Genomic DNA, 104299 nt, shown 5'->3' on the forward strand with positions numbered 1-104299 from the left:
CTAGTTAAAAAAAATCGATATAACATGGCAACCGATACTTTAAAAAGTGACCAGAACCTTGTAATCCATAAAAGTCAAAGGACAATGACATATAGTATATGATGCAAATAAAATACCCGACCTAAACAGGTAGAAATTGATAGAAAACACGTAAATATCGCTCAAAAAAGTTCAATGATCTGATTTTTTTCATAAACCTGTCCTTCAAATATACGAAGTTTCTGTAAAAAGCTACTGATGTGTAATCAGTCCTCCTAATGTTTCTGTATATTGATATACTGGGTTTTGCTTTATAAATCATTCAAGTGTGTTCTACATCAATCTAATTAAAAACCTATCTCTCATCGCTCCCGTTTTCTGATATGTCGCGTGGGAGATCTAACGAAACCCGCTTTGAGATCACATGTGAGTGAACTAGAAGTTATGAATTTATAATGATATGTAAATGAGTTGACGACCTATCAATAAGTCAATCAAAAAAGTTTATGAATGCGTTTTGACTGACGAGTTCTTCGTAAATAAAATGAGTTACATCCCTTTACCTCATGATAAACTTTCAAAATCGTGGAAGACTCATTTTCATTGGTCGAAATATGACCTCAAAGCGGGTTTCGTTAGATCTCCTACGCGACATATCAGAAAATGGGAGCGATGAGAGATTGGTTTTTAATTAGATTGGTTCTACATCGCTGTAGTTCTCTCTGTGAAACAAATTTAATAAACTATATTTTGAAAGTTACATATAAATTGTATAATTTTGCAATATCCATATGCAGTTTCACATGTTCTATTGGCTTCCTAAATTGCAAGTCTTCATGAAAACCTGTGAGATAGCCATTTACGCAGTTGTAACATTCAATAACTTCATAAAATTAAGAAAAAAAGTGGAATAACTAAAAAAATGTAATCATATTAGTAATATGTTTATTGTATTTTATATGCAAATATTGGGACAATATTGATTCTTGGAAGCCGAATGGGTTAGGAATATATTGAATTGGTTCCACATTTAGAACACCAAATAACTCTGAATATACACGAATGTCTGGATAATAGTCTGTCTTCCTATATATATACTTTAATTTTAAAGGCCATGCTTCTCTAGTTTTTATTTCCCCCCGCTGTATTATGTATTCCTCGTATTTTATTTACTAGTATTAGCACCTTATTGTGATTTATTCTTTATTTTTTTACCAGTTTTGTTTATGCTTTATATTAATTTCTCTTCACTGTAAACCTATCTTAAACTTTGCTACTGAAATTAAGGCAATTCAAATGATTCCTCGTTTTAAATGTGGTTTGTCGTCATAAAAGTTTGGCCTCGCAGACTGTGGCCTGATGCTATCTTGTTTAATGTGTTTAACTTCACAAAAGTTTGGCCTCGCAGACTGTGAATGTGGCCTGATGCTATCTTGTTTAGTGTGTTAAGCTTCACAAACCTTTGGCCTCACATACTGTAGTCAAATGCCATCTTGTTTAATGTCTTAGGCTAACTGCTTCCCAAACGTTTGGCCACGCAGACTTTGGTCTGATATTTTCTTGTTAAATGTAAATAGACGAAGATTCATTAGTTGTCGATATCATTAAAATTTAAAAATCTAAAAAAAGATTGAAACTGTCATTGATTATCAGGTCCAATGCAGTACTTATATTTGGATTTAACTCAAATTAAGGTTTTAAACAAATACACTGTTTAACAAGAATGTGTCCCAAATACACGGATGCCCAACTCGCACTATCATTTTCTATGTTCAGTGGACCATGAAATTGGGGTCAAAACTTTAATTTGGAATTAAAATTAGAAAGATCATATCATAGGGAACAAGTGTACTAAGTTTCAAGTTGATTAGACTTCAACTTCTTAAAAAACTACCTTGACCAAAAACATTAACCTGAAGCGAACGGACGCACAGACGGACGCACGGACGAACGGAGGCACAGACCAGAAAACATAATGCCCCTCTACTATCGTAGGTGGGGCATAAAAATGGTGTGTTCTGGTCTTTGAAAATACATGTTTCAGCTACTTGCACTTCCATATTTCAATAAACGTATTGACAACAAATTGTTTTTCCTTAATTGTATTGTATATACCTTTAAATTTGTATTGGCAACCAACTTGTTGTACTGTCCATATGCAAATAGAGAAAATGATCTTTTTAAAATATCATTTTTTCTGAATAATCTTAAGATCACTGATCGAAAAAAAAAAACGAACTTTACTCCACCAGGTGTTTATATAAGTGCCTGACATTAGTTAAGAACCTCGTCCGTAGATTTTTTATGTTATTTAGAGTATTTACTTTCGATAGCAGATCTTTGGTCGTTCATGGCAAATTTCTTGGCACCTCTATTTAGACTTGTGACCATTGCGACCCTGACATATGATAGTGTAGAGACATATGTCTGTTGTTGAAGACTGTCAGTTTGAGCTGGGCATAAAGGTAATGGTGAAACAAATTACTATAGAGGTAATATGGATCAGTTGTTGGTTCTTGTGTTCATAATTTCAAACGTAAAGGGATATTGAAAGAATTGGTCTGAACTTGTTTTATCAAAAGAATGTTAGAAAATGGAATACCTATCCCGAAATACTCATTGGTTTTTCACATGGTTTTTTTTTCTTGTTATTTTTACACTAAATGCAGGTTATCGTTAAATGAATTGTACACTAAATTACACTGAGTTTATTATGCTTTTCAATACATATGACATAAGTTCCCCTCCTTAATTATTGAAAACCTTTAATCTGCATTGACAGTTATATCTTGGTGTAAATTAGATACACCAATTAAGGATAAAGACCTCAATGCGTATCTTATACATATAAAACAAATATTGCATGTTTGTGTAAATCAAGTACAAACAAACACGAAGATTCGTTTGAAGAATGTGTTAAGAGCTAGAGCTCGTACATTGAGATACAGTCCGTATAAACCTAGTTTTCCTTTGAATATACTCGTTGTAAAAGGTTATCAATACATCACTGTAGAAAGATCGTTGGATAATGTCTTTATCGGTACATACCAGAAGTAAATTATTGCAATTTAATTAAAATATAGGTATTAACGTTGATTTTAATTTTAATAGTTCAAAAACCTGTATTACTAACAATGGTCTACGTCCTGACTCGTACTTTGGCATCGCAATTGGTGAATCCAATGCTTTCAATTCAGACTGCTATTGATGTCTTAACACTTAATCCAGAGAACATAATTTTGGATGCACACCTTTACAAAGTTTCGAAAGCTCAATGCAACTTTTTCTCTTTTTTTCTTAATATAAATACAGTAATTAAAAAAAGATAAAAACTAAAAAAACGAGTGGAGTAATTTCGTCTAGTACCTGGTGCATGATTTATAATTTTAAAAAAACAACATCAAATTATTCACATATCTCTGGCATTTCAATAAAAACAATAGCAATTGAAGAACCCTTCACATATGTTGTAGAAAATTGCCTCAAGTTAAGATTAAACATACAGTTAATAAGTTAAGGATGAGTATATACATTGTTAATAAAGCAGAACAGTGACACCTTTGTTCAACACTTAAGTGTATGGCAAGCCGTTTTACTATTTATTCGAATTTCAAGATATCTCCTATAATGTATAAGATATCTTATATAATATATAAGATATCTCCTTTAATAAATAAGATATCTTATATAATTTCATTTTTATAAGATATCTCATATATTATATAAGATATCTTTAATGTTATAAGAGATATCTTTAATGACATATAAGATATCTTTAATGTTATATAAGATATCTCATAAAGTTTATATGATATCTTATATACTTTATAAGATATCTTCTAAAGTTTAAAAGACATCTTATAAAGTATATGAGATATCTTATAAACAATTTTTATATAAGATATCTTATATAATTTATAAGATATATAAATTATATAGTTTATAAGATATCTTATATAGTTTATAAGATATCTCATATAGTTTATAAGATATCTTATATAGTTTATGAGATATCGTATAAAGACAATTATATAAGATATCTGATAAACTATATAAGATATCTTATAAACTATATAAATTATCTTATAAACTATATAAGATATCTTATAAACTTTAGGAGATATCTAATAAACTTTGGGAGATATCTTATAAACTTTATGAGATATCTTATAAACTAAATAAGATATCTCCTATAATATATAAGATATCTCCTATAATATAGAAGATATCTTATATAATTTCATTTTTATGAGATATCTTATAATATATTATATAAGATATCTTTAATGTTATATAAGATATCTCCTAAAATTTATTTTAGATTTGAGATATCTTATATATTATATAAGATATCTCCTAAAATTTATAAGATATCTTATATACTTTATAAGATATCTTCTAAAGTTCATAAGATATCTTATAAAGTATATGATATATCTTATAAACAATTTTTATATAAGATATCTTATATAATTTAGAAGAAATCTTATATAGTTTATAAAATATCTTATATAGTTTATAAGATATCTCATATAGTTTATAAGATATCTTATATAGTTTATGAGATATCTTATAAAACAATTATATAAGATATCTGATAAATTATATGAGATATCTTATAAACTATATGAGATATCTTATAAACTATATGAAATATCTTATAAACTATATGAGATATCTTATAAACTATATAAGATATTTTATAAACTATATAAGATATCTTATTACTATACTATATATAAAAATATTAATTTTCGCGAACTATTTAGGTCACGGAAATTCCAAAATATGGCATCAGTAAGGAGAGTTGTGCAAATAATGTAAATACACAGAACCCCGTCCAAACTTTCTATAGTAAACTATATAAGATATCTTATAAAGTTTATGAGATATCTTGAAGTAAGAATAAATAGCAAAACGGCTTGCCATAAAAGTGGTCCATATTTAGTCCGTGTTTCCCAATGAATTGAAATAATAATGAACTGAAAAAGTATAAACCACAGAAAGGATAAAGGAGTGCACATAAGACAACAAAAACTAGAACTGAAACACGTACAAATCAAATCTAATGAAGAAAAAAAAAAGACATAATATGGACAACAATACTTTAATAAGTGAGCAGAACCTTGTAATCGATCAAAATCATAGGACAATGACATATTATATGATGCAAATAAAATACACGACCAAAACAGGTAGAAATCGATAGAAAACATGTAGATATCGCTCAAAAAAGTTCAATGATCTGATTTTCGAATTCCTTTTGTTCATAAACCTGTCCTTCAAATGTACGACTTTTCTTTAAAAAGGATGTGAAAACAGTGGTTCTAACGTTTCTGTGTATTAATATACTAGGTTTTGCTTTACAAATCATTCAAGTGTGTTCTACACCGTTGTAGTTCTCTCTGTGAAACCATGGAAACATATCTAATATACTATAAGTTGAAAGTTTCATATAAATTGTATAATTTTGCAATATCCATATGCAGTTTCACATGTTATATTGGCTTCCTGCATTGCAAATCTTCATGAAAACCTGTGAGATAGCCGGCATTTACACAGTTGTAACATTCAATAACATTCGAAAAAAAAGAGTGGAAGAACTTAGAAAAATATTAATCATACTCAGTCTGGTAATATATATATGTTTCTTGCATTTCATAGGCAAATATAGGGAAAATATTGATTCTTGGAAGCAGACTGGATCACGAATATATTAAATTAAAAACGTTGTATTTAACTTTTCCTCACTGTGTAATACACGATTTTTTTTTCACTCGATCAAAAATCGGTGGCGTTCAACATCTAACACCCCCCTGCATCCGCCACTTCAATATATCGGTTTTGATTTCCATAGAATTTAATATTGAAAATAGGACTAGAGAGCAAATGGCATTCATCCTCAACGCCCCCTTTCCCTCTATATCCGCCACTAATATATATACCAAAAAAAATGAGTGAATGGAGTGGCACCATGATTAACGACTGTTATTGCAATTTCGAATTATAAGAACACAAACCCATCAGATAAGTGAAATTAAACAAGAAAACTAAATAATATTTACTCAGGGGCATTAAGGCCCGGTATTGGCCACAAAACATAAAGTTTTTGATAACTATTTCACATTTCAAGTGCACATTAATTTTGGAATTGCCTATAACATGTTTAAAATCATGAAATTTAAATAAAAAAATACAGATTTAGATTTATGATTCATGTCATGACCTAGCTAACTCTGTATCTATGATAATGCTTACTTGTTAAACTATGAAATTTGTTTTTATTTTATGACCATCTTGTGCCTTTGTGTAGTAATGACAAATTTAAGGATAATGTATAATATATATATATATGGTAATTTTTCAATTGAACGGCTAATAATTATAATATTTGCTTATCGCATTCTCCATGAAATACAACAAAAAATAACAAAATAACAAAAAAAAATGTGTGATCCATGCCTGTGGATGTTTCAAGCTAATAATCATAGGTTGACACTAATGTTAACAAGGTTATTAAAGTGCAAAAGTCACATGCCATTATATAAGTCTCTTCAATATTTTTAAAATATCGGAAATATATTCCGTAATTGATTTAATATTAGTCACTTCCCGCCAAATTTGAGGATAGAGCAAAAGATGTTTACATGTCAATAACAGTAATTTACACATATAAGGACATAAAAAAGTCATCCAGATGTTATGTCCAGGTTCAAACACTGATTTTTCATCTTTTCAACATTTTCTAGGTAGTTGGCCGTACTGGTGTTCATGGTGTTGTCGTTAAAGTAAAAGAAGGCCGACATTCAGGCCTTCTTTTACTTCAGGGGTCCCAACAAATAAAGATGTATACTTAACTAACCTAACCCTAAAATCTAAACCTAACCAAAAACATCACCTTACCTTACCATAACCATGAATGAACCTTAACCAGGTTGGGAACAAACCCTCTTTATGGTGATTATACCTGTATAGAGGGATAATCCTTCTATAGAATAGAGGGGTAAAATTATCCCTCTATAGAGGGGTATTTTTGTCTAGACTGGATTTAAATCAAAATAGGGCAACATTCTCTACTTATGACAGTAACCTGGAACAGTTGATGCACCAATTGATGTACTTAATTTAATATGCACATGCCCAGTTTGATGCTTATCTGACTAAATATAAAATCTATTGTTCACCATGATTGAAAGCTATGATGATCAGGTAAATTCTACTCACTTATGCCTCACTGAACAGAATTTCTATTGTTAGATTTAACATGAAATTTAAAGGTCAACTATTCCTTTTGTTCTTGATCAGGTGTTCAGATATGTTTACAATAGATTGCAAGATTTGTCCATGTTGTCACTTTAGCAGAAAACTGGTTATCCCAATTTTAAGTAAAGTGCATATGTTGATGCATATAATGCTAGAGATTATAGCCAATATAACTAGAAAATGCCATTCTGCCCTAATTTGCTTTAAATCAAGTGCAAACAAAAATACCCCTCTAGAGAGGGATAATTTTATCCCTCTACAGAGGTATAATCACCATACAGGGGGTCTGTTCCCAACCTGTTAACTCTAAAGTATAGGGGTATCCGGTCGTTCTGGCCCCAAACCGATCCGGCCCCAGGTCAATCCAGCCCAAAGTCGATCTGGCCCAAGTCGATCCGGCCTACGTTGATCTGTCCCCAAGTCGATCCGGCCCCATAATAAAATATGAATAAACTATATTCACTATATGGAGGAATTTGTGACAAATTTGAACAGTAAAAACTTTGAAAGTCATGGCGATTTTTATTTTAGTTACTTCTCACACAGAGTAGCTAAATAAATATTTACAGTAATAAAAATTGACGTGAGCAGAAGATTTTAAAATTTTGAAATGTTCGTTACTTGTTTCTGTTTATTAAAGTTTACATGTTGTTTCATTGAATTTTCTATAATATACTCTCATTACTATCAAATTTTAACTTTTAGTAGCTATATTTCATTCTGAAATTGACAAGAAAATGTGTTTCTGTATTTTGTCACTACAGTAATGTACATTTCGTTTTGGTTAAAACACCAGGAAGACCTTAATTTCAGATATATATCAAGTTTCTATTATAATGTTGCACTTTATCATCGTTTTTCCAATATTTCTCAACACTTTCTCCTTCAGAATACAAAAAAGATTTTATTTATTTTTTTAACCATTTTTAGAAAATGTTCGTTACTTTCATAAGCCTGCAGACAATACATGGGTTTTACTAAACACCGACTTTTTTGAACTGATTAACTTTCATATTTTGTATACCATGTCAATTTGCAGGATGTCATATAACTTTGTCATCACAAAATATCCAGATTATTGACATATTCCGGAATTAAACGCAACCTTTTAAATAATTTTGCCAGGAGTTTTACTCTGTCAAAAGATATGCAATTTTGAATTAGTGAGAAAAGAGTGAAAAGTACAACAGTAGGTAATTGTTGCAACGGGAAAGTCATTTACGGCATATATTAAGCGATCACACCAATTATTCAAACGAGGATATTCGTAATATAAAAACACTTGAATATCTATTGGAGTACCTGCAGCGTAACGTACATTTTAAACTTGTTTTAGAACAGTATTTTAGCCTGTAGTTGGCGAATTGTGAAACTAAAACCCTTTGTCATTTGTTCAAATGCTTTTATATCGTGTAAATGCGCATTTTCACTCTCTAAAATATAATATCATCTACTATTAATATAACAATAAATTCATACACACTAACAAACACACTATCTCTGACACTCACATACTTATATATATATATATATACATATATAACTCTAAAATCATTTACACTGTCACTTTCTTAAAGGGGTCACACTTGCAGCACTACAATATCATATACAGCAACTGTCATACGCCGTACATATATAATATTTGCTCATCAAGAAAAAATGCACTATATGATCATTCTAAACATATATATAATCAGTCAGAGCTCTGACATAAACAAGTCAGAATAAAATGACTTCCATAGGTCAGATATAATTTGATGTAAGTGTTGTCTCCCTTCTTGCACTCAACAGAATATGACTTGTACAGGTCAGTTTATGTCAGACTTTAATTTATCATAAAATGACTTCCACAGGTCAGCTTTTGCATAAAATATTGTGACTTATTGCGAACCCTATCATAGTTTTCCATAGATTCACCTGCAAGTTACCTGTCCATTTAAACTTTTGTGAGTTCTATTGTCCCATTGAACAAATACAACAGGTATTGTTCTCTGTATAGTTTATTTGATGGGACCTTTAAATTTCTTCCAAGAGAAATCTATCACTCATTGATTAATTTACCTGAACAAAAAATTGAACTGTCAATGATAAAAATACATGTACAAATAATGAATAAGAACTCCTGCAAAACTGCATGTGGCATTGTATTTATTCAATATCAATATTAAATACATTTTTAATAGTTTCAATATAAACACCGATTCAAAAATTAAAAGTTGATTTCTGATCAAACTTTTGTATAATTAACCTTATAACCTTTAGGAGGGTAAGCTTGTCTAAGTGGGGATTAGTTTGTTCATACTTCAGTATTTATGATAGTAAAATGAATCTCAGCCAAGTGTGCATTGCTATTATTTAGTTAAGTTAGTTTGCAACATAAATTTCAAAGTCATTTTCAAGATTTCAAAATTATTCAAGATGCAAAATTAAAGCGCGTTATTCCATGTATAACTGCATCACATATTGCAGCTCTTGTATGGTCAAAAGTAAGATAACAGTGATTTTATAAAATAAGAGTACAAATAAATCATTGTACAAATGTTACTTTTTGGTCTTCCCTTACATAAAAACAACAAGAAAAAAATTATTAATCTATTCAGATACAATAGCTGAGAAATCAACATAAAAGGAATTAGTTGGGATGAATAACTATTTGTGAAAATAAGTTGGTTTACATAATTTGAAAAATAAACAAAAAACACACATTCATACACCTTGGGCATCTATTATATTGATTTCTGTCCTAATAAATACACTATTGACATCCTTTCATGAAAACATAACAAAACCTCAGTTTTGAATGAAGAATAAAAAAACAACAACCAGGGTATATTGAACAATTACAAGTGTATTTTCATTTATTTGGAAGATTTTTTTTTTTACTCAGGTAAATTAATCAATGGGTGATAGATTTCTCTTGGAAGAAATTTAAAGGTCCCATTGAATAAACTATACAGAGAACAATACCTGTTGTATTTGTTCAATGGGACAATAGAACTCACAAAAGTTTAAATGGACAGGTAACTTGCAGGTGAATCTATGGAAAACTATGATAGGGTTCGCAATAATATCTTCATATTCTAATAAGATTTATGTCCCTTTTTAATGCATTTTGACTTAGAGAGGTCATTTTTGTTCTGACTGTAAGCAGTCATTTCTACCACTTTGTTATCAATCTCCATAAAATTATATAGTGATTACTAGTTTCGAATCAAAGAGTTTAAAAAGTGGGGCTCATCATACCTTCTTCTTTCCAGAATCTTAACATAATATATTTATCTCATCAAATTCAATCATTTCCAAATACAAACAAAAACCAAAGCAGAAAAAATGGATCATACAATTTTCTGTCAATATCAAAAGATTTACAAAATACAATATTGGATACATTAACTAGTACCATGACAATACTTCAAATCTTCCAAGGAAAAAATAAGGGATCTATTCTCATCCACTTTTAGCTAAATTTATCAAGAGCAAAACATTTATTATTTTAATATTTCATTGAGGTAAATACTGTTGTGCAAACTGACTCAAACAAGTCACACTATGTTCTGACTACAAAGAGTCAGTCAAAACTAAACTTATTTCAACCTTTAAGTCTAGTACTGTCATATTGATTTAAAAATGTATGAGAAAGCCAGATATGGGACAGAGAAAATATTAAGGTCCCCTAAAGTCACAATGAGGACAAAAAAAAAAATATTTGGTATATTCAATATTTAAATGCATTTTCTTTTAAACAGGTCAAATCATGTTTTGTCTTAAAACAGGCAGCCCAAAACTAAATTTATTGAAATTTTTAGAGTGGGGCACTGACATATGATATTAAATGAAAGTATGGGAACGTCAGACATAAGAAATATATGTAAGATCCCCTAAAATAAATAACCATTTGACTTAATTGTTTCTAAACATTTATCAAATAAATTCACAAATGGCAGATTCAGAAGCAGGAAGTACACCTAGCTTTGATTGGAAAATTTGTTCTGCAATCTGACTTGAACAGGTCAAATCATGTTCAGACAAATTGACTTAAACAGGTCAAATGGGCATGTTCGGACAAATTGACTTAAACAGGTCAAATCATGTTCTGACTTAAAAGAGTCTGTCAAAAACTAAATGGCTTGCAAAGTTCTGTAAAAGTTGTGCATTATCATGATTGTGATGTGATTGTTAGAATGTATGGATACAAGTAGGAAAAAAAATCACAAAAAATTAAGTCACAATTATAAGAACTACTAGAACACACCCGTGATATCGCGGGTCCGTGACTGAATTAAAGTATATAACTATGCGCAAGCCTTATTTTAGTATTAGTACTGTCATCTGATAAATTAAAGTACAAAAACTGAAACTTTATATTCTGAGGTTGGCTGGGAATCTCTTTTTGAAAGAAGAAGAAGAAGAAAATTACAGATGTTTTATAACATTAACCAAAAGCATGCACCAGAATATCTATGTAATCTTGTACCTCCTTGTGTACAAAGTACAACCAACTACCCGTTGCGAAATGGTCAAGATATTATTGTTCCATTTTGTAGACTTTCCCTTACTACTGAATCGTTTATTCCCTCTACTATACGTGAATGGAATAAACTTGATCCAAAAATTCGCAGTGTCGACTCTATTTCTAAATTTAAGAAAGAATTAAAAAACGATAGTCTAGTATGTAAAATTGAAACGTTTTATTTGTACGGCCCAAGGAAATTAAATATTATCTTAACGCAATTGCGATGTTCCGCTTCATCCTTAAACAATGACCTATTTAGAGCTAACATTATAAATGATCCCTCTTGTCATTGTGGGTCCGATATTGAGGATGTCTACCATTACTTTTTCGTTTGCCCAAAATACACATTATGTAGGAAAAACTTATTCGATAACCTTAACTGGCTATCTGAAAACTTTGTTTTAGATACAAAACTATTAATTTGCGGACACTTGGAACTTTCGAACGAACAAAATATTCAAATTTTCAAACATGTTCAGAATTACGTAAAAAGGTCAAACAGATTTCTTATGCCTTGATAGAGCGTTATTATTGCTGACACAGGACGTCATCGTTGCCATCAATCCACAAGTCATCGTCACAGAAGTATACGATTTTTCAAACTTTCTTTTTCCTTTTTTACTTTGTCTCCTCTTTGTTCACCTATGAAAGCTAGTATTATATTGTATAAACTGTTTGTTTTATATGCATGTCCATTATATTATACTATTATTGTAACTTTATATTGTATTATGGAAAAGACTTCATAAGTATGATTTACTTGTGTCTAATCCATTTTGCTTTAATTCAGCAAATAAAATATGTTTAAACTATAAATTAAAGTCATGCCGATTATAAGATACACAATTTTCTCTGCTTTCAAATCTTTCTGTTTGAACCCGTCGAACTGGAACTTATCAATTATTGGTAATATTAATTATTTGGAAAACAAAAGGTCCTGGAATGGAGTATTTTTTATTATTTTTTATTCGCTGTTTTACGTCATGCCCGCTAACAAATGAAACTTATTTTTAGTCCAGATTTTTAGTATTGGTATTGTTATCTTAGAAAGTCTTACGGATTAAAATACTACAATAGGTAACAATTTGACAATTTAGTAGTGTCAACCCTGTGATTATGACCCGTGTATATAGTATATTAATACTGAATACACCGTTTGGTGGTGCGCCTGTCAGATGCGGAACGTACAGATAAGGTAATGGGTAACAGGTGATTTAACTGGACCCCTGCTGTTGTTTCAATCTTATCTGTGTCGAAGTATCAATCAGCGGGTGGCCAGTTAAACAGGTGATTATACTATTGGTATCGGTATTGGACTCGACCCGGAACTTCCTAATTATTGGCAATATTAATTACGTGGAAAACAAAAGGGCCTGGAGTGGTGTAATTTTTAATCTACACCTTTGTACTATATTAGTTGTATATAAAGTTGAATTCTTTGATTCGTCGTTTTTACGTGATGACGGCTGACAAATTGGACCTCGTAATTTTAGTATTATAGATATATATAAAAGATAATTTGGTATATTTTTGATATCTTAATATTTCATTGAGGTAAATCCTGTTGTGCAAACTGACTTGAACAAGTCACATTATGTTCTGACTTCAAGGAGTCAGTAAAAAACTATACTTTAATTAAGTATTGCAACTTTAAGTCTGGGATTGTCATATGCATTTAAGAATGTATAAGAAACTCAGATAAAAGACACCCAATAATAAAGTCACAAAAATGTGGACTATAAAAAAGTGTATTTGGTATACTATTATTTAATATTCAAATGTATTTTGTTAACAAATTTCTCCAAAATATTTCTGTATTTTCATGACTTTTTTTCTGTTAAATTAACATTTGGAACTTTCGGTTTTAAAAAACATTATTTTAAAAACCATTTGACTGAATTGTTTCTTTAAAAAAATTATGAATTAATTAACTCAACAGTAGCAGATTCAGATATGGAGGGGGCTTAAAGGAGGAAGACTTAGTTTTGATTGAACATTTTTTTTTCTGTCAACTGACTTTAACAGGTCAAATCGTGTTCTGACTTCAAAGAGTCAGTCCCAACTAAACTTATTTCAACTTTTAAGTCTAGTTTTTTTCATATTGATTTAAAAATGTACGGAAAAGCCAGATAAAAGACAGAGGAAATCAGGTCCCCATACGGCACAATAATGAGGACTATAAAAAAGTTTATTTTGCATATTCAATATATTTAAATGTATTTTGTTTTAAACCGGTCAAATTATGTTCTGACTTCAAAGAGTCAGTCAAAAACTTCAATTTAGCTAATTATTACAACTTTTTAGTCTATATAATATATTATTTTAAACCATTTGACTGAATTGTTTCTAATAAACCTATCAATTAATTAACTCAACAGTAGCAGATTCAGATAAAAGGGAAAAAGGGGGGGGGCTAAGATGAAGAAACATAGTTTGATTGGAATTTTTTTTCTGTAAACTGACTTTAACAGGTCAAATCATGTTATGACTTCAAAGAGTCTGTCAAAACTAAACTTATTTCAACTTTTAAGTCCAGGATTTTCATATTGATTTAAAATGTATGGAACATTTTTATTTAATATATTCAATATTCAAATGCATTTTGTTTTTGGTGGAAGAAGACGTCAAGTCTTCTGAAGACCTATGGGGCCAACTTTAAACTCACTGAGCCTCCGTTTGCCGCATTCGTTTCTGTGTATTACAATTTCATAACAACTTAAGATTCCTGACACCGATTTTTACACATGATTAAGCATCTGAATCATTTAATTTGTAAATTAGGATCGAAAAACAATCACTATCGTTAATATGACCTTTTTATTTATGTAAATTAATAGATTTCATCTCATCCACGTGAAATCAATGAACGTTATTTGTTTACTTGTAACCGGATGTTTTTACTGTAGATATTTGTAGTACGCATGCGTGGATTTGGTATCGGGACAACTCGCCCTGTTTACAAGTTCGCCCTTGAAGTTACGAATTTGCAATCTTGCAGACAAGAAGATTTTGTTTTTAATAAATAAAAAGGATCTATTTCTTATTAAATTGGTGTCTTTATTCATTGTTTTCCTTGTCATGTGAATTAGATGCCTTTCTACTTCAAATCGTTTGAATCTATTTATAAAATTATTCAAGACTCAGTTGACAAGAGCAGTACGTTACTGTTGGGAGAATTTGATTAAACTCTAAATGCTCATAGAATAAGAAATATAATTGAAACTGAATGTACCTCCTTCTGAATAATTTATTGCAATATAAATATAAATCCCTTTTGACAAGAGAAATCTGACTTTTGTCAGAAATATTTTTTTCACATGTGCAAAGGTAATCACGTGTGGCGGCCATATTGGTTTGTTTACAAATATGTGAAGAAGCCTGTAGAACCATGACCTAAACATAAATAGTCTCTGAAAGCGTAAACTTTATACAATACTATTTTATCAATCATGATTATTTTCATAAATTTAAATTTGATTATTTAAAGAAATAAAATTGTAACAATTACGATTTTAGATAAGAGATTCTACTCAGACATGGGGTGATCTATTTATAGCCAAATTAGTTTACCTGTGAAAATGTAAATAATTTGTTTACTAAACAAGTAAAGACAACCTATGGATGGATGATAATAATTTACATAAATATTTCAGGACATTTGATTGATTTTAATAAATATAGGATTTAAAAACTGCAAGTGGAAACAAATTTAATCATTAGCTACATAATCAGCTGATAATTTTTCTCGCAAACATCGTGGTGATGTAACTGATAAAAATCACTCCATCAATCCTCCAGCCCTTTCACATATTAAGCAATAGATCTACTTATTATTGTAGAATATTCATTGAATATACATTCATCATCTAATTGAATATATCGGGTAATCGGATATTTTTGGCTGAAATTTTGGGTATCCGATTGACCGGAGTCTACTGTACTACCATAAACATGATAATGATAGTAAATAGTATTTTTTTTTCACTAATTTATTGACATAATACTGGTTGTAACATATTTTATTTTTGTATTCAGGTTGGGACCCCCCCCCCCCCCCCCCCCCCCAATTTTGAGTGGTGTCCCTTAAATAAGGGATTGTTCCTAAAACAAGGGGTCATTTTACTGTTGAAAAAAAAGAAAGAACATTTTTAAGATTTTTATCAAACACTCAAAAGTGGGAAAATTCTTATATTTGGAACAACTTTTCTAAATGAGGGGTCAAGTTAATAAAGAAGATATAAGTTTAGAAACAACAGAAAATTCTTTTGACGTATTTTGACCATTTAGTACTTAATAGATGCATAGTTCTTGGGGAAAAGTTTCATCAAATAATATGAATAAAAATGTGCTCATTTTTTACAGTGGGTTGTAATGTTCTTCCAATAAGGTTACTCCTCATTTGGAGTGTTGATCCCAACCTATTAAAGGTCCATGTTTGTTTGCATAATTCAAAATTGGAAATTTCAACAAGCATCTAATATTAATATTCTTACGCAAGAAAATAAACACTGATATGCTAGCTTCATCTCTTCTACCGATTTAATAACTAGAATCATGCAAACAGACTTAAGAAAAAGGCATGTAAGTTCATCATACAAATATGACACTTTTTCTAGACAATCCAGATCGTGCAAAATACTTCGCTTAAAATTGTAACCTTAAAATTGTTGTTGTGCACTAAAAACCCCTATGGGAACTTTCAAAAGTTGGCGGGTATGTAACAAGCCTTACTATTTTTATGCTCCATTTATGGGCATTATGTTTTCTGGTCTGTCCGTTCGTCCTGCTTCTGGTTATAAAGTTTATGGTCGAGGTAGTTTTTGATGAAGTTGAAATCCAATCAACTTGAAACTTAGTGCACATGTGTTCCTTATGATATGATCTTCTTAATTTTACTGCCAATTTAAAGATTTTACCTAATTTTCACAGTCCACTGAACATAGAAAATGATTGTACGGATGGGAAATCCATGTACTTGTGACCTTTTCTTGTTTGAAGAAAAAAAAATACATCATAACGATAATGGATCAAAGCAGCCTTGGTAAGTGGGGCTGCTTTTGTGGTAATTCAGGTTACCTTTTATTCACCTTCTTCCACCTCAGAGCTATCAGCTCTTTGATTTAAAGATTTTCATCAAATTATCTAAAAAAAAAAAAAAATATTGTATTATTTCTGTATTTTCATGACTTTTCTTTTCTGTTAAGTTAACACATGGAACTTAATTGTGGTTGCAAAAAAAAAATATATTTTAATAACCATTTGACTGAATTGTTTCTAAAAAAAAATCAGTAATTAATTAACTCAACAGTAGCAGATTGATATTTAGTGGGGAGGGGGATTAGAGGAAGAACACCTAACTTTGATTGGACATTTTTTTCCTGTCAACTGACTTTAACAGGTCAAATAGTGTTCTGACTTCAAAAAGTCAGTCCCATCTAAACTTATTTCAACTTTTAAGTCTAGTTTCTTCGTATTGATTTAAAAATGTACGGAAAAGCCAAATAAAAGACAGTGGAAATAAGGTCCCCATACAGCGCAATAATTAATGAGGACTATAAAAAAGTTTATTTTGCATATTGATTATTCAATATTTAAATGTATTTTGTTTTAAACTGGTCAAATTATGTTCTGACTTCAAAGAGTCAGTCAAAAACTTCACTTTAACTTATTATTACAACTGTTAAGTCCGGCATTGTTATAAATATATGCATTTAAGAACGTATGGGAAAAATCAGATAAAAGACACCCAATAATAAAGTCACAATAATGAGAACTAATATTTTATATTCAAATATATTTTGTTTACAAATTTCATCAAATCATCTTTAAATTTTATTATATTTCTGTATTTTCATGACCTTTCTTTTCTGTTAAGTTAACACATGGAACTTTTGGTTGTAAAATATATTATTTTATACCATTTGACTGAATTGTTTTTAATAAACTTATCAATTAATTAACTCAACAGTAGCAGATTCAGATAAAAGGGGAAAAGGGGGGGGGGGGGGCTTAGAAGAAGAAGACCTAGTTTTGATTGGATTTAATTTTCTCTGTAAATTGACTTTAACAGGTCAAATCATGTTCTGACTTCAGAGAGTCAGTCAAAACTAAACTTATGTCGACTTTTAAGTCTAGGATTTTCATATTGATTTTAAAATGTATGACAAACCAGATAAAAGACTGATGAAATATGGTCCCCTCAAGTCACAATATTGAGGACTATAAAAAAAAATGTATTTGGTATATTTTATATTCAAATGTATTTTTTTTAACAAATTTCATCAAATTTATATCTTAAAAATTTATTTTATTTCTGTATTTTCATGACTTTTTTTTCTGTAAAGTTAACATATAGAACTTTTGGTTGTAAAAAATCATTATTCTAAAATCCATTTGACTGAATTGTTTCTAAAAAAAATTAATTATCCCAACAGTAGCAGATTCAGTTCTTCTCACTTCTGTAGAAACAAAGACTATCTATATTTCAAATAAAAGGTTAATGCTTTATGTGGCTAAGCATCTGGGGTAAGAATTATAGATGTGTAACTTCATAGGAAAACATATATGCCATATAATTAGGGATTGACCCTGTACATGTATGTCATTCAAATCTTCTTGAAATGACGAACAGGAATATTATATGGTTTAGGGGTGGTGATCCAGACCATTTCAAAAAGGGGGATGGGGATGACCCCCATGGACTTTCCCTTTATTTCATTTGATTTGTTGTATTGTCCCATATAATAATATATAGGCTTAAGGGGTGGGGATCTCAACCGTTTACATGTTTTCAAACATGAGGGGGTGGGGTGACCCCAAGGGACTTTATCTTTATTTCATTTGATTTGTCTTGTTGTCCCTTACACTAATATATATGGTTCAGGGGTGGGGATCTTGACCATTTACATGTTTTCACACTGTAGGGGTGAACAAACCCCCCCCCCCCCCCCCCCCCAAGGGACTTCCCCTATATTACATTGGGTTTGTTTTATTTTCCCATACAAGAATATATATAGTTTAGGGGTAGGGATCTCGACCGTTTACAAAATATAAGAACATTCGCAAATGGCAGGGGAGGGGGTAAACCCAGAGACTAGCCCGGTATATTTCATTCAAATCAATTTGACATTATAAAAAGGAATATATATGGCCGTTTACAGGTGGGGATCTCAACAATTTTCAAGATATAAGATCATTCTCAAATGACAAGGGGTGGGGCGACCCATAGAGACTAGCTTGGTATATTTCATTATACTTTACAGAGAGAAAAAATTGAGTTAAGGGGGCAGGGATCTCGACTGTTCAACATTGTCAAATGACAGGGGTAGGGTGATCACTGGAGCCTTACATTTCATTTGATTTGTTTTTAATATCATATTCCATGTTCATAATTGAAAAACCCGTTTTGTGAATCTCTTTATAATGTTCTCAAGTTAAAATCATTTTTAAAATAAAAATAAAAAAATATTTCGGTTCTTTTAGTTAAACCCTCCCTTCCCTTTTCCTTTATTAAAATTATTCCGATTTCATTTCATTTTCATTAATATCAATATTCAAAAGATCGTTTTTCTCATTGGGAGAAACGAAAAAACAAATATATTTATAAGCCGCAAACTCGGAAAGGTTAAAAAGTCAATTCATGATTGAGTTTAAAAATAGAAAAATCACGTGATGATGTTCAACTCGAAGCAATAATTTTACTTTTAAAATTGCACTGACTGGTTATTAATGTTAATACTGTTTAAGACAACACGAGTTGTCTCCCGAAAATAACAGTTCATTATCATAACAACATTTTCTGACCTGAACAAGTCAGAATTGTCAGACACCAGGTCATCTCAAAGGCCACGCGTCCATATTTACAGGTCACGAGCCTTCATGAAACAGCAACAAAATCACTTGCAAAGACCTTCTTCACACGCAAAAAATATTAAAATGGCCATGAAAATACGGAGGTAATATGTATTACCTTCTGAAAATGACCACATTGACCTAGATTTTCAATAAAAAAACGTAAATAATCACTATATTTTCAATAACTTCTCGTTCGAGAAACTCCCAAAACAACGACTCTCAAACACGTGATCTCTCGCAAAAAACCACGTGATCGTATGTGTCTTAGATCGGCGGCAAATTCAAAATATCTTCTGGTTTGACGGACTCGATGGAAAACTACGCAAAACAAAAATTGACCCGTACAGGTCAGAATGTCAAAACATTTTCTGACTTGAAGAAGTCATTTTATTCTGACTTGTTTATGTCAGAGCTCTGGCTGATAATATTTGCTCATCAAGAACAAAAGTGTGAGGATTCGGCAAATCAAACAACATTTCTCAAATTGAGAAATTTTAAGAACTTAAAACAAAAACAAAGTTTGTATGTATCATCTTGGGGATCGGCTTGTACCGTTGTGTATATATGTAACTATTTGTTATTACACAAGATGAAAGACTCGTTAGAATCACAGTCCACTGAAAGAAAATGCTGATTAATATTGATGTCTGATTTCTTAAATATATATGTTTTAATATATACCCAATAATCTTGAAAACTTGTAATAAAAACATCATATTCAACCTAGTTGTTTTATACTCATTTAAGAAAATATTTTTCAAAGGCCTTTTTTTATTTTTTTTTGCTGTATACCTTTTACATAATAAAAATCATAAACATTTATGAATTACAATTAATATATATCTTTATTTTTATTCCTCAGTTGTAAATATATTTTTTATTGGGGCCTGATCGACTTTACATATGGGCCGGATCGACGTGGGGCCGGATTGATGTGGGCCGGATCGACTTGGGCCGGATGGATGTGGGGCCGGATCAACCCGAAAGCAGTATAGGGACCCTTAAAGTAAAAGAAGGCCGACATGGCTGCGATGTTAAAGCCCACAGCTCTTATTTCTTATCTTTCCATTCATTGGTGAGGGGGGTTAGGACCTTTATCGGGACTCCTGGATTGGGTGTTTTTAAGCTCTTGATTTCGGCATTGACCCGTTCGGGATGTCTGGATTTAAATTTATTTAAATTCGGGACTTCAGGATTTTGTGTTTTTAAGCCCAGGATTTCGGGATGAGGACCCCTCCTACCCGCTCTATTTGTCCGTTGTGAGGTCGACTATCCATATATGATATTGAAATTTGACTTTAATATATGAACAGTCGACCTCCTGATGGATACATAAACAATGCCTTTAGTAAAGGCAGCCACTACCGTGAATGTCAAAGAAAGAAAAAAAAAGCAATGTACAGGTTGAGAACTATTCACACACACTTGTTTCTGTCAATTTGGGGTAAACTATCCACACCCATACGAAAAATCACTTACAATCACTTTGATTATTCTTTATTTGTACATTGTATCTCAATTTCTGATTAAAGTTGTAATATATTTACAGTGATCAGAATTTCCTTAAAATACTATTCAAATATATTATAATGCTTTTAACATGTATAATGTATTTGATAATTTCAGACTATATTCCATAGGATGGATATCATAAAGCAATTGTTCACCCATACCTGGACATTAGAGGAATGGTTAACACTGGTAGACATTTCTAATAACTTATTTCAAGATACAGATTCCCTACAGTAAGATCCTATATAAATATGTTTGTTGTGTTGTTACAATTGATGAAACTGTTGTGTGTTGTGTTTGTCATGTTTTGTTACAGTTGATGAAACTGTTGTGTGTTGTGTTTGTCCTGTTTTGTTACAGTTGATGAAACTGTTGTGTGTTGTGTTTGTCCTGTTTTGTTACAGTTGATGATACTATTGTGTCTGTCGTGTTTTGTTACAGTTGATGATACTGCTGTGTCTGTCGTGGTTTTTTACAGTTGATGATACTGCTGTGTCTGTCGTGGTTTGTTACAGTTTATGATACTGTTGTGTCTTTCGTGTTTTGTTACAGTTGATGATACTGTTGTGTGTCTGTTGTGTTTTGTTACAGTTGATGATACTGTTGTGTCTGTCGTGGTTTGTTACAGTTGATGATACTGTTGTGTCTGTTGTGGTTTGTTACAGTTGATGATACTGTTGTGTCTGTTGTGTTTTGTTACAGTTGATGATACTGTTGTGTCTGTCGTGGTTTGTTACAGTTGATGATACTGTTGTGTCTGTCGTGGTTTGTTACAGTTGATGATACTGTTGTGTCTGTCGTGGTTTGTTACAGTTGATGATACTGTTGTGTCTGTTGTGTTTTGTAACAGTTGATGATACTGTTGTGTCTGTCGTGGTTTGTTACAGTTGATGATACTGCTGTGTCTGTTGTGTTTTGTTACAGTTGATGATACTGTTGTCTGTCGTGGTTTGTTACAGTTGATGATACTGTTGTGTCTGTTGTGTTTTGTTACAGTTGATGATACTGCTGTGTCTGTCGTGGTTTGTTTCAGTTGATGATACTGTTGTGTCTGTCGTGGTTTGTTACAGTTGATGATACTGTTGTGTCTGTTGTGTTTTGTTACAGTTGATGATACTGTTGTGTCTGTCGTGGTTTGTTACAGTTGATGATACTGTTGTGTCTGTCGTGGTTTGTTACAGTTGATGATACTGTTGTGTCTGTCGTGGTTTGTTACAGTTGATGATACTGTTGTGTCTGTCGTGGTTTGTTACAGTTGATGATACTGTAGTGTCTGTCGTGGTTTGTTACAGTTGATGATACTGTTGTGTCTGTCGTGGTTTGTTACAGTTGATGATACTGTTGTGTCTGTCGTGGTTTGTTACAGTTGATGATACTGTTGTGTCTGTCGTGGTTTGTTACAGTTGATGATACTGTAGTGTCTTTCGTGTTTTGTTACAGTTGATGATACTGTTGTGTCTGTTGTGTTTTGTTACAGTTGATGATACTGTTGTGTCTGTCGTGGTTTGTTACAGTTGATGATACTGTTGTGTCTGTTTTGTTTTGTTACAGTTGATGATACTGTTGTGTCTGTCGTGGTTTGTTACAGTTGATGATACTGTTGTCTGTTGTGTTTTGTTACAGTTGATGATACTGTTGTGTCTGTCGTGGTTTGTTACAGTTGATGATACTGTTGTGGTTTGTTACAGTTGATGATACTGTAGTGTGTCTGTTGTGTTTTGTTACAGTTGATGATACTGTTGTGTCTGTTGTGGTTTGTTACAATTGATGATACTATTGTGTCTGTCGTGTTTTGTTACAGTTGATGATACTGCTGTGTCTGTCGTGGTTTGTTACAGTTGATGATACTGTTGTGTCTTTCATGATTTGTTACAGTTGATGATACTGTAGTGTGTCTGTTGTGTTTTGTTACAGTTGATGATACTGTTGTGTCAGTCGTGGTTTGTTACAGTTTATGATACTGTTGTGTCTTTCGTGGTTTGTTACAGTTGATGATACTGTAGTGTGTCTGTTGTGTTTTGTTACAGTTGATGATACTGTTGTGTCTGTCGTGGTTTGTTACAGTTGATGATACGGTTGTGTCTGTCGTGGTTTGTTACAGTTGATACTGTTGTGTCTGTTGTGTTTTGTTACAGTTGATGATACTGTTGTGTCTGTCGTGGTTTGTTACAGTTGATGATACTGTTGTGTCTGTCATGGTTTGTTACAGTTGATGATACTGTTGTGTCTGTTGTGTTTTGTTACAGTTGATGATACTGTTGTGTCTGTTGTGTTTTGTTACAGTTGATGATACTGCTGTGTCTGTCGTGGTTTGTTACAGTTGATGATACTGTTGTGTCTGTCGTGGTTTGTTACAGTTGATGATACTGTTGTGTCTGTTGTGTTTTGTTACAGTTGATGATTCTGTTGTGTCTGTCGTTGTTTGTTACAGTTGATGATACTGTTGTGTCTGTTGTGTTTTGTTACAGTTGATGATACTGTTGTCTCTGTCGTTGTTTGTTACAGTTGATGATACTGTTGTGTCTGTCATGGTTTGTTACAGTTGATGATACTGTTGTGTCTGTGGTGGTTTGTTACAGTTGATGATACTGCTGTGTGTCTGTCATGTTTTATTACAGTTGATGATACTGTTGTGTGTTGTGTTTGTCAGGGTTTGTTACAGTTGATACTGTTGTGTCTGTCATGGTTTGTTACAGTTGATGATACTGTTGTGTGCCGTGTTTGTCATGGTTTGTTACAGTTGATGATACTATTTTGTTGTGTTGTGATGTTACAAATCTTTCCTCTTCTTTTTAATATGTCTGGTATCTTGATGAAAGTTTCAAAAAACTTGTCATGAAATTTCTAGGCAATAATTCAATTATTAGACAATATTTCTGAAGTTGTGGACTGTAATTTTAAGTTTTGTCATGATGACGAACTTGGTCCCATTGAATAGTATTAAGTATGTATATAAATGTGCAAGATTTCGAAATTTTGTAGATAATAAGGACATACTAAGATGATGTGTATATGGACAGGAAATTACAATTCTATGATTTTTCTAGGAGTTTATATACATCTTTAAATTAAGAATTTTTGATGTAACATACTACTAAAACAGTATGTTAGCACAACAGATTTTCATGAAAAATGTTAATGAGAACATGATATGTAGATATGCATATCCACAAGAATTGTTTATCAGTTGACTTATGAGTAAGAGTTATGAGTCTTTCAACTTTGGAATCTGATGAGATAGTGTTTGTTAAGTGTCTCACAAAGTTTCTTTAGTTGAAAAACTTAAAGCTGAATTTTTGTATGAAATTTATAGTGCTCATAATATTTTTTACATTCGAAGCTTCTCTAGCACATAAGATTGTGTATATTATGGAAATAAATTCTTGTGTGTGACATTTGTGACTGATGCCAGTATGATTAAGAAGGGAAAGATAGGATTTGTTCTACATGTTCTAAGAGGCTGATTTCATGACTGTTGCGTAACATTTAAAACCCATTCGTTATATTATAGGTATAGAGATGTTTTGAAAACTACCATAGTAGCAGACCAGCAGGAAGAGTTGCCAACCTTTCATTCCTTCAGTCAAGTTTCTCAACAGAGGGAGCTTTTGTTGCATGTTATACAGGTATGCGAATAAATGTACATCTAACATGCAAAAGAAATTGTCTAAAAAGAATTATTTACATCTTCCAACCATAAAACAAATTACAGTTCCGTATACATGCTCAATTATTTGAAAAAGAATATTGCAATTATGTTTTGTAAATTTAGTTCACATGATATTTGAATTGGTAGCTTTATCATGAGATCTGCAAAATATCAAGTAGCTGGCATTACAATAAACAATTAAACAGATTAAATGATAGGTTTTAAAGATATTCAAATTTATGATTTATGATAATTTAGGGACAAAAATTCACATGACAAAAATAGAAATAAGGACTCTGTTGGTAACAAAATAAACAATATTTTGAACCAGATGACCTAATATATATATATATACAGTTTTTCCTTTCGAACTATACATATTAATTCTACCACTGCATTGACTGATTGGATATGTCTCCAGGCAATACAGTTAAATTTATATTATCAGATCTGAAACTCAAGGCTTTTCAAGCATTTTAACTATTTAAAATTTGAATGTCTCAGAGTGCAAAAGTATTGTTTTCCAGGAAATTCAGTGGTTAAAGCTATGTCTCTCATGTATTTTTAGGTAAACATTATCTTTCTTTTCCAATCATCTGCTTCAAATTCAAAGAAAGCAAAAAAATTTGACGTCATAAATTGATTTTGACCAATGAAGAAATAAAAAAAGAAACTTACATCTCATTGATTGGTGAAAAAGTGGTCACAAAAGGTCAGAGAAAGAATAAGTCGTATAATAATATTGAAGTTTTGAAATAAAAATTCTGTTTAAATTTTTTTGTTCAATTACAGAAATTAAAGAAGAGGAATGAAAAGAATGTATTAATTCTTGGATTTTCTGTGGTAAGTGTATACATAGAGGACAATTATAATGTCTACCATAAAAATGAAGCATTAGGCTCTGTGGCAATATTTATAAAGCCTTTATCTGTTTAGGGAATGTATCTCTTCAGTTGAGATCTAGTATCACTTCTATAATAGATATAATTAGATGTGGTATGAATGATAATGAGAAAACGCTCCCTCACAATATGTTAAATTAAACCGTTATAGATCAAAGTACAGTCTTCAACACAGGGCCTGCTCACACCGAAAAGCAAGCTTTAAAGGGCACGAAGACCCCTATTACAGTAGAAAAATCAATGAAAAAGAAATTAAAAAAAATATAATTTCCAATGCCATGAATGTACTAATGAACTCAAAACTTTTTTTTTTAAACTTTTTTATTTTCAAGCATTTGCACAGAAATTTGTTTTGTTCTTCCAGTTTCGTTTGTCATAAGACTTTGAGTAAAATAGGACCGTATTTCCGTTTCTTTTTATGCCCCACCTACAATAGTAGAGGGGCATTATGTTTTCTGGTCTGTGCATTCGTTCGTTCATCTGTTTGTTCGTCCGTTTGTCCGTCCGTTAGTCCCGCTTCAGGTTAGAGTTTTTGGTCAAGGTAGTTTTTGATGAAGTTGAAGTCCAATCAACTTAACTTAGTACACATGTTCCCCATGATATGATCTTTCTAGTTTTAATGCCAAATTAAAGTTTTGACCCCAATTTCACGGTCCACTGAACATAGAAAATGAAAGTGCGAAGTTCAGGTTAAAGTTTTGGTTAAAGTTTTTGGTCACAGTAGTTTTTGATGAAGTTGAAGTCCAATCAACTTGAAATTTAGTACACATGTTCCCTATGACATGATCTATTTAATTTTAATTCCAAATTAAAGTTTTGACCCCAATTTCACAGTCCACTGAACATGGAAAATGATAGTGCTAGTGGGGCATCCATGTACTATGGACACATTCTTGTTTAACATTAAAATATGTTAGAATTAAAAAAGTGATTGTGACTTCATCCCCTTTATCAAGTAACATCTGCCTCATATTAAACCACATCTTCAAATGACAACCACTGAACATACATATGTGCATATCTGATCATATTGATTTTCCTATAGAATCAGAGGCGGATTTAGGGGGGGGCCTGGGGTCCCGGTCCCCCCCCCCCTTTTTGGGAAAAAATTTGGTTGCTTATATAGGGAATCATTGACGCCTGACTGGAGCGGGCCCCTTCTTAGGTCAGTCAGTGGGCCCCCACTTATGTAAATTTCTGGATCCGCCACTGAGAATAATATAGAAACAGTCACCAAGTCATATTTATTTACTTAAAAAAGACTCAAATTTTTACAATAAAGCTCAGAAACAGCAACCCCTAGGACTGGATTGATTGGAATTCTTTGCCAGATATTAATCTTTTTACAACTTTGCATTGAAGAACACAGCTGTAAAGTTACCATCTGGTTATCAACAAATTTGAACATTTCAACAAGATATTTGTATTTGTTACCATAACAGATCGTAACATCTACTCATGACATCATGTAGTCTGATGATTGGTATTTTAACATGCAGTTATCTGCAATGAAAATATGTATCATATTTATAAAATCAGTTTTGTATTAAAGAAGTCTACTTGACAGCTGACAAGTATGGTAAAAAAGAAAATACTTTAATAATATACATATCACCAATTGGAATGACTTGTAGTGCAGAATGTTTTTTTCATCTAATTGTTAAGATGTCTTGTGCTCAGTTTACTGTAAACTTGTAAGTTTTGATACTAAAATTAGTTTACATCTTATGCTGTGGACTCATGGCCTGGTAATCAATTTTCATGAATATTGTTATAAAAAAGCCACAAATTTTAATGTAACACCAAAGAAATTCATTCTATACTTGTATGGAAACTGGACAAACCAAGAAATGAACATAATTTTAACCTAAAAAAAAATAATTCTGAAAGGTTTTTATCCACGAAAAGTGTGGATGCTATTTTTGTTATATATGAGTTTAACTTTCTTTTGTCTTATATATGAGTTGCTACATGTATTTTTCTTCATGAAATATTTTATTTTAGGCATCAGATGATATTGGAGCTCAGGTGTCACACATACATAACCTAGAATACAGGTATCCAAACAGCTGTTTTAACAGATTACAGTATCCAGTATGGAGTAAATTATTATCCCGGTAATTCTCAGATTTACTCATTTAAAGATATACATTGTTGACTGAAAAAGACTACTTTAAAAACAGAGTAAAAAGTTGGTAGCCAAAGGGAGGAGACACTTTTAAGGTTAACAAATGCTGTATATTATAGATGTTTTTTCAGCTGAAATCAAAACTGTATGAAAGAAAACATTGAATTTTGAAAAATATATATACACACTTTTTCCTGCCTCAAGTGGAAAAAATAGGGTGAATCATTGTATTAAGTTAGAAAAATCTTAAGCACAAATTTATAATTAAAAGAAAATGCATTAAAGCATGAATTATTTTACAGTATATGAATTGTAATTATACATTCTCAGTTTTCAATTCAGTAACCATGAAATTCAGTTATTCTGTGTGAGAAAATTGAAAAAACCCAAGGAATATGCTATATCAGAATCAGTATGAAGATAGTGTGTATTGTATTTACAGGATTGGTGATGTAGTCATGACATACTTGCTAGAGAATACATCTATGTTTCTGCTGGTACCCACTTCATGTTATGTGCAGTTAACTGGTAAGTATAAGTGCAGCAAGAAATTACAAATGAGCCTTATCAAAACAAGCTTAAGGTTAAAAAAAAACCTGTTTAGATATTGTATTATCAACCTGGTATGGTAAGAACATTTTTTAATTCAATTTTTCATCAGCATTAATAGTTTTATGCCTTGTTCACACGTACATTAAATTTGTATTGAATTGGAATCGAATGCAAATCAAATTCGCTAATCGCTTTCACACATTCTTCTTTTTTAATTGGAATTATCCAGTTTGCATTAGAAATTGTAACGCTTGTGTTAATACGAATTAAAAGTTAACTTCGTTTGGACAGTTAAGCTAATTTGACGTGCATTGCAATTCGAATTAGAATTGACGTTAGGACGTAAAACGTTTCAAATTAAACTAATTCGAATTAGTTAATGCGAATTAAACTCAAATTACATGTGAACTCAGCATTAGTTGGAAAATAATTTTTTGCATGAAAAAGACAATAAGTAATGTTAACAAATATATGTAGATTTAAAATTATCTCATGAGGTTCAGTCTTGATCTTTCTACATAACTTTTATCAATTTATAATATTAGGATTCTGTCAGTCTGTCCATCCATCATAGATTGTGTAAGCATTCTCACTTGTACAATTCATGCCAGATATATTATTTATATCACAAGATTTATATTAGATATGGCTTTGCAAAATCAGTTCCAAACAACTAATTTTAAAGAAGTTATGTCCTGGATGCATCTATTAGCATCTCTCAGACTTACAGGTCGAGATAAAGAGCGAAAAAACGTCAAAATTAACGCTTTTAGCACCTAAGGACCAACTTTAAGGCAAATTCCCACCCACCCTTCCCGGCCTCCTCATCCAGACAATACCACCCTGTGATCCCCTATCTTCGATTTATTGCAATCAGTATGCATCAGCATCAGGGTACAGCTGATTTGCATATCATTTGCATATTTTTGCAAATACTGGAAATTTAGACAATTTCTGAAAACAATTCAGCATGGTAAGGGTTAATACAAATGTACCAGACTAAAATATACCCTTTAGTTTTTTCTGCAATTAATGATCACAGTGTTGTGTCTTCCATTACTGCTTACTCCAAAGAAATGCTGCTCATATTTTTAGTGAATGAGCATGATTTACATGACGTTCATAAAATAAGGTAAATATCATATATGAAAGTTAAATGAATAATATATCTTTGCCTTTATCATAGTTTTAGTTTTTTTTTTATAGGAGTTCCTTTTTTCGAACTTTGGCCAATGCAACCTGGAAAATATATAAGTATTCCACAGAAGACAACCATGACAACACATACAAAGTCCTTTAAAAGAAAGAAGAAATGTAATCAAACCACTAGTTTTAAGAAACCAAGATACAATGAGAACCAAACATATATCAATAATGATACCATATCAACTACAAACAGTCAGGACCAGGCCAACAGTTGTACTAAGGGCAACATCAACAGAAAACCTGCAGCAATACCCAGTGAAGACCTGACCTGTAACAGTACTGTTAAGGCTTCAACTACAAATTGCCAAGCAAATATTAACAGTTGTTCTCAGGGCAATGACAGCAGTAAACCAGAGGCAACACTGGGGCAAAATCCAACCAATAACAGCACTGTTAATGCTACAACTGCAAACAGTGAGGACCTGGGACATTTTAACAGCTGTTATCAGGCAAATGTCAGTAAAAAACCTGAGGCAACACACAGTGAAGATCTGACCATTAACAGCACTGTTAATGCTACAACTGCAATCAGCCAGGACTGTGGAAATTTTAACAGTTATTCTCAGGCAAATGTCAGCAGGAAACCAGTAAACAAAGAGGATCAGGCGAATATCATTATGGATGCCCAAGCATATCATAAGAAATGTTTTATTAAAGCTACTGGTGAAAGTCCAAGCATTGAGGGCCTTACAATTGTCCAAGTACACAATGATAAAAAGACAATGGAAAAAAGTAACAACAAGGATCCTCTAAATACTACCAGTAAGGTTAATGAAGCTTTAAACAGTTGTACAAAACATAATGTTTATGAAGAAACCATTGCAAACATTGATGGTGAGTTGCCAAGGAGAAATAACAACAGTAATCCTCCAGAATATAATAATAATGAGAACTATACAAATACTGGAAGTGATATACAATCAAGTGTGAATGAAGAAACCAGGCCAAAGACAAACCATGATACGCAGACAGATGTCAACAATGGTACTAATCTCTCCAGTCAGATAACTGCAGAACTTAACAATGAAGACAATCGAATTGCAAGAAAAAAAGTTTCTTGGCAACCTAAGAAATATCCACTTGATATACAGGAAGATTACAATTTAAGACTAACAAATACATTGAATGCTGCATCTAACATCACAGCTCGAAGAGAAATCAGTTCTGAGAAAGGCACTGTCTGTGACAATGGAAATTTCAACATGCAGCTCAGGTCTAGAGAGATAACTGCTGAGAAAATTTGTGACAACATTCCAAATCAGACATCTACTGTCATTGTCCCTGGAAAGTTTCAAAATACAAGGCAAATGAACAATAAAGTGTCTAGGAATAATAAAAAGAAAAGAAGAAAGAGAAAGAAGTTAAAATATCAGGAATTTTCACCATATGAGTAAGATTTCAAATTTTATAAGGAATGACTGTAATATATTTTCTGTCCATCAGAAATTACCTAAAAAACTAATTTTTGTAGGTGAAAATTTTGTGGTTTTCTCTCTTAATTCAATTTCTTTGGGATAAATTTTCATGTATTCCAGAATGTGAAAGAAACATTTTGTAGTTTTTAAAATTTCATTTGGTATTAATTTAGCAGATATAGCTATTAAAGAAATAGTTGAAACTTTAAACCCTGGATTAATCTTTCTGTTTACAGTATTTTAATGTTTTGCTTTTGGTATGTTTTCTATCTAGTAGTTTATTATTGTGATCTTGTTACAGATATCACACTTATATCAATAGAATACAGACATTGTATGCCAGTAACCTGAGAGAAAAATTTACAGACAATTGTAAGTCACTGAAATGTTTGTAAGTCACTGAAATGTTAACCATATAAATGCAAGTTTGGCTTTGGTTAGATGGAACTGTTATACAAATTGTATTTTTAAATAGAAAGAATAAAAACTCAACAAATTAAAACAACTTTTAATCATTAAAGGTATATTTTTATCACATTGTAATGCCCTCTTAAGGAGGTTTGCTTCTCAGTTTCAAAATAACAAGCTTTTCATAGCACTAATATATATATATATATTAATGGGGGATTAATAAAGGAAGCAAAAGAGCAAAAAATATATAGGTCAATGAGCTTATTTTTAAGATGTTAGCAATTGAAATTTTTGGCTGGAAAATGTCCTTTTTCATAGCTTTATCATTGACAAGTTTAAGTTCTCAAAAACTACTAAAAAATAACAAAGATTTATAAGACTTTTACAGATGGCTTATAATATACATGTTAAAGATTTATAAAAAGAAAAATGGGAGTCAATGGGCATAATATTTTAAAGCATTCAAATGGATAAAACCAGAGGATTCCCAAAATTTGACAAAAATTCCGAAACATGACAATCGAACATCTTTAAGTCTTTACGCTTTCTTTGTTTGAAATGTCAGAACAGGAGAATAACAAAATATCACTTACTAAAAGAATTTCTTGCAGACATTTTGAACTCAATTCCACCAACAGAGGATGGTAGTCTTACACTGTACAGACACATACTAGAACACAAACAGACCATTAAAGCACCAAAAGTCACAATCGCATGGAGGTTTCCAGAACACTCTGTGAATTCTATTGGTAATGAGTCTTCCTGCTGTGCTAGTAGCACACACAACACCACTGAGCTAGTTGCAGACGACAATAATGATATTGATGACCACTCCAGTTTTTTTCGAAATACTTATTCTTACGACAAAGTGCTTACAAAATTTATTGAAAAAGAAACTACTGAAAATTCAAAGTCATCATCTCAAAATGATCCAGATAAAACCGTTGCTGAAATTTGTGATGCATATCAGCAGAAAAAGTCACAAAATACTATTGCTGATGCAGAAATTAAGAATTCAGTTTCTGGAAATTTAATTTCAATTAATTTGCAAAAATCAAATTCCATAGAATTAAATGTGATCAGAACTAACACTGGATTACCAATTGACAACAATTCTATTGCTAGTGGCAATAGAAGAGAAAGTTCTGAATGGTTTGAGGCAAACAAGATCATTCCGGAACATGAAGACACCCAAGGCATTGAAACAAGTGTTATTGATGATACTTTATCTAACTCACAAGGTTTTAACACTTACAGCTTTGAGGATTCCCAAGGGTTTGAAACTAGTGGCAATGAAGATTCACTAACTATTTCACAGAAATGTAAAGAAAGCTTTGATGGTATTTCTTCCTTTGATTCCAAGTCAGATATACAAGTTATAGAGGGTATCAAATCATTATCTCAAAGCTTTGATTCTAAAACTTTCAGTACTGAATCCGAGAAGAGTGTTAGTATTTTGTCTAAGGTCAAAAGTGAAGGTCATGGTTGTTTTACAAACATCAAAAGTAAAAAGTCAGAATTATGTTTAGATAAGGATAACATTGACAAACAGTTTTCAAGTACACCATTAGAGGATAATGAAAATCAGTCGAGTAAACCTAACCTTAGTAAGATAGACTATGATGACAACTGTCCACTAAAGTCAAGGGAATGTAAAAGATCAATGAAGCGCAAACATGTGGATGATCTGGAAATTTGTTGTCCTGCAGATAAAAGACCTCGTATTTCATTGGAGGTTTCATCAGTTCCAGAATCAAAGGAAAGTCCTAACAAAGCATGTGTTGAAATGGAGGTAGAGGAATCTGTGGCAGAAGTTAATGAAAAAACAAATGACGGCTCTAATGAAATAAGACTTCCTACAACTGAGGAGGAGGCAAAGGAGGAAGGACAGGCATCCAAAAATAAGATAGAGTTATGCAAATCAACTGTGTGTGGTGATAAAATAACATCTTCTACAGGAGAAAACTGTGATATACATAGCCAAAGATGTGAAGAAATTAAAGATGCACAACTGAATACAATAGAAGTAGACTTCTTACCTACCGTGTGTCCTCTGTTTCAGCAAATACTATTCAAGCATAGGTAAATACATTAGGGGATATTGTCTAATGAAATACTAGAGAGTTAGATAAGAAAGGACCAGGTGCAATGAAGGTATTGTTGAGTCTTTATTTTCACCTAAATACACTTACTTTAAATGGAATTTCACTTATATTTACATTGAGGTTCAACAGATAACAACTAGATACATAGGTTTGGAATGATGACATCACTATAAATAAAGTCATAATCATGAAGAAAAGCCTGGAAGTTCTTAGTTTAAGCATTTTACATTGATTATTTTTAGATTTTTACAATGACTTGATTGCTACATGTAGTTTTTAGCTCACCTGGCCCAAAGGGCCAAGTGAGCTTTTCTCATCACTTGGCGTCCGGCGTCCGGCGTCATCGTCCGTCGTTAACTTTTACAAAAATCTTCTCCTCTGAAACTACTGGGCCAATTTTTACCAAACTTGGCCACAATCATTATTAGGGTATCTAGTTTAAAAATTGTGTCCTGTGACCCGACCAACCAACCAAGATGGCCGCCATGGCTAAAAATAGAACATAGGGGTAAAATGCAGTTTTTGGCTTATAACTCAAAAACCAAAGCATTTAGAGCAAATCTGACATGGGGTAAAATTGTTAATCAGGTCAAGATCTATCTGCCCTGAAATTTTGAGATGAATCGGACAACCCGTTGATAGGTTGCTGCCCCTGAATTGGTAATTTAAAGGAAATTTTGCTGTTTTTGGTTATTATCTTGAATATTATCATAGATAGAGATAAACTGTACACAGCAAAAATGTTCAGTAAAGTAAGATCTACAAATAAGTCAACATGACCAAAATGGTCTGTTGACCCCTTTAGGAGTTATTGCCCTTTATAGTCAATTTTTAACCATTTTACGTAAATCTTAGTCATCTTTTACAAAAATCTTCTCCTCTGAAACTACTTGGCCAAATTAAACCAAACTTGACCACAATCATCATTGGGGTATCTAGTTAAAAAATTGTGTCCGGTGACCTGGTCAACCAACCAAGATGGCCGCCATGGCTAAAAATAGAACATAGGGGTAAAATGCAGTTTTTGGCTTATCACTCAAAAACCAAAGCATTCAGAGCAAATCTGACATCGGGTAAAATTGTTTATCAGGTCAAGATCTATCTGCCCTGAAATTTTGAGATGAATTAGACAACCCGTTGATAGGTTGCTGCCCCTGAATTGGTAATTTTAAGGACATTTTGTTGTTTTTGGTTATTATCTTGAATATTATTATAGATAGAGATAAACTGTAAACAGCAAAAATGTTCAGCAAAGTAAGATCTACAAACAAGTCAACAAGACCAAAATGGTCTGTTGATTTCTTTAGGAGTTATTGCCCTTTATAGTCAATTTTTAACCATTTTTCGTAAATCTTAGTTATCTTTTACAAAAATCTTCTCCTCTGAAACTACTGGGCCAAATTAAACCAAACTTAGCCTCAATCATCATTGGGGTATCTAGTTTAAAAATTGTGTCCCGTGACCTGGCTAACCAACCAAGATGGCCGCCATTGCTAAAAATAGAACATAGGGGTGAAATGTAGATTTTGGCTTAAAACTCTGAAACCGCAGCCTTTAGAGCAAATCTGACATGGGGTAAAATTGTTTATTAGGTCAACATCTATCTGCCCTGAAATTTTCAGATGAATCTGACAACCTGTTGTTGGGTTGCTGCCCCTGAATTGGTAATTTTAAGGAAATTTTGCTGTTTTTGGTTATTATCTTGAATATTATTATAGATAGAGATAAACTGTGAACATCAATAATGTTAAGCAAAGTAAGATTTACAAATAAGTCAACATGATGGAAATGGTCAATTGACCCCTAAGGAGTTATTGTCCTTTATAGTCAATTTTTAACAATTTTCATAAAATTTGTAAATTTTAACTAACATTTTCCACTGAAACTACTGGGCCAAGTTCATTATAGATAGAGATAATTGTAAGTAGCAAGAATGTTCAGTAAAGTAAGATGTACAAGCACATCACCATCACCAAAACACAATTTTGTCATGAATCCATCTGCTTCCTTTGTTTAATATTCACATAGACCAAGGTGAGCGACACAGGCTCTTTAGAGCCTCTAGTTCTTTCTTCATTTGGCAGTTCAATCAAAACTGTGACTCAAAAACCAATTGATTCATCAAATCAAACTGTTCAACTTAAAAGAAATTTTATTAACCTGCTATAAGCCAAGTGTAAGCTGTTTTGTATGAATAAGTTACACCAGTTGAACCAAGGTCAATCTGAGTAAATTATGTCATTGAACAATCGATTCTTTCTGTGATGTAATAAGCACTGTGACATAAGAAATGTACAGTTTAGTGCATAAAGTTGTCTATAGAAGAAACCCCTGGTTCATGTTGTTTATCGTACTTTATTTTAGTGAAAAAAATAGTTAACTTGATGACTTCATTTTTTTTCTTCAAAGGAATGCAGAATATAATGGATTTTTGCATGTTTGAATATTTGCTTTCATAATCAAATTTCAGAAAATGTCCATACAAGTTTTTATTGAATTACTACTGTCCTGCAGAGAAACCCAAGAAAAAGTGCGGGATTTATCAGAGAGGTTAGTGTATATAATGAATAAATTCTAATAAATTGTATTTAAATGGCAGATGTGCAGATATACTTTGAATGCAATAGACCATTTTCACATTACAGACTTTTGACTCCTTGTTCTACACTTTTTCGACAGGTAACCGACTCTGTTTTAGGACATCCTGGTACTTGGTCAATTACGAGCAATCAAAAAAAGTAAAAATAAAATATAAAATAGATATGCAATTTTTACTATTTTGTCATGCTCTAAATTTTTTCTAAGGCTAGACCAGTTGTAAAGCAACTTTCTGCAATCAACATGATGAAGACACAATTGTGAATCAATTTAACAGACACTACTAAAGATTTACCATTAATGCCAATTTACATCAAGGACAAAAATGTTGAGAAATAATAAAAGAAACCCCCTAAAAAGGTTATTGACTAGGTACTTAGCAGATCAGTAATGCAGGAATAAACTTATTCTATGAGTTCTATAATCTTTCTCTCTTTTTGTTTTGGTCAGGGCCTTGATTCACAAAAAATCTTACTACAAAAATTGATCCCAAGTCAAGAACAATTTAGTATATTTGTGGTCAATTTTAATATTTTTTTGTAAACTGCCCAGGTCAGGTGAATGACAAAATTTAAGTTACATAATTATCAAAAGTTGATAGTATTCTACTTAGTATAAGAACTGTTATTTCTGTATTGTTTCTAATTTTATTCTATTGTAGGTCAGAAACACATTGGTGATATTAAATTGATCAAGACTAATTCAGTTAGAGAAAATTTACACAAATTTATACCTCACAGACAGGTATGTATAATTTATGAAAACTATACTCTTCATTTGATAAATAAGCAAATGATCTCCTTTCAATGGTATCATTTCAAATTTAGAAATTCAAATTTAAAAATTCTAAAAAAAAGTGAATGTACTTGGAAAGAATACTTCACAGACGATGAAGAATAACAATAAAAACTTCCTCGATTTGTATCAGAATTTTCTTCTGAACTTGTTCGGTGCATATTTACATTATATTCTTTATGTTCTATAAATAGGAACTGTCCTTTTGTTTCAGATATTACTGTGATTAAAACAAGATCTGCTTCATTGTATTATAAAACATTTTTGTATTTTGGAAAATTAGATGTACCCCATGTTTGATATGTATGAATAAAAGGAGATGCAGATTATAGATTAACATAATTTATTTCAAATATCAAACTAAGTATAAATCACAATACATTGTATCATACATATTAAACCTGGGGAGAGCATGAAGGAATTTAAAAAAAGAAAGTTCTTACTGAATACAAGAGATAATAATGAATAATTATTGAATAATTATTGAATAATTATACCCCGCTTTAAAAAGGGGGGGTTATTGTTTTACCTCTGTCTTTCCATCCATTCTTTCGTCAGTCCATCAGTCTGTTCGTCCCATGAATATTTTTCATCACATTTTTCTCGGGAACTGCAATACAAGGATTTCTGAAATTTGGTTTCAGGGTTTATATAAGTCAGTTATACCCTGTGATGCATTTTCAGATTCATCACTCGACAACTTCCTGTTTACCCAACACTTGTATGATTTTACACATGATTATAGCCAAGTTGAAAATTTTTGTCGTATTTTTCTCAGGAATTACAATACAAGGATTTCTGAAATTTGTTTTCAGTGTTTATGTAAGTCAGCTTTACTGTGTGATGCGTTTTCAGATTCATCACTCGACAACTTCCTGTTTACAGAACACTTGTATGGTTTTACACATGATAGCTAAGTTGAAAATTTTTGTCACATTTTTCTCAGGAACTACAATACAAGGATTTCTGAAATTTGGTTTCAGGGTTTATATAAGTCAGCTATACTGTGTGATGTGTTTTCCGAGTCATCACTCGACAACTTCCTGTTTACCGAACACTTGCATATTTTTACACTATTAATATTATCCACTTGCGGCGCTGTTATCATCAGTGAGCAGTAGCTCCCAGTTTCAATTTTTTCCCCAGATTCTTTCAATACCAAAAAAAGGAAAGAATCTTGACTGAGGGACCTCTATTGTGTTATGGCTCAAGGCAAAAACAAACATATACATACTGCCTCATCAGTGTTAATTTTGTTGCGTTCCATAGACCTGTAAAAATCACTTTTTGATAAGTTATAGTTATTCTTTACTTATGTTTTTCAAGATTTACCTGTTTATAAGACGTATCTGTTTGTTTGTGATACCTGAAGATGTATGGGGTAGCAGGAGGAACAGAAATTTATTCACAAAAAGTATCCTTTAATAAAATCAGTTATGTATTTCTAACCTTTTCCTCTGTTGGCGGTAGTAGGAAATAAGGAATTGTGAAAAATGGGGAACCAGATTTATACATTTGTTGAGAAGTTCGATTCATACCTGCCAACTTCTGACAATTAAAAATCATGCCATGTCATATGTCTGACGAGGATTTCAGTTTTCCTTTCAAAAGGTCATGGGTCTCTCCTGACACTCAAGCTTATTCCACTAATAAAAAACAAACTGACCACCACAAAATAGCCAATAGAGCGGAAATCAATCATCTTTTGGTGGAGAAAATTGGTTACATCAAATGTTATTAATAGATTGGACAGTTGTAACACCAATCAGTATATATTATCAATTTTTCTTATATATGGATTTTGTTCATGTACATGATACAAATTAACACAAAAGTTATGAAACTGAAACATAGATATTGATAGAAATGATTTGAAGATTTTCTCCTTAATAAAGAACAGATTTACAAAAGTTGATATCGTCCAACAAGTATGATAAACTATGTTTAGGACAGATGATGTCGGGAATAAAGGTTGGTATTATATGAAGAAGTATTCTGTTAATAATTTTCAAGAAAGAAAAAGAAACGTTTATTTAATTATTATATATTTTTTTGAAGTATTCCCCCACTATAAAAGTTGGTGCTATATTGAAATCACCTTGTCCATACTTGGATTCTGCAAATAAAGAAAATTGTCACACTTTTCTCAGAAACTGAACAGAATTACTTCATATTTTTGTATCAAATTCAACAGTGATGAGTTGAAACATATGGCACATTGCTTGCATTCTTGTCTATTTGATACATATGAATGTAACGACTTTTCCAGAATTAATTATATGGGAAGAGGGGGCGAAAAGCACTTTCATTAAGATTTGATGGTTGTTGTTTATTAAAGACCCTCTCCCCATACATTTATTTTTGGAACAGCCTTAAGGAAAAAATTACTGTTATAAATGTATACTGTATATTCGTCACATATTTAACTTCTCAATATTTTCAACAAAAATAATAAATAAAAAAAGCAACGATTCCACAATCAACAGACACTTTGAGAGGTCGGCAGATTGTCTGTATATGGTAATAAAATTAACGGTATCAATTTTCTTGCACCAGATGCGCATTTCGACAATACATGTCTCTTCAGTGATGCTCGTGGCCAAAATATTTGAAATCCAAAGCTTATATAAAAGATGAAGAGCTATAATCCAAAAGGTCCAAAAAGTATAGCCAAATCCGTGAAAGGAATCAGAGCTTTGCATGAGGGAGATACATTCCTTAATTTATAATAATTTCTATCATTTTGTAACAGCAAATTTTAATAACACAAAAAAAATCCGTATTTTCATGCCAGTACCGAAGTACTGGCTACTGGGCTGGTGATACCCTCGGGGACTAATAGTCCACCAGCAGAGGCATCGACCCAGTGATAGTAATAAAATTAACGGTATCAATTTTCTTGCACCAGATGCACATTTCATTTTTATTTTTTTCTGAATTCTTTTTATCTAATTGTTTTGTTATGAAATCTTTGTATTCCATATTACAGGTTTCTACTATTTCCTGGTTGAGAACTGTAAAATCTAATTCTGTTAGACAACATATAATGGCTAAAGTATGGCACTGGATCATTGAAGAGTTTGTTCTTAATGTAATCAAGGTATGAAAACAAAGTTTAATATTACACAACTTTAAAACTGCTAGATGATGATTCTTAAACAACTTGTATTAACCCTTTAATCCCCGACAGTGCTTTGAGGCATCGCCTGATGTTGGCCCGACAGTGCTTCAATGCATCGCCTGACGTTGGCCCAACGATGCCTTGAGGCATAGTTTTTCAGTATTTTTAACCGGATTTTTGTGACAAAAATGTCGGTTATTGATTTGGGGATGTACGGCGGGCGGGCGGGCGGGCGGGCGGGCGGGCGGCAATCAAATGTTGTCCGTGCATTAACTCATGAACCGTTCAACCAAAGCTTTTAAAATTTTAATATGTTATTACTGACAACTATACGAAGGTCAAGTTCAATAATGGCGATTTTAACTTTTACCGTTCAGGAGTTATGGTTCTTGAAAGGCGGCAATCAAATGTTGTCCGTGCATTAACTCATGAACCGTTCAACCAAAGCTTTTAAAATTTTAATATGTTATTACTGACAACTATACGGAGGTCAAGTTCAATAATGGTGCATTTACTCATGAACTGTTCTACCAAAGCTTCCCAAATTTTGATATGTTGTTACTGAGGACAGAATGGAGGTCAAGTTTAATAATGACAATTTTGACTTTTACCGTTCAGGAGTTATGGTTCTTGAAAGATTGAAAAATGGAGTTTCCAGTCGTGTCCGTGCATTTATGCATGAACTGTTCTACCAAAGCTTCTGAAATTTTAATATGCTGTTACTGATGACAAAATGGAGGTCAAGTTCAATAATGACGATTTTGACTTTCACCGTTCAGGAGTTATGGCTCTTGAAAGATTGAAAAATGGTGTTTCCCGTTGTGTCCGTGCATTTTCTCATGAACCATTCAACCAAAGCTTTTGAAATTTTAATATGTTGTTACTGATGACAAAATAGAGGTCAAGTTCCATAATGACGATTTTGACTTTTACTGTTCAGGAGTTATGGTTCTTGAAAGATTGTAAAATGGCGTTTCCATTCACGTTGTTGCATTTACTTATGAACCATTCAATCTAAGCTTTTCAAATATTATTATTTCAAAATGTTGATACTGATGACAAAATGGAGGTCAAATTTGATATTGATGATTTTCACTTTCACCATTCATCAGTAATGGTTCTTGTGATATTGCCAGGACACAAATAAATGTAAATAAATCCGGTTTGCTGTCGTTGTGACAGCCTCTTGTTAAAATCAGATTTATGAATGGGAAAATGGACGTAGTCATTGAGTGTATTTTGAAATTTGTTTTTATGCTTCGTTTAGTGTAATCGTACGGTTTAAAATAAGAAAAACACAGTTGAAACGTCATTCACAATGGGAGAAATTAATGGCGTCCTCCGTGGAGCAACTTGTGTTCAAAGGCCGTTTATTTCCATGTTATACGTTTTGAAAAAGGCCTTCTCTTGTGAAAAATTGGAAATGTTTATTCTGTGACCTCATTTGCGATCATTTGCATATCAATGCAGATATTCATGGGGCATTTAATACAACATTTCATTGAAAGTTGCCGTTTTCAGATTTGGATGCGCTAACCTTATTGTTTGTTATTTCTTCATTTGTGCCTGTAAATGGCCACGACAAACATTTATTTAGTCCAAAAATGAGACTGCATGCAAGTCTCCATTTGTGTTTTGTTTTTCGATTCTATTTTATAAATATATTGACCTTTGAAAACGGCCTTCAGTTGACCAATAAAAACTGGAATTCCCTTTCTTATGTCAAAATGACATGTGAGATGTCATTTGCATGCAGTAAAAATAATGTGCATTTTCCGAAGTTATGAACACAAAATATACACCAGACTGAGAGAACAGTTTTTTTGTGAATGGAACAAGGTATTAAATTTTTATAATTGTATCTCTTCAGACATTTAAGAACGTGCAAATCTTTTAACTGACATATGTGTCCACCTCTTCTTCCGCAAGTTACATATGCCATCCTTCAGTTGGGATAACTGGAAGGATTTGCCACGAGGAGGACGAATTTCGCACCATTTTAATGGTTGAAGCTGATTAGGTGATCTTGGTGAAGATGCTATGCATCGTACCATTGACTGCTTTTCTTTTAAAAGATGTCATATGGAGTACACCCAAGAACATTTATAAGATTTCCAGCAATTGGTCGTTGCCATAAAATTTGCAAAATCGAGGGATTACTGCATACAATCTATTTTAGGAAAAAAAAAGGAGCTCTTGATAATTCTAATAGATCTACAGCCCTGAAACGTCCAGAGGATTCCGAAGTAGAAACTACAACATAGTCATGAATGTTGTTCGAAACGTTCGCAAAAATGGTGAAGGACCTATAAAAACAACAAAGAACACACCAAACTCTTTAAGGTTTTAATTGTGTTCGTACTGTTTTTTTTTCCATCCACATCTTTGGCTTAACTATCTTATTATTTTACACTCACTTCATCAGAACCCTCTCCCACAAGGGACTACTTGCTATCCCTGTGGTACATGTGATTGTTTGCGTGTATCTTTTTGTCCGTCGACAACTTGCTGGAATATCGGCTTCCGTTTTATTCATTTACATTTGTTTTTAAAATGGAACTCCAATCATTGAAAAAATATTGAATCTCAAACGTGTTCACCCTTCCCCGCCCCTGCTCCAACTGCATTTTAAATTGAATTGTTTAACAGGTTCGTGACATAAAATCAGTACCACTTCATAATATATCAAGTGTCATGTCTATGTCTGATTGACCGTTATGCACGTGAATTGTCTTTACATTTCGCAGGTTCATGTACCTGAACAATTCATCAAACGCACGGTGGGTGTCTTTGGAGAAGCCAGAGTTGCTCATCTTTGCGGTTGAAAGTGCAAGTATATTTTTCCAACTCTGATAGATTTATCTATTCTGTAAATGGTGGTGGAACCTCAGTGCATTGATTCAAAAGTGAGGAAATCGAAGATCTGATAAAAAAAATCGGGTAAATCACGAGAAACAAACAAAATCATGGACTAGAACAGCTAATAAGGACAATGGAAACCCGCACCGAAAAAGAAAAAAAAATACCCAGACCCGTAAAACAATAATTAGGGAATGTGTCCATGGGGCACATATGATGCCCCTGCTTGCCTACCTTAAAAAGTTATAAAGGAACATTACTGAAGAACGATAAAATTGACACTACCCAAATGTGTACTTGATCTGAGTTTTGTGGTAATAAGTAATGTGTTTATATTTTAAAAAATTTGGTTGAGACAAATTATACTTCAGCTGGAGAACGGAAACGAAAAATGTAGCATTTTTTCCATTTGTAAAGGGATATAACTCTAAAGTTATAACAGAGGCGCCACTAAAATTCAAACTTGATCTGTGTTGTGTGGTTATAAGCATCATGTATATGCTTCATAACATTTGGTTGACGCAAACTAAAGTTACAGAACAGAAACCAACTTTTGGAAGGACGAACAAACGGACGGACGGACATGAGTAAAACTGTTAACGCATAAAAGGGGAACGAGGGTAAGGATTCAGTATTTGCAATAAGCATGTGTATCAACCCAAGGCACTGAGACACACATCCTGTAAGAGAAGAATAAACGAATCTAAACGGACAACCACAAATATTATCGAAAACGGAGTTGCTCTTTTAAAGAAAATTTAACTGCTACAATTATTACTGATGTATTGTTGGAATAATGAGCTGTCGGAATAATGGGCTGTCCGAATAATGAGCTGTCGAAGTATTGGGCTGTCAGAGTAATAGACTGTTGGAGTATTGGGCTGTCGGAATAATGGGCTGTCAGATATGGGATGTAGGAATAATGGTTGTCAGACTAATGGGATGTCACTGACATATTAAACAAATAAAATGTATAAAGGAAGACTTTCAATTCAAATTTTAGACACTACAGATAATACAAAATTCTTATATTTCCAATAATTGGAAACCAAATGAACTGTTTTCACATGAGATATAACCCAGCTGAAGGTATGTGAATTGCCAGTCATACATATTACTATGTAAATAATATCTTGTGAAAATATACATGAGGGTAAATGTTGGGAAAGGGTATATACATAACAATTGTTAGACAAGCAACCCAACTACACCAAAAAAATAAGATATTCAGATGTCACCTAGAGAGAGGTTTAAGACGTGCATTGCAACTCATATGTATAACATTGATGTTTACTGGGTGTAATTCAACACAAAATATTTTGTTCAGTTGCCCTGTCCCAAATAGAAAGAAGGAAAAAATATTGGTACTGGATTTTTACTTTAATCTGATTAGTCTGACAGTGGTAATTTTGAGCAGATCCCAGGATGTTATTATCTGACTTAAAAGCAGAAATTATTAGAAAAAAATATTCCAAACTCTATGTCATTTAGGCTCTGGTATATATATATTAGGTCACTGGTGTCAATTATAGCTTTAATGTTGTATAAGAAATCATCAGTTTGGTATAATGAATAAGGGGAATATTAGATTCTATATTTAATGCTGAAAAAATTGACAAATCATGGGCAGTTACTAAATATATTGTATCCCACTGTCTCTTGTCAGGTGTGTGTGTTAAGTGTTTTAATTTTAATGATTTTTAAGGGGGGGGGGGGGTAACAAAATCAGAGACATACTGTACTCTGACAAAATTGATATTCCTTTTAAATATATACAGTTCTTTGGTAAAAGAGTTAAATTCCAAATTTTATTTTCAAGAAAAATAATTTGAAAAACCTGGGTGTTTAGGAAATGTCAATTCCAAATGTTAAAGTCCAAGTGTTTTAGACAGTTCAGATAATATTTAAGTATCTGGTGTAAAACATATATATGCAACTATAAATAAATCATCAAAATTCCAATGATAAGAAAGTTTAAGTAAAGATTTTATACTCTGACTTCTAGATAATCAAGAATGACAAGAGACCGTTTCTCTGTAATTTCCTCCTAAAAAAATCAGATGATTTTGATGCTGAAATATTGAAAAGACCTGCTGCTACGCTACTTATATTGTTGTGTTTAGAAACGTGACCTATTTATATAAATAACTGGGGAAAGCCGATTCTGAATCGAGTCAAGGTCAACAATTGCTGCAGATGAATGTTGGACGCTGACAAAATATTATGATCATTGTGAGACGTGAACCATACGGCATACACTTTCCTTTACACAACTGTTTAAATAATTAAAATGAGTCATCAGCGATTTGTTTGATGAAGGTATTATAGCGGAAAATACGCGAATATGATTCTTTTCAAAAAGACTTCTCCTCTAAAAAGTTCCGTTTTTGAGGAGTGGACTTAATTCTTCCATAGCTTTACTCAAATTAAACATTTATTTTACAAGTATTTACAGAAAAAATACGACAGAACAGTTAATATATTATTCACTTATCGATGTTTAATCAACAATTGCACGACAGCTCCAGGAAAAGCATCAACATGTCGGTTTACGAAATGTCCCAAATGACAAAAAAAAACACAAACTTTTATTGAAATCAATTTGGGCGGGTGACTGTCATGTGCAATTTTGATAATGTCATAGAGACGCTCAATTCAGTTCAATCTGGTAAAGATAGTGTTAAGTTAGCAACTGTTAGATTTTGAAGCTTTAAAATTTTCTTTGGGATTGAAATTAAAATCTTAATTAAATTGTTAGGATACAAAAGTAGTAGAAAGAATATTCCTAAAAAAAAAGCTCTCTTGATATGAATGTAAAGGAATATGTCAATGATACAGCAATGCAACAAAAAAATAAGAAAGATTTGTGCATATATAATCAATACATAAGATAAGGAGTAGGGGATTATTTTTGAAAAAGTTAATCTCATTGTAACCATTTACATTGAACAGTGTAAAGGTAAGTAGAAGCCAGTTTAGTTTAGTTTAGTTACAATTGTAGAAAAAATCTATATGCAAGTTATTTGTCAAACATCTCTTATTTCTGACTTTTTTCTACGTAACAGAAACGGACAATCATAGAAATATCTAATTTGTAAGTTATTTGTCATATGTCTTGTTTCAGACTTTTTTCTACGTGACAGACACAACACAGCATGTAAATCGTTTGTTTTACTACAGGAAAAGAACTTGGCAGTGGCTTCATGTTATAGCTTTAGCAGGTTTGCATTTTATTCTGATGAGAAGAAAAAATAAGAATGAATATAATACCGATGTAAAAAATGAGATGTGGAGTATAATACCATAAAATGGCAAGCCAACAATGTGGAAAAGACATCTGGAGTCAACATTCAGCCCTACAGTAGCCAAGTGTCTTTACAAATTACTATTTAAATTGCCAAGTTTTAGAAAAGTTGTGAATACATTCTTATCTTAACAGGGAACTAGTGATGAATTTAAATCATATTTTATATATGCATATACTCATAATAATGTATTAGATGAAGTTTAAATTATTTAGTTTTCTACAAAGCAAATTGAAGCTATGATGAATTCAAAAATAAGAATGATGTTTCTGTTGTAAATTTTTTTATATTTCAATGAGGAAGCTGTTTATTTGAATTTTTAGCAATCCCTCTTGCATTTTGCTATAAGTTGATCACACTTTAAATGCTATTTGTTTTTTAACTGCAGATTTAAAGAAGAGGAATATAATTAAACTTATGACAGAGGTTAGTCAGCTAAACTTAGAAATTTAAGATGATGGTTCCATTTGTCAAATAATTCATGAACATCATATGCTTAAAAAAAAGGATATTGTGAATATAATATACCTGATATCCAACTAATAAGTAAAAGTTACCATTGAAGAACAGAATGTATTATACAAATAATTGTGTTCATTGTATCTATATGCAATATATCCATAATCTTTTAATGCATGTATTAATAGTATGAACACTTCAGTTCTGTTTGTATTTGTAGGATAATGCTAAACAGCTGATATCAGAGAGACAGTCACTTGGTGTCGCCACCTTGCGTTTTTTTCCAAAGTCTAAAGGACTTCGACCTATTATAAATTTAGGACGGCAGCAGACACTGTTCGGAACACCAGTAAGTTCTTTCTTGAATGGTTATTTTCTACCTGGTTCCTGTTCTGGGTCTATCCAAACAGTCTTGTTGACCATCTTGAATGTACATTTGTATGGAATACCAGTAAATAAGTTCTCCCTTAAATGTTAACTAGAACACACCCACAAAATCATGGACATTAAGAGCGTGGTTGAAAGTATGTTAACTTTTGTAGGATGAATTTTCAAGTGTAAAAGATTTATGACTGGAGAATTTCAGGAAAGGTATTAAAAGTCATAGGTACTTGGAGACAACATAATTTTTTTTAGCCTTCTTCCTTTTTTCCAAAGTCAGTTATTTTTTGTTTTCTATTTATTTCAATTATTTTCCCACTTTCTGTATATATAATTGTACATTAGAGATAAAGTATATTTGCTATTTACTAAGTATGAAGTCTATCAATTCTAAGTTCATTATCCACATCTGTCACTGATATATTATATTGAGAGTCTCTGTATATTATAGTAGTATAGTGTACATGCAGAGAAACGCAAAAATAATTGTCTTGTCCCCCCGAGTACTAATAAATAACTGGAAGTGTGAAACGACCTTGACTGGCTATACAGCCCTTGCAGGGTCGGTAGTTCTTAATATGAAAAGTATGTGTTATTTAAAACAGTCATAAACGGAAGTCTTGTCTATGACTTAACTGCCGTCTGATGACGGAAACAATATCAGGGCACCTTAATTTTCGTTTTTTTCCCAAAATAACCCAAACTGAATAATAATAAGAATGGATGACAAATGCACCTATGCATGGTACCTATAGGACATAGAGGCATGATGATTAACTTATTGTGGAAGGAAGAGAAGCGACACACAAAACGAGGTCTTCTTGTTTAATAGTGTAGATGTAAGAAAGAATATAGACCTTACATTCTAGAAGTTGAGTGCTGAGTTTTGATAAAGAAGTTGATAGCAAAAAAGACATAATGAACTTTCAAATATTGGCTTTAAGGGGATTGTCAACATGTTGAACTCGCATGCTTATTTATCGGTTATTTTAAAACATATGTTCTATAAACTCTATGTTTACAGTTATGTGCTTTTGATAAGTTGTATAACAAGTATTGTTGAATTGAATGTTGAAATGCTGTGATTGTGTAATAAAACTTAAGTGTGAACTTATTGGATTAACTTTGTTTTCAATACAAGTTATTTAACTGAAGAAATTTATTGCTGAAAATTAGACTGGTTTTGGCAGTCAATCATAGGATGAAATCCAACTGGCAGCCAATAGACCACTTTCGAGTTCATCCGTCACCGGCAAAAACTCGTCAATTATACACGCCTTTATGACGTCATTTACCAGATAGAGGGGCTCGCCTGTATCCCTGCACTATTTACGTTCATCAAGCGTCTTAGTGATCGTCTTTGTGCAGGATAAACTAGAAATAATGGTTGCTCTGTAGGTACTTACTGACATTTCCCTAATGACAGCAGTGTTGATTGTCAATTTTGAGAATTCAATTTGCCGAATAATTCGTACAATATAGAATTATAGTTTTCCAACCACTCGCTCAACATTGGAAGGAAGTGACGACGCCCCTAAACGCACAAATGACGATGATAAAGGCGCGTATAATTGACGAGTTTTTTCCGGTGACGGATGAACTCGAAAGTGGTCTATTGTCTGTTGACTATGTGTTCTTTACATTCTTGAAATTGGAGTGATATTGAAAGATTAAATCAAGCCTTTATTATATTGATTGATACTTCAAATTTATTTATGTCTGTCTCACAGTAGCAGGTTATATGTTTTCTGGTTTGTGCCTATGTTTGATATTCACACAAGTTTATACAATTCATATCTTATCAAAGCTTGTAGAGATTAGGTCTTTAAAATGTAAAAAATGTACATGTATATTTCATGTCTCCTTACTTTGTCTTAATTTTCATGCCTACCCTAGCACATTTTGATGGTTCTGTGGATACTTTAGTTAAACATCACTGTTACACATTTTTGGTTCAGCACTCTTCTATTCCAGAACATTACCCTATATAGTTGATGTACAATATAAAGAACAAATAAAATCATTTTGCTTACCTTCTAACCCACCTATATATAAAAAATATATTTTTGTGCTTGTGTAATATTAAACTTAATATGATTTATGGTAATTTTCAGGGTCTACCTATTAATAAACAGCTACTGAACTTGCTCCAAGTTTTATCATTGATAAAGGTAATTATTTAAGAAAAGACTGTAATATTTTTTCTGTCTATGAAGAAATAACATAAAAAATGTGGTGCACACTGAATAACGCGCGTAGCGGGTTATTTAACAGTGTGCACCACATTTTTATGCAGTTAAGCTGCATTATGCGAGCACCCTAGATTTGTGTTCTACCCAATAAATGCTGAAATACTTGCCATTGTTATTATCTAGCTTGCTACTATGTTATATATGACTAATTGAACACTTTTTTAATACTTTTTATTCTGGATTACAAAAAATATGACCAGAAAAACCTTAAATGATCGTCGATTTATCCAAAAGTTTTGAAGTTACACATAGGAAGTAGTGCTTATTAAGAATCCTTGTGTAGTTCATTATGACTTGTGCTTTTGGCCAAGATGTCAAAGAACAATTGTATGAAATATTTAATCGCCGAAAATCTCTTAAGACAAGTAGTTTAGATTTCCCAAATGGCAAAAGTCGTAGGAATATTGTTTGTCATCAATACGTAGTACAACTACGTCAGAAGTCTATTATATAATAAGTTCAACTGTACATGCTGTTGGCGGCAATTTCAAATTAGAAAAAAGAAATTTTCGTATCTTTTCAATTTGGAGGCAGGTGTGCAAATTAGCGGTGGTCTGAGGTCCGCGACCTTCCACTTTTGCAAGCGGAATTTCGACTAGGATAGTTGGTTTCTAGCTACGCCCGACGTAGTCACCTTCCACTTGAAAGAAAATAAGAATTAACTTTGCAAACCTTTTCACCATGTTCACCAAAGTCTCCAATTGAACGAGCTAAAAACTTATTTTATCATTATTATTCATGACAGCGATGTTCATTTTGTTCAACCGCTAGCTTTATACAGAAAATCGCCGACAAATATTGTATAAATTCGAGTAAAATCGTATCTGATTGACAAAAACAACATTGTAAACACATAACAATGGCGGCCGTGAAGACAAAATTTTACAATATCGGATCCGATTCCGGAAGCGGATAAGGGTAATTCCGGGTTTGGCGATCAATTACAAAATTAATCCAAACAGGTGAAACAATACATCTATGCATGGTAAATGAATATAAACACTAGAGTTGTAAACCAAAAGATATATGTAAAGGAAAGAAAAAGCAGAAAAATATTTTATACAGAAACTCAAAATTCTTTTTGACAAATTTTAATTTAAAAATCCAATACAACGTGACAGCTGGGAATAGTGTATATCTAAGAATATACATGTTCATGGTCACAGTCTAAATTTTCTTTATCAGTGATAAATGATGATAATGCATGTGAGATGCTTTTAAAGTGTAAACATATTACTGCAATTTCGAAGGGTTATTTTTTTATCTCAATTTTGAAGGGTCAATTAAAGTAGCTGAAAGTTTCTTTCTTTATTTACTATATTATATATACCTGAATGTAAGTAAATCATAAGATATATAGGTGGCATCCTTTGGGCCACTCTACCCCCTCCTGTTTAATAACTTGGAAACGGTCGGGCTCCCCACCCTTAAACCATATGAGGGGCAGATCCAGGATTTTAGGTTAGGAGGGGCGCAAACTTAAATTTTCTCCGAGCAGAGTGAGGCTAATAAAAATATGAGGTAAAATATTCTTTATTAAGAATATTCTTTAGAATAAATGAGAACAACTCATGCTTTGCAAATTTAAGGGGGGGGGGTGCACGCCCGCCCCCCTTCCGCCTGAATCAGCCCCTGCATATATTCAAGTATAGGACAATATAATAAATAAAATGAAATATAGGGGAGTCCCTGGAGTTACCCCCCTTCCTGTTTGAGAACTTGGAAACGGTCGAGATCCCCACCCCTAAACCATATATATTCATGTATGGGACAATATAACAAATCAGATGAAAAATAGGGGGAGTCCCTTGGGTCACCCCACTCCTTCCTGTTTGAGAATTTGAAACCTGTTGAGATCCCCACCCCTTTACCATATATATGCATGTACGGGACAATATAATAATTCAAATGAAAGATGGGGGAGTCCCTTGGGTCACTGTACATCCTAGGGCTCCTGTTTGAGAACTTGGAAATGGTCAAGATCCTTACCCCTAAACCATATATACTCATGTATGGGACAATATAACAAATCAAAAAATGAAATATAGGGGAAGTCCCTGTGGTCACCCCAACCCTCCTGTTTGAGAACTTGGAAACGGTCGAGATCCTCACACCAAAACAATATACATTCATATATGGGCCAATAAAACTAATTAAATGAAATATAGGGGGAGTCCCTGGGATCACCCTAACCCTCCTGTTTGAGAACTTGGAAACCAATGAGATCCCCACCCTTAAACCATATATATGAATTTTATGTATGGGACAATATAACAAATAATATGAAATTTAGGGGAAGTCCCTAGGGTCACCCTACCCCCAGTGGGGGATCCAGAAACTTTCATAAGTGGGGGCCCACTGACTTACCTAAGAGGGGGCCAGCTCCAGATACGCTTCAGTGATTCCCTATATAAGCAACCAATTTTTTTTCCAAAAAAAAGGGGGGCGCCCCCTAAATCCTCTGCCTACCCTACCTGTTTGAGAACTTGAAAACCGTTGAGATCACCACCCCTAAATTATATATACATTCATATGTATGGGACAAAATAACAAATCATTTACATTTACTATGGGCAAGTCAGTCAGACCTCACCTTTGATCCCTGTTGTAGTGAACATTTGTCTGATTTGTGTCTCATAACTTTTGTACTATAGAACACAAATTCAGTTTTCTTTCCAGGGAAACCAGTCCATTCATACTATTACATGTTCATACTAAGTCAACTTGAACTTCTAGCATTCAAATAAAACCAAGGTTAACTACCAAGTAGAACAACTGCAATCATTGGGAACTTGTACCACTGCAGACTCACCATAAAAAATATACATTGCTATATGCATTGCTTTTGAAACCTTGATAACATATAAATTATTTGTCTTAATAAATAAATCATTAGATAAACATAAATGTACTATATATGAATGTTTAATGTTGAGGCAACTTTGCCACAGTTTTCATAATTACGGTTGCCTTGTTTTTTGGTTAACTGCCTTCAGCGCTTACAGCGCTTTGATTTATGTTATTTCGAATAGACTGACAATATTACAGTTATTTCTTATAATTTAATTCTATATTCCATTTTAACTTAGACTTTTCTACACTTTACAAAAGTATTCCACATTCCAAACTAAAAGACAAATTGAAAGAGTTGGTATTACTTTGCTTCATAAAAAAGAATGGCCAACGTAGATACAAGTATCTTGTCTTAGGGAGGTGATAAATCATACTTTGTAAAGAATCACTCTGATTCAAACAAAAAATTCTCTGAAACCGATATTATCAAGATGCTTGATTTCTTGATTGACATCATATTTGTAACGTTCGGAGGACGTGTTTTTCAACAGACTGTCGGCATCCCAATGGGAACAAACTGTGCCCCTCTACTTGCCGACTTGTTTCTTTATTATTATGAGGCTGATTTCATGCAGGAACTTCTTAGGAAGAAAGATAAGAAGTTAGCAATATCCTTTAACTCTACTTTCCGCTATATAGATGACGTTCTTTCACTAAACAATTCAAAGTTTGGTGACTATGTGGAACGCATCTATCCCATCGAATTGGAGATAAAGGATACTACAAATACAGTTAAGTCGGCTTCATATCTTGACTTACATCTAGAAATTGACAATGAGGGTCGGTTGAAAACAAAACTTTACGACCAAAGAGATGATTTCAGCTTTCCAATTGTGAACTTTCCATTTCTAAGTAGCAACATTCCAGCAGCACCTGCATACGGGGTATATATCTCCCAATTGATACGATATTCCCGTGCTTGCATTTCCTATCATAATTTAAGCAACACGACGGGTGCCACATGTGAAGCAGGATCTGCTTACCCTTCCGGAGCACCTGAGATCACCCCTAGTTTTTGGTGGGGTTCGTGTTGTTTATTCTTTAGTTTTCGATGTTGTGTCATGTGTACTATTGTTTTTCTGTTTGTCTTTTTCATTTTTAGCCATGTCGTTGTCAGTTTGTTTTAGATTTATGAGTTTGACCGTCCCTCTTTTAAACCGGCGTAAATCGTGAAAACCGTCAAGGTCACATGACACAATTGTGTCTATGTTATGATAAATAAAACAATGTCAGCCAATCAGAAGACGCCTTACATCCAAAATAAAATTATTACTAAATAGAAATGCAAGTGTTACAGTTACACTCAAACTCAAGAATGGTATACTAAATACAAAGTGGTAGTAGTATATTCTACAATGACCCTGTATGTAGGTCAATTTGTCTGTAGTTTTTATGGTCTGTGCATCTGTTTCTTTGTTTGTCCATCTGTCCCACTTCAGGTTAAAGTTTTTGGTCAAGATAGTTTTTTAATGAAGTTGAACTATCAGTACAAATGGTCTCTATGATATAACTAAATATCTAATTTAAATGCCAAATTAGAATTTTTACCTCATTTTAAAAGTCCACTGAACATAGAAAATGATAGTGTGAGTGGGGCATTCGTTCCCTATGGACACATTCTTGTTATCTTATATATTACTTAAATTTGAATTCTGTATTAAGGAATGATTTGATATTCAGTTTAAAACTTCATAATGTGTAAGAATTTTCTGACTTGCAAGGCAGGCTAATGTCCTATTAGTTACTACTTGAAATTTTGTTCTACTAGCTGAGTATCAAAGTTTCTGTTTACAACAATTTGATAATGCTTTGTATGACATTTCTTGCAAACATTTGCTAGTACATGTAGCTGTTAAATGGCTTGAATAAATTCACATCTAAATTTCAATACCATTTTGTTTTTCCTATGGACTAGAATCTAGCAGAGTCCATTGAAAAGCAATAGAAGCAAATTTACATTTGATTGGTTTTGATTTATTCAAAGACATCACAAATTGTTTTGTATTATGTATTTGTGTATATGTGTTTACCATGAAAACTTGTACTACCTAAGAGCTATGTCAAGTAGAATTGAAATATAAAGATGTGAGCTTGATAAAAGTCTGTTCATACCATGAAGTAACTATAGTAAGAGTAGATCTTAGAACTGGTTTGTTATGGCTTATAACATGTATATTATATTTGCTATATAAAACAAGACATTGTAATAAGATGATGTCTAATGTTATGCATTCAGCTGCAATAAACTTGTAAGAATGAGCTCTCTTAGCTGTGTTATGTTTTGTTTTGTTTTTCTGTTTTTTTTTATTTGTTGTCGAGCCTGCAACTTTTGTTGCAGAAAGCTCAACATAGGGATAGTGATCCGGCGGCGACGGCGTTAGCTCACTTCTTAAAAGCTTTATATTTTAGAAGGTGGAAGACCTGGATGCTTCATACTTTGTATATAGATGCTTCATGTTACGAAGTTTCCGTCAGTCACATGCAAGGCTTCCAAAAAATATTTGAGCCAGCCGGACATTTCATATCTGATCCCGATTTTAATCCCGTAAGACTTAGTCACAAAAGGCAATAAAAATTTATGGTAATCAGATGGCCATAATCCAATGATTGACATACCATTAAAAAAAACGATTTTAAACTTTACTTTGATATGATATGAATTTGATGTACGGATGTAACTGTTAAATTGGCAGTGCATCATTCAAAGTGTGCACATCAGCGCGCTCATATCTGCCTTAGACTTTTTATTTGTGCAAAATGACATTGTCAAAAACTTTACTTTCGTTTCACATTGTTCTAACCGGAGAGGTCAACCGGATGTTGACTTGACAATGGTAAAACATGGACCATAAACGGATACGTAAAATCCGTGTACGTTTACAAAGCACGACTGAGTGAAGAAGCTCTTTCCACGTTATTTCTTCAACAAAATACTTGAAACGAACGTTAGATACATGTATCAATGATAATTTTAGCATTTTTGAAGAAATGTAGGATGCATAATTAAATTTCCCACCTGTGCACATGCGCACACGTGTTCTAGTTCATACGACGTAGTTCTGACGATTTTTCATTTAAAACCTTTTTAAATTTTTCATCAAATCATGTTGATAAACTATTTTCTAATAATTTTAATCTTTTGGACTAAATCAATTAGAAACAAACCGCTGAAAAGTAAGAAAAAAATTGTGAATAAATTGATCAATTTATAAAATGTCCGGTACTGAACATAGATCACCTGTCACCTGAACAGGTAGATTTCAGCTGTCCAACTACTAATTAGCCTTGATTAAAATTAGAAGTATTGAAGTAGGTGTTGTTTTGATAGTAATTAATCATCATGTCACATTTATGACCGGAAATGTGATGATGTTAAAGCCAAAAGGTTGGGTCAAAAAGATCGTGAATTATGTAAAAATGACCGAAAAAGCCTTGAAAACTAAAAAGTACAAATGTATATGACCATTTCATGCTTTGAACAGCCGGACTTTTACCGGTCATTTTACAAATGACCGGAATATATGACCGTTTTGGAAGCCCTGGTCACATGTCCAATGTCTTTGACCTCATTTTCATGGTTCAGTGACCACTTGAAAAAAAAAGTTCAAACTTTTTGTAATGTTGAATTCTCTCTTATTATAAGTAATAGGATAACTATATTTGATATGTGCGTACCTTGCAGGGTCCTCGTGTCTGTCAGACAGTTTTCACTTGACCTCAACCTCATTTCATGGATCAATGAACAAGGTTAAGTTTTGGTGGTCAAGTCCATATCTCAAATACTATAAGCAATAGGGCTAGTATATTCGGTGTATGGAAGGACTGTAAGGTGTACATGTCCAACTGGCAGGTGTCATCTGACCTTGACCTCATTTTCATGGTTCAGTGGTTATAGTTAAATTTTTGTGTTTTGGTCTGTTTTTCTCATACCATATGCAATAGGTCTACTATATTTGTTGTATGAAATGATTGTTAAGTGTACATGTCTAGCGGGCAGATGTCATGTGACCTTGACCTCATTTTCATGGTTCAGTGGTCAAAGTTAAGTTTTTGAGTTTTGGTCTTTTTATCTAATGCTATATGCCATAGGTCAACTATATTTGGTGTATGGAAATATTTTATGATCTTTATGTTAGTCGAGCAGGTTTTATTTAACCGTGGCCTCATTTTCACAGTTCATTGCACAGTGTTAAGTTTTTGTGTATTGGTCTATTTTTCTTAAACTATAAGTAATGTGTCAACTATATATTTTGTATAGAAGCATTGTTAGCTGTACCAGTCTGCCTGGCATGGTTCATCTGACCTGGACCTCTTTTTCAAGGTTCCTTGGTCTTTGTTTAGTTATCTTGGTTAATGTTAAGTTTATGTGACAGTTGTAATAAAGCTTAGCTTTATACTTAGGACTATCAACATAATATCAATGATTAGTATAGAAGGCGAGACATTTCAGCGTGTGCACTCTTGTTTTTCTTGGGGGTAGGGTGGAAGGTTTTGTAGCAATATCTTCATGAAATATGTCAATGTTTCTTTTTTGTTATAGAAAATGCATCCTCATATAGTTGGTGCTGCCAAGTTTGGACAAGATGAAGTTTATAGGACATGGAAATCCTTTGCAGTTAAACAGAGGTAATTAATTGTGTTATGCTCTTCATTATGGCATATATCATGATATACCACTGAGCATCTGTAAGTCAGTGAGAAAAACTACAAGTAAGTCAATCTGACTGAAATCCTAGGTGTTATTTCCTTTGATGGCTGATTTTTACCTATTTTACATTTTTCCTGGAAATTATTGGAAATATTCTGATTGCAATTTATAAGTTTCATGCTAAAATTCCAGGCGAGCAACACAGGTTTCTTGGATCATTTAGTTTAGAAATTAGCATACACAAATATTTATCTGTCCATTTAAATGATTTGTACATTGCTGTATTAAAATCAGGAATAATAATCATGATCAGTTTTTAATAGAACCTTCAAAAGCAGAAATGTTTTTAACTTGAACTTTTAAATTGAATTAGAACAGAAAAGAAAATTCAGTGATGATCATTTACATGATAGTACTGTCAAATGGTTGAATGCAATTTTGAAACTTAAATGAATATATATTTACAACTAGAACACACCCGTGATATCACGGGTCCGTGACTGAATTAAAGTATATAACTAAGCGCAAGCCTTATTTTAGTATTAGTATTGTCATCTGATAAAGTCATGTCGATTATAAGATACACAGTTTGTCTCTGCTTTCAAGTCTTTCTGTTTGAACCCATTGGACTGGAACTTATCAGTTATTGGTAATATTAATTATTTGGAAAACAAAAGGTCCTGGAATGGAGTATTTTTTAATCAACAGCATTGTCCTATATAAGTTATAAATAAAGTTGAATTCTTTGCTTTGCTGTTTTACGTCATGCCCACTAACAAATTGAAAACTGTACCTATAGGCCTTATTTTTAGTCCAGATTTTTAGTATTCGTATTGTTATCTTAGAAAGTCTTACTGATTAAAATACTACAATAGGTAACAATTTGACAATTTAGTAGTGTCAACCCTGTGGTTATGACCCGTGTTTATAGCATATTAGTCCTGAATACAACGTTTGGTGGTGCGCCTGTCAGATGCGGAACGTACAGATAAGGTAATAGGTAACAGGTGAATATATTATTGGTATCGGTAGCGGACTCGACCCGGAACTTCTTAATTATTGGCAATATTAATTACGTGGAAAACAAAAGAGCATGGAGTGGTGTAATTTTTAATCTACACCTTTGTACTATATTAGTTATATATAAAGTTGAATTCTGTGATTCGTCGTTTTTTCGTGATGACGGCTGACAAATTGGACCTCGTAATTTTAGTATTATAGATATTTAAACTAACATTGACTATGAATTATTAAATGCTTGTTCTTTTCCAGACATCCATTATACTTCGTGAAAACAGACATCAGTAGCTGTTATGATGAAATATTACAACAGAAACTTTTCTGCATTGTCAAGAATATTTTCAATAATGTAAGTATAATACTGAAGATGCATACAAACTACTTATTGAAGAAATTCTATCTATTCTAACTCTTTTTGCAGAGTAATAATACTCTAAAAAGTAGTTCTAATGAATTGAACATGCTTGAAAAAATGTTATGAAAATTTGCTTAGCCACGATATTTTTATCCCCCTGCATGGTATATTGAACTCCATACTAGTGACCTCTAATTTCAGAGATTCTAGCTATTCTCACTCCTTTACATAGTAATAATACACCAATAACTAGTTTGTATGTATTTAATATGCTGGAAAAGATGTTTTGAAAATTTTGTTTAGCCATGGTATTTTGACACCCCCACCTAGCTTGCTGCCATGGTATATTGAACCCCATATAGACCCCTTATTTCAAAAGTTCTAGCATTTCTAACTATTGTTCATAGAAATAATACTCCAGTAAGTAGTTTGTATGTATTTAACATGCTGAAAAGATGTTTTACTTAGCCGAGCTTTGTTGACCCCTAGTCATGGTATATTGAATCCCCTACAATAGATCTCTAATTTAAAAAAAAAATCGCTATTCTCACTCCTTTACATAGTAGTAATACCTCCAAAATTTTACTTAGCCCTGGTATTTTGACCCCCTTCCCTGTTTTTACCATGGGAAATTTAACTCTCTTTATATGTTCCTATTTCAAAAAAGCATTCAAGGTACATGGCCTAGTCATAATGCAGGATATATCCAACCAACTTTGCATCCATCTTTAACGCACACCATTTCCCAAAAGCCAATTTATTTCTAGAAAATTGAACAAAAAGCCAGTGTCATCATGAATTTTCTAAGTTTTATCATCTCTTTTCACATAAAAACAAGCATAAGTAATTTATATTTTGATTGAAGTCGTGCCAGGTTCCAGCTGGTCTAGCTATAGCTATTATACTCTCTGATACTTTGTTGTCTGGTTGTGGAATACTGTAAGTTTTATCCCAGTTAAAGTAAGTCATAGGGGATCCATCTTCAAATGTCCAAGCCAGATTTCCACTAATACTATTGGTTCCCTGTATACATATGTGTAACCCTGAACCATATTGTGCTACTGTAAAAGAGTTAAACCACCATATTTAAATGCAGAAATTAAATTGTAAGGTAATATAAACCAAACATTGTCAATAGAAGTGTTCTAAAAATAAATTCTTGAAAATTTCTTATCCATTTTCTGAACATGCCTAAATTTTTTGCCACCTAATGTTAAGCAACCATCAATCAACCAATCCATCCAAAACTAGTTACTTTGGATTCATTATTCGTGGAATATCATTTTTTGTGGATTCTGGGGTACAGGTATTAAACCCATGATTTTTGATGCAGCATTGTTAAAATCTACAAAAACATAATTTTACTTCAATCTAAGAAAATAAATATACATGAACTTTAATGAATCCACCATACTTGCATTATGTACATTTGTCAAGATCGTAATCGCACTATGTACAAATATCAGTTATAAATTTCACAGTTACAATCAAAGATAAGCCATTTAATGTAGACCTACCAAAATCAGTAACTTCCAGTACATAGCTATTCTTCTCTGCAGAATCAATCCTTACTAGTTCCAGTCCATCAGAGAAACATGTTGGTTTAACTATACCATTGTAATTCATTTGGACTGTATCATGTATTTTATAACATAAATCTAAATATCTGTTGTACGTTAGACCGTTTGATGATGGACATCTTCCAGAAGCTGTCGAAATATATATAGATTCAATATTAATTTTCCAAGTGAATTAAGTGATGGAAGTTAATTGTTTTGCCATGATTTCCTGTTAGCATCTTATGTTATTGTTAGTAGATTACCAATATGTATATTTTAGTCTAATTTAGAACCAAATACAGCAAGTTAGTAAGTAAATAGTATTTTTATAGTGTCACAAATTGTGACACTATAAAAATACTATTTACTTATGAATAAACAGTAAGCCATGACATGCACTACCATACATGTGAACCTCTGACGGGAGTACAATAATCCCGTTTTCAGGTGTTTCCTCCCGTCCTCCCGTTTAAGAGAAAAAAATCCTGTTTATTAAATAATTCATGAGTGAAAATTTTCGGACGCCATATTTGATCATTTCTTACTAACGCACCTGTGTTAAATTTTACCTGTAAATCAAAGAAGATGTATAATTATATGGCTTCACTTATTAGCTTGGGTGTCAAACATACTGGTAATCAACGATGTTTACCTCTGGCTTACTGCCGTTGTGTAATAAAAACCTTGTGTATTGGAATATTCTTTTGTTACTTCCCTTTGATTTATCCTGTTTTAAGCCCCCATGAATTATTTCGATTCTAATAGGACAAATACAGCATTTTTTTTTTGGGTCCAAGCGCTCTAGGTGAAGGCATTATTTGCCATGCCCATAAATAAACGCACTAAAAAAAGGAGCAAACTGAATAAGTGAATAGCTTTAACTATTTAAAATGACATATTAAGATAGGTTTGGATGAATTTCAATGATAATTTTACTTAAATATGTTATATGTTTACAAAAATGGCTTATATAACACATTTTAGCATCGTTTGTTTACATTTCTTTGTAGTGATTATTTTCGGTTTCACAAGCGTGTATTTTCCTGTAAAATGCTTATATTCTGACGTCAACGTTCTATGACGTCGGGAAGCTCATTCATAAAAAAGCATATGACGTGGGAGTACGATCGGAACAGCCCAAACAATATATTCATATTTTACTACGGGTGTGTACTCAAAGCATTTGAAGGACGTCATGTTAGAATTTGCTTTTAAAAATGTAAATTGTTAATAGAATATGAATGAATAATATTTTAATCAAATAATCATATAAGGATGGTAATTAAATGAATTTAAATGTTTTGGGACAAATAAAAAAATATGAATTTATAAATCATTTTAGGAATCTAGACTTTTTTTCAAGGATTAAATTGAAATTTATATAATAAGTCTGATCTACGAAATTAATTTTGGAATAGACATTGTTCTTCATTCTAAACTGAATAAAACTCTTCACAGTTATACCTCTAACAAGGCCTTCAGTATATTAGATACTCAGTCATTCAGCTATAAATAGCAAAACATTTCACACTATTTGAGTCTTTTTAAAGTTTTCTAAAAATATGACTTTCATAATGCTGAAAGACCATGCAATACTATTGATATTGTTTGTTATTTTTTTTATTAATTTATCATGTTATAAACATACATGTATAGCATATTTCTTTCTTATTTGTCTATACAGTTACCAATTCAATGATAAGGAGATGGAGACATAAATACAAATCTATACACAAAAGGACATAATGATTTATTTGCAAGCAGTGAACAATCAATTATCAAAAACAAAAAACAAATTAAACAAGAAACAGATTCTTCCAAATATATTTTTTTTGATAATGTGATAATTCATTCAAATAGAAAGGCAACAAGGGTACTATAAACATATTACATTTTAATGGAAATTTGATGGGAAAAAAAACCACTTTAAAAGGCAATTTCTACATCATATGGTTACATTTACGACAAAATTTATGTCGATAAAAAACCTCCTGATCTGAGTTTCACAGTCCATCACATGTATGCAGTCTGTCATGTCAGCCATCATTTGATTGGCTGGCAGTTTGATCTTACAGTAACATACAACATAACAAGAATAAAATTAGACTTATATGCTATAAAGAATTAAAACTCAGTAAAAAGGCAGTCAAATATTTTTATAATTTATTAAGAATCACAATTTACAATGGATTTATTATTTTCGTTGGATATCAATATGGGAGGGTAAAGGTTAAACGCAAACAAATTGCAATTTTTGTGTAGGCTTTAATGCAAACTTTGGCATATACCATGACAAATGGTATTGAACACAGCAGTAGTGAATAAACTTAAGTTCAGTATTGAAAATATGCCATTAACTCATAATTTCCTAGTGGGCAAAAATATTGTAACTAGAAAAAAATAATAAAGTACATAGAAATTTGACGTGATTTTAGTATTTAAGTATTCACTCACCATCTTGTGTGTTGTAAAATTTCCAGCCAAATCCAGATTTACTTGGTGACTTGTTCCAGAGTGAATTCGGATGTAGGATGCATTTCTGCTGGTTCTTATTGAAAAAAAAATGACACACATTTAGTATTCTCCATACATTTCTGAAAGCACCAAAAAAGGTTTTCTATTTCAATATAATTTCCTATATTTCCTGTAATTTCATACTTGTTATCAAAGCTTAATTCACTGTTAGCTTTGAGAATTATTTTTGAGTGAACACATAATAAATTTACGTTAGAAATGAACAGTAAGCATATCAGTTTCATAGTATTGTTAGTGGACTGGGTTTTTTTTTGTGAACAGAAGAACTTTTTAAATAATGATACAGGTAAATATTTCCAAATACTTCAACTCAACAAATGTTGTAAAATAGGACATTTTGATTATAATTGGTACAGTTAATGAACTTTTCAAATTAAAAGTCCAGTAAGATTTTAAAATTTTTGTTTATACTTTTCTTCATTTGTTTGCATTGTAAACCTTTGTTGGTAACAGCTGTGAGGTTTCCAAACTTCAACACTAAGACAAAGCTTTGTATAAAATATTGAATCTAGAAATTCTTCTGTCAATGTTTTAAATAATAAATGGTTAACTACTTTCCTGGTGGTAATATTAAAATATATATTAATTAGTAAAGTTGATAATTGGCCGGTCAATATCAATGGAAATTAGAATATGTGTGAAATGATATTGATACTTTCATGGTTGATCTAAATGGCCTTAGAACACCATTAATGTGTAGAGTATTTCTTTAAAAAAGCCAATTGAAATAATACCCACCTGCTCTTTCTCAATAAGATTTTAAAGTGTAGTGAACTACTTTTAGGACAAATCATTTCAAAATTATGAAAAACTTTTCAAAGTCAAAAATAGGATAATCATATTTGAAGGGGTCTTGGTTATAATTTAACAATTTCACTACTTGACCTCTAAGAAAATAAGTGTGTTTACATCCCTCTTCTTGTTATTTATATTGCATGAAATATTAAGAAATAAATGAAGGATGGTTATGAAAAAAATCTGCAGATAATAGATAAAGTGTCCACACTAAGGACCATTTATTTGTAAGAAACTCAAATTAAAAGGGTTACTTGTTAATGGGCTTTTTTTTTGTCAATATTTGCCCCTTTATTTTAAAAGTGTAAAGATACTTATCTTATCTTTTATTGTACATGTAATGATGATTCAGTATACCTCTATCCCTATGAAACCAGCCCTTAGCTGATACTTTAAATACAAGGAATAAGCAAAAAAAAGTTGACTTTTGATTAAGTATTAGGGTATTTTGACTAATATTTCTGTTGATAATGGCTTTATACCGCATGATAATAAGTTGTAAACTTTCATTACCAAGTAAGGGCATATGAGCAAGGTTAGCAAAGTAGGCTGTCAGAGCATATGAGCTAGGTGAGCAGAGTAGGCTGTCAGAGAATATGAGCTAGGTGAGCAAAGTAGGCTGTCAGAGCATATGAGCTAGGTGAGCAAATTGGCTGTCAGAGTCTTTAATTTGTCTAATAATTTTGTCTTACTTGTATAAAGATATTATACCTGTTTTCATCTGTTTCAGCCAGAGATCGTTGAAAATGATTTTATCATAAGAAGATATGTGAAGATAGTGAATGAAGGGGGAGTAATTAAGAGGAAGTTTGTAAGGAAGGCTTTCCAGTTAAGAGACTATAGGTCAGACTTTGTAAAGTTCCTCCGACATCAGAATGAAGAGGACAACTCACATAACATTGTCTTTGTTGACCAGGTGAGAAATAAAATGTTATATTCGATTTGCCTCCAACAATTTCCAATTGACAAAGTCAGTTTTCAACCTTTAACCAAATCATAATCTTTATATATTTTCTTGTGGAGTTTATCCATTCCTCTGTCATCTTTTAAAAAGAAAAGGTGGGAAATGGAATATCCACTCTACTTCAAAAGGTAGCAATAAAGTTAGGGGACCATGACATTCATTTTACTAATTAATGACTGTGGTTAAGTTTTGAATTAAGGGGTAAAAATTTGCTTTAAAATGGCTGTTCTTTTTAAAATTTATCTTATATGTAGAGATTATATTATAAGATCCATGGTAAGAATACTCTAATTTAGTAACACAAAAAGTGAACCTGTTGCCATATCAGGGCTGCCAAGATTTGAGGCTAACACATGTTCATGCTTATTTTAAAGCATTTCCTTTGATCTTTACAATTTTGGCCAAATTTAACGCATTTGCTTCCTGAAAAGTAGGCAGAACTGCATAGGTCTCATTTGAATATTAGATTGTAGTAAAGTCTAGTCATCATTTTGAAACCACTGATTTTTAACCGGATTTTTGTGACAAAAATGTCGGTTATTGATTTGGGGATGTACGGCGGGCGGGCAGGCGGGCGGGCGGCAACCAAATGTTGTCTGTGCATTTACTCATGAACCTTTCCACCAAAGCTTTTAAAATTTTAATATGCTGTTACTGACAACAAAATGAAGGTCAAGTTCAATAATGTCGATTTTGAATTTTACTGTTCAGGAGTTATGGTTCTTGAAAGATTGAAAAATGGCGTTTCCATTCATTATGTTGCATTTACTCATGAACCATTCAACCTAAGATTTTCAAATTTTAATATGTTGATACTGATGACAAAATGGAGGTCAAATTTGATATTGACGATTTTCACTTTCACCGTTCATCAGTTATGGTTCTTGTGATATTGGCAGGACACAAAAAATGTTAATAAATCTGGTTTGCTGTCGTTGTGACAGCCTCTTGTTTTTTTTTCAATCTTAGGTTTTAAAGGGGCACTAGCTGACAAAATCATGGTCACGGATTTGACTCAAATTCTCATATTTTATTTATAACAACGTAAAATATTTTTCCAAACCATCAAAAGTATAAAATAAACAATTTACAAGACATATATAGTCTCAATAAGATGTAGCTTCGTTTCGTGTGAAATTTAGCCAAGATGCCATCTAATTAACTATCAAGTTGACCTAATATGACCATATAAGCGATGTAAACATAAACATGGATATAAATAGATTAAGCAACTCGTGCAATTGGAATTTTACAGGTCTTATATTTTGTATTATAGATTAAAAATTTATGTTTATCTTCGTTTTAACCTTAATGAGAATGATTTTGTGTGGATCGAATCAGTTTATCAAATTATTTACCTTTGTTTCACTTTCAATGTTGACATTCTATCCTTTAAATACCCATACACGAACAATGCATGCTTTATTCTATCTCTTTCTAAGGGGTTAAATTGGAGTTCACATGAATACAGATTTAATGAGGTTGAATTAATCACTTGCAAGTGAATAACTCATTATCAATGTTTATGTGCTTCATTTGACAAAATTGAACCATTTTAGCTGATAAAAGTAAATTATTATTTCACTATTTCACTTTCATTAATGATTGAAGAAAAAAAATCATACTTTTGATTTTTAACCAATTTATTGTGACAAAAATGTCGGTTATTGATTTGGGGATATACGGTTGGCGGCAACCAAATGTTGTCCGTGCATTTACTAATGAACCATTCAACCAAAGCTTTAAAAATTTTTAATGTTGTTACTGACAACAAAATGAAGGTCAAGTTCAATAATGACGATTTTGACTTTTACCGTTCAGGAGTTGTGGTTCTTGAAAGATTGAAAAACGGCATTTCCAGTCGTGTCTGTGCATTTACGCATGAACTATTCAACCAAAGCTTCCCAAATTTTAATATGTTGTTACTAATGACAAAATGGAGGTCAAGTTTAATAATGACGATTTTGAATTTTACCGTTCAGGAGTTATGGTTCTTGAAAGATTGAAAAATGGCTTTTCCAGTCGTGTCTGTGCATTTACTCATTAACTGTTCAATTAAAGCTTTTCAAATTTTAATATGTTGTTACTGATGACAAATTGGAGGTCAAGTTCAATAATGTCGATTTTGAATTTTACCGTTCAGGAGTTATGGTTCTTGAAAGATTGAAAAATGGCGTTTCCATTCATTATGTTGCATTTACTCATGAACCATTCAACCTAAGATTTTCAAATTTTAATATGTTGATACTGATGACAAAATGGAGGTCAAATTTGATATTGACGATTTTCACTTTCACCGTTCATCAGTTATGGTTCTTGTGATATTGGCAGGACACAAATAAATGTTAAAAAATCCGGTTTGCTGTCGTTGTGACCGCCTCTTGTTTATATTTTTGTAGCTAGTGCCCCTTAAAGTTCAATCATGTTACTCGTTAATTATAACATTTTATTCAAATTTGTATTTTTTAGGTTGTGACCCAGCAAGAAACTAGAGAATGGTTACTTAAACAACTACATTGTCATATTTTCCATAATATCATTAAGGTAAAATTACTAAGTATAAATCAAATGTGGCTGTCATTAAACTTTAGGTTAAAGATTGCATAAAAGTTAAAGTTGAGTCAGGTTTAAAGTTAGACTTAAAATAAGTGTGAAATTATTTGTTTTTTAAAAAAGATTGATAATTAGAACGAGGTTCACTGTTTACATATAACTCAGAAAAAATTATTCAGAGAATACTTTATTTTGATTGGTTAGAATGTTACCTGGATACTGGACGCACACATATATTTCTTTGTTTCAGGATTCACGGCATATTTGATATTTATTGCTGGGATTTCGTAGGTATAGGCGAAACACAAAGTTAAAAGTTCAAAGAATGACAAATTTCCTTGCAGGCTTCGTCAAAACCACAAAATTAAATGTCAAAGAACATGAAAGTTTTCCTCAATCCATGAAAATTGGTGCCATTGATAATAAATGAATCGACAGTATACATACATACTGCTTGAAGATCTTTTAACTGTTATTTATGTTCTAATCTATTGAAATTAGTAGACTTTTGACAAAGGTGATTTTATCTTTGACAGATTGGGAAGACATACTATAAGCAAACTAAAGGAATCAGTCAAGGATCAGTAATATCAACCCTCTTGTGTAACATGTACTATGGTGAGATGGAGAGACAGTTTCCTATCTGTGAAGGGGAGGTAATGATGAGGATTGTCGACGATGCATTGTTTGTTACTCCATCAAAGGAGAGAGCTTTCAATTATTATCACAAAATGATAAATGGTAAGTTTTTAAAGACAAGGGCAAAAGTTGTCAAACAAGAGAGAGTTATTTCTATTTCAATAGAATGCATGTCTTTGTATTACTTAAAAATTGGGATTTATTCAGATGGAACTTTTTTTTTTGCAAGGTGTCTGACCTCGAACCATTCAACAAAGTTCCATATATTTAATCAAAAGAGTATTTTTGATTATCCAAAAATTCAAATCTACTAACATTTAAGGAGAATATATGAAAAGGCAACTTTTTTGGTCCCTTGAAATCATACCAAAGGCGCATAGAAACTCTGGGCTTCATCCGTCTTTGGCTCTCACAGCTACATCGCAGGACAAATTCTATAATGTTAGCCATTCAACTTTTTATAAAAGAGTTATACCCCATTGTAAATATTAAATTTCAGTAAAGATTCTAGTGAGTAGTATTGAAAAAAAAAGGAATTATCTGAATAATTTTTGTGAATTCTTCAAAAAAAGTTCATGGATATCATTTAGCCAGAGTAGAAGTCTTCTGTCAACTTAAAGAATATAATTTAATATGAATATGTCTTTTGTAGGAATACCAGATTTTAACTTTTCAATCAACAAAAGTAAGGTCCAAACAAATTTCAATGTTTCTGAGTTCACAGATGGGATAACAGTACTGCAAAATACAGGTATTTCATGTGGTTATTTACAATGAGAAAAACTCACTCACACACATTGAAGTCTTTTTTGACTGCTCAATTTTGAAATAATTTCAAAGAATGCAAATGGAGAGTTTTTAAGGATATAAAGAAGTTCAACTGAAAATTTCTTGAGGAATCAATGGAACAACACAAAGTAGCCAAAGTAGACAAGTTATCTAAAAAATTAAGCTTTACCATATAAAATCCTGCTCTAGAAGTAAGGCTATATTGCAATCATATTGTCTGTTCCTCCCAGATATTATTTGTACCCTGCACAATACGGTGCAGGGAACATAGAAATACTTGGCGTCTGTCTGACCGACCATCTGACTTTGTAAGAGCTCTCAAATGTACAATTCTTGCTAGATTTTTATTTAAACTTATATTATAGGTTTTATAAGCAATGTCTTGTACACCTTAAAAAATCATTGGCAATCAATTACTTTTAGAAAGACCCTTTGAAACAATTAGATTTTTAGCACTATCATTTGTACAATTCTCACAGATTTATATTAAACTTTCATCAATGGTTAATATTAGAGAACTCTTTTTTTTAAACTATTGAAAAACAAGTTCTGATCAAATATTGTTAAAGAGTTATGCCCCTTAGAAATTTACTAATGGAAATCACATTGCATTTCTTTAAAGCCTTCATTTCTCTAAGACATTTTAAAAAGGACAACACGAAAAGTGCTTTTTTAAGTTACTGCCTTTGTACTTAGACAGAAAATATGTGCGACAGGGGAGACATTGGAACTCTGTTCTTTCATTCTTCACACTTTTCTCAGATACATAAACAAGATGCTTTTGTATTTGTCCTGCGAGGAATGAGTTGCAGCTTGTGAGCACTCTTATCCTTGGGAGTATCAGAGGGGGTATGCTTATTAGTCTAAAACTTAAAGAAGCATTTAAGAAATTTGGAACATGATATAGACATATACCAATAAAAAATTATCTTCTGAAAGTTTGTTTTAACAGACAGATTTCTTTTTTCAGAATGGCTGTCTTGGTGTGGCATTTTGTTAAATATGAGAACATTAGAAACTTCACTGAATCTGTCATTCTACTTCAGTTCTTGTAAGTATTTACCATAAGTGAAAAGTTTGATAAACTATTGTTGGCAGTTATACCCAGCATATCATTAGATAGAAGGTGACCTTCCATACCTTTTTTGCAGGTTTGACTGTATTATATCTATTTTAGGTTGAAAACATTATCTTCGTACTAAATAATTTTTTGGAAAATGACGCTTTCAGCGGCATGTTTCTGATACCATTGACCAGAACTACAGGAAGTCGATTATTGCCTCCGACTACCGCACTTGGTTTCATATTTACTATTTTACATACTAACTGGAATCTGCTTGTATAACGCTACACTCAAACAAAGTGTTGTAGTCGGACGTGAACCAGTTTACATACTTTATTTTATTTACATTAAAAATATTGACCTTTCCATAGAAAGGCTTATATAGTCCGTGGTTTTATTTTCCAAAATTTGACTTCCAGAGGGGGTTCGGACTCTGGAAGGTACAATAAGCAAGAAATAAGAGAACGAGTTCAATTTTGCGGCGAGGTGGTTTGTTTACGTTCCGCCATCTTTGTTATTGATATTGTAGAGGGCACTCTCATCATTTTTCAAACTAATAATTTTAACTCATCCATATTAATAAGTTCTTTCTATTCAATATCAAATTAATACTGATAAATATAAAAACTAAACCTTTCATTACAAATTTCTCATTCCTTTTCAATTCATTGGTTGAAATAAACTGGTATCTGCTAGATTGAAACGATACAAACATAGTAAAAAAGACAACCGCAAACCAGCTTAGAATTTGTAAACTACAAAACGTAATCGGTTATTGTTCATTCCGTTTTGGTGTTTCATACTGACTGATATGGTTTGTATTAGCTTAAAACCCTTCAAACATTAATTTGATAGGTATATGAAAGACTGTTTTACAAAAGGATGGAAATGTTTTACTTTCAAAGTCGTATTATAGTGATATCTGTCATGTATGGATTTCGACTCTCACCGGTTCATTTCTTCTTTTACACATGCTTTTTAAACTTCTTGTTTTAACACACAAGTTTCTAAATTGTTTTTTAAGTGACTTAAACTTATTTAAACAATCATGAAGCGTTCTAGCATAATTTACAAGCAGTTTCAGCTTCTGTTGGATGATGGAAAACAGCTAGGTTTTCCCAAGAAAATACCTCAAACGATCGCACAGGATTTGAAATTACTGGAGTTTCATTAGACCTTTTCTAACAGTAACAAAAAGGTTTTACCTAAAATTTCGTGGGGAGAAGGGGTTTCAGACTATGTAGTTGGGGGGGGGGGGCAATAAGGGGTGCGTTTACATGCAAACAATATCTCGATTTTGGCAAAAACAGTTAACAAAAAATGCCAAAATGCTGATAACAGTTAACAAAGTGTGTTGAAAACAGTTAACAGCATTAATTGATCACAGATAACAGTTAAGAACACCTTGAAAAGGGCCATAACAGGTTAACACAATAACTATGTACCAGTGCAAAATATACAAGCCTTTCTACTGAATTTATTTGTACAAAAAAAATCATCCAGTAGTTAATGGATACTGTAGATCTTTCAGGTAATCTTGACCTATTTATTTGTACTAAAAATAAACCAGCCAGTTGTCATCTTCAATTCACACACACACATATATGAATATCAATTATATGCTTATAAGACATGTTGCAATGTTAAACTAATTACGGTATGTGAAAATCAAGACTTGCATAAAAAATATCCCAATATTAGAGACAGTGGCATCATTTTTTCCTCAGAGCTTTCAGCTCTTTGACTATCCACATTTTTTTTTTATTATAAAGTAATTTTTAAGATTTATGAATTTATTTTAGTTCTTGTGGATTCAATGACTTTTGACACATCATACAAAGCAGGTGTCACAATGAAAAGAAAATTATTCAGGTAAATAATAAGTCATGTGATACATACATATTTAAAATAAGTACTGCTTGGTATGATTCCAATTATTAGGTTTAAGTGATAAAAAATAATTCTTTGTTTTAACCTGGTTTTAGACTGGGTTACTTCTATATCAGTGCTCAGCATCTACAATTTATAGATTCTTGATATATGGAGGTACCATTTTAGTCTTGATTTAACAGTAACATTTTTCCAGTTCCTTCTAAATTCTACTTCCCCAATGCAAAAAAAATCACTTTTTAGCTCACCTGGCCCAAAGGACCAAGTGAGCTTTTCTCATCACTTGGCGTCCGGCGTCCGGCGTCGTCCGTCGTCGTCCTGCGTTAACTTTGACAAAAATCTTCTCCTCTGAAACTACTGGGCCAAATTTAACCAAACTTGGCCACAATCATCATTGGGGTATCTAGTTTAAAAAAAGTGTCCGGTGACCCGGCCAACCAACCAAGATGGCCGCCATGGCTAAAAATAGAACATAGGGGTAAAATGCAGTTTTTGGCTTATAACTCAAAAACCAAAGCATTTAGAGCAAATCTGACATGGGGTAATATTGTTCAACAGGTCAAGATCTATCTGCCCTGAGATTTTCAGATGAATCAGACATTTCGTTGTTGGGTTGCTGCCCCTGAAATTGTAATTTTAAGGAAATTTTGCTGTTTTTGGTTATTATCTTGAATATTATTATAGATAGAGATAAACTATAAACAGCAATAATGTTCAGCAAAGTAAGATCTACAAATAAGTCAACATGACCAAAATGGTCAGTTGACCACTTTAGGAGTTATTGCCCTTTATAGTCAATTTTTAACCATTTTTCGTAAATCTTAGTAATCTTTTAGAAAAATCTTCTCCTCTGAAACTACTGGGCCAAATTTAACCAAACTTGGCCATAATCATCATTGGGGTATCTAGTTTAAAAAATGTGTCCGGTGCGCTGCCCAACCAACCAAGATGGCCGCCATGGCTAAAAATAGAACATAGGGGTAAAATGCAGTTTTTGGCTTATAACTCAAAAACCAAAGCATTTAGAGCAAATCTGACAACGGGTAAAATTGTTCATCAGGTCAAGATCTATCTGCCCTGAAATTTTCAGATGAATCAGACATTCTGATGTTGGGTTGCTGCCCCTGAAATGGTAATTTTAAGGAAATTTTGCTCTTTTTGGTTATTATCTTGAATATTATTATAGATAGAGATAAACTGTAAACAGCAATAATGTTCAGCAAAGTAAGACCTACAAATAAGTCAACATGACCAAAATGGTCAGTTGACCACTTTAGGAGTTATTGCCCTTTATAGTCAATTTTTAACCATTTTTCGTAAATCTTAGTAATCTTTTAGAAAAATCTTCTCCTCTGAAACTACTGGGCCAAATTTAACCAAACTTGGCCATAATCATCATTAGGGTATCTAGTTAAAAAAATGTGTCCGGTAACTCGGCCAACAAACCAAGATGGCCGCCATGGCTAAAAATAGAACATGGGGGTAAAATGCAGTTTTTGGCTTATAACTCAAAAACGAAAGCATTAAGAGCAAATCTGACAGGAAGTAAAATTGTTGATCAGGTCACGATCTATCTGCCCTGAAATTTTCAGATGAATTAGACAACCCGTTGTTAGGTTGCTGCCCCTGAATTGGTAATTTTGAGGAAATTTTGCTGTTTTTTTGTTATTATCTTGAATATTATTATAGATAGAGATAAACTGTAAACAGCAATAATGTACAGCAAAGTAAGAACTAAAAATAAGTCAGTATGACCAAAATAGTCAATTGACCCCCTAAGGAGTTATTGCCCTTCATAGTCAATTTTTAACAATTTTCTTAAAATTTGAAGATTTTCAATAACATTTTCCACAGAAAGTACTGTTATAGATAGAGATAATTGTAAGCAGCAAGAATGTTTAGTAAAGTAAGATCTACAAACACATCACCATCACCAAAACACAATTTTGTCATGAATCCATCTGTGTCCATTGTTTAATATTCACATAGACCAAGGTGAGCGACACAGGCTCTTTAGAGCCTCTAGTTTTTAAATGCCATGTGCATACTGTAAACTCAGATATTAGTACAATGTTTTATTTAATGCAAATAATATGCAACTGGGTGAGTATCACAATAAATAGAACTTCTAATCTGATATTGTATCTGTATGCAACTTTTCCTGCAAGACAATAATTTTGCATTTGTGTCCATTCATCAAAAATCACAATAGAAAATGCATGCAATAATTTTTGTAATTACACTATATAAATAAACGTGTCATAGATACCAGGATTGAAATTTTATATTTGCGCCAGACTCTTTATTATAAAGAAGTATATGTCATACTGTTTTGAAATATAGTGTCAGCCTTCATCTGGTTATAATGTACCCAATGGCAATTTGGTCAGTTTTTGGCTCTGGTCCAGTTTTTGACTCTTTGACACAGTCCCAGTTTCCGTTCTCAATTTTAATATTGTACAGAATTATACTTACAGTACTAGTTAATTTATGAATTGCTCAAATTTTACAGCTTGCAGAACAATATCTGTTTCAAATGTTTAGGCATTCTGTAAAAAAAATTAAGTCTACAAGTATTTAAAATTGGAAAAAAAACCAAGGTTGTATGCATAAAATGCTTTGGTAGATCTGGCTTTGTGCCTATATAAGGATACACTGTAAGCTTAATGAAAGCTATATGGTCATTATATATAGACATCAGGAAACCCTTACTTAGATTATTTCACTTTTATTTTAGATCCATTAGATTGAAATGTCATCCATTGTACATAGACAGTCAGGTAATTATAAACTATAGGTTGTGATTTATTGATATTTATTTATGATAAAAATGGAAAAAACAAATATGCTGTAAAAAAAATGAATAAACAAACAGCATTATGCCAAAAATACGCAAATAAAAAAATAAGAAGATGTGATATGATTGCCAATGTGACAAATCATAGGCGGAAACATGGGTGGCCTGGTCCCCCCTTTCTTGGGTAAAATTTGGTTGATTATATAGGTAATCACTGAAGCATGACTGGAGCAGGCCTCCTTTAGGTCAGTCAGCTGCAACCCCCCACCCCCACCCCCTTATGAAAAGATCTGGATCCGCCACTGAAAATATCTTAGGAGAGACCAAATGATGTATATTAAACTATAGGATTCCAAATTGCATACTCCATAGTTAGCTGTAAAAGGCTTTGAAATGACAAATGTAAAACATTTCAAATAGGAAAACTTAGGGTCTGATTTAAGTACAAAACAAGTAAGTCAATAAGATATACAGCAAAGTATAGTCAACACCAAAAACTACAGATAAAAAAACACAATTGCACATATCATTTCCACAGAGATTATTTTACCTTTAGATCTCTGGTTATTGCCTTTCAAAGTTTTGCATAGTTTTTTTATCAATTTATTCCACATCTGCACTAAACTATCAAAATTATATACAAGCAATACATATATCTGTGTCAACAGTTAATATTTTATTCGTCAATGTATTTTCTATTTTAGTTGAATTCCTTAAATATAGTGATAGTAAATATCTATAAGATACTGTTGCTGTCAGCCTTCAAGTTTACACAGTACACAAAACATTTAGCAAAAAAGGAGAACTATTATTTCTTAGAAGGTAAGCTTTTAAAATTGTGGATAACTTCAGCTATCGGTATGTTTGCCTCTGAGAAATCCTCTCTATTGCATGCTGTCCTTACAATTGTACTTATATACTTGATATCACACTCTTGTGTATGAAAAATATGCTATTATCATCTCGAAAAGAAGTGAGAGTTTGTTTAATCAACAAGTATATATAAAGGTGTACTAGTAGTTACACCAAGTATATTCCATAAAAGTGCTGTACCTTATTTAATTAGAACTTATGTAAATCACAGCAGATTTATATGGTTAAATAATTATTCCATACTAGACACAACTATGTATTAATGAGTCTTAACTGATTGAAGTCTTGATACTTTTAAAACATGTAAATGTTTCAGTATTGAAACAGGATAATTAATAATGATATAGGAAGGCTTTGGATATTTAAAAGAGCAGAATATTATTAGTTACATAGTGTGCTAGTGACCTAATACAGTATATATGGTGTCAGTTAATCCATATGGGGTGAGAGCGAAGCTCGAATCCCCATATGGAATTTACTGACCCCATATATACCATATTACGTCACTAGCACACTATGTAACAAATTTATCTTACCGACTATCTTAACGTGTGAAATTAAGACTAGTGATTCTCAAAATGAGCAAGTCTTCAATACTGTTAGCAAATACTTCCATTGATCCTACAAAAACAGATGCCAACAATAACGACTTGTAAGGTTTAAATGTGATTTATTTCAATCTTAATCATCAATTTCTTCGTCTGTTGGAACTTTTAAGATTTTTTCTCTGTACCGTTTTGTTTTTTATAAAGGGACATAAAACCATTACTAACTGTGTATGAAATAAGCCCTGCCCCCTTCTTACCTAATAAGGAATATAAAGGGACGTAACTCCACTTCTAACCGTGTATGAGATAAGCCCCGCCTCCCTACTAACCTAATATCAAATATACAGGGTTTGCACTCGGACGCTTTTAACCAATCATATCCCTGGAAATGTATAGGAGGTAAGATAAATGAGGATACTACTGCTGTTGTATTGGAAATATCAATATTCATTAAAAATGGAAAGCTTAAGGAAAATATAACATTATATACACATGATACAGTAATACATGATTCATTCATAAATAACTCGAAAGAAAGGCCTATGTGATATTGTCTTTGCCTTTCCGAAGGTTGTAGGTTGGAACCCCAGCCTTGGTCAAACTAATGACTTAAAATTGGTATTTTTCTACTGCTTTGCTAACAGTATAAAGGAGTTAAAGCAAAGACAAGTTGGCTAAAGGTCAGAATAATGTGTCCCAGTAAGGTCACATGACTCCTAGGGAATGATACCTTGTGAATTAGAACATGTTATTAATATTACAATAACATCTTCTCGTCCTGAAGATGTATTTGATTTTCAATTAGGAATTTAACAATCATCCAACATCATCTACAGAAAAGTATTTTCATGATAAAATACTAGTTAAAAAATTCATTTAACCTGAACCTCAAAAATGCATTCAGGTATATAAGGAGTAAGTGCAAAGACTAGCTTGTTGGCACATGTTCAGTATTATGATTCCCAGGAAGGTAACATGACTACTTTGGTCTGATACCTTGTGAACAAGCACATGCTATTTATATAGCATTAACATCTTCTCGTCCTGAAAAAAAACCTCAACATCTTAATCACAAAACTGTTGATAGTATCTTTTTTCATGTTACAGATGTAATTACAGAACTGGGGCATTACTTTTATTCAGTATACAATTCTGCAGTAAAACATAAGGTCAGTATCTAGGTCAGTTTTTGTATGTCTATTCTATATACTGTTTGTCTTAAAAGTACATGGTCAGTGAGATGTACATCTGCTGAGTATAAAATTTGAATGTTTAATAACAAGTTTGCCTGAGCATTTTTAGTTGGTTTTTAGCTGTGAAAAGTGCATTATCTCAATGTTAGTGGTATTGATATGTTAGTTTGCATATTTGAATGGTTTGACACTAGTAATTTTTTGGGCCCTTTATAGCTTGCTGTTCCGTGTGAACCAATACTCTGTGTTGAAGACTGTACTTCGACCTATAATGGTTTACTTTTATCAATTGTCACATTGATAGAGAGTTGTCCCACTGGCACTCATACCACATTTTCTTGTATCTATTTATGATGTTTTATGTAATCATCAGTGTGTTGCATTTATTGTCGAGCCTTCGACTTTAGTCGAAAAAGCGAGACTAAGCGATCCTTCATTCCGGCGGCGGCGGCGGCGTCCACAAATATTCACTCTGTAGTTAAAGTTTTTAAAATTTTAATAACTTCCTTAAACTATCCTCGATTTCTACCAAACATGGACAGAAGCTTGTTTATGATCATAAGATAGTATCCAGAAGTAAATTTTGTAAAAATAAAATTCCATTTTTTCTGTATTTTACTTTTAAATGGACTTAGATTTTCTCCCAGGAAACAACACATTCACTCTGTGGTTAAACTTTTTAAAATTTAAATAACTTTCTTATACTATTTTGGATTTGTACCAAACTTGGACAGAAGCTTGTTAATGATCAAAAGCTAGTATCTAGAAGGAAATTTTGTAAAAATGAAATTCCATTTTTTTCGTATTTTACTTTTAAATGGACTTAGATTTTCTGCCAGGAAACAACACATTCACTCTGTAGTTAAGCTTTTTAAAATTTAGCTTTCTTATACTATTTTGGATTTGTACCAAACTTGGACAGAAGCTTGTTTATGATCAAAAGCTAGTATCTAGAAGGAAATTTAGTTTTCTTCCAGTTGACATTACATTTAGTCTGCAGTTAAAAGTTTTTAAACAGTATTAGATTCATAAACTATCCTGGATTTTTACCAAACTTGGACAGAAGCTTCTTACAATTTAAAAATAATATCAACAGGAATATTTTGTTGATTTATTTCCTCATTTTTGTTGAGCCTGCGATTAACAGAAAGAGTAGGCGAGACACTGGGTTCCGCGGAACCCTTACAAATTTTATTATAATAGTTTTGACCAGAATATGAGATCCCATATTCACATTCACATTATAATAGCTTATTTCGTAGATCACTTACAAGTTATAACAATTTTTTTAATAAGCCATATAATGAAGATAGCATATAATTCTTAATTAAGGGTTACCAGGGACTTATCTTGTTTGGTTGCAGTGATATTGTTTGGCTCAAATAACAGCCGAAATTCGGCCTTTTCCCCTAGAGAAAATTCCCAATTACTGAAAAAAATGGCTTAAAATTCCTCCCAAAAAGTTTTACATTTTCCCCAAACAGTGATGGCATTGGTAGTAATGTTTGTAAATATCGTATTCATGTTATCATTTTGATATTAGAAAGCACTTTTGAGATCCGGTTTTCTGATCAGAATCATCATGGTGTTTGTAACGAATCCATGATATCTCGGCCTATAACAAAATCGGACTATAACAAAATCGGACTATAACAAACTCGGCCTCCCAAAATCGGACTATAACAAACTCGGACTATACCAAACTCGGACTACTAGAAGAATATAAGTATAATGTTGGTTGTTGTTGTTATTGGAAATTTATTTTCAATTCTTAATTTAAAATGAATTTTTATATTCAATTTATTAAATAATTTATTTTTGAACATTTTTGAAGGGGATAAAAAAATACGTTAACAAGATATATTTAAAAAGAAAAACACAAAAAAAAATCATATTTTACACCATTCGCATATAACACGATTTTCTCAAGGAATATTTATATAACGGCCAACTTCAATATTTGACTTTAATGTTCCACTATGTAACTTTGTTAACAGATTAAAATTATTGCTATAAGACAATTACTCAGGTTAATCTATCTTTGTCATAAACTTAATATTAAGATGTCTTACCTTTTTTGTATATTCATACCCATCACTGCTCACCAACTTAAAACGACCACGCTGGGAACCTTGGTCAACCAATGTGAAGGTTATTGGTATGTCTGGCAGAATGGTGTCTGGTAGGTCTGGCTCAAGTAAGGAACTACAAATAAATTTCTAATTAGATATCAAGTACATAAATTAATTGATAAATAGTTTATTCGAGTGCAACCTGGAAATTATACTCGTTTGAATGGTTCTACATTGTCTTATCGGGGCCTTTTATAGCTGAATATGCGGTATGGGCTTTGCTCATTGTTGAAGGCCGTACGGTGACCTATAGTTGTTAATGTTTGTGTCATTTTGGTCTTTTGTGGATAGTTGTCTCATTTGCAATCATACCATATCTTCTTTTTTTATATATGATCATTACAAATATTAACCCATATAGATAGAAAGATTGACCCATTACAGACATAGTCAGTACATTGATTTTTTATATCACACAATTATAATAGACAATAATTAAACTTTAACTTATTGTTATACTTTTTTTCAACCTATATATAATAACTTTAATAATACATTAAATTTACTTACTCTTCTAATATTTCTGGCTGATCTTCTATTGGTCGACGTGTCACGTCAAAACTTGCTGTGAGGTTTGGTTCGGTATCTGGCATGGTTTGGTCTGGAGCAACTGTTGTGTCTGTCTCAGTTGTTTGGTCTAGAGCAAGTGTTGGTTCTACCTCAGTTGGTTGGTCTGGTTCACGGCTGATAGTGAAGGTTCTGTTGAGGTTGTTGGTAGAATTTGCTGCGGAGATGACAGACAGGTTGAAGGTACCGTAGTCTGGTATAGGTTGGTCGGAGACATCTGTTATAACTGTAGAATTTACTGGACCACTGAAAAAGGATAATAAGTTATTAAAGATTTATATATTTAACAGATACAAGTTCATTAATGCATTAAAACGAATACCAACATTACTTATACAGTAACATATAGTTGAACACCCTGCACCATTGATCTCTGGTTTGATGTTTGGTCATTGGCAATTATACAACATTTTCATATGTTTCAAGATTTTATTAAATGTAACGCCAAGTTTGTTTTAATTTAACATGTATCAACTTTAAAATTTCAACATAAACACACTATTACAATTGTATTATACATAAAGAGTGCCTACCTGGTGGTTTCTTCTTCTTTATCATTGCACTTGGTACAGATGAAATTAACGGTCTCTTCACTTTGCATCATAGAGCGATACTCTTTCATTGTAATACCTGAAATGTTACAACATAATTTTAATACCAGAAGTCACTTATACAACTAAAAATTATTTATAATGTAAACCAAAGCTTCTTTTTTAAAAGTTTTGAAAACATTTATACTTTAATGTTTAATGTTTTTGTCATGTTGGTCTTTTGTGGATAGTTGTCTCATTGGCAATCATACCACATCTTCTTAAATATAAAAAGCCTGTTTATATAGGAAGCTAATACAAAGAAAAAGTATCTTACTGAATACAATTTTGATTTCCTTATTTTAAAAGAACTATCAAGCAAGATTTTTAATCCATAGTGATACAACTAAAAATTATTTTTAATGGAAACCAAAGTTCTTTTTTTAAAAGTTTTTAAAACATATATACTTTAAAAATACTTCAAGTATAGTCGTTGAAATATGTTATACACACACATGTACAAATACGATAAGTTTTGTAGTATAAAAAAAAATGGGTTCATATAGGAAGCTAATACAAAGAAGAAGTATCTTACTGAATACAATTTTAATTTCCTTATTTAAAAAGAACTTTCAAGCAAGATATTTTTATCTATAGCAAATAAAACGTTTATGAGTAACAATTATGAACAAGAATAATATATAGAAACACTTACCAGTATTGCAAACTCTGTGTTGCCACAAACTACAGGAATCACACTGTAAGGCATGTTGCTTTGTTGTAACTTTTCTAGAACACTCGACGCAGTGGTCGGTACCCATGTTGAAAATGATACTGGATTTTTTTTTCATGTTATTTTATAGAAGTATTTGGTAAGATCAAAGAAATCTTTGTTGTTTTTTCAATTTTACTCCAAATCTATTTTTGGATACATGTATAATAAATGTTTGCCTCGGCTTGCCTTTCTAAAAACATTGTATCTGTTTGATGTGACCATTTGAATATAATTGCTTTTCAATTGCTGAATCCATTTACAGATTAGTGAAATTGTTAAGAAGCCATTCACTGTCAATCAAATGTGTCTTTGTTTATTTACTAATCATAAACACCAAGGATTAAACACAATAAAAACACGAACACACGCCAATCATTAAAATTTCTTTTGTCAATAAACATCATAAATCACAATAATATTTCAAGTATAAGTTAATTACCCTCATTTAAACATATCTAATTCAACTGATGTAACAAATATTAATCATTTCTATATACGATCTTTTTTTTTCATAAATATTCATTATAATCTCATAAATTTGTATATAATTTTAATATATTATAAGATTTTTTTATTACAGTAAAAAAAAACAATCTTCTAATCGTAGTCCGAGTTGGTTCAATATATTTCTGCATATGAATAATGGTAGGCCGAGTTTGTTATAGTCCGAGTTAGTTATAGTCCGATTTTGTTATAGTCCGACTTTGTTTTAGTCCGAGTTATCCAGCAGCGTTTGTAACACATGTAGTTTTCAATGCATTGTAAGTATGTACCATCATTGCTTCTGTTTCTTTCCCCTCTCCGAAAGTATCTTTCAGGTTGAAAATGTCAGACAACCAAAATATACATGAAAAAACAGTGCAAAAAGACAGCAAAGGTCAGGAAAAAATCAACGATGTGTTCAGAATAAAATATACAAATTTCCCAATTTCAATAGAAAATATGCATTTTTCCCAATAAAAAACGGTTGAGGTAGTTTTGAAAAAAGACAACAGTATCACTGGGTTGTTGTTTGCATCTTGTATTTATATAATTGTTAGACACCTCATGGATTCTTTCATATACTAAGACAATTTATTTTATTTGGTCTTTAAAAAAAACTAATGTAAGAAAAGTATGGGAAACCTTCATCTTGGGGCAAACAAAAATATTTTCAGTTAATAAATTTTCTTTATTTATAACACGGATTTGTTCTGAAAGTTAATGTTCTGAAGTCTGTTTCTTGAAAATGTTACTATTGTTGCTTATGAGGAAAACTAATATCTTGCATACTGCAATGCAGCATTGCTTGTATTTTATAAGATACAATTTGCTATGAACAGCTTGACATATGACAGCGAGATTTTTATTGTCAAGCCTCTGACTTTTTGTCGCAAAAAGCTCGACATAGTGATAGTGATCCAGTGGCGGTGTAAGCTAACTTCTTAAAAGCTTTATGTTTTAGAAGGTGGAAGAACTGGATGCTTTATACTTTGTATATAGACGCCTCATGTTACGAAGTTGCCGTCAGGCACATGTCCAATGTCATTGACCTCATTTTCATGGTTCAGTGACTACTTGGGGAAAAAAATTGTATTTATGTAAATTTCTCTCTTATAATAAATATTAGGATACATATATTTGGTATGTGCTTACCTTGCAAGGTCCTCATGCACATCAGACAGTTTTCACTTGCCCTGGACCATATTTCATGGAACAGTGAACAAGGTCAAGTTTTGGTGGTCAAGTTCATATCTTGGATACTATAAGCAGTAGGTCTAGTATATTCTGTGTATGGGAGAACTGGAAGGTTTTCATGTCCAACTGGCAGGTGCCATCTGACCTTGACCTCATTTTCATGGTTCAATTGTTAGTGTCAAGTTTTTGAGTTTTGGTCTTTTTTTCTAATACTATATGCAATAGGTCAACTATATTTTGTGTATGAAAATATTTGATATATGTTATAATGTAAGTCGCACAGGTTTTATTAGACCGTGACCTCAATTTCACGGATCATTGATCAGTGTTTTTTTTGTATTGGTCTGTTTTTGTCTTAAACTATAAGCAATAGGTCAACTATATTTGTTGTATTTATTAATTGCTAGATGTACATGTCTGCCTGAAATGGTTCATTGGCCCTTTCCTAATTTTTATGGTTCTTTGGTCAATGTTTAGTTTTCTTGGTTAATGTTAAGTTTATGTGACAGTTGTTATAAAGCTATGTATTTAGGACTATCAACATATTATCAATGATTAGTAAAGAAGGCGAGACATTTCAGTGTGTGCACTCTTATTGTATACATTACAGTTTTACATCTGGTAAACATGTTTTAGTCTAAAGAAATAATAACTTGATTTTCAGATACATGGTAAAAATGGAGTTATTTTAAGTCCTGGGCATATTCAGTGGTAAGTATAACTCAAATAAAACTTACTGAAAACACGTCTTTAACTCATTTGGCTCACCCTTGTACACATTAATATTTTCACTTGTAAGACAATTTGTATTCTAGTAAGTCAATTTGAATAGTATTCTAGGAAGTCTATTATAGGAATTCCATTTGCATTGTACTCTAGGATGTCCATTTGTATTCTAGTAAGTCCATTTGTGTTCTAGGAAGTCAATTTGTATTCTAGTAAGTCCATTTGTATTCTAGGAAGTCCATTTGTGTTCTAGGATGTCCATTTGTATTCTAGTAAGTCCATTTGTTTTCTAGGAAGTCCATTTGTGTTCTAGGAAGTCAATTTGTATTCTAGTAAGTCCATTTGTATTCTAGGAAGTCCATTTGTGTTCTAGGATGTCCATTTGTATTCTAGTAAGTCCATTTGTTTTCTAGGAAGTCCATTTGTGTTCTAGGAAGTCCATTTGTATTCTAGAAAGTCCATTTGTGTTCTAGAAAGTCCATTTGTATTCTAGGAAGTCAATTTGTATTCTAGTAAGTCCATTTGTATTCTAATAAGTCCATTTGTATTCTAGTAAGTCCATTTGTATTCCAGTAAGTCCAATTGTGTGCTAGGAAGCCCAATTTTGTTCTAGGATGTCAATTTGTACTCTAGGTATTCTAGGAAGTCCATTTGTATTCTAGTAAGTCAATTTGTATTCTAGTAAATTTTATTCTAATAAGTCCATTTGTATTCTAGTAAGTCCATTTGTATTCTTGTAAGTCCATTTGTGTTCTAGGAAGTCAGTTTGTACTCTAGGTATTCTAGGAAGTTCATTTGTATTGTACAGAGTCTATTTGTAATTTTAAGAAGTGCATTGGTATTGTACGGAGTCAATTTGTGTTTTAAGAAGTACATTTATATTGATTTTTGTTTAAAGCTCTTTGGGGATAGAAATCTTGCGGCAGAGGTGTTAACTTACTGCTAAAAAGCTTATGTTTTAGAAGGTGGAAGACCTGGATGCTTCATACTTCATGTTATGAAAAAAAGTAAAATCACAAAAATACTGAACTTAGAGGAAAAATCAATTCGGAAAGTCCATAATCACATGGCAAAATCAAATAACAAAACGCATCAAAAATGAATGGACAAGAACTGTCATATTCCTGACTTGGTACAGACATTTTCAAATGTAGAAAATGGTGGATTAAACCTGGTTTTATAGCGTTAACCCTCTCACTTTGATGATGAAGTTTCTGTCTGTCATATGTCAATTGTCCTTGACGTCATTTTCATGGTTCAGTTACTACTTGAAAAAAAGTTAAGTTTAAATGGTCAAGTCCATATATCAGATATTATAAGCAATAAGTAAACTATATTTGGTGTATGGAATGATTGTAAGGTGTACATGTCCAACTGGCAGTTGTCATTTGACCTTGACCCCGGTTTCATAGTTCAGTGGTCAAAGTTAAGTTTTTGTCCTTTTTTTTCTTATGCTATATGCAATAGGTTAATTTTATTTGGTGTATGGAAAGATTTTATGATGTGCATGTCAGTCTTACAGGTTTTATTTGGCCTTGACCTTATTTTCAGTGTTAAGTTGTTGTTTTTTTGTCTGTTTTTCTTAAACTACAAGCATTAGGTCAACTATATTTGCTGTATTGAAGGATTGTATGGTGTATACGCTGGTCTGGCAGGTATCATCTGACTTTGACCTCATTTTCATGGTTCATTGGTCAAGTTTGTTTCTTAAATATTATGAGCAATAGGTCAACTGTATTTGATACATAGATTGATATAAGGTGTATGTGTATGTCTGGCATGGTTCATCTGACATCATTTTCACAGTTCCCTGAACATAGAAAATGATATTGCGAGTGGAGCATCCTTGTACTATGGACACATTCTTGTTTATAAAAATAAGAAGATGTGGTATGATTGCCAAGATACATGAATGATGCAACTCTCCGCCATTTATCAAATGACACAGAAATTAACAACTACAGGTCACCATACAACCGTCGTCAATGAGTTAAACCCTAACCATATTAATTCTCAGTGTTGGAGAATGTCCATTGTTGAAGATACACACATAGCAAGGTGAGTGACACAGGCCCTTTAAAGCCTCTTGTTATGGTCTGTTGATGAAGTTTTTATTTTGTGAATATATTTTGTTTCAAAGATTTAAAAGGCATGTTAGAACAATTTCTAGTAAACACTTAGTTATTGTTAAGTTTTCTTGGTTAAGTCAATCAAGAACTAAAGTAAAACCTTGTTGAACAATTAATTTTTATTGAACAGTACATGTAGTTATAAAACATCAAGCAACTATTATTTCTTCTATAGTATAAAAAAAAGATATCAGGAAATTCTATTCCTACTCAGATACAACAGGTAATTTAAACTAAGATATGACATCAATATATTGTGAAATAAGACAGATCTACAGTTAGGGATGTTCGCTTGTCATTTTGGAATGTTTGTCAGATTTACGGAATCCTCTGGTTTTAATGCCTTTTTGAATGCCTTAAAAAAAAATTGCCCATTGACCCCCATTATTCTTTTTTATAAATCTTTTACATGTATTATGATAAGCCATCTGTAATAGTCTTATAAAATTTGTTATTTTTAATAGTTTTGGAGAACTCAAACTTAGCTATGAAAAGTCAAGATAGAACATTTTCCCGTGAACAAGTATTGATTGACTAGCAGTCTGGCAAATAATAATGTAAAGTATTTCAAGAGAGAAATGAATTTCAATGAATTAGAACTTTGTCTTTATTAATTTTTGTTATAGTAATTTATAACACTGAATTGGATAGACCACAAGTTTGACATATGATTGTTCCAATATTGTTTTGGGAAAACTTCAGCACCCTGATATGTTCACTTTATATAATTTGACTTCCTTGGTTGTACTGCTTATTTGTCTAGTACATCCTATGAAGAGCTGACCAGTTGGAGTGAATGTAAGGGAAAATGGATATTCTATTCCATTGTCTGTTGTCTTTATGTATGTCATAAGTTGTCCAGAGTTGTTCAGGATGTGGAGGGTATTGGTATCAACATCAACTACAATGACATTGTCTTTTAGTGTTGTCACTATTCCTGATGGTCTGAACAAAAACTTCTTGTTGATTTCTGTATCCCCTTTGTATATGTTTATTATATCACCTCCCCGTCCTAACACTACCAATTTACCACTTCCTTCCTTTGGATGATAGTCTGACACATGTATGTTACCATTACTGGTTGTAGTAATATTGCCAGGATATCTAAACATAGGATGATTATGTTTTTCATGTTCATACACAGCTTCATGGTTTCCATTCTTATTCATTACAAACACTGCCCTCCTCCCTTTATTATTACCAGCTCCTAGTATGATCTGACCTCCACTGGTGATGTGAATGGCTATAGGGATGAAAGGATAAATGTCATACACACTGTCTGTTACTTTACCAGTGGTACTGCTAATCATTTGTAGTCTGTATTTACACTCTACTGCAAGAAGTAGATCACCAGATGCAGTTATTGCCATACCATTGACCTTGATGTTGAAGGTAGATATTGTCTTCAGACTGGATCCTTCAGGTTTTACTTTCTGTACCACTTCATCTGAATTACAAGATATCCACAGTGAATCATCATGACAGCTAGTTAAAGAACTTATCAAAGAAATGTTAGTCTGATATTGATTAACAACACGAAGAGAAACTTTGACTTCAGGTAATGGTATGTCTACTCTTTGTAGTACTCCAATGTTTGTCTGAGTTATCTCCCCAGGAATAAACTGTAGGGTTTTTCTACTTGATATTCCAGGCTTAGGTATAGATATTTCTGTTGATTTCTCAATTTTGTTGACTTCTTCAAAAAAAATTGTGATGTCAGTGGTATTAAGGAAATCCTGAAGATCCCGATACTTTTCCTCTATTTGTCTCTCGCTTTTGGAAATGGTGGTTTTAATTTCTTCATTAACTTTAGAAATAGTATTGTGGTTCTGGTCTAATTCATTTCTTAGTTTTGCGATATGTTTTTCAACTTCTTGCTTTAAAACTTTCTCATGGTTTAGAAGTTCTTTGCTTACTTTGGCATAGTTTGAATTCTCAGCATTTTGAAACTGGTTCAGTTGATATTTGGTTGCAGTAATTTCATCTTTTTCTTTTTGCAATTTAATTTGTCCTTTCTTCAGTTTCTCTATTTTCAAGTTATATACATCTCTAATTTCAGTTAGGTCATGTTTCTTGTGAACCTTAGCAATGCAAGTAGGGCAAACAAGTTTGTCACAATTTATACAAAAAAGGCATGATGATTGTTCTGAATGTTCTTGACATATAATGTTTTTAAAATCCAATTCTTCACCAGGCAGCCCTACATTCTTGATGTCTACTACCTTATGATATTTACCAATTCTCAGATGTATTTTATCTTTACATGTACTGCACATTAGAACTCCACAGGTCAGGCATTTCCATTTTATGTTCTTCTCAGTTTCACATAAATTACAGTTAATTGGCATCTGGCTTCTTATAACTGATTTAGAGAACGCCATTATTGAAGTTATTCTACTTCCTACTTTGTATCTAAGGTGAAAGATATACCTTGTTAAGGTGAAGGTAATGTATTGATTTGAAATCATTTAAATGAAGTTATATTTGGATATCATATCTTGATCAAAGCTATTGCACTAGTGTAAACTGTTTAAAGTTCTTTGTGATAATAAAACTATTCTTCCCTTGCGAAAGAACTTTATCTTATGATTTATGCTCTTTTAATAAGCTTATATGTCTGAACATAATTTAAATTCATTTAATTGAGCAACAAATGAAATTAATTTTACATTTATGTGTATTGAAGTATAAAAAATGTTAGGGAGAATTGATAAAGATATAGGCTTTTCTACATTTTATTGCTCTTATACAATGAGCAAGTAAAGATCTACAAATAGGTATAGATGGCTGAATTCTTTAATGATGATTTTTACAAATTTACAATGTTTTTACCCAATATCTTGAAAACTAAAGTAGAGAGATACTGTAGCTGGCACAAATTAATCAGCATGATCAAATATACAAAACTTCAAATAATGAAAAGGAAATCAAGACCAGATCTTAAAACATAAGTCAAATTTATAAATAGTTATTGTTTTTTGTGTTTGGGACAAGAATCAATTAAGAAAGAATGGGGCGGGGTGGGGGGGTGGGGGGGGGGCTGAAACTCAAACAGAAAAATTGATTAGCATTATACAAAGATTTTTGTTATGAGTTATATTCTTGTCTTCAATTATGTCCTTTGTTGAAGATGCACACAGACCTAGATGAGCAACACAGACTCTTTTAGAGGCTCTGGTTTGTAGTTGCCTTGATATGCTTATTATAACATTAAGCTGCCTGATGTATTTTCATTTGCATATTCATATTCAATCTCAAGTCATTTAGTTCAAAAATAAATATAGGCAGCTGTGATATGATTACCAGTTAGACAATCTTTCATCAGAGACAAACCGAAATAGAAGTTAACAACTGTAATTTGCTATACAGCTTTCAGGTGTATTACTGCCATTGATTTTCCAATATTAGTCTTTCAAAAAAATGTGCAGAATTTATCTTTGTTTCAAATAAAGATATACTTGGCATGAGTAAAGTTTTATTCTGTTCAGTACTATCGAAAAAAAAATCACACAACGTTTCATTGCATATAAGAAATAAACATCACCGGAAGTTAACCATTCAAAATTTCCCCCTTATTTCACCTGTAAACAAGCTTTAGTAACCATATATAAACCTCATGTTTTAAAAATATTCTTTAGAAACCCCAAATAAAAAAATAATGGTGCTTTAAAATATCCAAGATATATGTTGATAAGCCAAAAATGTATTACTTCAATAAAATGTAGGATTATAATTACCAACAACTTTCATATTCCAGGGAATATTTTTGTTTTCCCTATGTTTGTAAGCAAAATGTGATGTATCATGATTTGGTGATATTACACCTTAAGAAGACATTTTATTTGAATTTAAACTGAATCAGACGTTTTCCCTTTGTTATACTGGTTATTTCAAGCATTCCTGACAAGTTTTGTCATAATCATGCAGTTCAATAGTTTGAGAAAAATCTAGTATAATGTAAGATGACATCTACAGCGATTCATGCAAAATTTCTTTGAAAATCCAAATCAAGCCACATCATCTGCCTACAAACAGTTGTTTATGATACAAACTATATATATATATGACTTCATGATGATAAATACCACTAATTGACTTCTTTGTCTTCTTTATAAGATCTCTTTTGGTCTGTTTATACCTCTTATTTCATTAAAATTTCAACTTTTCAGGCCAATAATTAAAATAATGGGGTAAATTTCACCCATTTATGATAGAAATGTTATAAAAAATGAGTAATTGAAGTATTCAAGCAGAATGAACGATCCATATTAAAGTTTACCTTCTCCAATGAGCTGGTTTCAATAAGTCTCTAAGTATAACTAAAATCTTCCAAAGAGGGTCATAAAAACAGGGGCGTAGCTACCGGGAGGCACGACAGCAGGTGCATCCACGTCGTTTTCACAAAAAAAAATAGAAAAAAGAGAGAGATGAGTTTGTCAATCGGAATCCGATAGCGTGACAGGCATGTATTATCTAAGACTATTATGATTATGATATTTGTTTAACGTTCGGAGACTGTTGGTGTCTTTTCCGTTTGGTTTCAAAATAAAAAAAATATTGGAGATTATGACAAAATCGGAAGGTAATTTGTATCTTTTACAAGATTTGAATTTGTAATACTCAGTCTAAGACATGTAGTTTAGGAGCACATTTAACAGTGTACAGTTCATCAGTTTGGTACCAATCGGCATTAGATTTATCAGATCCCTTGGATGGTGAAAATATGCCGAGGCGATGTGGTCAACAGACTATAAGAGCCAACCACCCTGCAACCACGCCAAAACAGTATTGTAAAGTTTCATTATTTTTTGCGTTCATAGACCAAATGATAAGGGAACTGTCTGGAGAGTGGAGTCGCGTCAAGTATTATCAGAAAATCACTTCTTTGCGCTGTATCTGCTTCATCCTGTTGTAGGAAATATCACAAACGAATAAATCTCGATATTGTCTGAGACATACGAAACTGACCTGGAATGTAATTTTGACGAATTCAATTGGGAGGTCGCTCGATGCCGAACACGTACACTGGTTTATTACATCTCGCGAGTGCTACCATCATGACCATGCCATGATGGAGATCTTTCAGTCACGGTACTACGTATGTAATTGAAAACAAATGTACGATCAACAATGAACAACGACAGTTACATAGCATTACTGCATATTCATCGGGTTTCAGTGTGAATATTGACAGAGTAATGGAGAAGTTTGTTTCTGCCCAGACCCGAAGAGCAGATTTTGGACAATTTTGAGTAAATTCTGTATCAAAAATATGTGTTGTTTATGTATTACTATATTCAGAAAATTTATTAATAGTTTTACATTCATGAATTTTTATCTACATATAGCTCCTCTTTTAACCGTCCTATGACCGAAAACCGAAAAAAAACCATTTTTCTGCAAATAGGGTCCCAAAATTTTTTGTTGCTTCCACATCCTTCCATTCTAGCTACGCCCCTGAAAAAGCTTCTCTTTTAGTGAATAATTTGTAGTTACTGCTTTAAAAATAATTTCATTTAGGCCGTAGTTTTTTTATTTTTAGTTTTACAAACCCTCCTACCCTAATTTTTGCCAAATAGGAAAAAAAATAATATTAAAAATGTTGATTTTTATTTTTTTTTCTCCTCCGACCGAGTGTTTTTCATGCAAAAAAAAATAATTTTTAGTTCATAACTGCATGAAAGAATCTAAATTTATGCTCTTGGTGATTTAGTAAGTTGTTGCACATTGATTTTCAATTCAAACCTTGTCAAGAAAAAAAAAATGGTTGTTACACTAGTAGAAAATCTCCTGGTGAAATAAAAAAAATAATTTTGATATTGACGGTTGGTACTAAAAAAAAAATCAGCAGCAGCAGCAGTTTTTTTTTTTTTTTTTTCGTCCTCCTACCCATTGGTTTTGTCAAAAAATTTCGTAAAACTAAAAATATAATAACTATGGCCTTACTTATAACTATTTGTTTATTAAAGTATTGTGTAGGAACATTTTTCTGTTAGAGCAGAATATTTGTTAGAGCAGAATATAAGAGATAAGGAGAAAACGCTCCCCAATACTTGAGTATGGCTTGTTCTGTAAACTAGAATTCATTGTAGAGTCCTTTTTAAAGAATTTTTGTCTCATAAAATGTGTTTTGGAGACTCAATCTACTCGGAATATTTCATTTTTTGTAATATTTCACTATAGTAAGAAATTTTAACACATGAGGTTAAAGGTGCATGTACAGCTTCAAATATTAGGTTTATTAAATACCACCATTGATTTTCCCCTATAAGTCTTTGTTGAATTTTCACTTTTCAAAAATTTGTGCAGAATTAACCTTTGCTTTAAAAATAAAGAAATACTTGGCATGAGTAAAGCTTTATCATGTCCAGTACTATAGAAAAAATTTCACCTAAAATTTTATTGTATATAAGAAAATAACCATCACTGGAAGTTAACCAATCAAAATAACCCTCTTACTTGCCCTGTGTACAAACTTTAGTAACCATGTAACCTCAAGGTTCCAAAATATTTTATAGAAACCCGAAATAAAAAAAAATGGTGTGTTCAAATACACAAGATATATGTTTGTGACCCAGAAATGTTTTTACTGCAATGAAATGTGGGATTAATTACCTACAACTATCTTTCAAGGGAATTTGTTTTTGGCCTATTTTCTTTTGCAGGCAGATGTGATGACTACCTTGATTTGGTGGTATTATGAGCAAAACCTATAACACATAGTCAGCTATAAAAGGACATGAAAGACAAATGTAAAGCAGTTAAAGTTTATAATTCATTTTGTTATAGGCTTTGTGTACATGCATACATTGTAAAGTTGAACCAGCATAGAAGCCTGTATAAACCTGTGGTGTCTTGCCTTCAGAAGTTGAAAGTCCAATTAAATAAAAAGATGAAAGAGGTTGGTATGTTTAATATATGCATGAATATGTATCGAAATATTCTGAGAGAATTACGAAAGCTGTAACAAATTTCTTATATTGAAAAAATAAAGGTTTCTAACAGGATGGAAAGTTTCTGTGCTGATAACCTTTAGGGTATCACAATAGCAATGGTTAAACAGTTTACCAAATTGTAGTTTGAATTCTTTTCCAACAAACTGATCAACTGGTAAAATATTTTAACAAATTGCTCAAGTGACAGGATTAAGTGCTGTGAATTAAAACGTTATACTTACCATCTAGGTCCTGATAGTTGATGTCTTCATCTTGAATTCAAACAAAATAATGCCTTACTATAATAAGAGTCACTGTTATTGTAGGTATAATTTTGGCATGAAAACTTCTATCATAAATACTGTATATTTTATAAATAAATAGTTTTAAACATTGTTTTGGAATGTATGATTTATTTTTTGATGCGTTTTGATATTTGATTTTGATTTTGCCATGTGATTATGGACTTTCCAAATTGATTTCCCTCAGTATTTTTGTGATCTTACTTTTTATAGCTCTGTTTTCCAACAGCAAGTTACTGTGTAATTGTAATTTGGATATTTTTCTAAAACAAATACTATTCTGCTTATATTATAGGGAAATTATTTACATTGCAGTGACTTGACTGTTAGTGTTGCTCTCCACCAATTGCAACTTATTCAAAATTCTGACCAAATTGCAATGTTTTACCAAATTGTTCAACTGGTTAGAATATTGAACAAATTGTTCAGTCAAAATGTGAAAGTGCAAGGTGATAAAATAAAACATTCTTACAATCCTATAAGACTTTTTTTTTATCTTTATTAATCCTATAAGACTTTTTTTTTTTATCCTATAAGACTTTAACTGCATTTTAATGATGTTGTTACAAAATCAGTCTATCAGTTTGTATAGGTATAGCATAGTCATTTCCGTGCTGAAGGGACTGTTATTATTTTGAATTGCTATAAAAATGTCCAAACTAAGCTTTCATATAATTTTTCTTCCTAAAAGTATTCTATATTCATATAAATCAGATATCATTTTAAATAAAACATCATATATTCAGTAAAATATGTGTGAAATAACAATATACCATTGATAAGTTTCCATGGGGAGATAACCTTAAATATTATTCTTTTGAATAAAGACTTTTTGAAAGAAAAAATGATTAATCATTATCTCCCCATGGAAACTTCCTACAAACATATTGCAATTTTACACATATTTTACTGAATATGAACTGTTTTAATTCACATAATGTCTGATTCTTATGAATAAAGAATTACTTCGAATCTAATGTGAAAATTCTGCACTTTTGTACTTATATAACACTCATATTGATTTGATAAAGAGCAGATGATATAAACCATAGTTTCTTAAATAAAAATGAATTGAAACATTTTAAGAAAATAAATAATTGGATTCCTTGCGAGCGAGCCCAACAAAAAATGTTCATTTTGATCTCTTGCAATGTCCAAATGTAATCAATGTTGAAATATCAATTGATCAAATCAACCAATATGTATGTAAAAAAAAGTACACTTCTAGTACCTTGAGACTTTAAATGTTCTAAGTGCTTGTAGCAATTAGGTTCTCAAGACTACATGTATTTATAAATGGAAGGGGACATTGAACTCATTCAGTGGAAGATTCATGCCAAAATGGAAGTTTTGACTGTGAAGCAGACAAAATATCAGGATTTTGGAAAAACCCTGAAAAAAAATCAATGAAAAGCCAACCAGGCTTGTGCTTTGCACAATTAATGTTGAATATAAAAATAAGAAGATTTGGTATGATTGCCAATGAGACAACAAGGCAGCTATTTAAGGCAAGAAAATGCATCTTAAATGAAGGAAATGTAGCAAAAAATGCATATTACTGATTATAAAACCTTATTTTATTTTCTCTTTTGCAGAATTTTCTCTCTCCAGAATATTTAGAAGATATCTGTGGCTGTGAACTTCCAAAGGAATTTTTAAGAATAAAATGAAATTTGAATAAATTGAACAGATACATGTGTATGCTCCTTAATTTTAAGCAATACACATATTTGTGAACTATTTTATTCAACACAATAATAAAAGAAGGAAAGGACAAGGTACACTAAGGACCGTATTTGGCCCCCTATTTTGTCAAAAAATCATTTTCATCTTATAAATGAACTGAGCATCATAAAATATCTTAATATATCTGTTCTTTGGTACCACATGCCTAATTTGTCTTCTAGTATTGCAGAAACCTGATTTTGGGTTGGCTAAAGTGTTTTGATAATGTCAAAAGATAGAAAAATGTTCATTTGTCGACTACAATCCTTCGTTTTTAAAGGCCTCCGCCAACGTTAGCCAAAGTAATAATTAGTGATAAAGATGGCATACAAATGGGGTTTTCTGAATATGAAAAGAAATTATTGGCTCACGTTGGCGGAGGTGCTCAGAAGTTAAAAAATCTCTCGTAAAAAAACAACAATTTGCGTCAAAATAGTAGTATCTGATCGAAATCAGAGAAAGGGCTGAAAATATCTGCATTTGGCTGTTTCGGAAAGACACCCTCAACTAAAGCGAGAATACTTCGATAGGTGCACAAGGTTTTCAGTTGTAGGATTTTTCCATCATTCAGTTTCAAATTGTATTTTTTGATATCTTTATATCAAGGTGTATTGTGTTTTATCGATTTAAATCAACACCTTACATATAGTGAAAACATATGCACTCGACACACACGATAATCAGGCGTTTTGCAATACACCTTATTGCTAATCCCGAGTGACCCGGCCGCTTGAACTTTTGACGCATACAACAATCACTTTTCCGTTGTGGCGTCAGATATTATGTTTTATGACGTCAAAATTTTACGGGAACCTGTGTGATATCCAGTAATGGTGGACAAATAGCGATAAGGTGTATTGTCCACCTGGTTGATTCACATTATAAAATAAAGCGAGAAAAAAAATAATAATTATACCCCCGCTTTAAAAAAAGGGGGGTATACTGTTTTACCTCTGTCTGTCTGTCCGTCCGTCAGTCCGTCCATCAGTCCGTCCGTCAGTCAGTCCGTCCCATGAAACTTTCGTCACATTTTTCTCAGGAACTACACATCCACCCTTTCTGTAATTTGGTATCAACATTTATATATGTCAGCCATACCGTGTGATGCGTTTTCAGATTCATCACTTGACAACTTCCTGTTTACCGAACACTTGTCTGATTTTACCCATGATAGCCAAGTTGAAAATTTTCGTCACACTTCAATACAAGGATTTCTGAAATTTGGTTTCAGGATTTATATAAGTCAGCTATACCGTGTGATGCGTTTTCAGATTCATCACTCGACAACTTCCTGTTTACTGAAAATTTTCGTCACATTTTTCTCAGGAACTACAATACAAGGATTTCTGAAATTTGGTTTCAGGATTTATATAAGTCAGCTATACCGTGTGATGCGTTTTCAGATTCATCACTCGACAACTTCCTGTTTACGGAACACTTGCATATTTTTACACTATTAATATTATCCACTTGCGGCGGGGGTATCATCAGTGAGCAGTAGCTCGCAGTTTCACTTGTTTTAAACTATTTTTCCTTTTTGGGGTTCTTTGGAATAATGTGTAAATTCGGGACAGGATATCTTGGGTCAAGTCTGTAATTGCATACAACTTTGCAAAAGACCACCGCCAAAAAGAACAAGTTAATAATTTTCACATGTAAAAGAAACAAAATGAGAGGTAGTCCCAGGGAGGTAGTTAGCCTTAGTCCCAGAATTTTTTTTTTTCATATCTATCATGACTTTACAGTATGCCTATAAATACATATATTTACCACGTGTAAGACATTGTGAGAACCTAGTGTAGTGGTATCGCGTCGGCATTCTAATGCCGCGATTTACGTTCTAATCTCACTGACAATTAGATATAGGAAGATGTGGTGTCAGTGCCAGTGAGACAACTCTCCATCCAAATAAATATTAAAAAAACGTAAACCATTATAGGTTAATGTACAGCCATCAACATGGAGCCTTGGCTCACACCGAACAACAAGCTAGGCTATAAAGGGCCCCAAAATTACTAGTGTAAAATCATTCTTATACTCTAACGCTAACGAAATAGAAGACTGGATAAGAATGTCAGTTTGCCGGAAGAAATCTCAGTTCTATAACAATCAGTGAGCCAGGAACCGAGGCTACAGCAGTTCGTACGATATAACATGGTAGCGAATTCTGCAGAGGTTTTCCGCTTATTTGAGTTTTAAACTTTCAAACCTTCTATGCGAAAGTAAAACATATTGTTTGCAATTAATTTACAATTTTACATTTTGATCATTGCCAATAAAATTTTTGTTATATATATGATAGAATGAAAGTTGTGACCTCAGTTTACCTGGTTTACAACAATAAAACATTTGTTGTTGCAATTTTCATTGATCATGTTGATGCAAATGAATTTCCCGAATTTTTTATTCTTCAAAATGAAATAAATAGAAAGGTGTCCTTAATATGTTTTATGTTAACCGGACATTAACCAAATGCCTTTGATTTATGTTAACAAAATATCTGGTACATGCATCCTACTGTCTAAACATGAACCTTGTGATACATAGATATAGGAAGATGTGGTGTGAGTGCCAATGAGTCAACTCTCCATCCAAATAACAATTTATAAAAGTAAACCATTATATGTCAATGTACGACCTTCAACACGGAGCCATGGCTCACTCCGAACAACAAGCTATAAAGGGCCCCAAAATTACTAGTGTAAAACCATTCAAACGGGAAAACCAACGGTCTAATCTATATAAAAAACGAGAACTGAACGAGAAACACTTAGAAATGACATAAACAAACGACAACTATACTGTATATCAGATTCCTGACATAGGACAGATGCAAACATTTGCATGTTTTGATAATTTGCAAACAAAGAGTCAAATTCTACGGTCTACATCTCGAGGCCATTAAACCATAAAGGGGGGGGGGGATTTTTTTTGTTTTTCTTTGGGGGGAGATTTATAATTTTACACCTGTTTTTAATCTTATAAAAATTTGCAGTACATCGAATCAATAAACACTTATTTAATCATACCACATCTCTTTTTTTAGCTCACCTGGCCCAAAGGGCCAAGTGAGCTTTTCCCATCACTTGGCGTCCGTCGTCCGTCGTCTGTCGTCCGTCGTCGTCCGGCGTCGTTAACTTTTACAAAAATCTTCTCCTCTGAAACTACTGGGCCAAATTACACCAAACTTGGCCAAAATCATCATTGGGGTATCTAGTTTAAAAAATATGTCCGGTGACCCGGCCAACCATCCAAGATGGCCGCCATGGCTAAAAATAGAACATAGGGGTAAAATGCAGTTTTGGCTTATAACTCAAAAACCAAAGCATTTAGAGCAAATCTGACTGGGGTAAACTTGTGTAACAGGTCAAGATCTATCTGCCCTGAAATTTTCAGATAAATCGGATAACCTGTTGTTGGGTTGCTGCCCCTGAATTAGTAATTTTAAGGAAATTTTGCTGTTTTTGGTTATTATCTTGAATATTATTATAGATAGAGATAAACTGTAAACAGCAATAATGTTCAGCAAAGTAATATTTACAAATAAGTCAACATGACCGAAATGGTCAGTTGACCCCTTTAGGAGTTATTGCCCTTTATAGTCAATTTTTAACCATTTTTCGTAAATCTTAGTAATCTTTTACAAAAATCTTCTCCTCTGAAACTACTTGGCCAAATCAATCCAAACCTGGCCACAACCATCTTTGGGGTATGTAGTTTGAAAAATGTGTCCAGTGACCCAGCCATCCAATCAAGAAGGCCGCCATGGCTAAAAATAGAACCTTGGGTAAAATGCAGTTTTTGGCTTATAACTCAAAAACCAAAGCATTTAGAGTAAATCTGACATAGGTAAATTTGTTTATCAGGTCAAGATCTACCTGCCCTGAAATTTTCAGATGAATTGGACAACCCGGTTTTGGGTTGCTGCCCCAGAATAAGTAATTTTAATGAAATTTTGCTGTTTTTGGTTATTATCTTGAATACTATTATAGATAGAGATAAACTGTAAACAGCAATAATGTTCAGCAAAAAAAGATTTGCAAATAAGTCAACATGACCGAAATGGTCAGTTGACCCCTTTAGGAGTTATTGCCCTTAATAGTCAATTTTTAACCATTTTTCGTAAATCTTAGTAATCTTTTACATCTTCTCCTCTGAAACTACTTGGCCAAATTACACCAAACTTGGCCAAAATCATCATTGGGGTATCTTGTTTAAAAAACGTGTCCGGTGACCCGGCCAACCATCCAAGATGGCCGCCATGGCTAAAAATAGAATATAGGGGTAAAATGCAGTTTTGGGCTTATAACTCAAAAACCAACGCATTTAGAGGGAATCTGACAAGGCGTAAAATTTTGTAACAGGTCAAGATCTATCTGCCCTGAAATTTTCAGATAAATCGGATAACCTGTTGTTGGGTTGCTGCCCCTGAATTAGTAATTTTAAGGAAATTTTGCTGTTTTTGGTTATTATCTTGAATATTGTTATAGATAGAGATAACTTGTAAACAGCAATAATGTTCAGCTAAGTAAGATCTAGAAATAAGTCAACATGACCAAAATGGTCAGTTGACCCCTTAAGGAGTTGTTGCCCATTTTATTCAATTTTTAACAATTTTCACTAATTTTGTAAATTTTTGTAAATTTTTACAAAATATTTTTCACTGTATCTAAAGGTCCAAGTTTATTATAGATAGAGAAAATTCTAAGTACCAAGAATGTTCAGTAAAGTAAGATCTACAAACACATCACTATCAGCAAAACACAATTTTGTCATGAATCCATCTGTGTCCTTTGTTTAATATGCACATAGACCAAGGTGAGCGACACAGGCTCTTTAGAGCCTCTAGTTTAGCTCACCTGGCCCTTTCGCGTTCGGCGTCCATCGTCGTCGTCCTGCGTTAACTTTTACAAAAATCTTCTCCTCTGAAACTACTGGGCCAAATTAAACCAAACTTGGCCACAATCATCATTGGGGTATCTAGTTTATAAAATGTGTCCGGTGACCCGGCAAACCATCCAAGATGGCCGCCATGGCTAAAAATAGAACATAGGGGCAAAATGCAGTTTTTGGCTTATAACTCAAAAACCAAAGCATTTAGAGCAAATCTGACATGGGGTAGAATTGTTAAACAGGTGAAGATCTATCTGCCCTGAAATTTTCAGATGAATCGGATAACCCGTTGTTGGGTTGCTGCCCCTGAACTAGTAATTTTAAGGAAATTTTGCTGTTTTTGGTTATTATCTTGAATATTATTATAGAAAGAGATAAACAGTAAACAGCAATAATGTTCAGCAAAGTAAGATTTACAAAAAAGTCAACTTGACTGAAATGGTCAGTTGACCCCTTAAGAAGTTATTGCCCTTTATAGTCAATTTTTAACCATTTTTGTAAATCTTAGTAATATTTTACAAAAATCTTCTCCTCTGAAACTACTGGGCCAAATTAATCCAAACTTGGCCATTATCATCTTTTGGGTTAGTAGTTTGAAAAATGTGTACGGTGACCCGGCCATCAAACCAAGATGGCCGCTAGGCTAAAAATAGAACATGGGGTAAAATGCAGTTTTTGGCTTATAACTCAAAACCCAAAGCATTTAGAGCAAATCTGACATGGGATAAAATTGTTTATCACATCAAGATCTATCTGCCCTGAAATTTTCAGATGAATCGGACAACCTGTTGTTGGGTTGCTGGCCCTGAATTAGTAATTTTAAGGAAATTTTGCTCTTTTTGGTTATTATCTTGAATATTATTATAGATAGGGATAAACTATAAACAGCAATAATGTTCACCAAAGTAAGATTTACAAATAAGTCAACATGACTGAAATGGTCAGTTGACCCCTTTAGCAGTTATTGCCCTTTATAGTCAATTTTTAACCATTTTTCGTAAATCTTAGTAATCTTTTACAAAAATCTTCTCCTCTGAAAGTACTTGGCCAAATTAATCCAAACTTGGCCACAATCATCTTTTGGGTTAGTAGTTTGAAAAATGTGTCCGGTGACCCGGCCATCCAACCAAGATGGCCGCCATGGCTCAAAATAGAACATGGGGTAAAATGCAGTTTTTGGCTTATAACTCAAAACCAAAAGCATTTAGAACAAATCTGACATGGGGTAAAATTGTTTATCAGGTCAACATTTATCTGCTCTGAAATTTTTAGATGAATCGGACAACCCGTTGTTGGGTTGCTGACCCTGAATTGTTAGTTTTAAGGAAATTTTGCTGTTTTTGGTCATTATCTTGAATATTATTATTGATAGAGATAAACTGTAAACAACAATTATGTTCAGCAAAGTAAGATTTACAAATAAGTCAAAATGACCGAAATGGTCAATTGACCCCCTTAGGAGTTATTGTTCTTTATAGTCAATTTTTAATAGTTTTCATAAAATTTGTAAATTTTTACTAACATTTTCCACTGAAACTAATGGGCCAAGTTCATTATAGATAGAGATAATTGTAAGCAGCAAGAATGTTTAGTAAAGTAAGATCTACAAACACATCACCATCACCAAAACACAATTTTGTCATGAATCCATCTGTGTCCATTGTTTAATATTCACATAGACCAAGGTGAGCGACACAGGCTCTTTAGAGCCTCTAGTTTAAATTTCCCCATTTCCATTCTCAATTTCAAAATGATTATATTCTTTCCCCTTGCCTTATAAAAAGTTGAACTATTTTTTTATCAGAAGACTCCAAGTTGCAGTATAATAGCTCATAATAGGTTAGTAAAGTAAACTAATCGCAGGATGGAGCAACTATCAGTGGCGGATCCAGAACTTTTCCTAAGGGGGGCCGCTGACTGACCTAAGAGGGGATCCGCTCCAGTCATGCTTCAAAGATTCCCTATATAATCAACCAAATTTTTCCCACGAAAGGGGGGCCCAGGACCCCCAGGCCCCCCCCCCCCCCCCCTGGATCCGCCTATGACTATTAATTATAAAGTGCATATGTGCTTCACCCGATTTTTTATGATTCTGAATTTGATCGAAATCTAATGAATAGTGGTAGTGAAAGAAAAAAATATAACCTTTTCAAGTTTAAGGTACTTCCACCTTTAAAAACTCGCACAAAAAACAAAAACTGGTGTATTTATATGATCTATATTGTGAAGCACTGCTCTAATATTAATCTCGTGTTTTTTTTAATTTTGTTTTTTTTCTGTAAAAGTAGACTTATAGGAGGACTCGGAAGCCCACGACACCTCCTTTTGTGGGAAGAAATTAGGAAATCACTGATGCATGACTGGACTGGGCTCCCTCTTAGGCAGTCAGTGGACTTCCCGTATGAAAATTTCCCAATCCGCCACTTAATAAGCCAGGTCTTTCATTCTGTATTCTCCACTCATTTTTTTAATCATTTGCTTATTATTTTTTTTCTTTAAAACTATCATTAATTGATAACTGTATTTTGGACATTGCTCTTTTCTCAGTATGTTTTTTGCTCAAATCTTTCATTATTGCAGTTTTTCTGTACAAAAGGTATATCTTTATCCACCTTCGTAGTATGACGTTGAAGATACAAAGAGGAACCGAAGAAGGTAATTAATATATGATCTGTATTAAGTAAGTCGTGTTTACACATTGGAGAAGTACCCAACATTCGTTAACATTATTTTTTCTAATTATAATTTCATAGAATCACCACGGTAAAATTATGTTTACATCACAGAACCGAGTTCAGTATGATACGTTCTCTACTATTATTATAGACATTGAATGATATAAAATTTCACATATTCTGTGAACACCGTCCTGTTAATTTTTGAACTGAAGATGAATACCATTTTATTTTGTGTTGTGTCCCTGTATAATTGTACCTTTTGTTCCGTTTGTTCACATCAATTTAAAGCTTTATGTAATGTGATACTGAAATACCGAAGTAATGTGACATACTAACCCTTTTTATGGTAATCCGCTTTGATTACCTTATTTACAATTTTTATTACAGCCTTTTAAACTTGAGCTTGAAATTACTACTTCTATTTCAACTCAATTTTTTCAAAAATAACAATTGTTTGATTTTAAAAATCTTTTCTGTAATTGCTGTACATGTATGAATCAACCAGACGAAAACTTTTCAGCCTTTGCAGCATCTTTAACTGCATCAAAAACTTTAGGATCTGGCGAAATAATCAAGTTTAACAAAGTTTGGACGAACATAGACAATGATTACAATCCAAGGACTGGCATATACACTGCTCCGAAACAAGGGGTCTATCATTTTTCGTGCTCTGTCATGTCACAGTACGATAAAACTCTTCGTGTTTTTCTATGTAAAAATAGCAGTCGGATAGTAGCTGTTTTCACTGGTTATTCTGATACTAACATGGCAACTCTAAATATGGTATTAGAGCTAAAGAAAGGTGACACAGTATACATCAAGCAAGATGGACCGCAAAAATACATCTACAGCGAATCTCAAAGCAACTACAATATGTTTTCTGGATATCTTATTAGATAAATTACGTGCATATGAGAAACTGTAAAAATAAAGCAAATATGATAGCAAATTGTTGAAATTTATCCTCGTATAATAGTTACCTCTGAGAGTAAAAATTTGCAATCTCCCTCATAACCAGTCAATACGTGCATGTTTGTTAAAACTAACACCAAAAGAGCAGTCTGTTGTTATACCACAATTATAACACCCGCTACCTTAAACTTCAAATCTAGACTTGAAAAATCAGGCACGTGTTCGATCACCTGCCGAGTCAAAACAAAGACTTGAAACTTGGCGTCGAGAAGTTTTCTAGTACAAAGCAAAGAGCATAATCATAAGCATATCTACGTATTCATTTCAATATTTATTTCGTCCTGGTATGCAAGTTAAGTATGCCACTGGTCGTTTTACAAAGAGATACAGTGAATAACAGGTGCTTTCAAAAATTAAACGTATGAAGCCTGTTGTTGTCATTTGTTTTTGTGGTTCATAAGTGCTTCCCGTTTTTAGCTCACCTGGCCCAAAGGGCCAAGTGAGCTATTCTCATCACTTGGCGTCCGTCGTCCGTCGTCGTTGTCGTCGTCGTCTGTTAACTTTTACAAAAATTTTCTCCTCTGAAACTACTGGGCCAAATTTAACAAAACTTGGCCACAATCATCATTGAGGTATATAGTTCAAAAAATGTGTCCGCTGACCCAGCCAGCTAATCAAGATGGCCGCCATGGCTAAAAATAGAACATATGGGTAAAATGTATATTTTGGCTTATAAATCTGACACTACAGCATTAAGAGCAAATCTGACATGGGGTAAAATTGTTTATCAGGCCAAGATCTATCTACCCTGAAATTTTCAGATGAATCGGAGAATCGGTGGTTGGGTTGCTGCCTCAAAATTGGTAATTTTAAGGAAATATTGCTGTTTTTGGTTATTATCTTGAATATTATTATAGATAGAGATAAACTGTACGCAGCAATAATGTTCAGCAAAGTAAGATCTACAAATAAGTCAACATGACTAAAATAGTCAGTAGACCCCTTTAGGAGTTATTGCCCTTTATAGTCAAATTTTAACAATTTTTGAAAATTTTTGTAACCTTTTACAAAAATCTTCTTCTTTGAAGCTAATTAGACAAATCTAACCAATCTTGCCCACAATCATCATTATGGTATGTAGTTTTAAAAATGTATCCGATGACCCGGCTCGTGAACCAAGATGGCCGACATGGCTAAAAATAGTACATAGGGTAAAATGCAGTTTTTGGCTCATATCTCTGAAACCAAAGCAGAGAAAATCTGTTGGGAATAAAATTGTCCAGATACATCTGTCCTGAAATTTTCAAACCAATCGGGCAACTTCTGTTGGGCTGCTGCCCCTGAATTAGTAATTAGCAGCTTTTGGTTATTATATTGAATATTATTATAGATAGAGATAAACTATAAATTGCAATAATATACAGCAAAGTAAGAGCTACAAATAAGTCAACTTAACCAAAGTGGTCAATTGAAACCCTTAATGAGTTATTGTCCTTTATAGTCAATTTTTGTAAATTTTTGTAAATTTTTACCACTGTCACTTCTGGGTCGATTTCATTATAGATACAGAAAATTGTAAGCAGCAAGACTGTTCAATAAAGTATGATCTACAAACACATCACCAACACCAAAACACAATTTTTTCATGAATCCATCTGTGTCCTTATTTAATATGCACATAGACCAAGGTGAGCGACACAGGCTCTTTAGAGTCTCTTGTTTATAAAGACTAGATAATTAGTTATTCTGTTTGAATTGTTTTGCTTTAGTCATTGTATGGCCCTGTATAGCCTACTGTTGTATGTAAGCCAAGTCTCCGTGTTGAAGACCATACTTTGATTGTTACATTTTTATGACAGGATATAGTAAATGCTTTATACTAGATCTTGTTTTATGAAATTTTAATAACTGGATCGTACTTGATGAATGGAATGCATTAATATCCAGATAAATAATACATTTCTAAAAATACAGACCAGACGAGA

At 32.5% G+C, this 104299-nt stretch overlaps 3 protein-coding genes and 1 long non-coding RNA gene across 6 annotated transcripts; 1 reads left to right on the plus strand and 3 right to left on the minus strand.

The window, feature by feature from the left end:
* The first annotated feature begins 6560 nt into the window (after window positions 1-6560).
* On the plus strand, window positions 6561-93963 carry LOC139520808 (uncharacterized). 2 transcript variants are annotated; one of them, XM_071313768.1, is made up of 32 exons: window positions 6561-6689; window positions 21236-21354; window positions 24633-24747; window positions 25563-25613; window positions 27677-27789; window positions 28243-28328; window positions 29559-30948; window positions 31275-31345; window positions 31996-33466; window positions 35960-36039; window positions 36749-36831; window positions 38209-38296; window positions 38783-38853; window positions 39872-39982; window positions 45987-46083; window positions 46556-46593; window positions 46847-46975; window positions 49122-49178; window positions 56653-56738; window positions 58033-58129; window positions 63755-63940; window positions 66458-66532; window positions 67078-67282; window positions 67833-67931; window positions 68940-69020; window positions 70835-70904; window positions 73660-73702; window positions 74424-74541; window positions 76248-76309; window positions 82679-82725; window positions 91659-91770; window positions 93702-93963. In XM_071313768.1, exons 1-32 carry the CDS (start codon window positions 6627-6629, stop codon window positions 93774-93776), a joined length of 5589 nt encoding a protein of 1862 aa, XP_071169869.1. In that variant the 5' UTR covers window positions 6561-6626; the 3' UTR covers window positions 93777-93963. The 2 variants fall into 2 exon arrangements, with proteins under 2 accessions (XP_071169869.1, XP_071169870.1); XM_071313769.1 differs by having other exon boundaries at window positions 6594-6728.
* LOC139520809 (uncharacterized) lies at window positions 58878-73471 on the minus strand. 2 transcript variants are annotated; one of them, XR_011663960.1, is made up of 4 exons: window positions 73398-73471; window positions 62149-62242; window positions 59653-59844; window positions 58878-59196 (listed from the first exon to the last, which is right to left on the minus strand). It is a non-coding gene; the product is annotated as an uncharacterized lncRNA (long non-coding RNA). The 2 variants fall into 2 exon arrangements; XR_011663959.1 differs by lacking the exon at window positions 73398-73471 and having other exon boundaries at window positions 62149-62531.
* LOC139518615 (uncharacterized) lies at window positions 77277-80603 on the minus strand. Its single transcript, XM_071310089.1, has 5 exons — window positions 80278-80603; window positions 79566-79662; window positions 78976-79278; window positions 78406-78538; window positions 77277-77327 (listed from the first exon to the last, which is right to left on the minus strand). The coding sequence occupies exons 1-5, from the start codon at window positions 80411-80413 to the stop codon at window positions 77277-77279; spliced, it is 720 nt and encodes a 239-aa protein (XP_071166190.1). The 5' UTR covers window positions 80414-80603.
* On the minus strand, window positions 84977-87288 carry LOC139520780 (uncharacterized). Its single transcript, XM_071313715.1, has one exon. It carries the CDS (start codon window positions 87248-87250, stop codon window positions 85568-85570), a length of 1683 nt encoding a protein of 560 aa, XP_071169816.1. The 5' UTR covers window positions 87251-87288; the 3' UTR covers window positions 84977-85567.
* Window positions 93964-104299: the final 10336 nt, after the last annotated feature.

Source organism: Mytilus edulis, chromosome 4, assembly GCF_963676685.1.
Source record: "Mytilus edulis chromosome 4, xbMytEdul2.2, whole genome shotgun sequence".
Classification (NCBI taxonomy): domain Eukaryota; kingdom Metazoa; phylum Mollusca; class Bivalvia; order Mytilida; family Mytilidae; genus Mytilus; species Mytilus edulis.

Coding starts and splice junctions, on each gene's coding strand:
- LOC139520808 (XM_071313768.1), top strand. CDS start 6,627: ATGTCAATAACAGTAATTTACACATATAAGGACATAAAAAAGTCATCC. Junction 30,949..31,274: donor CAGGAATTTTCACCATATGA/GTAAGATTTCAA, acceptor ATCTTGTTACAG/ATATCACACTTATATCAATA. Junction 46,976..49,121: donor AGACACTGTTCGGAACACCA/GTAAGTTCTTTC, acceptor GGTAATTTTCAG/GGTCTACCTATTAATAAACA.
- LOC139518615 (XM_071310089.1), bottom strand. CDS start 80,413: ATGAAAAAAAAATCCAGTATCATTTTCAACATGGGTACCGACCACTGC. Junction 79,663..80,277: donor ACACAGAGTTTGCAATACTG/GTAAGTGTTTCT, acceptor GTAACATTTCAG/GTATTACAATGAAAGAGTAT. Junction 78,539..78,975: donor CAGCCAGAAATATTAGAAGA/GTAAGTAAATTT, acceptor ATTTATTTGTAG/TTCCTTACTTGAGCCAGACC.
- LOC139520780 (XM_071313715.1), bottom strand. CDS start 87,250: ATGGCGTTCTCTAAATCAGTTATAAGAAGCCAGATGCCAATTAACTGT.